The following is a 144179-nucleotide window of genomic DNA, read 5'->3' as shown; positions in this document are numbered from 1 at the left end:
GGCTTTTTCTGTGAGGTTGAGTTTTGGCTTTTTTTCTGAAAAGATCTTTTTTTTTCCTGGAATTAGATAAACTGATTAGCTGCCTTTTTACAGGAATTCCATCATGGGAAAATATAATACTGCAGCACTAAGTGCTTTGTAATTATTATTTTTTTATTTAATTGTCTTTTGTGCCCTTAGAACTCCATTACAGAGACCAGAAAAGCTATTAGCAGCACAGTGTGTAAAGTGGGTATTGTCTCGTACCCTTTGGCCATGATTTAGCAAAGTACTTAAGCCACTTACCCAACTTTGAGCAAATTGTCTTAAAGTGCATTGGCCAGTGCTGATGTTATTGCTAAACATATGCTTCAGTACATTGCTGAAGTGGAATCTAATTATTCATCTGTTTATAAATGAGCACACCACAAGCTCTTTCAGTGTAGCAGGTCCTCCTCTTAACTATCATAGATGCCAAAATTATTCTCTTCTTTCTGTTACTGTTTTCTAAGGAGCTATAATCATACTCTGTAAAAAGTCTAACAGTTTAACCCCTCGGCCTTCAAGCATTTTGAGCGTGGCTTTCCAACATCTTTGGCTGCTGGCTGCGCTTTGCTAGGGAACTGCCACCCAGGAGTGTCTAAGCAATGACTCAAGTGCCTCATTTTAGATATGAGAATGAGTGGAAGGATCTATTTCTTTTCAGCAATCATAGTCAGCCTTCCCATCATGACCACAGTGGCCAAGGATGATGTCATACTAGGAGGGACCCACAAATGTCTGAGGCAGACATCTAGTCATTTTAGGAGTTAGGTGCCTTGAAATGTCCAGAACTCCCATTGCTTTATCATGGATGTTTTCAGATAGTCCACATCCCTATATTTTGCTCAGTTTACAATCATAAATTGAGAGGGCTTAATTCACTATATTCAGTATAAGGTCTCTTGCATGATTTGAATCTGAGTGAGAAAAGAAATTAGAAGACAATGTGAAACAGATTAAATCTAGATTCAGAGGAGATACATGATTTGTGTGTACAGTCAGTGGATCCATAAATACTAGGTACATAGCCCTAGGCTGATACCCTTTTGAGATAAAGGTGTTTGATGAGCACATGTAGTTAACTTCTGCACCAGACATATAAATATCTAAAAGGGGAAATAAATCACATCTACTAAAGTATTTCCTTCCTCATAAATCAGCCTGTTCCTAGTAAAGCAGCTTACACATTATGAGTATGAGTTATGATATCCACCCACATACATTTTATTTCTCTTTAAGCTGAAGTAGAATCTAAGATCCCAAAATGCTTTCTTCTGTTGCCAGACAAATAGTGGGACAGAGCCAAGTCTGTTTTTAGAAATTAGAGCACAGACTTCCATCCTCTTCATATAGTACTCATACTACAACTCTAGAACGGTCCAGGTCCACAGGCAGCACTGCAAAGTCTCTCTTCACTGTCATTGCTCAACATAGCCAAACTGGGAAGAAAACTAAAATGTTTTGGATTGAATAGATCATCATTGTTTCCTCTATTAGAGGGATGTTGGCCAAGGGAATTGGGCATCTAACATCTTGGTGCTTAATACTTCTGTAAATGTATGCTTTGTCTTAATATTAGAACATGTGGCTTTGTATATGACTCTGTTGTTTGAATGGACCAGGTTACGAAGTCACTGGAATTCCTTTGTATAGGAGATTTGCCTGGTTTATTTTTTAAAAATTCTCCAGAATTTTCCATTTGTAAAGAGTAAAGCAACAATGTTTTCAGATTTTCTCCAAAATCTTACTGTTCACAGAGTGTGATCACCCTCACGGTGAAAAAGGTTTTTTCTTACGTTCATTCAGAACCTTCTCTGCTCCAGCTGGCACCCACTGTGCTTTGTCCATCTCTGAGAAGAGCCTGGCTCTGTCCTCCCAACACTCACCCTTCAGATATTTACAAACATTAATGAGGTCACCCCTCAGCCTCCTCTTCTCTAATCTAAAGAGCCCCAGCTCCCTCAGCCTTTCCTCAGAAAGGAGATGTTCCACTACCTTCAGTACTTTTGTGGATCTATGCTGGACTCTTTCGAGCAGTTCCCTGAGGTCCTTCTTGAACTGAGGGGCCCTTTCTTGAACTGGACACAATATTCCAGATGCAGCCTCACGAGGGCAGAGTAGAAGAGGAGGTGAACCCCTCTCAACCTACTAACCATACCCTTTCTAATACACCCCAGGATGCCATTTGCCTTCTTGGCCACAAGGGTACATTGCTGGCTCATGGTCATCCTGTTATCCACCAGGACTCCCAGGTCTTTTTCCCCAGAGTTGCTCTCCAACAGATCAGACCCCAACCTATACTGGTACATAAGGTTGCTCTTTCCTAGATGCAAGACTCCACACTTGTCCTTATTGAATTCCAAGGACTCACTGGAGCTGCCCATGAGAGAAAATTCTCCATTTACAATTATAGCTTGGTATCTCTGAGCTGGGCCGTCACTTAGTATGTGCTACACTGATTTTGTACTGTTATTTTTCCTCAGTCTAACCCAGTCGAACAATCCTGCAGAAGCCCAAGTGTAGGAAACAGACACAATTATTTCTATGGCATAAGTCATCATAAAATATACAGATTTAATTGAGTCACATGAGATCAGTTATTCATAAATTCATATCAATCAACCTTAATTATACTACTTTCACTTAAATTTATTATGAGACCGTTCCATTACTTTTCACTGACACTGTATCAGATAGACTATAATGAGTCACTTATCCCCTTTACTGCTCTTAGGTTTTGGCATCAACTTCAAATCCTCTAGAACAGCCTCTGTATTTCAATGCAGTTATATCAGTGCTTATTTGTCATGGTTTAATCCCAGTAGACAGCTAAGCACCACTCAGTTCTTGTGTCTGCTTGCTGGTGAAGCAGAGTGAGGGGCAGGAAAGGCCTTGATGATGTGCAAGCACTGCTCAGCAATAACTAAAACATTGCTAATCTGCGACAGGTTTTTACTTCAGAGCATTGAGTTTATGTTCCTTTGATAACTCCTGATTTGTGTTGGATTTTTGTTTTATTTTAACCATTCTATGTGTTTAGCTTTTGAGAGACAGATTTGGTGACAATACAGGGACTGAATTTTACTTATGGCTAACTGCATGCAGAAAATCTGACATTTCCATTACAATTATTATTATAAAATAGGATACAAAATCAGTACCTGTGTGCACCTAAGCCTCTGCTTTACAAACACCTCTGCATGTGAACATATTTAGATCAAAAGTAAGACTAATAGTTTTATCAGGCTAATGATTCTATTAAATAAAAGGGAAAACAGGGAAGGGACATTATTTCTTTGGTTTTGTTATCATTCTGGAACACATGGTGTTGCCAATAAGCTAATTGAGATGATCAATACACTTATTAACACATTTCTGTGTTAATAAAATCAATTCAAGGTAGAATTTCCTGTATTAACTGGCTTCACTGTGTTGTTCTTTACACAGCTACTAATAGAATTTATTTCAGATTTCTGAATCTCTACAAAAAAATCTTGTGGGGTTTTTGTTTGTGTGTGTGTGGGTTTTGTTTGTTTGTTTGTTTTTCCACATTGGCCATTCACATTTTCTAAACCACCTGTATATTACAGAAGTTGTTCATGGTGCCATTTCATCTGACTGATGAAGGCAGCCAGCCCTTCAATCTGTTAATAACATAATTTGTTTCCGCTGAAACCGGGACACAATGATTTTCATTTCACAAGTAGTCATTCTCTTTCATTTTCAAAAGCATAACATCTCATTTTTCCTAATGATCTGTTAAAAATACAGTGGAAAATGTTTGATTTTGAGGTATAAATTGGGCCCTTAAGTATTTACATTTCAAGCAGACCCCATTACTGTTTGCAATAAATCTGTCCCTTTCAGGAGCACTGCTGATTGATTCCCTGACTTATTAACTGATTTTAGGGTCTCTCCTAATGTTATGGAAAATGTTAGAAAACAAATTAAGGAATAATATATGGCACCTGTCTGTTAATAGCAGATGTAAGACAATAAAACAGTCTAATTCAAATTCTTAGATAACAAATTTGAGCTTAGCTAAGAACAGAGAGATAAGGAAAAGGTTTGCTCAGTCTTTACTATTAAGGAAGTGTGGGAGGTCTTTTGCAGAATGAAACTGAAGAGGTAAGGAGAAGAGAGCAGGAATAATTGATGATATTAAATGAAGTTAGAGAAGGAGGTGACTTAATCAGAGGTATTTTTATCTGTAAAACTCTGTCCATTAATTAGGGTTTTTCACCCAAAGAACTGCTATTTTGATGTGTCTCACCATAATTTTCAACTGAGAAAGGCAGGAGCACTTGGCTACAATATATCTATTTTAAGAACATACTGTTAAATTTCTGATTGCAGTGAAGATGCAAAAAATATACAGGGTAAAACCACTTCTTCTACACAGCCCTCCTGAGAAATTTCTGACACAAAATAAACAGTATTTAGCTGCTGCCTTCCTAGTATGTTATATTCTCTTCCACACATTATTAAATGGATCCTGAGTCTAAGATTGTTGTAAAATAATTATTGTGTTAGTGGTTGTAGAGGGGAGGGGGGGGGAAAGGCATTTAAAATTTTATCACTTCAGTTGAAAAATATCTCATAAAATATGCAGCAGCAACTCTTTTACTTTCAATATTTAGATGGCTTCTGAAAGACTTTATTAAATCTTTAAAAGACTTGTGAGATAGTGACTTTGACTGAAACAGCTTACAGGAAAGGGTGTGATCTTCCACATTCCAGTACTAATCTGCTTTAAAATCCTTGCCACAGCACTTAACCTTTTTGAAATACTTTCTCCCCAACCCTATGTTAAAAATCCAGATGAGAAAGGTAAAATTTCAGACACAGTTTTTACCATATTGTTCCTGGTTAAGGTGAAGATGCTTCATTCTTGGGGAAATCCTAGCGCTCTGGATACAAAAGCCATCCATTCCTGATTCCATAGGGAATGCAGAGAAGTAGCTGTGAGCTCCACAGTAACTCACAGGCTCTTACACAAGTAATTTGACTCAAACCAACTGCACAGCTTTACATAAAGATGAGCTAACCGTATCAGAGTGAGATGGAGGCAAGCTGTGGTGCTTCTGTGTCATTCACGCTCAGACCTGAGGAAGTCCTAGCTAGCCCTAGAAAAAAATCACACTGCCTTCATTAATACAGTTGTGGACTTATTTATGTATTAGCTGGAGCCTTTCTAAAGATAATTCATAAGTATGTCTATACTCTCCTGGTTTTGCCCTGTGACAGCTCCACCCATGTGTCTGTCACAGCTTCTATTTCAAGGTGTGTACTGCCACAGGGAACAGGCTCTCCACAATACCATTCATAGCTCACCAACACACCATCCAGTCGAAACATTTGTAACAGTTTAGGTTATTTTTGATCTGGTTCTTGTTTACTAGCTTGTTTTAAATGGTTTACATATCTCAAAGTTTCCAAGTACCTACAAAATAATGTGACATTTCATTTATCATTTATCAGGTATTAGATTTTCTCCCTCAGGGCTTCTTGCTCCAGTGAGACATTTTAAGTAATTTGTTTAAGGATTATTTTCTGCTAGTGCATTTCAACATGAGAAGAACTCTGACTCCTTTAAAGTCCACAGATGTCTGTAAAGTTTCCAAAGCATTGTACTTCAATACATGGTATTTGGGTGCTTAGTAATATAACCTTAAGTATTTGAGTGTGCTCTAGGTGATGCTTGTGAGGACAGAGTAGCACAGCACTGCACCAGAGACAGAAGAATCTATTAAGAAACACAGTCTAACAAGAACAAGATCTCAGGATAAGACAGACCACATCACAGAGACACTAACCATAACTGCGAAAAACAGGTAGAAAATTACTTCTTTGGGAATGGTTTTGGCATCAGACTCAGTCTGTTTTAGTACAAGTCCCAGCAGAAAGAGGAGCAGACCAGATTACCAAAAGGTGCATTCAAACCTTTTTGGAAGCTTATTGGTGAAGGAAATGTAAAGCACTAAAGAATATTCAAATGAATGTCCTTGGACTAGAAATCAAGTGCCTGAGTCTGAGCTATCTGAAATCTAGTGTCCTGTCCTATGGAAGAACTGACAATAGATTTTAGTTTGGTGGGGAGGCTGCTGCCACCTGTTAAATCAATCTTTTCCCTGTTTCCTGACTGCCTTAACTAGTTGAAGTCCCTCCTATATAAGTTTAATTTTCTGCCTCAGAAGAGTCTGCAGGACAAGAAATCCATTTACATTCTTCCTTCCAATTGCATGTAAGCATTTTAGGGCTTCCACAATCTCTGCACACATCCTGTGCACTTGTATAATGCTTAGCTCAAACAGTGCTACTTGAATGTGTACAACTAAAAATCTACCCTTTTTAGCAAGGCTGATTAATTAATTTAAAAATTATTCTATAAAAGCCATGCACAAAGAATTTTGAAGTTCCTTCTGTTTTGCAGGGTTCCAAAACACCTTCTTATTTCTGAAAAAAAAAAAAAACAGAAATATGTATATTTTATACCTATTTCAATTTCTTATCAAATTACTGGTTTATGAAAAGAAAAGCTTTCAGTGCAAAATTGACAGGAAGATTAAAATTTGGATGGCATCTTTGAAAATTACTTCAGTGTTTTGTCATCAATATTTCAAGTGCTTCAATGGTGTAAGTTCTATTTATCCCAAACTGTCATTTATAATCAAAAAGAGGAGGGGTTTCCACTTTTTTTGGTTTTTCAGAACTCAAAAATACTTTAGCTTTCTGTCTAGGGCACTGTCTTTTTATACAGGATTCAACTGAGAAAAAGATCCTCTACTGAAGTCCCGCTCCAAGCTCAGTGGGAGAGAGGCTCCCTCCTGTGGACTGTGAGGCCTCCATAACTTCTCACTCACACATTACAAATCCACTACAGAAGTAAATCAGGCTTTATGTAGTTATAAACTCATTTAATTTTTGAGGTATTCAAGAAAATAGGATATTTAGACCAAAGTGTGTATTTACTACACAGCTAGCTCCTCAGCTTGAATTCCATCTTGCCGTGGTAAAGTAGCAAATTATCTCACTCTTGATCAAAACAGCTCTTGAAAGCCTCAGTAATTACAGAGACTTTAGAAATTATATAAGAAGGAAGATGGGCATCCACATATTAAAACTTAATACTGCAAAATCAGATGCAGTTGTAAAATTTGAGCTCAAGTAAATAATCTGCTCAGTGTAGCAGATCTGACTGCAAGCATAATCACTCCTCTTGTAATTAATTTTTATTAGGTGAGAAGAAAATATGTAGACTAGTAAACAAGTCTTAATAAACATAATGAAGACTATCACTGCATCAAAATCACCTTATAACACTTTATTTTCTGCTATCAGCTCTTTACATTAATCTATTTTTCCCTTAAATTACATATATTTAATTGAGTTTCTGCATTAATAGAAGCATTCTTGATATATGATTTGTGTTATAACATTTTTTCCACTCACCCTGTATGCAGGCACCCAATTTATTAGAAGATATTTACATTTTTTACTTCCATTCCCATATCCTACTGACCTTCAGATTTGTCTGTTTATTAATCACACTTCTCACTCTTGCAGGTGGCTTCCCAGACTGCTTTTCCCATATGACTTTGATACATTTTTCACATTATTGCTGCATTTTCCCATTAATCTGAAGGTCAGTTTTGCATTCTTATTGTCTGCCAACTCTTGATTCTCACATAAAGGATGTTTTCTAGAAGTGTGCAGCATCACCATGCCTTTGCCATATTGCTGTCTCACCTGATCTATGGCATCACTGTAAAGCCTCCTCAGCTCTGCCTAGATGAGGAAGCATTGCCTGCACATACACCTGTACAAGTCATATTCCTCTGTGAACACATAATAGGGTCAGCCAGAGGACTTCCTTCTGCAGAGGAGTGATGTGAGTATTCCTACTGCCCTGTGGACACCTCCAATTGTGCAGGGGGAGAATGCCTCACTCTCAATATTCCCAGCTGGAAGAATGTGATGTGAGAGTGACCAACCTAAAGATCCTTTTCCTCTTAGTTTACATTAGTCTGTATCATGTTGATGGAGCAGTTACTTGTGCTCTAACAGTAGGTAACACTTGGAAAATAAAATCCACAGTGAAAAGACAAACAGAAGTAGTTCAGGAGTATGTCAAAAGTGCATATTTATACTGGCTTGGCACAAGCAAAAGGAAGTCTTGATGAAATGAAAGGGGAAATGTCTGTCCAGACTTCATTTGTTTATAAATGAGTGCTAGGGCAGTTTGCAAGTTGGGCTTTTGAACTCCAAGGAGAATTGTTCAGCTCTGCTTTCCTCCCTCAGGTGAGGATAAGTGCATCTAAGAAAATGCCTCATTCCTGGTATTTGCTCCAATTTTGAGGCAATATGAGGCTGGATTTATTTTATCATTAAAATTCAGTATTTTGAATTTTTTCTAATTACTTTCTAATCACTATGACAGTGACAAAATTAAGTGGTTTTGGGACCAGGAACCCTGCTTTATCACAGAAATGGCATGGCAGACAGAACTGAAGTGTAAGAGAGTCCAACATTACCATTTTTATCCAAGGTTTAAAGGATCTTGGTTTCAAAGATAGGAGTGTAAATAAAGCTGTGATGGTTCACTGCATTTTTGATCTCTGCTGAAGCTGAGAATAAAGGTCACTTACAATGATTTGTGAAAATTACCCTGGTCAATTAAAAATTGTCCTCATGGCCTCATCTTATCTCACACAAACAGCCTCATGCAACATAACACTAAATGTCAGTCCTTGTGAGACCAACACTGGGATTTGATCTAGTATTATAAATTCCTTAAATTGTCAGTCCTAGACAGTTTTGATTTTCCCCTTCTCTTGCCTAGTTAAAGTCACCACAGCTTGGAGGACACAATGGATGAACAGATCACCAACACTTGGGTCAGCATCTGTAACAACAACAAAAGAAAAAAAGTGGAAAGCCTTTCCTGAGCCTTGGGCATCTCTTTGTTTCACCCCAGACATAAGAAGCAGCTTCCGTAGTATCCTTTTCTGGAAGTGTATGGTAGAGGAACTGTGACTGACTTTTGAACTTCAAGAATATCTATATTGGCTTCCCTAACTGTATTTCATCTGTTGTAAATCACACCCTTGAACAGAATATGGCAATATTTGACTGGTCTCAAAGCTTTCATGAAAACAGCCAACACTAAAAAGGGTTGTAGAGAGGGATCATGGCTCATGACTATATACCATTTCTTCCAGAGCACTTTTTGTGCCATGGTCACTTACACACCACCTGTATTCACCTGAAAAGCTCTTTTGTTTTGCTTAAGACTACACTAATTTTTCTTTCATATGACACATGTTGAATTATGAACATATGCACTTGCAAGTTTATTATGATCAGTTATCATATCCACCCAGCAATCATACTATCACCTTCCTCTCCCCGCAGGCTCCTCTAGGATCCTAATTTTCTTCTCATTTTAATATTTTATTTTTTAACTGCAGTTTTGTTAACAACCACAGCAATACATATGTGAGTCAAAGTCTGTTACAGCTAATTGAGATCTTTCATTGGCACCATTTTGGATGGCATGCTTCACTTCTTTTTACTTTACAATTATGAAGTTAATTAAATAATTCTGAACATAGTCTAAAAATTATAACTAGGCAACATATGAATTGATATCAGCTTGTACATCCCGCATAATACTTGTAAAATGCCTTTTTATTTATCAACTATAAGGCAATTAGCATTTCTATGACTGTCAGATAATAGTATGAAAATCTTTGAGTATGAAATTAAATCGGTGATTCAGTCAGCCTCGTGCTCTGGTTTGTTTCTTTGCAAAAGCACAGCTTAGCTTTCCCAACAGAAATTCTCCAGTCTAGGTTTGAAATGCCTAGAACATGAATCTGTTAACAAAAAGGATGTGGTTTTCTGCCTTGTCAAGTTTCTTTATGCTAATTACGTAGGTATGTAGAAGGAAAATCATTCCCCCTTTTATGAGTGTAAAACCCTTGACAGAGTATGCACCACTGTTCATATTCAAATCAGTTGTTTAAAAAAATAAGGGGGAGGAAAGAAAAGAAAAGAAAAAAAATAAAAAAGAAAGTAAGGAAAAGGCAGGCTGCAACAGTCTGCTTATTTTTAGTTCATGTCCCACAAAGAGATATCTTTCTATGCCTTTACCAACAAAATCAATGGGAAACTGAGATATGGGGGCTCTTTTGCTGTCTTGAAAACAAAAAGTAGGATTCAACTATCATTCAAAATGATTTGGCATCTTCTTGTAAGAACAAGAAAGCAATTGTCTGTTTGACACCAGAAGAAAGCCCTAAGTAATAGATATTTTAAGCCAAATGAATCTTCAGAAATGAGCCAAGTAATTAAAGTACCCTGCCTTCTCTCTTTAATTGTAAAAAATAACTCTCTTTCAGACATACCTGTTGTTACCATGGCTAACAATAAAGCAGGCATCAGGCTGAAGACAGCACTATAAATCAGAACATGGAAGCATAGCTGACAATGGAAGAGTGGCAGACAATGACAAGTGTTATTTCAGCTAATATTCCTACCCAGCTAAGGAAAAACTACGTAGAACAGCAAAATGAGTTGGTTTAGGGATAGTGCTAGCATGCATTAAAACAGAAATAATGGAATAAAATTACTGGTAAATGCTACATACAATATTGAGTTTTTTATGCATGATGTTTTGAGATCGTTTCTTTAAGATTTCACATATGTAAGAATACAGAATTATGTCTCCATTTTATATTATATAACCAAAAAAAAAAAAAGTGTGACATTACCCAAAAAATACTACAATCTCAATTGTTTAGTTGATTAGATGGTGTTGGGTGATAGGTTGGACTTGATGATCTCAAAGGTCTTTTCCAACCTGGTTTATTCTATTCTATTCTATTCTATTCTATAATACATAGAATAAACCAGATTGGAAGAGACCTTCAAGATCATCGCATCCAACCCATCAACCAATCCAACACACCTAAACAACTAAACCATGGCACCAAGCACCCCATCAAGTCTCCTCCTGAACACCTCCAATGATGGCGACTCCACCACCTCCCCAGGCAGCCCATTCCAATGGGCAATCACTCTCTCTGTATAGAACTCCTTCCTAACATCCAACCTAAACCTCCCCTGGCACAGCCAGGGGATTATCCACAGGCATAAAATCAGCTTTTTGGTTTATACTTTCTAGTTGATGGCCAAATTAGACACTGTGAACAGCCCCCTGAGTACCTGGTCACCCCCAGGTGACATGGAAAATACACAGAGAATGTTTATACTCAGCATCTTCTGGCAAAGACATTTTAATTCCTCAGTTTTACTTCCTTCATATCATAGTTTATTTTCCTTCTCTCCACTTTTATTTGGGGAACAAAAATGCACTGGCAAGATTAATGGCATAGCATCAAGGCCTTATTTTCTAAAGAAGCTGGAGTTTGCTGCTGAGACTGGATAATCCTTCGTCTGAGTCACTTTGAAAATCCACCTTAATGCAGTCAGGTTCATACAAGGTTAGTTCAGTTGTATGTACTGATCAAAATCTAAAGTTCTTATCATATCACCAGGCATGAAACAACATATGAGTCATTTGGCAATATTTTGGAATACTGCCTATGCTGATTCTCTTTCCATTGTTTGCTCTCTTGCCTCTTATGGTTGAAAAGTTCTGCCCTTAATTTTCACTCTGGCCTTCTCCGTTGCAAATTTTCCTGTAAGTTATTTATTACCACATTTGTGTTGGCCTGACTAGAACAGTACATATTCTACACATGTATTAGTTCTGACATTTCCCTAACTCAAAATCCTTGAATTTATAACCCCTGTGTTCTTTCCCTATAGTCCTTTTAATTTAGGCTGCAAGCTCTAATTTACATCATCTGCCTATGACTTCAGAACTTTTACACCAGGTACTAATTCCCAAGGCAACAGACCTTTCAATAATGTTAACAGTCTCCTGTGATTAGATGTGGTGATTTCAGGTCCTCTTTCCTCTGACAGGGTCACGGAAAAGTCTCAAGAAAGGGAAGAAGCAAAGTCCAGGGAGCACAGTCTCCAGTCCTAATACTGTGTACACTCCTGCCTTATTTCAGTCCTCAGAAACAAAGTCAGAAAAAAACAAACATCAGAAGACAAGTAGTTTTGTGTCCACAGGGTTGGGTTACTTCCTCTTCTCCCTCTGCACTTCCACCCTGATTGTCTCTCTTTCCCTTTTGGCTGAACCACCAAGGCCAGCCACTGGCACAGCTCTCACATTTTTTCCTCTCAGCGTGATTGGCTCCCTGTTGCTTTTTTCAGCAGATGGCATATGTGCAGCTAGTGAACACTAACACATGTGCCCAACCAGCCATTGTTCTTCTGCTCCCTTTGGAGCTTCTCATGCCTGCTGGTCTTCCACTTGCACAAAAACCACCAAAATCATTGCATCCTAGCCTTCTGGTTTAATCCAGACCTTCAAAGATGGAAGAATCACATGCAAACTATGCAATATTCTTGTGACCCACATTGTGTACACAACCTGCTTTTTTGGGAAGTTATGGGGACTGCTATCCTGCTGTAAACTTTGCACAGATTGAAAGGGGGTACAAACTGATAAAAGCTATCTAGTCAACAACTTTCAAGGAAGAAGGCTGTATAAAGACCCAAGAGTGGGGAAAATCCCACAGGCATTGTGCAACAGCACTGGAAGACCAAAGAGCAGCAGACCAGAAAGTCCTGAGGAAGAACTGTGTGTATAATACTTCTGGCATGGATTTGAAATATCTATGCAATGGCTTCATGTGGTTTTCCTCAAATGTGCCCCACAATAACACAGTGCTTCCTCTGATTTCCATTTTTACTTCAGCAACTCCTAAGCTAAACTGATTTAAAGAATGAAAAAAGGCTGACCATCCAGTCTGGGCCCCTCAGTTTAGGAAAGATGTTGACTTGCTGGACCGTGTCCAGAGAAGGGCAACAAAGCTGATGAGGGGTTTGGAGCACAAGCCCTGTGAGGAGAGACTGAGGGAGCTGGGAATGTTTAGCCCAGAGAAGAGGAGGCTCAAGGGAGACCTTATTGCTGTCTACAACTACCTGAAGGGAGGTTGTAGCCAGATGGGGGTTGGTCTCTTCTCCTGGGTGGCCAGCACCAGAACAAGAGGACACAGTCTCAAGCTGTGCCAGGGGAGGTTTAGGCTGGACGTTAGAAGTTCTTCATAGAAAGAGTGATTGGCCATTGGAATGTGCTGTCCAGGGAGGTGTGGAGTCACCATCACTGGAGGTGTTTAGGAAGAGACTGGATGGGGTGCTTGGTGCCATAATTTAGTTGATTAGATAGTGTTGGATGATAGGTTGGATTCAATGATCTCAAAGGTCTTTTCCAACGTGATTAATTCTATTCTATTCTACTCTACTCTATTGTATCCTATTCTACTTTGTTATCACTATAGTTTACCTCCAGCACTGCAACACGAGCAGTTACTTAGTAGTGATAATGTCACTAATTTTTATATTCACTTGTATCTTCTTTACTTGCATCAAGTAGAAGTCTACTTGAAAAATATTTTTAAGGATTAATTCAATTATTTGAATTGAGGTTTTCCATACTTCCCATAGGTATTTCAAGCAAGACAGTATCTTTCAATCTTTAAAGGCACCATTGACTTTGATCGATTTAGCCCACCTCTGACACACTACAGGTTATTTCTGTGAACTGAGGCATTTCTCATAGATAAATGACCAAAGGGACCTTTTCACATTACTCTGTAGAAGCCATATACATTTGTGAGAGATTTTTAAACTGTTCATGATTACCTCATCTCAGACACATCTCATGGAGACTAAATTTAAAGTCAAAAGCTTTCCTGATGGTCATAGTTAAAGCTCACATCTTTCAATCCATCATTTTCTTGACATGCAATTAATGTCTTTATTTCTGTCATGATTTATCACTGCTACTTCAATGTAAAAAAACTATGGCATTGCTGCTCAAAATAAATCATTCAGCAATCTTCTCACCTTCAGTGGCTTCCAGGTCACACTACCCAATCATTAGTTAATAGCCACCATATTTTATTCTTGTTTCTTCCATAGTGTTAAGTTTATGTGAAATCCCTATCCAGAGCTGTAAGCTCCTCAATGGCTTATAATACCTCTGAGTGTCTTCTTTCACTTCCGTGTCATATTGAAAGGATACTGCAATGTATGTTCTCAACCCCATAGCATATATCAACAAGTAAACCTGCAATTCCTTATAGAAATTGTTTCTGTATCAATTTTGTCTCAGCAGGACAGAAGACCCCACAGGGGAACTCTCCATTTCTGTAGAATATAATACAGTGATATGAAACATGCAAATTCACTGATACTTTCAGTCTCCATTTCAGTTTATAGTGTGATAGCCTCAGCGCAGTCTTCATTCTTTCTGATATAAAACAGCTTCCTTAAAACTTTCAGTGGCCTGTCTCACCAAGCAGGAAATGTATTTTTTCTTTATTGTCTCACTTTAAAAAGGGAAATTTGAAAATAAAGTATCCAAATTTTTAGTGAGATCTTTTATGCTATCCCATATTTCTGCTTTCAGAAACTTATTTTACATTTTCAGATTTACGTTTATTACAATAGTTTAATATATTTACAGTCTCATTACTATGCTTATTGTAACAGGAAACTGCCCAATATTTCCAGTCTTCCACCCCCCCCCATTAAAGAGGCACAAGCAATACAAAGGCACAATGCAAAGCACACACACAATACAAAGGCACAATGGACTAAATCAACTCAACCTCAAGTTCAAATATTTTCTTGCTATTATTACATGGTACACAGAGGCTCTATTTTCAGTGTGTATAAAAGCTAACACCTCTTCCCATCTCTTTTTATTATTATTCTTTCTTATTTATTTTTTTCCCAGGTACTTTCCTCTTCATGAAAACAGAAAACATCACTCTTTCCCTGTCTATATGTTGGAAGCAGATTCTACCTTGCTCTAGTTAAGCCATAGCTCCTCTTCTCTTTACATTTCAGTCTTTGGACCTGCCTAATGACTGTTTGAAGTCAAGAATCTTAAGAGGAGATCAAAGTAAAACTGTCCTCTTCCAGAATGTACAGGACTGCAAAATCCCTGATGGTGCCAATGATGCTATCTTTTTTCTTTTTCCTTGATGAGGACTATCTCAATAGATTGTCTCTAATTTTCCTTGGGCATCCCCCAAGATACCCCTAGATATACAGAACCTTTCTTTGTTTTGATCAACTATTTCCAAGTGGGTTCCATGCAATGACTTGAAAACTATCCCTTGTGCTTACCTTGGCTCTTACTTTTATTCTGGTAGCCCTGATTACAAGTCAGTTGTTCTCTCTGTCATGTCTGCCATGTCTGATGATTGTTTCTGCTGGTGTCCCCCCAGCAGAATTCTACTTCATCATCAACTGAAATTGCTGCTGCTGTTTCTTTTGACAACAGTATTATAGCTGTGAAGCTCCAAGAGCTGAACAGAGTTATATATATATATGTGGGGAAAGAATAAGGTCCTTACACATGAAGAAACATAATGAAGTCAAGAGTACAGTAAGCCTCACAGAACTTAATTGCAATGTTTCCATGTTATTTTGAAGTCAAGTATTATACAAGCACATTTCCTTCAAAATGCCATTAGGAGCTTTATCCTAAATTTGTGAAAGGCAAATAAACAATACTTTGAACAATTGTAACTTTAATTGGAGATTCAAATCAGGGAATAAACATCAGTGCTTTTTAATTTACTTCTCAGTAGGCTACAAGGGTGTATAATTTCTGAAGAAAAAAAAAAAAGGTATCACTGTGTAGGAAAAGTGGCTGACAAATGCAGTCACACTTTACTTCCATATACAATAATAATCAAGAAATAATGTCAGCTATTACAAACCAGGTTTTGGGGAAAAAAAGAACACAGACAAGATAGTCTGTTTTACAACTAAGAGTCGTATTCAAGCAAAATATCCAGGGTTTGAGGTACAGATTCTTTATTTGGTTAATCACATTTATTCCACACTGAAGCCTATAAACTATATATACAGTTTTCCTTTATATATATATATAGTTTTCCTTTATAAAATAGAGGATACTATTTCTCTTCTCAAGTACTACTCCTTCTGGAACAGACAAAACAAGGGAGAGGAAATTTCTTACCTAGCTGAACAGCACTGTTGCTACAAGATAAGGCACCATTTGATGACAAATAAAACAGAAATGGCTCAATAAGTCATAATAATAATCAAAATAAATTAATTGCCAACAAAAGGGTTAAAGTTCTGAACTGGAGCTCAAGTTTGAAGACCTGTACAATTTTAGGAAAAGCTAAGTAGACAATCTCCTACAGATTTCTATTATCTCCATTTTCCAACTAGCATGCTGGGAGTTGTAATACAGCTTTTCACTGCTGTGTCTGCTAGACTGACTTATTGTGGCTATTTCTGAACTGATGGACTCCAGAGTGTTTCTGAGGCAGACACAAGCTGTGCCCTGGCCAAATCTCAGCTCTGGTACAAGGACACAAAACACAGTATTCCCACCTTTTCACTCCCCCTCTTTACGCTGAGGCTTTCAGAGAAAAGAAGTGTGGCCACACAAAGCCAAACATTACACTATGCAGTCATGCTATAGTGCAGCCAAATTATCTGTCAAACGATCAGGACACCAGGCAGCAGTCCAAGATATTTTTGTCTCCCACCCCCAGTGCAAACAACAATGAGCCCTATAACTGCTAGGGTTTTGAGAACATGTTAATTAAAAAGGGTTAAACTTCTATGCAGTTTTGGGTAAAAGTACGTTCTTTGGTTCCCACATACAATCAATGCTCTTCACCTCATAAATTACTTGTTCTTTGTCCTTCTGTCCATGTGGAATTGCAGCTGATTAAAAGCTCGGCATCTCCGGAAAACAATTTGCAGACCTGCTCCATCTTCTGCGAATAGACAGGAAATCTAGAGTCCCTTCCGTTCCAATGCACTCCCCTGGACAGAGAGCATTAGTCTGGACCTGTCTGTGCATACCTGTGTGCTCTCATAGTGCTGGGCTACTCCACTCTCAGTTATACTGAACTCTTTGGAGAGAAGGAGAAAGGAGAAATAGACACAAAGCAGTAACATGGACTGAGAGACTCCTGAGAGAAGTGAGGGACATTGTGCAAGAGGGAGCAGACTCGTAGTTCAAGTTACCTGCCTGCTACTGCCAGAAGATTTGAGCCTGCTTCTTCACCTGCCAGTCTCACAGAAAAGTAACTCCAAAAAATTACATTTCCAGTTTTTCAGCAGCAGCAAGGTATGCCTTCTTACCCCGGGGCCAAACTACTGCTGCACTCAAAACAAAGAAGCATTTAATTGAAAATGTAAGAGGCAATGTGGGAACTAACATTTCAGTGGCAACCTATGTGAGAGGCAGCAAGGAATGGTACCCTGACACAGACACTTCCTTAGCAACCCAGAAGAGCTTGTATGGGTTTGTTCAATGACGGTTGATGGACAATGGGAAATAATCAGACCTGCAAGGAAGATTTATTATATTTCATCTGTTTTAACTATAAAACCAGCTTAAATAATTATGTCCTGATTTATTATTTTAGATTCTAAATCAAATGTGGATTTAATAACTGGAAGCCACTGGTGTCCTTTCAATGTTTAAAAACACATTTGGCAGAAAAAATTCCATTCTTTGGCTGCATATGATTCCAGGTCTAGCGAGGACAGTAACTGATTATGCTCACAGTGATCTTTCCAGTTAAATTACTGGCCATTGCACTTCCAGGAAATGGCAGGCACTGCATAAATTTGTGCAGTCCCTTCTTCCAGCTAAAATCTAGACAAAAAAAATGTCCTTGACTGCTTAGATTGTTCTTCAAATATTCCATCTTAAATTGTTGAGAGATAGGCTTTTTGCAGCAGCAAGAAATAAGTTATCAACAGCATGTCTAGGGATCACTTAGGTTTCATCAATTTTAGAGAAAGTATAGCTTGAATAATAATAGCCAGGATTCAAAGAATGGACAGGCTGATTCATTTCAATAACACTCCTAAGTGTATTGCCAAAACCAAAAGAAACAGATTCAGTGGATGCCAAGGCAATATTCATTCTTGCTGTATCTTCATTACTGCCAATGGCTTCACATCAGGAAGGTATTTGGCTGGATTAGTTCAGATTTTCAGGAAGTGCTTTATCCCACTATCCTATTCGGCATTATTGTCTGGAGTTGATGAAGAGGAGTGAAATCCAGTGGCTGCTGGCACAGTATGTCAGAATAATCTAAAGTGTACAAAAGAAGGAAATTCCTATAGCTACAATTTCCATTAAGCTAAAACCGAAACAGGATACTACAGAGACCAAATATGGAACTGCATACATTCCCATAGCTTATCTAAAAGACTCCACAGGCAAAGGAAGCAGCAACATCCAAAGCTCCTGTTAATATAAAAATGATACTTAACTTCACAGACATAGCACATAGCAAGGAACAGTCCACTGGTACTGCAAACTTCTACTGGTTAGGTCTAGCATCTGGATTAACAGATGGCAGATGCCGTCATAGTGATAAATATACATAAATTCATTATGCAGCAAAGGAGCAAAGGGTAGGGAGAACATGAAAGCGCTTGACTATATTGATCAAGCCATAGCCAGAGCATGTTTGTAGAAAAATCTCCCAAGCTTCATTTCATTTTGCAGATGCCTGCAAGTAGGGAACCAGTTGCCAAATACTCTGTTTTGGTGATGGTGTCAACTCACAAACACATGTAAAACATTTTGCAGTCTTTGGAACAAAACAAGTAATTCAACTTTGGATTTCTACCATCATTTACTCTATACTCTCTAGGTAAGGACTACACTCCTCTTGAATATTTTGTTTTACTTCCTCTTGACCTGTAGCTCTTTGTCTCAAAACTCAACGGGAAAAGTCTGGGTTTGGCTCAGAGCTGGTTGAATCCCCATGCCTGAAGGTGTTTAAAAGATGCAGAGATGGGGTGCTGAAGGACATGGCTTAGTGGTGACTTGGTAGTTAGATAATGGTTGGACTCAATGATCCCGAAGGTCTTTTCCAAACCAGAGAATTCTGTGATTCTGTGACTCTCTTCCCAGTGGTATTTTTGGATTGTGTCACATTATTCCTGTCAAGGACTAACTCTGTAATAGTAACTAAAATGTGCTTATATTCAACATCCTTGAAGGAAGTGTGACCGTCAAAAGAGCAACCTCTGCACTAGTGTTTGACTTCAAAACATCAGGTCAGAAGCAGTCAAAAAAGCTAGCTGAATATAAATTAACTATTAGATGCTGAATTGGGAGGAAAGTAAATAATCCCTGTATAAATTCAGGATGTCTCACCACCTTAAATACTGTCTGCAGTTCTGGCATCTCATTTTAACAATGGTAGAGTTGAGATAGAAAAGTGAAGGCTAATAAAGATCTTCTACAGCCTGAAATAATTTACATGGAAACAATGATTAAAAGGTTAGCACTTTTCAGCCTGGAAAACCAACTTCAGAGGAACATAATAGTCAACTGTATAATGAGTAGCACAGAGAGGATGAATAAGAAACTCTTACTCCTTTTTTTTTTTTCATGATACTAAAAAGTAGATGATATGAAGTGAAATTATCATCCAGCATATTCAAAAAAACACAGAAGAGAAATTATCATCTCATACCCTATAATTAAGATGCATAACTCGTTATAAAAGGGCAATTGTGATGAAAAAAAGACATTATTCAGATTCATGGGAGAAAATCATTAAATGCAAAGGTACTTCTTTTGACTAAAGACGTCCCTGATCTGCACATTCTTGTAAGGTGCATGAGTATACTAAGGCAGTATTATCTCACCTTTGTGCTGTTTTCATACTAGGCATCCACTATTGGCCAGCATGACAGCATGATAGGCTACTTAGATCTTTGGTCTGACTCAAAACCAACATTTTTCTGTCCTTATGTTACTCCCCAAACTGTGCTGAAAACACCTAGAATATGAACTTTTTCACCACGGGCTATGCTAACAGTAAAACCTACCAAAAAAACAACCCAGTATGGAAAACAAGGCAGCTATTTATGCTGTACAACTGGTTGCATTTGTTGTGAGCCAGGGTCAGGTTGGACTGTACTTTTCCTGACTTGGTTTACCTATGGCAAATTACTACCAAAAAAAATGTGCAAATAAAACCTTTGTCATTCTGATTTACCCCAGGAAAAAGAAAGGAAAAAAACCCAAACAAACATACACATGTAAAAACCACAAACAAACAAAACAAAACCCCTCAAAACAATCAAATAACAACAAACCACCGGGGGGGGGGGGGGGGGGGGAGGAAAGGAGGGAGAGGGAAGGGAAGGGAAGCAAACCAGCAATCAAACCCACAAAATTATATAAACAAGACACACCCAAACTGAGAAAGCTAAAGAAAAGCCCATTGGGAAATCACTGTTTACATAGAGCAACTTTTGACAGCAGTTCTTGCTGGCCAGCTGGACCTACTGGTTTTACAAACAGATTGCATATAAACTATTCTGGCAAATGAAGCCTATCTGAGATTTTCCTTTCCAGAGGAAACAGAGCTGTCAGCTTTGTGGCTGCTTTGTGCACAAAGCCATTAAAGAAGAGTTAAGGATCCAAATCAAACTGAATATGGTGTTCTGCCAACTTTATCACCTGTATGTTTCTGTGCATTTTGTCCTTTTCTTATGGTGGTTGGTTTGGATGCATTCATCTGGCATTATGCAGATGAGTGTCTATAATAACAGATCTCCCATGTGTGCATCCTCAGGTTGTGGAAAAACAATATGCTATAGAGACAGCCTGTTTTACAGCAGTAAAATATAAATGCCCTCCTTGAGTCCCGTTAGCCCTGTTTTCTACACCTCCACTAAATATAATGGGGGGGGGGGAAATAGGATATTTTAATTAACCTAATAAATTTAGTTTTTCTTGGAAGACAAATGTTGACAGCTCCTATTTAAAATAAAAATTAAAATGTAAATGTTAGTTTTATCTCAAAAGATGCTTTGTTGTGGGAAATACCATCAATAAAAACCTTTATATTATAAACACCAGAGAAAAAAAAAAGCCATTTTAAAATGTTGTCCTACCATTGTCCTCAGTAACCACAACTCATACATCTCTGAATCAGAAGCCAAAAAATAAAGAGGTTTTCAATTTTTGGATAACCACAATTCTTCGTTTCTTCTTCATGCTGACTTGCATATAAAGACAAGACATCAGACATTTGGTTGTACTGTTTACCTGTACTATAAAAGACACAAATCTGTCACTTGCAGGCCCCTAAGAAAACAGGACCCTGATAAAATTCAAAGCCTCTAGATGATAGTGCATATAATAACAACTCCAATAAGCACTAGTGGTATACTCCTGTGTCAACAATTTAGGAGTATTTATTCCTCTTCCTGCATATACAACATGTTCTTTTACAAGTGACCAAAATGCTAATGCATGGGAAAACAACCATGCCTGAGCCAACTGAATAAGCATGTTATTCACAGCAGTGATTGCAACTCACTGAAATTAGTTCTGCTTCATTCCATTCATTCCAAATCTTGCAAACAAGTCACATTACATTGTTGCTCTTTTTAGCATAGCATCTGATAAGACCATTTGAATGTGTCTTCCCAGATCTTTCCTGGCTGTTTCCCCAGTGCCCAGTGACTCAAGAACTGACTGATGCAGAGCATGACCTTTGTTCCGATAACTGATTCTGTGTGTCTCTGAGCCTAAAAAGAAGAAAGAAAAAGAAATCACACTTTTAAAGTATTACACTTGATTACAAAAGAGAAAGTCTAGGAATGGTAGGATAAAACAGAGCACAGGGACCTGAAGAGAAAATAAATTAGGACAAAAGAGCAAACCACAGGCACAGGCAACTGCCAAGGGCAGCAAACACCTGAATACAAGGACAGGCCATGCTGTTACCTTACAATGCTTAAATGCATTACCAACTTTGCCCATGCCACCCTGCTGCTCAGTTTTGCCTGCAATGTTACCAAGCATCAAGCCAGCTGTGATAAACTGTGCAAGACAGCAGTCAAGAGAATGTAATCCACATGATTCTGACTGCCTAGGGCAAAATGGGCTTTACTACCTTTCCCTAGAACTTGCTGCCCCTCATCTCCAGTCCACACTGTGCAGTTGGTCCTGCTGTACACAAAGGAGCTGAAAAATCCAGACTAACCTTGCCTTCTCCACACTTGCTCACTAAAAATTATCTTCCTAATAGAGCTGTGCAATCTCCTATTCCCAGTGTGAATAGGAGGTGACTAAAAAGTAAAACAGGCCTGAACCCTACTAGGGAATCTCCACAGAGATGGAGTTCATGCCTGTATAAAATCTTAACTCTCTCTGTTCTGGCTGTCATATTCACTGTCTCTGTCACTGTTATTAGCAATTTCAGGAGCATCCGGAATTTGTGCAGCCTTTGGCTTTCTTGAGACGTGAAGCAAACCTTGTGGTTACAGGGCAGTTTTAATAGCACACTTCTCAAGTCAAGACATTTAGTCAGCTCTTAGGCTATGGCCTGAATTTACAAAATCAGCAGATGTACACCCACCTCATCAAAGTGAACAAAGGTTTGTGATGTTCCAAAGGGGATTATGGCCATCTTGTGTGTATGTGTTCTCTTTCATCAGACAATTTGCTGATCCCTTGAGTTCTGTCTGGGTCAGGTAGAGAGTCTTACTGCTTTTATTCTCACATCTCTGTCAAGCAACCACTGCAAAAGTAGCACTTTCCCCCTAGGTAGCTCTGATAATTTTTTTTTTTACTTTGTATTACCCTACAGGGCAAAACAGATGAACTGTTTCTCCACCTCCAAAAAAATGATATTGGGATTTAAAATGTGGATAGGCTACTGTAAGACAGCACAAGTGCCTGGTGCAAAAGATGAACTGAACTTCAGTTCTCTCTCCTGTAAGAAATAAAATACCGATCTCATACTGTTAAACATGGAGTTAACTCCTTCCTGGCTACCGAGTTTTACCTTCCTAAGGAGCAGCGATAGGGAGCAGGCTTGGTCGTGCCGTTCCAACAAGGGAACACGCGGTGGCAGTGTGGCCTCTCGCACCTCGTAGGGGTCGTCACCCGACAGCGAAGAATCATAGACTCGTAGAATGGTAAGGGTTGGAAGGGTGTAGTCCAACCCCCTCACCCACCCCACCCCCAACCCCCGGCCAAAGCCGGATTGCCTAGGTCAGGCCACACAGGAACGCGAGCAGGAGTGGTTTGAGTCCCTTGCCTTCAGCAGGGTTACTAAAATGAACCCAGAAGGAAAAGGACAGATGGCGAAACAGTCCAGCTATTCCTGAATAACCTGCACTGTCATAGCACACCTTCAACCATGAGATTTAAAAGGAAAAAAGATAAACAAAACCAAAAACCTCAACCAACAAAACAAAACCCCACAACACACAATAACCCCCAACGAAAACAAAACCCCCAAAACTGAGTGAATGGCACTTCATTTTCCATCCTAGAGATGTACACAGGAATAAAGTTACGCATATTTAAGACGCAGCCTTTGTCAATCTGTTTCACATTTAAAGGGAATACTTCCACACTTATAACTGTTTCCTCTAAGGTTCCTGTTGTTGAAAATAATCTCTTTCCAGGGTACAAATCCAGCTTGTTCCATCAATCCTAACCCAGAAAGAAGGGTGGTAGGAAGGGAAAGAAGAGTGAAAAGACTAACTACGACACCTTTAACATAAATATTATTTATGGTGAACTTCTGGTGGAGAAAAGCTGCATGGTTTAGGCCAAGCACACCTGGTCAGAATAAAAACTAATTCATAAGAAGAAATATCTGTTTTTCTGATCTGCTTGATTCCACTGGACAGCAAGCAAACTGTATGCGATTTCACATCCCTTAATCACTATACAAATCATAATTAAATCTATTTTTTAATAGATTTAATAGGTTTATCCATTGTCATCCATTCAGGGATAATCACAGTTATGCTGCTTTCAATCTGCAAATGGCACAGGTAAAGTATTTCCCTCTCAAAAGACTCGGGTGGGCTTTTTTTTGCAGTTCAGTCCAGAAGAGGTGTTAATCCAACATAAATCAACTTCAAGGAATTGCTATTGATGGAGCAATCTGTTACATGATATTGTCTTACTTTCTTCAGATAAGAAAATTCTTAATTCATTTCTATTTCAGATCCTGGCTAAGCATCTTCTGGATTGCTGTGCAGGCAAAATTCTTTCTCTCTCCCCTCCTCCCCTCCCTTCCCATTCCCCCTGCCCCCAACCCTCCTAGTCAGCATTCCTAGTTACAAGGAAAGAAATCTACCTCAGAAATCTCATTTAAGCTTTTAAAGCCCAGAGCAAACTGCCATTTCTTTTGCCATGGAGGTCACAAGCACAAATAAATGTATTTACTTGCAAAATAAGTTTAATTAAATTTAACATTTTTTCCAATGGAGGTAATGCCAGTGTGCCAAAAGCTTGTAAAACTATATCTGAGGACACACACTGCAAGAGTATTTTCTAAATCCTGAATCCATTTCAGATGTATTTTATGTGTGAAACCGAATCAGTTTCAGCAACAAAAACTATCCTGAATTCATGTTCGTGATAGAGTTTGGAATGGAGAAGAGTGCAGAGAAAAGGAGAGGAGGAAATGTTTCACATTTTTTCAGCTATTTTCTAATCTCCTCAGTAGTCCTTACTCTTACTTGCAGAGACTGTAGTAGCTATTGTTTACTGGAAATGCTTTTGTGACTGTCTGTATGTCAGCAAAAGGGTTTTGAACATAGTTTGCATTCCTTCTTAACTGTGATGTGTCTTCCCCATTGCTTTTTCTGCCTTACCCTGCCCATTTCTTTTTTTTAATTCTTCCCCTGTTTCTGTTACATTCTTTTCCCTGTTCACCATAGTTCTTCCAGATACTTCCTCTCCACAAATGGCTGTTCCTCTTTCCCCGATGGTACCCCCACAGCTTATATCCAACTTTTCTGCTTTTATAAGGAGGTGTGCCACTCAATTTCTCTTACTCAGTGAAATTATTCTCACTTATCATTAGCATGACCTCTCTGGTGAGATGTCACATTAGAACAAATGGGGATGACATTAGCCAGACCAAGTGATGAGAAAGCCCAGAGCTCCCTCCTCCTCTTGAAGAAAAAAAATGGGTAAGAGTGAATCAGGGCAAAAGGATTCTAGACTTCTCAGCATGGAGCCAGTTCCTCCTCCCAGTCCTAAATTTCCGGACAATAAAGAAGGTGTCCTAATTTCTTATGTTTATTAAATCGTGCAACTCTGGATCAACTTTTTTTTTTCTAAAAGATTCCACTTTCCTTTCTCCAGGATATTGACCGTTCCCTTTTCCCTCCTCCTTTCAATCCACCGTGACTGAGAGTTTAAGTAACAACTCCAAGCTGTAGCCTCAGATAGTGTGAGAAAGAACTTTAGCCTTCCTCCGGCTCACTCTGTCTTGCGGTGTGTAGAGAAATCGCTCGTCACTGCGCAGGCAGGCACAAATCTTCGCTGAGACAGAGTGAGTCGGGGTTTTTTTTCAACCTTTAATTGCACAATTTCCTCACCACCTCTTTACAACGGAATGGAAAGAAAGGCGGCTCCAAGTCATCTCTCTGCGTATCCACCCGTCAGCCTTAAAAAAACAACCCACAGAGCAGGCACACCTCCCAAACCAGCAGCCCTGCAGCGCCGTAACGCGAACCCTCCTGAAACTTCGCTGTTCGCAGCAGGAACCACTGTATTAAAGCAGCTTCGCATTATTGTAGGTTGAAAAATTTCATACGTGCAAGCAGCTGTATGTAAAATCTAAAACTATCTAAAACACAGAAAGTAATGCAAAGGACCTGTAAGTGACGATGTAGGAGGTCAGTGCATGTTTAAAACGCCTGCGTTTGTTCCCGCAGGCGGTACGTGTGCCCCAAGGTCCCCGGCGGGTGCGGGACAAGGCGACATAACTGCCCCCCGGCTGCGCAGCGCAGCGCAGCGAGCTGCCTACGGGCAGGGCCCCGCTGGAGCACGGAGAGGACAGAGACGGGCGGAGGCCTGAGGCGGCGCCGGCAGCGACCGCGCCTTACTGCCGATGGCTTGACCGGACTGATCCGGACCCACACAGCCCAAGCAGCGACGCCGGACCCTTTACTTCAGCGGGCGGGGAAGGGGAGGGAACGGGAAGAGCGGGAGGGGACAGGGGAAAGGGAGGGGAGTGGGCTGCTCCTCCGGGCCCTGCCCCGGGCGGCCGCGGCGGGCCGAGCAGGACAGAGGCGCGGGCCGTGCCTGGCACCTGTACGGCAGGCGGGGCAGAGACTGAGGCGGCGCTGGGCGCGGCCCGGCCCGGCCCGGCCGTCCTTCGGCGGCTGAGTCCCGGCGCTGGCGAGGCTGCGGCTCAACAGGTTACCGGCGCGGAACAGAGCCGCGCCCGCCTGTGCCCATGGCCGGCCACGGTCTCACCGCCGAGCAGAGCTACATCCGCACTGTGCTGGGCCAGCAGATTCTGGGGGAGCTGGACAGCTCCAGCCTGGCGCTGCCCTCTGAGGCCAGGCTTAAGCTTTCGGGCGGCCGGGCCGGGGAGGAGAAGGCGCTGCGGATCCAACAGCAGGTCCAGCAGACGCTGGCCAGGAAGAGCCGGGGCTCGCTGCACAACGGTGAGTCCCCGCCCCGGCCCTGCGCCCCTCCGTGCTGTCTTGCGGCTGTCCGTGGCGGTTTCGGTGGCGGCGGCGGGAGCGCCGGAAGGGTCTCCGTGCCGGTGCGCCAGGGTAGGGACCGGAGCTGGCCTCCAGCAGAGGCCACCGTCTCCACGGCTTCCCGGCCCCAGGAGGTTCAGGCTGCTCGGACAGCCGCGGTACGGGTCACTGACCTTTACCGAGTTTGACAGGAAATTGTGGCTCTGTCGCCTCTTCTTTTCTTTTATTCTTTTTTTTCCTCCCTTCTCCCCCCCCCCCCCCCCCCAGTGAGTCACAAGTTTCTCCTTCCCAACCACTGTAGCTTAGGTGAGTGTCGAGGGCTGCTACCGGGTCACCGCTGCCTGAGGGGTGGATCAAGCTGAAATTAGTCCAATCCAGCAACTCTTTATTGTGCTTATTTTAATACCTTAATATTAGCCATGGGCCCAGTTTGGAAGAAGAATGGGAGGACCCATTGGGATTGCTTTTTCTTACATCACCTCAAAATAAGAGAGAAAAAGCATACTAATAGACTGGGCAAAGTAACTCTAGGAAAGGTGTGCATGGGAAGCATGGAATGATAATGCTGCCAGGCATTATTTACCGTGTTCTTTGATGTGTGAGATGCAAACTGACGTCAATCAGTCCTTTCTGCTAAGATCCTGTAGCCAGAAGGCCAGATCCGTCAGAAAGGTCTGCTCAGTCCTGCCTTTCACCCCAACCAGGGTTTGACTTTAGCATCGGGGGCACAGCGTGATTTTGTCAGGTGCTGAAGGTTAAATGCCAGCTGCTCGAGGGGTGTAGTCTTCACTTAGTGGCAAAGAGATGTTTTCAAAGCCAATATTTTTTATTTTTAAAAAAAAGCAACCCTTACCATGAAGGCTTTAATCCTGTTTTTAAGTTGGGAGATATGACTGACTTGCAGGCTATATACCCTGTTGCTCCGTTGTCGTTAAAGAAGCTCTTGCCCTTAATTTGCAGAAAGCTGTGAGCTTCTTTACATTTATAGCTATACTTCACTCATCTATCTTGTCAGGCAGAGGAATGTTTCCTTGCATTCCACCTGGCTTCTATCTGAAAAATGCCTCACGGCAAAAAATGCATACAAAACAGACTCTGATTTACTCTGCTCAAAAAAGTTATGTACACAAATCATGTAAACAGGTACACACAGCTGCACAGTGTGCAGCTACACATGCAAGTCCTTAGCTTGGCTGTTGTGCTTTCAATAAGGTTCCTGAACGCTTTTGGAGTAATATAATTTCTCTTTCTCCTAACAGAGAGGCTAGGTAAAGCTTTTGAAGCAATAGTTAATAGATGATACAGTGTCATGAATGGGAGATGATGTCTCTAATCCATGCATTAAACACTATGAAGACAAAGTTCCCGTCCTCCTAATTAATCTTGACTACTCTGGAATATATTAACAGACTAAATAGATTTGGGGATAGTTGTCTTGGAAAAAATAAGTGGAACTGGAATGCACTCCGTGTATATTTGTATCTATATATATTGTAAACGTATATAGTGTGAATCAAATGCCTATCATGCATTCCTTGGTTATGACTTCCCAATAGTTGGTTTCATTCAGTACCTCACATCTGCTTCCTGAGACAGAAGAAATCTTAAATTTAAGCACTTGTGTAAATGTACTGACCAGCACAAAGGAAAAAATGTTACAAAATCTCCTCTGGGACCACGCAAGTACTGGCAGAGTGATGAAGGAGTGCGATCAAAAAGAAAGCCCTTTGATCTCTAGGTGAAGTGATTCAGTGAAGTTTTGGGTATGCCTTTCTGAAATGTCACCATGTCAGTCCATCATGATCCAGTAACACGTGTCTCTGAGACTGTCACCCACCTGCTTGAGGCAGGAGTGGGCAGTGAATACTCAGCAGGTGAGACTTAAGATGCATCAAAATATTGCAGTCCTTAAGAGACTTTTTGTGTACAAGACACAGCTACATTGATTCCTTGCAGTGGGAGGTTTGAAGCCAAAGATTGGCTTTCATGGTAACTGTTTAAATACAAAAGCACTGAAAAAGACTCACAACTAAAAGTTAACACGATATGGTTTAAGTGGAATTTGATATGCCTAACTCCTTAATGGAGGACAACTGTCTTTTTTTGTATATTGTATATCTTAGAGATGCCTCTTGTCATTCTTGGTTTTGAAATCCAGGCAAACAGGAGACTAATCTGTCCGCAGCCACAGGCTGTGATTGCTGGCGGGGCAGGGGCAAAGCCTTTGGAGATGTTGGACCTTGCACAATTTTTACCATAAAGTCTCCCTCCTGATAGTGAATAATTTTTTTCAGGTCTCAAAGTTTAGTTATTACTGTTGCAATATCAGGTGATTTTTGTACAGCTTTTATCTCAGGCATGGAGAAGAACAAAGAGGCTTAGTTTTCCTCCTGCACCAACCACATCCAAAGCATTCCTGAGCTGCTTTAGTTCATACTGATGGGGAAGAGGGGAGACTGTGATAAACAGTTCCACTCAGTTGCCCACACATGGGTGTCTGCTGCTGTCTGAGATGCCTGAGTTTTCCAAAATATCCTCATGGGTTGACAGACATGACACAGAGCCTATAAGAAACCCTCCCTTTTCTTGACTGGCTGCTGGAAATCAACTGCAGTATCCTATGGCCTCTCAAATAGTTTGGTTGGGTTTTTTTTTCCTATGCATGAGTAACTGAATAGTGTGCATATTTTCTGAGATTTTTTGTGAGACTGGAAACACCGAGCCTCACAGGTAGGAAATATTAATCCTAACTTTAATATATTAAAAGCAATGCACACCCACCCACACCCCAAAAAAAATGCTTTTTTTTCCTTTCCTTTTTTTTTCTAAACCAGTGCACTGAGTGTATAAGGACTATCTAGTTATTTCTGAATATAAGTAATACTGAGCAAATCTGAGAGATGGGAAAGACATGTAAGTTTTTGGAGTATGGTAAAAGTAAACTGAATGGAACCTCACTGTCAGAGGCAAGTTCTGATCAGACTGCAGGTTTTATATCTCATAACTAATGGAAAGACACAGCATTTCAGCTACCACTTTTTCCTTTAACACACTGGGTTTTGGCACAAGCAAACAGTACATAGTAAAAAGAATTTAGGAAGAACTTCTTCCTAACATCCAATCTGAATCTACCCACGTCTGTTTTTTCTCCATTCCCCTTAGTCATATCACTAGCTGACATCCTTAAAAGTCCCTCCCCAGCTTTCTTCTAGGCCCCCTTAAGAAATTGGAAGGCCACAATAAGGTCTCCTTGGAGCCTTCTCCTCTCCAGACTGAATTGCCCCAACCCTGTCAGATTGTCTCCATTGTATAAATTTGTAGGGTTTGGATGTTGGTGTATATTGGCAAGAATTTTTCTCAGTATAAAACAAGTTTCCTCTTACTGCTTTCTCATGCACTTGGGTAACTCTTGGGATGTGGTAGCCTCATAATGTCACAGAGTAATTACTGCAATCCAAATCATGAGTTTGACCAAGCTGTATCATTCCACTCTCGTGACGCAAAGTTACCATGAATGTGCCTTAACAACTTACTTAATAACATGTTTAAATCTGTCCCATGTGGGCAAACAGAAAAAAAGAAAAAAGAAACTATTATTAAATAAACAAAATAACTGCAGAGTATGATTTAATTAGGCCTCAAATCATGGCAGTTGGCTTTTATATTGTATTATACTAGACACATAAATTTGGACTTACCCAGGTAGCGATGTGCTAGTGAGAATCATTCATAAATTATTCTTGTTACATGAGTCTTTTATGTCCTTTGCTAGCTAAAAACACTGAGGATCAAAGATACATGTGTACTGAAGTTCCTTAGGGTACCCATGTGCACCTAATGAAGTCTCAAGTCTAACTGCATGAGTTGAAAGCCTCAGATGGTTGACACACATACACCAGGTGCTTTCAAAAATCCCAATAGGCACTTTCCTGTGTCTTTTTGACACCTGAGTTCCCTTGGACTGGTTCTGGAAATGTAAACTTTGGCAGTTTGACCAACTTATGTGATTGGTTCTTTAGATTTCTTTACTGTACTATTGTAGGTAATAATCTGCTGCCTTGAAAATTCATGGCAAATTAACTTCCTTATTGACTATTTTCATTTGTTCAGCCTAAACATCAGCAGTACACACTGTCCTTGATTATGACTGGTTTGAGGTATATTGTGCTTCCGTTTCACCCTTTTAAACCTGTCTGTGTTATTTATATTCCTATATGCAGACTCTCATAGCCACACAGGAGCTTCATGAATAATAATTTTCAGCATCTGTTGCTTTAAAAAATTATTATTAATAGAAGCCTTTTTTTCTTGGAAAATGCATTTTGTTAGTGAAAAAGAAACAAGGTGAAGGTTTTGGTTGGTTGATTACTTTTTAATTAAAAGAAGAATGCACTTTTAGTGAAATAATCAGAGTGCACTGTTCTATTTTCAAAGCTGGGCCATGGAAAAAAGAATCAGAGCAGCTTTCACTCTGGATCTTTGATATTATTTGTAGGATTGGTAAACCTCTCAGGTACGGCTTTGAAGTGTCATTCAACAGCCCTACTTTACAGCATCACGTGCCACATGCTGCCATAATCTATAGAATTTTTCCATGGACTCCATGTTGTCTTTGGGTGAAGCACTGAGAAGATTAGTAAAGCATTACTTTCTGCAATATACTATCATTAAATTAGCACCTGAGGGAGAAGAAACACCAAGAGCTGAGGAAGACAGCTGTGAAATAAACAGTCTGTAGTCAGTATATGCTATTTGTTTACAGTGATACACGGTGAAAACTGCATCTCTGGGGTGCACAGTTGCAGAAGTATATACATCAACCCATGTTTCTCATCTACAATCTACAGCTGCAAGATTTTATTTCTTGTGTACTGTGCATGTTGTAGTGGGCCTCAAAGGTAAACCATATATACATATTCAAAGTGGTTACAGTACAAAATAAGTGTTCTTAGTAGCAGTTCAAGCATCCCATCTCTCAGTACTGAATCATCTGGAATGTTTAAAGTATCATCTTGCTTTGTTAAAACATTTTTCATTAAATGGCTGCATGAACAGCAAGACTTCTGAAAGTTAAAAATACATCTTAAGTAAAATAAAAATCAAACTGAAAAAGAAAAAGGTTTGTATCCTCAGAAAGCTTTGCTTAGCTATGTTTTGAATGCAAACATACTTTGATAATTTCCCTTTCTGATTTTCAGCTTGCATATATTAATGGCAGTGCAGACTGGGACATTTCCCTAGTACTGTAAATTGTCCTTCATTCCAGTATCACATTATTAACATTAGTCTGTGTTTACAGGCAGTTTGCACCGTGCAGCCAGTGTTCCAGAGCGTGTCTATAACATGGGAATTACTGAAAATGATTTTGCACCAAGAACTCCCTATAGTTTCTCATCTTACCAGTCAAACCAGGTGAGGAAATGAAACACAACAAAGAGAAATAAATATATCACACTCATAGTGTATCCACTTTGTTACCACAAATAATAGCATGTAGAAGGTGTTTCAAGGTTGGCTTGCTTGCTTGCTTGTCTGCTCTTTAAGCCTGATGTATAGAAAATGAGATTTTTACAACTGAGATCACTTAGTATTTTCCCCCTGCCAGTCAGTTCTGAGCCCAGTGGCTAAATTCAGCTGGGGTACATACGGGCTTTTTTGCAGTCCTGTTGGTTTTGTGAGAATTGGCATAGGGTAGAAAATTACAAAATGTGCTAACCTTAATTCTGACAAGGGCTGTGACAAGTCATATTTTTATCTGTCCCAGTCAGGCAGAACATCAGTAGCTCAAAGCAGGCAGAGGCCGTGCTGCTGCTCACCGGGACAGAGAGTTGGAGATTGCTAGAAGTCCAGCAATCCCATGGGGTTATGAATGACATGAGTAGGAGCTGGGATTGTGGTGAAAGAGGTTAGGAAATTAAGTATCCTAAACCACAGGAGAACATACTGCTTTAGTTTCAGGAGGACAGGTAGAGTGTTTGTTACAATTTCCAATCATCCTATTGCAACTTTTTTTAGCGTTAAAGAGTTTCAGCAGTGCAGTCCTTGGGATGCAATGGTGTTTCTGATTTCTCTAATCATATATTCAATTGTTATTTTGACTAATTTTTGTTTGTTTGTTTTGTTCATGGCTTGAATGCTTAGATAAATACTTGTTTTCTGCAGAGTTTGTGACAGAGCTCATAACTGGCATGAACCTATCAGAGGGAGCAACCCTCAGACTTGGATGTCAACATGCAGCTCAATAGCAATGTTTCAGCATAGTCCAGATTAGTAAACAGTTTAGTTTGAGAACAGATATATAATAAATATATGTATACAGAGGAGCCAATACTTTCTTAATATTTTAGATTACTCAAGAATAGCTTATTGGCATTAAATTAAATAGCTCAGCTTCTGCCTAGTTCGTGAAGCAGCATTGGCTCCATATGGGGAGAGTTAGAACCATTACCTAAACACATTTCCTTCTCTGTCCTCGTATCTTCCATTCTCACCTATCATGCAGTGCATAATATTTGACATAATATTTGATGTGAATCTCCTCTTTGTAGAAGAAAGGGCAAATTGGAGGTAAAAGAGAAACTACAAGATAATATTAAAGGTTTCTAGGCAGAGAGAAAAGGGGGGATGGGAAAGGGGGGATTAAAAAGAGTGAGACTATCTGTCCCATGTGTAAGTCAGAAAAAGCCACAAGGTCTAGTATTTCACAAAATCATTAATTTCCTTGTCCCAAAACAAAAGATACAGATAACCTGGCATAGTTTCTGTAGAATAAACAGATATATTCAGTGATCCTTGCTTCAGTCTAATAGTTTCAGCAACCTTTACTCCTTTTGTGAGTCATCACCCTCAGTAACTCCTCAACAATAAAAATTAAGGAATTTCAGCATAACTATCTGCTAAGAACTTCACCTTCAGTCAATAAATTCTCAGTTTACCTTAAAAAGGGCTTTTAATATTTAAAAAAGTTAATCCAATATGGAAATGGAATATATGGGGGGTTGATTTATGACTGGATGTCACTATGCTTACTGATTTAAAAAAAACAGTTGGGCCATGACTCCTGTTTTAAGACCAGATAGTCTCTGAGTAGAGTTGTGGTGTTCAGTTGTACATAAGATGTGCATAAGAAAAAGCTAAAAAAATTGGAGAGGCCCAAGATGGAGATGCACCTAAACAGTAAAAATCTTGTAGACACACCCTACAAAGAAAGGTTGAAGGGAGATGGTTGAGATTATATAAAAGAAAATGATAAAGCAAGATGATGATGCATTACTGTCCATGCCTATTAGGCATAGGAAAATAAAAGTCATCTTAAGTTGCAATTGTAGAATTAGAGAAGCCATTGGCATGGTGATATTATCCTTTTGGTTTCCTTGGAATGTTTGTAAACTCCTTTTAAGAGATCAGACAAACAGGGAGAGGTCTCTTTTTACTAGATCCTACCACAAAATGAGCAGGAGGGCTAAATAACCTTATAAGATGAATAGCTATATGCAGACACTTTTGTATGATATTTTAATACCTGACTGGTTGTTTTTTTAAGAATGTAAGTTTTGTAGCAGATGTAGAAGTTAATACTGAAACTAAAATCTCTGTTAGTAAGCAGACTGTTCACTCCCAGGCATAAGTGACTCGCACACTTTTTTTGAGTTAATGACAGAAGACTATAGATGCTTACACACTATCTCCTAATATTTGGACTGTCATTCCTGCCTTCGCTAGGTAGAAACAAAGAAGTGTTGTGGAATCCCATTTAATATGCAGTTTTGGGGATGTTCAAATTTTGTTTTCTGATTCTGATAGCAGACCTTAGAATTTTTATCTTTAGTTTCTGGCTTGGTTTCTTTGCTATTAATCCTAAATGCTGTGATCTTACTGTGACTCCTGTTCCTTTATGCACCACTGAACAGGTGATTTCACCATCCTCTTACACAAATGGCTGGGGAACAAGGACTACCTACAAGGCAATGGAAGAGAGAGCTCAAAGGCAGCCTCTGAAGAGACTAGAGGTTTCACCACAACAAAGTCCTGAAAGATTGACATATGTGTCCAACAATTTTCACTATGACAGAGGGATTTCAACTGGATTCTCCATGAGGCATGGAGATAGCAGATGCAATGGGACTGTCCCACCAAGATATGCTCGGTCTGAGATTGTTGGTTACACTCTTCGCGATTCAGTGAACAGGGGACGCTCCTATAAGAGACAGTCCCAGATGGGGGCTATGAATGATGTCATTCTTGATGGTATCTACCCTAGCCCCACTGTACCTCTGTACCATCAAGCAGGTAACAGTCGCAGTATGACCAACCTTTTGGAGAAGGAGAACTATGTGACATCAGGCAGTGCGATGGGACAAGTGAGATCACCAGTTGCTTCTCATTTGGGGTCTCAGAACAGGCAATCTTTAAGGTCCAGCTGGTACCAAACTACTTTGAGAAGCACACAGACCAGGAGGGACACTTCCCATCCAGCTTCAATAACCAGTGCAACTGCAGAAACAGATGGGAAGAGGATGCCATTGACAGCCGCTGTGGCAGCAGCAGGGAGAAATGGTTTCCTGCAGAGCGAACAAGTCACTGTTAATGGATCTCAGCTAGGGTAAGCACAATGAAGGACCTGCTTTGGTTCTGGGGTGTCATAGCTGAAAGGAACCTGTTCATTTAGAATAAAGAAAAACAATTAACATCTTATGCTTCAATAGCCAGCACAGTGTATGAAATTTCAGTGCAGAGGATGCAGAAAGTAGACTGACTTTTTAAAATCCAGTGCGACAGAGGAAAGGAAGAAGAAAATATGTATGTACCTACCTATCCTGAGTTTGGCTAGGATAAAGTTAAGTTTTGGGGTTTTTTTGGTATGTTGAGGGTTTTTTTGTTGTTTTGGGTTTTTTAGTGTTTTGTGGGGGGTGGCTTTTTTTCCACCCCTTTATCTACCCCCTTTATCCATCTCTGCAGTACTTACTGCAGAGTCCATACCTCCTACTTAGGTTTGGGACCCCCTTTTGCAAAGAGTTAATCAATTCTATAAGGAGACATGAAGTAGTCATGTCTGAGTAACTTACAACTTGAGTCACAATACACAGTATTGTATTGGCAAATTTTGTGGTGGTAAGAGACCAGATGATTTTAGCACTGGTTCTCACAAGAACAGGTCAGAAATCTACCAGAGAAGCAGCTTTTGGCAGATTGACCATTTTCACTTAAAGATTCTTGATGCTTTAAAGGAAATGTTATAGTTTCTATAAACTTCAGTTAAAAGACAGGCAGAATTTTCTCTTACCTCTGTAGCACCATCCGTCCCTAGGACAAATATAAACTGTTCTGAATCTCAGAAAGAATGAACTTCTCTTCACCAGATCTTGTATGCTCTGAGGACTTAATCTGAAGCCCTGTTAGCTCTGTGGCAGAAATACCCAAAGCTGCCCCAGACTTCAGGAAAATTGTTTAAAAGCATTCTTTTCTTTCCAAATTGCCCCACCCCACAGTTGCCTTCCAGAGAAGATTTCCAAATGTCTAAAATCCATTTTCAAACCAGAAAATTTATCAGTTCTGAAATTCCTCTCATGAGTGAATCTTTTTTTCATTTTAGAATAATTCTGAATGTTTTGAGAGCACTTAGGGCTCAATACACAGAACAAACCACTTGGTATACAGGAGAGCATTTCTTGCAATGTTTACTGTGTTTTCTGTTGCTGTTTCATTGTCCAAACGGGATTCCAATGTTTCCGAGGTAATTTAATCATGGTGTAATTTACACCAATGTGTTATTAAGGAATGTCTCTTTTCCCATTAATGAGTAGCTGTTGATTTTTCTGAAGGCTATCTTTCTTCTTTGTCTAAATTTGCTACTGTGTGAGATGAGGTATCATCTGATAGCACTGCTATGTACAGATCAGGTGTTTCCTGTCACAACTATGTGCTGAGTATTGTGATTAGATTTACAAACACATACAGTCTTGTGCTCACATCTGATACAGATCAGAATTTTCATATCTGGGTGATGCAGGAGTTAAGAGATTTGGTATTAATGATGTGCCTCTGAAGTCTTTACAGCTAGTAAATACAGAAAAGGAAAAACATCTGAAAGCTCACAAGAGCTAAAGATTTGAGAGGAACAATGTTGAAAAGAGATACCTGGGAGGACTTTGTTTCTCAGTAAGACAATTTGCAAACAGGCATGTACCCTATTGACTAATTTCTTTACTTACATTTAAACACATTCTTGAGTACATGTCTGAGCCACAGGCAGCAATTTTTGTATTTAACTTTGTGTAGGAGCAATTTCAGTTCTTCTTCTGCAGGTGTAGACACTGGAGTTTGGTTGTCTGCCAGCACAAGCATCAGCCAAAGTGTTTTTCATCCATGCAGGTGTAAATATTTATCTTCAGTCACCATGCCAGTGACTTGCTTGATACCATGCTGAACTCAGGTGGAAGATTTGTGGCCTAATATAAATATTGTGACAGCACAATTCTTGATGTGCCAGTTGGTATGTTCAATTGGAAGTGCTGTGGAAACCTCTAAATTTCATTTTGCAGATGTTTACAGATGTCACTTATTTTAGCACTTCTATTTATTTTACTTGAACATATCTTGTTTAGATTTTCAAACATCCTAGATTCTACTTTAGTTTCCTATCTATTTTTCTGGGGAGAGTGAGTGGCTCTTAATTATACCCAAAGTTTAAAAAAGTCTGTAAAATATAATGGCTTATATTAGTGAGGAAGCTCATGAAAAGCAGCATGCAAGATACAATTCCACAGAAGATTTACACCACTATATTCTTAAATGTTGAGGAAGAAACCATAGCCATTTTAGCTGACAGAAATCAGTATTGTTACACATGCTTATGTTTTCAGACATCTAAAATACACGTTTAGTAACTGTCTGTAAATTCTAGCTACTCATACAGTGATGCACAGCAGGAGAGAAAAAAATTGTCTGCTGTGCATGAAAAGTGTCTGCCATGAAGGGATAAGCTGGTGAATGGTGGACTGCTGTCACTCTCCGTGCAGATCTACACATGCATCACTAAGAAATATTGTCTATGGCTGCGCATGTGTTTATCTCAGCCTGGCAGTGACTGTTGATGGATCTTTACTGCTTTGGGTGTCCAGTCAGAAGCAGCGTTCCCCAGAGTTCAGTACTGGGGCAAGTTCTCTGTAATATAGTTTCATAGTTTCATTTAGGGTTGGAAGGGACCACAAGGATCATCTAGACCTGGATGAGGGATTGAGTGCACCCTCAGTACGTCTGCAGATGACGCCAAGCTGGGGGAGGATGTGTGATCTGCTTGAGGGAAGGGGAGCTTCACAGTGGGATCATGACAGGTTAGATCAATGGGCCAATGTTAATTGTATGGGGTTCAACAAGGCCAAGAGCCAGGTTCTGCACTTGGGTCACAGTAAGCTACAGATTTGGGGATGTGTGATTGGAAAGCTGTGACTTGGAAAGGGACCTGGGGCTATTGTTTGATAATCAGCAGTGTGCCCAGCTGGCCAAGAAGGCCAATGGCATCTTAGTTTGTGTTAGAAACACTGTGGCCAGCAGGAACTGGGAGGTGATCATCCCACTGTGCTCAGTACTGTTGAGGCCACATCTCGAGTATTGTGTTCAGTTCTGGGCCCCTCACTATAAGAAGGAATAGAAATGCTGGAGTGTGTCCAGAGAAGGACAGTGAGGCTGGTGAAAGGCCTAGAGCACATGCCCTGTGAGGAGTAGCTGAGGGATCTGGGGTTGTTCACTTAGAAGAAGAGGAGGCTGAAGGGGAGATCTTATCACTCTACAACTACCTGAAGGGAGATTGGAGCAAGGAAGGGGACAGCCTCTTCTTCCTAGAGGCAAGCTGCAGGACTAGAGGAAATTAGTGCATGCTGCACCAGGGGAGGTTTAGGCTAGATATTAGGAAGTACTTTCTTCACTGAAAGGGTTGTCAAACATTGGAAAGATCTTCCCAGGGCAGTGGTGAAGTCACCATTCCCAGATGTGTTTGAACAGCATGTGGACTTTTAGTTCAGGGACATGGTTTAGTGGTGACTTTGCACTGCTGGGTCGAAGACTGGACTAGATGGTCTCTTCCAACCAAAGGTAATTTGTAAGACATCCTTGGCATCCTGAGGCTGAGTTCTCACATAGCCATCTTAACCTTGAAAAGTCCATGAAGAGAGTCCTTCTCTGCTGCTAGTCACTGAAATTACTCACAATTTAATACATCAGAGATGCATACCACTCAGTAAGAAGGTGATTGAATTTGGTCAAAGGACTCTAAAGTTAGTGTAGTGACTAACAAGGCAGGTAGGCGTGCTCCCTATGTTACATGGTTTTAGAAACCTGACTAAAACCCAAGCCTGAAAAGCCTGTTATTCTGTTCCATGTAGAAGAAACTAAGAAGAAACATCATCTGACTTTTTTGTTGCTCATAGTTCAAGATCTTAAGTAGGTTTCTGATCAGTACATTTGACTTGCAACCTAAAGTAGCTTCAGTAGCTACTTTGTTTTAACATCAGGCTGAAGTAAACTCCAAAAATAAAGAAACTGTAAGCATTGCCAGAGCCCTGGGTGCCACTAACTATAGTTCTGTCTAATTTCACTTTGTTTTACCTCTCCACTGACATCCTCAACACATTGTCCCTTTCATCTTTGTCTTGCACAAGCACACCTCAGGACTTAGGGATGCAAGGTACTTGCTTAAAACACTAACTCAGAGGAGGGGAGAAGATAGGAAATAACATCATTCATACCAAAGAAAAGTATAAAGGCAAGTGCAATATAAAAGACATTTGCAACAGGTGCATCAAAATTGTTCTTTGGGTATTCTTGCTGTCCTTGCAGGCATAATAGTTGTCTCCTGCCTTACCAAAAGCAAGCAGCAGTTACTCATTTGCAGTGTAGCTGATAGGAGCCAATGAGTTCATCATACATACGTTGGGGAAAAGAGTTGGATTTCAGTGCATTTCTAGCAAGATTCCCTGTGAGAAATCTGCCTGATTTCTGCCCAGTTTTTATATCTTGTTCCTCAGCAGCCTGTTCTGGAAAAGCCTGGACTTGTAGGCTCTTTCAGTCCTACCAGTCTGTTACTAAAAATACCTTAGAGCTGAAGAACTGAGTGACTCTTGGTGCAGTCCACAAACACTTGCTTTAAAAGTGTTTCATTTCTCAGTACCAAAGCATTTCATATGTTACTTTTCTGAACATTATTAATTATTATTTATTTCTGCTTAGTTAAAGTAAAATAAAAAGTAATTTAAGCCAACTTATTTCCCAGGCACCTATTACAAAGTAAAAGGTAATAGTGTCAAAATGTCTAGTTTGAGGTGCACTTACTCAGATGGTTATCTAGTGAACCAATTTCATTCTGCTAGCTCTAAAGTAAGGAGTTATTGCCAAAGACTGCTTGTTGTGCTGTAGTTCTCAGGCCACCCCTCTTGTCCCAGCTGTCAGCCTGGGATCTGCTACTGCAAAATGATTTGCTTTAAAACAAACAAACAAAAACCATCTTGGTTTTGTCCACATCCTTCCCATTCCCTCCCCCCCCCCCCCCCTTTTTCTTTTCCTCCCCAACCCATGTTTTTTCTATAGATGGAGAGTAAATAAAAAGGCTAGGGAACATAACCACCTGTCCCAGAGCTAACACACCTAATTGTGCCATAAATTGTTTTATGTTCCACTTTACTGGGGGAAGAATGAGGCCAGTGACGTCTTTTTCCAGTTTCTTATATGGCTGTTTACCACAATTACCATTCAAGCAAACGTACTAGAAGTTGGGAGGAAAATAGCCATACGTGTTTTTAATCCTGTCAGAGGCAATGTACATACTCAATTTAATCAGAGGTATTTTTATTTTGTCCCAACAGAGGAAAAAGGTTTACCCAACTATTTCAGCAGAACAGCTGCTCTAAGCTCAAAAAGAACAGGTGTATGTGTTGTCTGGGAACTGAGAAATTGAAGCAAGGCATGCAAACAAATAGGAAAAATCAATCATCACGTTACTGATTAAAACATCAATGCATTTCATGATCAATAGAAGGCATAATTTGACTATGGCCATCTTTGGATTTTGATTCTTCATCCACCAGTTTTTACAATGTGAAGCACGGTTTGCTTTGTCCAGAATACCTTATTGTTGCTACACTTCCATTTATGATTTTTCTCTTCCCCTAAAATACATCTCTTCAAGCTTTCATTATATTTTCTGCTACTGGAAAGGTAAAAATTTTGTAAGAAAAGCTAAAGTGACTTGAAAAATATGAATCTCCTGGTATTACAAGAAACTTCACAGGGTTTTGGTTTTTTGCACTTTTGCTTCACTGTATTTCCTCTGTGTATACTTAACAAGGAGCCTAGAAGGGGAGATGACTCTGGAACGTGCAGTGAATATACTGAGGAGTGAAAACACACAGTCTACACCTAGGATTCTTGCTGCTGTGACTTTCATACAGCATGAGTGCTTCCAGAAAGCAGATGCCAGAAGAAAAGTAAGTAATGCTGATAAAGCAGATAAGTTACTGTAATGTCTGGCACTGTATGCCAACATGAAAAAAAATAATCCAAGAAACCTTGTAGGATGATTCTGTAGAATATTTTCCCTAAATATGGTGATGCTTTTTGTTGCAGATTATTTTAAATCCATGGAATGGTGCTGGTCTATGCTAGCAAAAAACTTGGTCTTTAGATTACAGATGTTTGTGACCATCTTTAAAATAATTCATTGATGAGGATCTCACAAGCTCCTGCAGGCAGTCAAAAGAGCTTTACTTTATTCTTTAAAGTTTTTCCTAAAGTATAACTGAAGTGTCCCTTTTTCAAATGTGTTGGATACAGAGAAAAATGTTTATTTTTCTGTCCCCTTGATAAAAGCATTTCATATATTTTAAGGCTGCTAAGTACATACCCACTTAGTTTGCTGGTTTTCAGGCCAAATGAACGTTGTTCTTTCAGCCTTGGTAAGTCACAGTGTTTGAACTTTTTGTCAACATAATTGTTTCCGTCTTGTTTTTCACTGGCATTCTTACAGAAACAAGGCTTTGGTACAGAAATATCCCAGAAGAGAAAACCCTGGGACTACAGTGCAAACTTACCCAAGCTTTGAGGTTTTCTAGGACTTCACAAATGCATTACCAAGTTGTTTGGATCAGCCAAACTTCTTAAGTCTCTTACAAGACACTTGTCAAGTTTCTTACAAGTGTTTTGAAAGGTCATAGTAAAAATACTGTCCTCTTCCTTTTTGTTAGTTTAGTACTGGTTCTACTATATTTTTCTCAGTGTGCCACAGTTAAGAAGAATTAAGTATAATGTATTCTTATTTAGTACACTTTCACTATATGCATAGAAGTTAACAGAGAAAAATACTGTCTTTCCATCAGGCTGGCTGCTGAGAAAAAGTCCCAAACTTGGCCCATCAGGGTCATTTTACATCCAGAAATCTCAAAGCAGTTTATAAGTGTTCCAGAGTTCAATCTCAAATATCCCTTTCACCAACCTGGAAGCTAAAATACAGAACATTAAGTGTCATATCAGAAACTATAAATGTGCAGAAAGGTGGAAGAGATTTAGTTTCATTGTCTCACATTAATTATTAAAATATGATACCTGCCTTAGATGTGGATTTTAACTATGACTGATACAAACCTCAGAAGTTAACAGTATGTCCAAGTGATTAATGATCTGTGCTTCAAGTCTTTCAAGTAGGAGCAAATGAAAAAAAGGCTCTATGACTATTTAAAGACTTACATGGGGGGAGGATAGAGTTTGTCATTTAAAGTATCTAACTATTCTCTGCTCTATTTTGTTTTTCTCACAGGTGTTCACACTTGGTGGTATCCCCAAACTTTTACAGCTTCTTGATGTTCAGAATGAGGACATTCAGCGGGCAGCATGTGGTGCTCTGAGAAACTTGGTATTCGAGGACAATGACAACAAACTGGAAGTGTCAGAGCAGAAAGGGATCCCTCTCTTGCTCCACTTACTCCGACACACCAGGGATGTAGAGACTAAAAAGCAAATAACAGGTAGTGTTTCTTTTCTGTGCAGTCAAGCATGGAGTGCTTTAAGTAGTGCACAAGCTTTCCCTGGGAGGTATGTGATTGTTTACTTAGGCCAATGTTTAGTGACTAAATACAAGAACACTGTCACCTAGTCTAAGCATTCCCTTGAGATTAAATTCCAGGGTCCTTACTCAAGACCAGTCTTTAAGAGATAGTAAAATGAGACTAAGAACTGCAACTTTGTCTCTTAGTGCTTCTTCAGAAACAGCATGAGTGTATTTGTTTGGAAGAAGCTTAAAGTCTGGAATATTCCAGAAAGAAAGTGAGGCTCCAAATAGGAAATTCTGTAGCACCATTTTGGTGAATAGTGACCGGAGCAGACCCAGAGGTGCCTAGGATCAATTAATAATACATTGTGCTTACTCAGAAGCTCAGCTCTGACTTCTGACGCTATACTGCCAGTGCATACTGGGAAGTTCTTTTTGAAGACTGTTCTCCAGAACTGTCAGGTGCTGTGGATCAGAAGTGCTTGTCCTACTCCCCGAAAATCCTACTGCCCCAGATTTTGACTCTGAGCACTGTCTCTCCTAGCTGTTTACACTCGAGTCTGTCTTCTGGAATGGACTACTGTCTTCTGCAGAAGACTACTTCCTCATACAAATATTAGATATGCCAACCAAGAATGAGACACTGCAAGACTTAGTACTCACAAACCAAGAAACCCTGCTCTGTATTGTCTCACTGTATTCTCAGTGCTAATACACTGCCTTGACTGCAGTGATCACAATATTTTGGAGTTTGAAATCCTGCTGAACACACCAAAGGTTAATGCTAAGACAAAAGTTTTAGATTGTAGAAGAGCAAACTTCATCTCAAAGCTCAGTTGGGAAGGATTCCATGAGCAGTTTCCATGGAGGATAAAGGGGGATGTATCTGTCTGGAGAGCTGCTTTATGGCAAGGGACATGGGCCTTGACGTTTCTCACGGATGACAAGCTCAATGTGACTGAACAGTGTGCTGCTGCAGCAAAGAAAGCCAACAGGATGCTGGGATGCATCAACAAGGGCATCACCATAAGAGAGAAGTCATGATCTCACTCTACTCACTCTACAGGCTTCCTTTCTATGTGCAGAGGAGAGAATTCCTGTAGGACATCCATTTAGCTGTAAAGAGTGGAGTGACCTGCATTCTGGACTCAGTCGTTGCAGGGCTTTGTTTTCATAATTGTCTTTCCAGTGTGCTTAAGAAAGAACTGTTAAATATTAGTGGGGCCAACTGCAATTTTGAAAGAGGATTCCTTTGGATCTGAAGCCTCATATTACACCTCTTGCTGAACACCAATGTAGCAGAAGGAATGGTGGAAGGAAATACCCACCACTACTGCCAAAGAAACCTGTGGTTACCAGCCTTTGGGTTTGCAGCAGCCAGTTAAGAAATGCTCACCACTTCCTCTGTGCCCTCCTGTTAGACCAATTTTGTGTCTTCAGGAACTCCACTGCTTATGACAAACACTCATTTTAATTAGCATGCAAAGGAAGAACAGGGTTCTGTTTTACAAATAGAAGGAAACATTATGAATAAATGAATGGGATTTATTTCAAGTGAACCTTAAAGATACCAGGAGCACAAGCTATTAAAATAACAGTGCCTGAAAAAATACAGAAGGTGTCAAGCAGCCCTGCCTTGAAGCAAAGGCATGTTGAGACCTTCTGTAATTCTGCATTCTTTTAAGTATTTGAAATACTGTACTCCCTAAGCTGGAGAACAAAGCTTTGTATTGTTGGCTCTTTTGGCTCAGTTCTACAGCTCTGCAACATTAAAATGTTTAAAAGTTTTTTACAGTCATCAGACACAGAATTGGATCACTTAGTAACTTCTGCTATAGTGTGTTGTCTCTCAGTGCTATTACGCACTAGGGAGGGAAGAAATAAAAGTGGTGGTACAGTGGATAGGGAGCTAATGCTCTTTTCTTGATAACAATTTCATCATTTCTGACTAAAACTTTGACTGGTTGTGCAGGGTAACACATACAGATACTGTAAATATTATTGTCTTCCCCTTCACCAGTGTAAAAATGGATGAAGTGGCATCTTCTTTCTGCAATTACTGCTGTCATTCAACATGAATATTTACTTAGAAAACATACAAGACACCAAGAGAATATTTAAGCAGTTTTGAGCTGGATGTTGTAGTTTCCATAAAGCAAAGTGTTCTGATGTACTTTCGTATCTTATCAGTTACAAGGGATGGCTTTAAAAGTACACCGGGAGATAAGTCTTTCTTGCTTTGTCCAAGACCAAATATGCAACCAGGAAGAAATACACTGCGCCTCTGGGTGAAAATGGCACTAGGGCATATATTTTGCCATCACTTGAGCAATTCTTCCAGTTCCCTAGCAAACTACAAGCAGCCTCCAGGGCAAAGGGCAGCTGTTTGAATGAATTTCTGTGAGAATATTAACTTTGCTTCCAGCTGCTTTCTTTCCTAGCCCACATTTCAAAAGCAGGCAAGGAACGGACTGCAGGTAGGAGGGAGGCAGTCACCGTTAAGTGTCTGCTTGCTAAGATTAGTGCTTCCAGATCATCATGAATGTACAGTAAAACCTAGGAAACACTGGAATTACTGTCCTGTGCATACTGACTGTGTAACCCAAGAAGGGGTGCAACATGCAAACCTCTGAGTGCCTTTCTACCAAAATGGTTAAACCCTGCTGAGCAATAGTTTCTCTGTCTGAATGATGGCTCACCTGTGGAGCAGTTTACACAGTGCCCCTGTTTAGAAAAGAGTTACCCAGTTTCACTGTGAAATTTCTCCTCAAGGGGAATGAGGCCTTCTCAAGATAACATTGGCTGAATTTGCAAACTTCATAACACTGATACAAGGAACCATAGACTCTGTTTTTATTCAACATACAAACCTCTTGTAAATACATGGGAAAGGAACGAGGCTAGTCCTGAATAGTTGGAGAGAATGTCACTTGGAGACAGTGCAGAAGCCAAGACAGGAATGGCATTTTGTAGTATTTTGAGAGCATATTGAGGAACCAAAACTAAATGGCTGTGGCATGAAAAAAAACAGAGCTTTTGAAGGTAAACCAGATCAGCCTCCAGGGAGCACCTAACCTCTTGATTTTTTTATCATGCTGTATAAATCTAGGTAACGAAGGAAAAATTTTCCTGCAGGGAGGATTACAGCACAAATAGAATTGTCATTAAAAGGAATACAAATTTCAAAGAGACCCCACCCATTTTCTCAATAACCATCTAAGGGGAAACTGTGCCCCTATGAATACATTATAGCATAGCTACCAGGAAAGAGCCCACTCCTAAAGACACTTTCTAGTGTGAACAAATTCATCTACACCCAGAATGCCACTGAGAGAACTCTTCTGAGGACAGTGAGATAGTGCCTTTGGGTAAAGGTAGGATTTTTATTGGAGAACTTACAGTATGAGCAACATCTCAAATTCTGTGCTGGCAATTTTATTCTAGGTATGTCTGTAATTCAAAATCTATAATTCAAACCACACTGCTTTCTTTTAATAACATATTCTGTCTTTGTGCCTTGTATTTGTGCTGTTCTGTCTTAACCTGCTTCCATTACCAATGCCCTTTGGACTGCCTATCTTATTTCTTATAAGCCTTATTTATCCTTCAGGAAAGTACATTCTTCCTTTTATCTTTGAGTTTGGAGGCTGAGGAGCAGATCTCGGAGGCTGAGGAGCTGATCTCAGAAGAGAGACTGGGCTGCTTCTGGCTTTTGTTTTGATTTTACTATTGCTCACAATAGCTGAAATTAAATTCAAAGTGTAAGGAGATACAAAAGAAAACATTTTTTTGTTGTTGTGAACTGACGAAAGGAACATTTACTAGTACTATGCCAGAGTTTGGAGGAGGAGGTCTGTGAAACTTAGAACATCAAGCTGGGGAAACAATGAATGCCTTTGTAGTGAAAACCAGAAATACGTGTCTTTTTCCAGGGGAAGAGTACTTCAGAAAGAATTGCCATCTGTTGGGATAGAACAAAGACCTGTAAACTCACTCTTTCTATATCCTATCTGCTCTTTTCGCATGCAAGTTTATTCTCCTGTTTGTACTTGGTACTTGGAAGGGTCACCGGTCCTGCCAAGAGTCCAGAATGGTTGACATCCTCACTGGAAATGTGGAGAATGAGCACTGACATCAGTGTTAGCCCTGTTTAGCTTGTATTGCTTAGGGATCAGAGAAGGTGATTGCCACAGATGGGCAGTGCTGCGCTAGTCAGCCAGACTTAAACTAACTATACTGAGAGTTATACTTTAATTGCACAGATAATTGTGGCTCTTTTTTTACCCCATTTCTATGTCCTCAGTTCAGGACTGGTGGATTCTTATCACTGGTGGATTCTTACCACTCACTTCTGCTCCTCTTCAGGATATCAAGTGTAAAGCAAGCTCCTTCACTCATTACTTTCAAGGAGTTTGAGATCACATCTTTCAAACTGTGAAAGAGTCTTTTTGCCATTCTGATTTTATTCTGGATATTGCAGGTTTGCTGTGGAATTTGTCCTCCAATGACCAGCTGAAGCACGTGTTGATTAGAGAAGCCCTACAGATACTCACTGAAGCTGTTCTCATCCCTTACTCGGGCTGGCCGGATCGAGATTATGCAAAGTCAAGTGCTTTACCTGACCCTGATATCTTCTACAATGCTACAGGATGCTTGAGGTGAGCACCCAATCTATTGGTACCCAAAACAATAGTGATGATAAAACAGCTCTGCACATTTCTTTTCTTTCTTGCTTTGAACTTTGATGGTTCCAAGAGAAGTGGTGCATACAGATCATATTTTTAAATGCCTTATATACATGAGACCAGAAAAACTGTTCCATTCAGTAGAAGCATCATTTTTTATAAGGCATCTATCTTTCTTTGATGGATACTCCATAGACTAAATATAATCTGTAACAGAAGATAGGAATCAGAGGGCTGGTTGCAGTGCGTAGTTGCACTGAAGTCAAAGAGATCCTTCATTGATTAACAGTCGTTGGTACGTTGTGTAGTTTTAGCCCTTAACTGATGATGGTAGTGTGAAACCATGGGAAGATGATACCAAGTGGCACTGGAGTCACATAAAAATAAGCCTGCTCTACAAACTCAAAATAATAGGCAGCAATAGGATACTTTATCATAACATACTTCCATTTAGAGAATTTGATTTCTGTGTAAGTGAGAAAATAGTCTTCTATGAAGAGTCAAAAAAATGCATAGCCTGAGTTTTAAAGTCTTCTTAGTAAAGCACAAGAAATTTAGAGGCTGGGAAGCTGCCCAGTTTGCCTTACACATACCTGTTTCGCTAACATGTCCTATAGCAGAGTAGTTGTATCTATTTTGCATGGATTTTTACTGTGTAAACAGTACCTGATAATCCCATGTGACTCATAGTTTCAGAAGACAAATGAATTGTTAGCTCTACAAAATACTGAGTGGTAAAGTACCTTTTTCTGCAGCAACTCATGTCACCTCACTAGCTACTAATTAACTTCATCTCTAAATAATAACTAACTTATATTTACTTTGATGGCTCAGAAGCAAATACAGAGAAACATTAACTGCCCATAATAGCTAATGCTAGAGGGTATTATCTAGTGTTGTCTATGAAACGAAGCAAGTTGTGTTCTTTCACATTAATTAGCCCGAGCTTCATTTGTACAGAAACCAGTCTGGCTGTTGGGTGTTCTGGTCTGTGGTGGGATGACCTGCTCGTCTCCTGTGTTTGGGTTCTGGACCTGTCCCTTCCCTATAAGGGAGCCAATGGGGACACATTCTGAGTTTTAGTGTGGCATGATTTTCTCTGAGCTCATTGCAGCAACTTGACATGTCTTGGTATGTGACAAATAAGGCATGACAGTAGCTGAGTTGTTTTAAATTAAATAAAATTCAATTCTGAACATCCTTTACTCTGTACAGAAAGTCAGTGAGTGGGGTTGTTCCAGAGCTGCAGCTAGCTCTGCAGCCTTGGTGGAAAGTTTCTCAAGATGGCCTTACCTAGATGCTCAAGAATACCTATTTTAAAAACACAATGTCCATATTCTAGTCCTCATTTTCAAAAGCTTGAACTCTGAGTATTATAATTGGAACAAGAAGGGCTGGAAAATTCACAGGTAAGGTTGACCTGCAGGATTGCCAACCTAATTTCTAGCAGAGAATGTTTTTTTTTAATGAGGCTTAGCATGTTTGTATTGAACAAACATCTGAAATTTTTAAGATTAATCACTTTGTGCCTGCTTATTGGAAATGAGCACACATCCCAAATCAGGTGTCTAGAAGTATTCCTTCTTTATGTATTAATTTAAAAACACACACACACCCAAAACAACAACAGATCTCTGCACAAAGAAGTACTGAAAACTAAAAGAGCACTCCAAAAGTAAAAAATTTGTCCACTGAGGTAATGTTGTTACTAATGAAGGCATTTAAAGAACAAGTGTTTGCCAGAATATAAATCTGCAATTAGCCTTCCCTTTTGTAATGCTAACTCTTTGTTGCACATGTTTATAAAGTCTACAGCCTGCAGGTTGTACTGCAGGGTAAAAATAGTATTTTGAAGTGCAATCTCTTATGTATAGTACAGTAGTTTGCTATAGGACAATGCCAAAGCTTTTTAAAAGGGACTGAAAGGGACACCCACAGTCCAAATCTAGCACTGTCATCTGACATGGGCACATGTGGTGTGCCGCAGTTGCTAATAAACAAAAGCTCTCTTCTTCCTCTTCAACAGAATTTCAGGAGGAGGAATGAATTCACACCTAGGAAATAATACTGCAGATACTAACACTGCAATAAGTGAATGGCCAGAATTCTCCTAATGGTGCTAACCAGTTATTGCTAGAAGTATTGTAGAGTCCTGAATCTCTGCTGCCTGTAGCAGTGTATGCAGTCACTGATAAGGAAGCCTGATATTAGAAAGATTTGTTAATTCCATTCTCTAGACCTGGAATTTGTCTTAAAGCTTTGCTTCTGACACAGTTTTACAGAAATTGTGGATCACAAAAATTAACATCATAAAAAGCAGCTGTGTACATCACACAATTCTTTGTTAGCCATTAGAATAAGTAATGGTATTATTGCTCAGTCTTGAGCTATGATAAAAAGGACTGTGCCCTGAACAGGCAAAGTAAGGCAAATCAGAAGACGTAGCTGGTTGCCTGACAACAAGCTGACAAGTAAAATTGATGTATCAAACTCTCTAGGGGAGTTTGCAGACTTTTGCAGACAGGTCTTACTGGGTTTTAAAGGTCTGGTTTTCTTGGTCTGAAAAAGTCCTACCTGTAGGAGTTCTGTCTCCAGTTCCAATACAAATGGATAGAAGTCTCAATATAGTTAGCCTTCTCCATATCCCCTCTTTCAGTCTGATAAGATGCTAGCAGCATGCAAAATATATGTTGATGAATCTTATTCATATACATAATGGAATTTCTGGCATGGCTCTTCCTCTCATTAAAAGGAAGGCTTAGTAGAAGGCTGTATCTTGAAAGCACATAATGATCTTGTTTCATTTTTGCCTCAAATACCTGTTCCCAAAAGCTCTGCAATGCTGGACTTTCCAATGCAGAATGTATCACTTAAGTGCTGCTGTAACTGCTGTATTTCTTTACAGAGTCCTGTTTAATTGCTCTTTAACTGAGGCATCCTGTGGCCCTATTTATACTAATTCTTCATAAATTCCTAGACAGCTATCTCCAGAAGTCAGCTAACCTCTGTGTTCCTAGTTCCCCAGGCAATAAAGTAGAAGCAACACTCCTTTTCCATGCTTTGTCTGTTCCAACTCTTTCTTTTAAGTTCTGTGTGAATTACAGGATGACCCACAAGGACAGTGGAACACTGTAGATGGAAGAAGTAGCATCAATGAACTTCAGATAAAGAGGGTGCACAAACATCTACTTCCATTTGCTCTGTAGAGAAGTGAAGCCAAAACTCTCACCATATGTTCAAAGAGTAATGGCTGATCAATTTCATAATGGAAGTTTGTTAGACAAAATGTAAAGCAAGGGAGGGATGATAAGAAGTCTTTGAACCGTGGCCTCTTGCATAACATTGCCATTCTTTAAAGCTTATTGCTGTCTATTCTTATCTTCTCTTGCCTACTTCTCAGTTTATCTGCTCCCCCCAGTTCCTGGAAGGAATGTCATCCTGTCCAGCAAGCAACTTGCAGCTTGATGCCCATAGTTAGGGAGTAGATCTTTAGATACTTTTCCCTCCCTGTTGCATTTTTTCAGTTGTTTCAGGCATGAGGCAATAGGATTTCCTGAACTACTTTAGGAAATTTTTACCATGTAATTGAGTTAAATTCAGATTGCCAGTTTTAGCAGAATTAGTCCTTATCAGTCACAAGGATAATTCACAGCAATGCAAAACATATTTCCGACATAGTCAGCCAATGACTCACTGCTGGCTTAAAGGGAGTATCCCTTTCATTTGATACCATTTGCAATCTAACTGAACAGACCTTATCATTCAATTTTATTCAAAATCACACTTGATTTTACTGAGTTACATTTCTTTGTGTTAACCTCACATCTCTGGCTCAAAAGAATATTTCCCAATAGGGAATTAGCTGATCCTCCACAAATGCCGCAAGAACATGAGTAAATGGCTGCTTTCATTACAGGTAAAGTTACATTCTGCATGTGTGCCAGGGAGAACAGAGGCAGCAAATACAGGGTGTGATAAATGAGGCACATACATAGATACAATACATCCACATTACTCTCTGGTATAGTTTGGGCATGTCACCAGAATTACCATGTTTAAGCCTGGCAGAAGTTAGAGATTTTTAATAAGTGATTCAAAAGTCTAAGTTCTGAGTCATTCAGAGGAGAGCATCCCTACAAGCAGCAATCTCCCTCAGGCTGCATTCTCCAAACGACTGAATAACAAATGCAGGCTACAGATACCCATTAATTGGGTAGCAGAAGTGTTTTTCTACAAGAACACTCTTGATCTTGACACCAACTGATCCTGTTATCCATGGGTGTATTTTTCTCAGTGCACTTCAGATGAAATGCGAGTAAAACAAAATTACACAGCAGACTTGAAGATTTCTAGGTAGCCCTGAAGTCTCACCATGTGAGTTGCAACAGGACACAATACAAGGCCAGCCCAACCCAGGCAGTTGCCCAAGTGCTAAGTATTTCAAGGCTTTCAGGAGCTCCACTACAAGAGAGTCCAACTCTTGAACTCAGAGGGAGGCATACCAGTTGTCAAATCTTGGGAAGCCAAGATGAATGCTTCTATAATTCTATGAACAGTAGAGCATCAGATCATGAAACAAGAGTTCAATCATTTATTTCCTTTGCAGAATGGGACAGGACCTCTTCTCTTCCTTCTGAGCTACAGAGTGATGTACCCCACCATGTTCATGCTAGACAGCAAGGCCAGGTGATGGCCTCTCCTTGCATAGCCGTTTAGCATGATTGTAGCTGTCAAAAGTTCAAGGATTTTTAGGATAACATACTGTGACAAAATGAAATAATGAAATGCTGAAGTGTCTTTGGCAAGGGAAATTCCACACTTATCTTTTAATAGTATTTTTAGTCTGTGTGCCTCAGAAACTATTTTTGGTATGCGCCAGAAGGGCTGTAACATGTGAGTTTTTGTCAGCATAACCACAAACATATGAAAGTGTAACATACATAGGTAAAATTAAATTCCAAAGTGATGTCTGTAGTAGATCATATTGAGGAGTATGAATATTGATTCTTTGATATATAATTTCATGAGGGAATGAACTCATAAATAGGGATATTGTTAACAGCGTGACCTAAGGTAAAACTGTCGTTGCAGTGCCTAAGTATGTAATCTGAATATGTACTTCCCAGGGGAAATAAACAGAACTGCTTTGACTGTATAAAATGCTATATTAATTTTACAATCATGAGCCACAGGAAAGTTTAAAGCTGTAGCTTACTTTGTCGTTAATAACATTTTAAACCATTGCAATTTCCAGTGGGTACAGTAAGCATGCAAAATAAACACCCTGAAAGTGTGTGAAGGAACATGGCCCTCTCTCTTTGTGATGGATGCTAAAATGGGGTTAAGATTAAATGTTATTTCAAACAAAGGAGCTGGAATGTGATACTGCATGGCCAGCAGAGCTGCAGGACTCCAAAATAATGAGGCCTATGTTTATAATTCCAGAATTCCATAATTCAAAGTTTGTTCAGTTGTAAAAATAATTATACCCCAAACCCGTAAGTGTTGTTACTTCCCTGGAAATCAGTAGCTTATTTAGAGCCAAATTCAAGCAGGAAGTGTGTGTTTGTCTTTTCAAGGGTTTTTAAATCACTTTTGTAATTAACTTTCAAGTTGTACTTGGGTTACCACAAAGCATAGAAAATGTTACTTGAAAAGCCAGGCAAATAGTGGCTTCCTTTGGCCTGGAGAAAGCAGAAAGCATGCAGAGCAGTGTCTGAAACACTGTGGTAGAACAGCAGAAGGCACTGAAGGAAGCAACTGGCATTTCCCTCTCTGAGCAGCTTGTAGTGGTTTCAATCTTTTCTGCTTAGATACTAGCAACTTCTCTGGGAGGCTGACAATCAGCTGAGTATGGTGTCTGGTTTTTTTCTTCTTGCCTTACTCTGCTAGTCTGGCAGTGATGGCAGTGGCAGCTGCATCACAGTTCTTCTCAGTCTCTCACCCTGTGCTGGGGCCAGGTGGCTGCCTTAAGATACCAGCTCAGCTGCATTTACATCCCCTCCTGCCTGCTAGCATCCTTCAGAGCTTCTACAAACACATGGACTGCCATGTGAATTTGGACAAACTGACAGCAGTTACTTTGTTTGCTAATGTAAAATGTTCCTAAAACTCTCAGACTGTGTGTCTGTTGATAGATCTTCTTAGGTCAAGAACTGGTTTGTTGTAGGTAAGTGCTAAAGGACATTTGTGTGCATGGACATTTTCACAAGTATCTTTCCTTGGGTTTTTTGACATAACTACTGTCCTAAACATTAAAACTATAACTAAAATAGAATGGGGGTTGGGGAGGAATGCAGTCTGTTTGACTTCTTAAAAAGGGGCTTTAAATCTTCATCCTTGAGATTTGGGTCATGTCTTAACTTATCCAGCCAAACACAAAGGTTTGGAGTTTTTTGAATATTTGGTTGTGTCTGGGAGTGCACTAAAGTGAAAATTTTACCTAGTAGAGGCTCATATTATCTTACAGCACTGAAGAAAGGAAGCAGTCAACCTTAACTTCAGCATTGTTAAGATTTAGCTGAAAAACTTTGTCAGAGGGCTGCAAGTAAATATCTTTGACTAAATCTCACCAACTTATTCCTCCCTGCACAGAAACATGAGCTCTGCTGGCCCAGAAGGAAGAAAAAAGATGAGAGAATGTGTTGGCTTGATTGATTCTCTTGTGTATTATATTCAAGGAGCTATTGCAGACCACGAGCCTAATGACAAGGTATTCTTTGAGATGAAAGTTCTTTTCTTAGGGAAAATTGCAAATAGAACTTTTCTTTTTGTTTTGAACCTCATATTCAGAAGCAATTGTGATGTAACTGCCAAACTTCTTTCCAGGGCTTTTACAACTGCTACCAGAGATAAAAGTCCAGCAAGGAGCTTTTTGAAGTATTTTTTCATGCAGCCTAAAAGAATAAAATACCTGAGCACTGGGGAAAACATCAGAATCACCAAAGCTAGAAATTTCTGTCTTTTATATAAAGTGACATAAAGTCACAGTTTTCAGAGATGCTGAACTGCCTAAAAATTCAGATGATACCTTCTTAGTTGTCTCATGGAGCTAATGAGCTAGTAGCTTCAAAAATTAATCAGGTTACTCTCCTGTATATTTAGTGCCTTAGGAAATTAAGAACCTAAATCCTTTTGGGTGGCAGTGTAATTAAGGAGCTTCCATCACTTAGAATGGGTTTATTTTTTTAATTTTTCTGTGGCTTTTGGCAGTTCTACTTGCTGCCTAAGCCATTAACTACAAGGATATGGACATCTCCAAAAACCAGTTCTGTCATTCCCTTTGTCTCATCACTGACTGCAGATGAACCCAGAGCATTTCTTAGACTAGATTCTTGCCTTCTGTCTGGGTGAAGCTAGGTGAGACCAGCCATCACTTAGGAGTTAGCCACAGCCTGTGAGGCCCTTCTAGCATACCTGCTATAACTTGTGCTGTGAAGTGGCAATTACTGCAGATTTGTAGCTCTGCTCTAGGATTAGTTACTTGAGTTTCTCCATCTGCCTGTGTTTAGTGGCTTTAGCTTCACTTGACGCTTGTGCCAAAAGCTCCCTGCTGCATTTTGCCTTAAAATCACTCACTCCTTTTTTTTCCCACTTTCAAAAAAGAGCTGGTAATAAATCATTTGGGATTTGTGGGCCTGACCTCAGCCATGCCCAGAAAGGCACCTCTAATGTAAAAAAGCATTCTATCACAGAAAAGCACTTCCTCCTTAGGAAAGATACAAAGCTTTTAATTTGCTGACACTACAGCAAATTGTGTAATTGATTTGCTTTACTCTTAAGCTCTTAAACATTCCTTGGCACTTTTCTGGTCTGTGCCAAACAGCACTTGCCCAAACAATTCCCAGGCATAACTGAGGAATTATAATGTCCCAGGACTGTTTCCAGTAGGGGTGCACCCTGCTCCAAATGCAAGCCCTGTGTGCCAGTTAACCTCACTGTTCAGGAACATCCCAGGGCATGTTTAATGTTTCAGTGTCAATGCAGTCTTGTGAATCACTGCCACAGAGACTCACTCTTCTGTATGCCATTAGAAGCTCTGCAGTTGAAAGCTCTTCCCAGGTCTATACATGTCCCTTCAACGTACGCCAAAGCTTTTAAGATTTCTATTCTTTTGTTGTTTTAGGCCACAGAGAACTGTGTGTGCATTCTTCACAATCTTTCCTACCAGCTAGAGATAGAACTCCCTGAGAGCTATGCTCAGAGCATATACATACAAAGAAGAAATACTTCTAGCAGTGATAAAACACCAGGCTGTTTTGGAACACGGAGCAGAAAAGTAAAAGAGGTAAACCACGTTTAGCTTCATCTCGATCTGTTAATGAGCTGTAGCAACATCTGGGGAATAAGGCTGAAATCTATTTAATCTATTACTGATGTATCTGATAGTGTGGCATTTATTTGCCCCAATAATACAAATTTATTGACAGCCTTCCTAATGCCTATTACCTTGTTCAGCTGCTGCTGCTGCAAATGACATAGCAATTAACTGCTTCATCAGTTGAGAAATACTGCTCTCAGTTTCATCCCCTCTGATAGATTTGAGCAGTATCTGTACCATGTATGGCAGTTGTGAAACCAGCACAAGGTGATTGCCACTTCCATGATCTTCTGCATTTTGGGATATCTCAGGACCTTCTATTTTGATGCACTGTGTTACAGATCACAACTGGGAATTGTTGGAGGGAAAACTGGTACTAGGGAGTCTATCCTGCCTTCTCCTGTTCCATCCATGTACAACTCTAGCTGGCCATTCTGTTCCTTCTTGTCCTCAGCATCTAGTGTCAGTTGCAAGGGAGGAGAATCAGCTGTCCCTATACCTATCTCCTCTTTTTGGATGGAGTGGCTGGCATTATTAAATATTGTCATTTTACATGTTGTCATTTGAGTTTACACCTTGGCACTCTGCAAATAATCTGATCATAGAGACTTACAAAGTATCTAGTTTAGCTTGTGGTGCATAAAGTTATATAAGGTCACTGTTTCTAAAGGCTTGATCTGTTTACGTGTTTAGAAGCAACAGGACGTTCCGCTGCCTGAGGAAAAGAGCAGTCCCAGAGGCATTGAATCACTCTGGCATTCCACACTGATCAGGATATATCTCTCCTTAATAGCAAAGAGTACCAGAAACTATACCCAGGAAGCATCCCTGGGAGCTCTTCAGAACCTCACAGCAGGCACTGGCCCAGTAAGTCAGCTTCTTTTTTTCATGTTGTTTAGTTCTTAATGTTTGTGCATAGAGTTTAGGGCTGCAATGCAACATGCCTACCACACTGAGCTCAAATAATCAGTGATGAGTCACTATCTCAAACATGATCATGGAAGTTGAAGAAAGTTGGAGAAAGAGTCATAACCAGCAGTTCAGTTGGCAGATATGGTGACTGCTTCGTCTCACTCTGTGTATATACCTCCAAGTGTGGAATTTGCTAATTCATTACACAGTGATGGGTGAATAGATGTCAAAAGCACCAGAAAAGAGGTTTTGTGAAACATAATCAAGGTAGAAGACAGCTCTTGACCTCTATCTGAAGAGCTGACCAGGGAGCATGTGAAAGAAAGAAGGCTCAAAACTTCAGTTTTATCTCCTTCCTTTTCTGTTGCACCTCATACATAGCTCTGTATTTAAACTATTTTAATCATACATAAATTGGTGTAGAGAATCTGCTGAATTTTTTTATGAGCCAAGACATTCATGGCAATGACACACTACTGTCACATGCCTCCTAACAGATGCCATTTGCGGTAGCCCGGACTGTTGTTCAGAAGGCAAATGGCCTTCCAGGTATTCGAGCTATGCTGCATACAAGCCACCCGACAGTAAAGAAGACAGCTGTCTCACTGCTCAGGAACTTGTCTCGCAACACCTCTCTGCAAAATGATATAGGTGAGCAAAGACTTCCTCTCTCTGCTCTCTTCAACTTTTCTTTCTTTAAAAAAAAAAGGAAGTGAGCAAAAAACCTAATATGTGGGTTTAGGAGATTTGTGGTTCAGATGCTTGCAGCCATTAAGGTTGAAAATGAAGAGTTTTACCTAAGAAAGATCGTAAACCCTAGTTTTCTCTAAACTCTATGTTCCTCATCAGATACTTCCATTATTGTTACTTTATAAAAACACATAATGGAAGTAAAAATCTACACAGTTTGGAGAGGGAGTTTTTCCTCTTGCTTAAGATAGGGTAAAGTAAGGAGAGTGCCGAGTTCCATGTTGCTACAGCTATGCAGTCCTTTGTGATAAATCACAGAACAGCCCTGATTCTTTTAGCAAAGATAGTGTTTCCTTCTTTTAGACACAAAGCTTTGGAAGCTTACAGCTCACACTGTTTTCCTGCATACATTTTTTGAGACTAGAAGCTAGAAGATCCTATAGGAAAAGAGGCTTTTTAGAGGACTTCATTTCTAAAAGGTTATAGTTATTTCCAGCTTAGAAGCCATTTCTATTCTGAGTATTCTCATTTCAATTTAATGCATATGTGAATTTTTTCTCGCTGATGTGATAACATGAACTCACATCAGTTGTCTTTTTCTGTGTTCCCACCAAAGGGGGAAGGGGAAATTACAAGCATACAGCTGGTTCATGGGGCTGATCAACCTCCAGACGTCTGCAGAACAGTCTCCTGGGCACTATTTAATCCTTAGAGAACATTTTCTATTAATGATAATATTGTAACACGTTGTTGGACTGGTTTCAAAGGGATAATCCATATGGTGTTGAAAATTACAAGTATTGAATCCCCCAGGAAAAGCAGGAATTAAACTGAGGAGAAGTTAAGGTTTCATCAGGGGAAAAAAAGAAAGAATGCCGGAAAGAGAGAACAGTATAGATTTGGAGAGAGGTGCTTCACCTTGCACATTTAAAGTCATTTTCTTGCTTTACCCATGGTAGGGAGAGCTGGGGAAAATTCAGATGAGCCTGTTCTCTATGAAAACTGTTCTTTTTGATTGACTGAAAACATGTGTGAGTTCAGGTCAAATTCACCAAATACTGGCCAAGGGAAAACATTTGAAAGGGCATATTGTTACCTGCATAAAAGTGTCTGAATTTATCAAGCAAAATGAACCTGTGGTACTAAATGGAGATAATTGTAATATAAAACATCTCCAAAAATAAAATGATTGGAAAGCAGCAGTACATTTATTTTACTTGAAAAACCAGAATTTGTTCTGAACATTTTCATGATACTCCAAATGTACTTTCTGAAAAGCACTTTCCTTGATTTACCAATGGACATGAAAATCAACTACCATGTCAGACATACCCAGGTATGCTCACTTTGACTAATACTTAGTATAGCAGTGGCTCATTCAATTTTAAAGGTCCTTTCCTAAACTGCATGAATTGAATGCAGGTTCATCTCAATATATACATGAACTTTGTCACACACTCATCTGAAAGAATTAGTAGAACTCACAGAGAGCAAAGCATTCTGTCCAAGTTAAACACTAGGAGGGAAGAAGGGCAAAAAATACCCCAAATTATTGCCCAGTACTACTTCTTACAGTGGAAGCATCTGGCTATGAGCTCTTGCTGACAGCGGTAATTTTCTGTCAGCTCTGGTGCACACAGCTCAGATTTCAATGTATTAAGCTGGTGTTCAGAGCTGTTGGCTGTTTGGTTGGCTGGTAAGGTCACATCCACTGTGGTCAAAATGATCTTTCCTGAGTGTGGGTGGATTTCAGAATATGACATTAATCTTAAATAAATATCATACACTGGCTCATAAAATTGAGCATGTGCATCCCCTTACAGTCAGCTGCTGACAAGTGCAGCACTAAGAGTTGTGCTCTGGTCAGCCTTTCTCAGTTTGCCGTGTATTCTATATCCATGATCAATGATTACCTATAGGACACACAGGGTTTGTTGGAAAGGGGCAGCGTGATGCTAGCACAGGCCTGGTAACCTCACTACAGGAGGTAGTGAGACACAGCAAGATACATACTGTCCAATGTAGTGCCACGGGACCCCTAGATAAACCTGGCCCTGTTAGTAATGGAACTGTTTGTCTCTGTTTCAACTTGTAGCTAGAGAAGTTTTGCCCGATTTGGTCTCAATACTGCCTGAGTCTGTCCCAGGATCTGATATTGTCTGTGAAACCACAGCATCCATCTGCTACACCTTGTACAATTTGACACAGAGCAGCTCACACAATGCACGACTTCTTCTGAGTGCTGATGGCCTACCAAAGATTATTGCCATCAGCATGAATGACAGGTAAGACAGCTGAGAAGTCTTCCTCCCTCACTTCTCCTTTCCCCAGGAAAAAAGGGAACTGCAACCTCTGCCGCTTAGAGCAGGGAAAGTGGCACTTCAAGGTACAAGGCATCTTAAGCAACTGTGATGTGAATTGAATTGCAGCTGCTAGGAAACAGAAAAATCTCTTCTAACGATTGCTCCATCCACAGTTAAATTTGACAGTTATCAAAAGATATCTGCACAGCATGATCTGAGATATATATAGTGGTTAACCATTAGATCTTACATGTTCCCAAAAAGTTCCTTTGTTTCCCGTTCCTTGTAATACAGCACTGGTAATCCCTAGCAGCAAAGCTCAGGTGTACATTTTATAGGACTAATAGCACTGTACTTAAATACTGTCAGTAAAGTGGCATTTTAGATAACAGAATCAAAATTCCTTTAATCATGCATCAATATGTAATCACATGCAACCAATACTTACTCAAAAGAGAATTAATGCTTTGTGAATAATTGTCCTGCTTGCCTTTCTTTTCACAAAATGAAAGAGGAACTTCATCTCAGTAAAAGAGGCCTCATGAGGCCCTGAATAGTTTGAATCCTAAGTAACTAGAGATTGTACTGGCAGGAAAGATCCCTTCAAATGCTTGTTACACTGAGGTGTATTTTCCTCAACTGAAGATGAATAATATGATAGCTGCTCTGAGGTGAAGGCTATCAAATACCTAATTTCTCCTTAATTTTGAAGAATGAGGGAAGCAAGGAAGCATGTTCAATTTGTTTCAGTGTTCAGGACAGCATGAAACGTGCTAGAACACCCAAAGAGCAGTATAACAGCATTTAGGAGGAAAAAGGCAGAACAAATGCTGCAAGGTTATGTTTGCTGAAGTCTGGACATGCATGGTGATTATGAAGTGGGAACTGAAACACGTTTTTTTTGCAAAATTGCAGTAACATGTTCAGCAAGGCTAGCAGGGCTGCTTCAGTCCTCCTCTACTCCTTGTGGTCACATACTGAACTCCACAGCGCTTACAAAAAGGTAAGATCCAGGTTAGAGCAAACAATGTACTTTCAGACCTAGAACTCTCTAGGGTTCTTTAGGCCTGCTCTGGGGCTCTTAGCACTTCTGGGCTGTTAAGAAACAACTTATGATGGGATTTCAAATGGTCTCTGAATTCAGTGTTTCTGTTACTTGAACATGATTCTGCACAAATAATGCACGTTCTTAATCTTTGCTCATCTATATGTTCATATTCTCTCTGCGGTTTTATATCCACTGGCAAAGTCTTTGAAAAACATTGCTGTTGCCTGCCAGAAGTGTCAGCTGGTGAGAAGTGATGCGCAGTAGGTATCCATCCACCACTGACTGAAACAACCTGACACACAGAGCCTAACCTGCCAGCAAAAACAATGACAGGGCGAGGCAGCTTCCTGCTTTAAAATCAGAGCAGTTTTGTTCTGCTGCTTGTTTGTGTGGCCTGGGAGCCCAGGTGTTAGTTATATTCGGACAAAAAGCTAAGACTTGTGAAAGGTGTTGGCAAACATTTACTGCCACAGGCAAAATCAAACAAAAAATGACCAGCATGAATCAGCCAACACAATAGTTTTTTTTCTTTCCTTTTGTAGCTCTGTTACTGCTCTTTAAACACACACCTGGGCTGACTTCGAGCTAACTACCTTCAACCTGCATTTCAAACTGGTTTTGTTCCTAGTTTTCTCCTTGTTCAGAATTTGTTACCTAAAATTTCCTATAACCTAAACCTATTCCTTTTCATCAAGCTCTAGCTTTCAGCATTTTACCAGTCAGCTTTTTTCTTCCTGAATTATTTTTTTTACTTGCTCAAAGCAAAAAAAGTTACTTAGTGTTGAATCCTTTAATAATCTTGCATCACACTCAGCAGGATACTGACCCCTAATCCCAAAACCTCCATCCAAGAATAAGGGTGCTGTACTCATATAAACTTTAACCGAATTTTGCTGTCTCTGTTTTTTTTGCAAGTACCTTCCTGGTTTGACTGTACAGCGATATCCTTGTTGGCATGAACTTTCTGAAGTCACTGGTACTTAGGGTGTGCCTATGAGACACGTTTGTCAGACCTGAGTTTCAAAAAATGCAGACTACTCGCTGTTCCTGTGCAGATCACATCTCTTAGAGACAGAAGTACAGCACTGAAAACTGCAGGCTGCCTCATGCCTAAATATGTATGAAAAGTCTGTCTAATAAGTCTGTCTAATAAGCAAGAGAAATCATTTAGTCAAATGAGAGTAATAAACTCCTGAGTCATTTGGGCATTGCCCTGTACTCTTTGTTCAGATAGGGTTAATCTCAGCTGATGTTAGTCACCTATGAGTTAGGAATCTGGAGAGTTGAGCAACTCCAGCGATTCATCTCACCTGTCTTAGACAGAATGGAGTCACTCTTGGGAGATGCCTGTTTTGTCTCCACTGACTGTTGAGGATTCTGCCTAGACCTCTACCATGGCTCCAGCTGCTTTTAGGCAGCTGAACTCACCTTCCCTTGCAGAATGGGCGCTGAAGATAATGAATTAATCTTTTTCTTTCCTTCCAAAGGCTGACTTTAAGAAGGCGGATTTCGTCAACAGCCGAACCACAAAAGCCTATAATTCACTAAAAGATTGAAGCAGAGCATAACACCACTGAAGATCATGCACCAGTTAACCTGTCTTCACATGGTTGGCATTGCCATCATGAAGCAGGAAGTATCTCAGAAAAAAATATGCTAGTTTTATATAATACTTGAGTGACTAGAGGGTAGCTGTCCTGTGATTTTAATCCTAATCAACTTACTATCACTGTATATAGCAATGAAAGAGTAACCAAAGATGGATTCAGGATATCTGAGGTGAAGTTTCATCCAGGTTTACCACTAGTCAGAACTTCAGATGAGTGCCTTTAGTCTAACAGGCATTCATACAGAGGGGTTTGGAATGCTGATTGGCAGCAAATTCTTTTCAGACTGTTTTATACAAATAGTTTTCTACAGTGGGTAAGCATCAAGTGCACTGCTCAGGACATAGTATGTTTTCACCCTTTGGTTTCTTCCCACATGCTAAATAAAACTCTGCAGACTCTTGAATATACACAAGAAGCTGTTTCACTGCCTGGATTATAAAAGCACAAATGAAGTTAAAATGGTTATTTTTGTATTGTTTGTGTTTGTGCACTCACTGTTTTTTAAGCCTGTTTCCGTCAAGGTTTCATCAGCAACAGCAAGCAACAGAACTGATTTTACATTTGTCTTACCGTCCCATGCTCCCCTTCACCTCCCTCATGTGGCTGTTAGAATTTGTAACTGTCCAGAACCAATGTTTCACACACTTGGGCTAGACTTAGACCCATGGTTCTTTGCTAGTTGATGGCAGAGATATTCACTGGTAATTCAGGGATTATTTTAAGAAAATTGCATGTTCAGAATGTTTCTGTTGATAATCAATAGACAGTAAAAGGAGAGGAGTCTTGCCTTTATTTTTTAATAGATAAATACACAAGAGGTTAGGCTCCATGCTGCTTAAGGAATTCATATGACCTTGTTTCATATTCTCTTACTTGAAGTAATGACCCTCCCTACAGCAATTCTAATGGGCTGTGCTTGCACTTGTGGGAATAGGTAACAAGGAGGACATTCTAAACACCTAAATGCTGTTCCCATTATATGATCCTTGAAGAGGAAAAAGCAGCACTAAAAGAACCCATCTGATGCTTTCAGTAAGCAAGATTTGTCTCAACAAACTAATAGTCAAATTGTCCATTAAACCAATAGGAAATTCATATATAAATACATAAAATTTTGTGGGCTGGATTATCAGCTGACATGGTCTGGCATTGCTCTTCTGAAATCAGGGGAGCTAAGCTACATTCATGGCAACCAACACTATATATTTACAAGCCTTCCTACATGAACAAAGACAGTCCTGTGCCCCCATGCTGGACTGCTGACATGGGAGCTATTACAGCTGTTGTTGTCCAGATGGGGATGCATAATCCTTCAAGCAGGGACCTGACAGGAGATTTTCAGGCCTCTTCATTTCAGTACTTCTGGCCAAAGATCTAGCTCCTACCAGAAACTGACAGCCAGCAGATTGTGACATCTTGCTGTGTCCAAACATATTCCTGGATATCGGGGAGCTATATTCTGCTAGTAGGTGCACACTGTTCTTACATGGTGCCCAGAAGCTCCCTCAGGTACGTGCAGAACAGAACGTGTCCTGAGAAGGCAAGCAAACCACCCTGCCTTCCCATCAGAGACCCATTTTCATAGGTCTCTGAGTGCTCCACATTTGCTTTGAGTAACTCAAATCAAATGCATTCCAGTAAGGGGTTTTAAAAATACTTTCCTTTTCTTTTTGTTTTAATGAGGTTGTTTTCAAAATACTGCAGCTCCAAAACCAACACAGAGGAAGGGAACTTAAAGCACCACATATTGAGAACATTGCTTTTATAATTTTTGTTTTAAATAGGATAGAAAACAGACAATTAAAGCCTAACTTTTTCTTCTGAGGTGTTAACCCACGTAACACTGCGTATGCCATAGGTCAGCAAACACCAGGAAACCAGGGCAAGTCTCGTTTTACTGCCCAAAAAGCAGTGGGTAGGCAAAATTAATGTACAAAGCATGGGAATGAAGAGCTGCATTTTAAAGATGAGGAAGGAGACTTTCAGAAATACTCAAGCACTGGTTTATTTTTGTGAAACTCACATGAGATATTAAACAAACAAAAAAAAAAACCCACAAGCAAAGCCCCCACACAATACTGGACAATTTTAAATGCCCTGCTTAATATGTCTTGTCTCCAAGTAAGATGTTCTCAAGAAGGGGATGCAAACTTTTTGGGTTCTTTCTATTGTTTCAGTGAACTTAAAGGTCTTTCCCAATCTAAATGCTTCTATGATCATGTCTCTTTGAAGTCAAAGCAGTGTTCAAAAGTCACAAAGTAGTACATCAGACCTGGCAACAACTGAAAGCTATAAACAGGGATAAGGAACAACGACACACCTTATTATAACTGATCTCCAACTTGTATGCAATCAAAAACATCTCAGCAGGACTCCAAAGAAAGCAAAGAATGTTAGAGCAATAATAAAGTCTTCTCTCTGATGCAAAAAATCTGTCTTTGGTCTCTGTTGTTCTTAGTGAACCTACTTGCTGGGATGCAGCAAACGTATTTTCAAGACTCAGCCCTTCCTTTAAAAAGGCAAATTCATTGCTTAATAATATCTGTGTACAGAGACTTAGGCTTGTCTACAACAGGAGAGTGTTTCTGAATGCAGGCTTTGTAATGCCTGCAAATAATTTGGTTTGGTCTAAAAGATCTGTTCCAGCTTTCTTTGTTCAGTATTTTTGACCTGTCCAGGCATCTGGCATCCTCTGTCTTCACCTCTCTTTAATTAGATAACAGGGACAATAGCACAACCTTAAGGCATCATCTGATTGGAGGTAAAGGTCTGGAAACAGCAGCTGAAATCACACCAGAGAAAATGCATGATTGAGCTCAGCATTACAGCACATCAGGGACAAGGCTGAGGAATCAGGCATCGGTATAACCATGTGGGTTTACACACAGCGTATTTGTTTAAAACCTCAGCATCTGCCCACTGAAAAAGCAGCACAGAGGTTTGCTCCAACATACCAAAGGCAAAAAGGGATTTATTGCAGATAGTCTACCTAGATCATTCTCTACAGGGATACTTTGGATATTTTAATAGGTTTGCATATGATGAAGTAAACTCATCTTATTTCACATGTTCGGAACCAAAACCATATTATACACATGAGAGGTATTGTCAGCTCAGGATCAGAAATTGGAATTTGCTTACATCCTTTCTTCAGCTGTATCTTCCAGCACCGTATCCATTGTGACTATAAGTAGCTCGGGTTTGGGAGCTTAACATTTGTTACAAATGTTTCCATTATTGAACCTAAGTTCCCATTGGAGTCACCATCATTGGAGGTGTTCAGGAGGAGACTTGATGGGGTGCTTGGTGCCATGGGTTAGTTGTTTAGGTGGGTTGGACTGGTTGATGGGTTGGACGCGATGATCTTGAAGGTCTCTTCCAACCTGGTTTATTCTATTCTATTCCCTTATTTGTACCCTGTTATTCTTAGTGATCTCTCAGACCAGCCTAAATATCCACAGATACATAGAAGAGGAAGCAGGCATTTGCCGTACATGTCCTTAGAAGCTACAGTTTAGAGCCAATACTGCAAATTCTCCCAAGATACCAAGACCTTCTAAACATAGCCATAGCCTTGGTCACAGTACAGGCAGCACCATGACCATGAAGGGGAACAGGAACACAAGCTACAAACACAGGGCTTGTCATTAGGGTCTTTTTTACCATGCTGACCACATACTCCCTCCAAACTTGCACAAGACCCTCTCTTACCTATGACTTTTTTTGCAGTCTCCAAGCTGTAATCAGCTGCAGGGCTATGAGCCAAGCTGTCATCACTCACCTTGAAAGGAGCTGGCCTTAACAGCTTGTTCTTGCTTTCTGGTGCTCAGAAGAACACCACTACGGCCTCAAATCTATTTAGATATCTGGGAGCCACAGCAACTTGAGAGATTTCAAGTTCCCCTCAGTTCTAGAGGGCTTGTTTGACCCTCAAAAATAGATTTTACTGTTCACCAGGAATCAAAATAGCCGAGCAATAGTTCAAACAAAATGAAGAGGGAAAGAGGCTTTTTTAGCTGCTGCCTAAGAGGGTACTAGTTTTCAGAAAGTTCCAAAAAATTTTCTGAAGCCCATGAAGATCATGGGGCCCAGCCAGAATAGCTGTGCTTGGCTTGAAATAACAAAATAAATCACTAATGCTGAACTTTGCCTGGAAAGCAGAGGGTGCTTCAGGATGCCTGAGCACACATGAATTGAATGCAAACCACCGGCCATTGGGCATAGCTCAAATAAAAACTATGCATGAGTTTAAACCCTACACAGCTTTTGAAGGCTGGAAAACCTTGGCTGTGGAGTGCAGAATAAATTAATTGTAACTGAGGTTAAAAAAATAATAGGAAAAATGCTGTCAACCAAAAGGGAGGAGACAGTGTAAAGAGTAAATACGGGGTTTTCATCATAAAAACTCCCCTTTGTAATAAAAAAGTGGCTTGGCAGCATAGTTGGAGCAGGCAGTACTGTGCGTTTGTATTGTGGTTACCTTCGTGTTTGCATTTCAGTTACAGCAAAGGGCAGGATGCTGCAGAGAGAACAATGGAGGCTTTCAAAACCAACCTTTATCCTTGAGGAGGGACAGGGCCACCCCGTGGGCTGTCTGCTCTGTTTGCTAGTACACTGGATTAGGTGTGTTACCCAGCTCCTGCTATGTGCTTAAGATGAAAGCTGGATTACAGGAATTTTAGTCTGTCTTTTTGAAAATTAAAATAAGGATCCTGAAGAAGTTCCTTCCTTCCTGATGCTAGGAAAAAAAACTGCTTTAAACATAAGAGCAAGTGCAGGGTCCTGAATCTGGGTCGAGGCAATCCCAGGCACAAATACAGGCTGGGCAGTGACTGGCTGGAAAGCAGCCCTAAGGAGAGAGACTTGGGAGTGCTGGTGGACAAGAAGCTCAACATGAGCTCTCAGTGTGCGTTTGCAGCCCACAAAGCCAATCAGATCCTGGGCTGCATCAGAAGTGTGGCTAGCAGGTGGAGGGAGGTGATCCTCCCCCTCTACTCAGCCCTGGTGAGACCCCACCTGGAGTACTGTGTCCAGTTCTGGAGCCCCTATTACAAGAGGGATGTAGAGGTGCTGGAACGTGTCCAGAGAAGGGCCACAAGGATGATCAGAGGGCTGGAGCACCTCTCCTATGAGGACAGACTGAAGGAGTTGGGGCTGTTCAGTCTGCAGAAGAGAAGGCTCCGAGGTGACCTAATTGTGGCCTTCCAGTATCTGAAGGGGGCTACAGGAAGGCTGGGGAAGGACTTCTCAGGATCTCAGGTAGTGATAGGACTAGGGGGAATGGAATGAAGCTGGAGGTGGGCAGATTCAGGCTAGATGTGAGGAGGAGGTTCTTCACCATGAGAGTGGTGAAACCCTGGAATGTGTTGTCCAGGGAGGTGATCGAGGCCCCGTCCCTGGAGGTGTTTAAGAGCAGGCTGGATGAGGCTCTGTCCAGCCTGATCTAGTGTGGGGTGTCCCTGCCCATGGCAGGGGGGTTGGAACTAGATGACCCTTGTGGTACCTTCCAACCATGAATGATACTATGATACTATGATAGCCTTAGCATTTTATTAATAGGGTCATACTTATTCCTCTAAAGCACATGGACAAAGCATAGAGTTATTAAAATAAAGGGAGGCTGGGATGAGAAACCCAGGCCTGATGCAACAGGGTTCATATATGCTAATGTAAAAGAGACTCTACAAAGTAATATTTGCAGACAACATTGTTGCAGTCTTCTGTTTCCTTTCTTACATACTACTACTGAGCCTGAAAATGCTTAGAAGGTAGTGGTCAAAAACTGATGCATTGGATTAGCAGTTAATGCTATTGTAAATGTTTTGTCACAGCTTAAATGATAGAAAGGGATGAAGAAAAAAATATCTTTTGATGTGAAAGATTGGAGTACAGGCATTGAAAGAGATGTGAGTGCCAGAGCAGTTTCTTGAGGAAGTGACAGGAAAGCTGGAGCATGGGGAGGAAGGGAAAGAGGCTGTCTTCTCTCTGCTGAGGACTGAGGGATGCCAAACCTCCAATGAGAAGTGTTACTGGACAGGGTCAGGCGGGAAACACTACCCAGCCATAAAAAACCAAAGTGAGATGGGCAAGCTGTGAAAGAGAGAAAGGCTAAGCAAATGGTGTGGAAAAGAAAAGGCATTTCAGAAGAGCTGAAATCCACTTTGCAGAAAGACTATTTGGATGCTAGGTCAGAGGCACACCACCTGCAGCAAGGAAAACTCATCTGAGGAGACCTTCACTGCAAACCCTCACAGGGTTGAACACAATGCCCTTCCCCATTTGTACATGGAGGAAACATGAAGGCTGCCTAGCTGATGAATGAGCAATGCAGTTGTGGCAGTTTTAGGCTGTACCTGCCAAAGTAATGTTGGGGGGAATTTTTGGGCTGTCATTTTGGTGACTTCTATTTCCCTGACCTGCCTTTGGCCACTGAATACCTGAAGAGACTTGCAAGTGGAAGAAGCTCAGAAGTTCCGTGCTGCCTTTCAAAGGTGGCATTTGGCAGATGCTCAATGCACTAGTCCAGTTTATATTTTGGATAAAGTGTTTCCATATATATTGACATGAATTGAAAGTACCTGCTTCAGATACAGTGCTCTCTTCTGTTCTCTCCTGATAAATTACTTTATATGGCTATTAAACAAACCTGAAATCAACAAGCATCAATGCTCCAAAAGTACTACCTGCATTTGTGAGCATTCAGACTGCACAGCAGGTTCAACAGTTGTTTGGGTGCTACTCCACCTCCAAGGTTAAATAAATACCAACAACTTTTTTCTTTTCTTTTCTTTTTTTTTTCTGAAATGTATTATTTCTGACAGACAAGTGTAGATTAAATATATTCAACAACTCCCACACACATTTATTGCAGGAACTTCCTCATGCAACATGCTCAAGGGCACTCTTTTGCCACCAGAGCTTTCTTATCACCTCAATTGTTTCTCGAAAGGTGTGAAATCTATTCAGGCACACCAAATTTCACTGTCTCTGTGTGTCTTTAGAAATTTATGTACACTGGTTATAAGAAGCATGGCCTCAGGAATGAGAGGGGAAAAAAAGTCAAGCATTAAAAGTTAGGAAGGACTAGCAGAAAAATTACACTTTTTAGTCTGTCCTCTCATGTTTCCAGCATATGCTTTACACTGATCCTGAGAGAGTTTAATCTTGAAATTAAATTACAGTCTTCATGACAGTCTAATGTCTATGTGTCCACAGGAATTCACAGTACTTTGCAAGTAACTCAGCCTCTGCTGGCAATAGCAGTTTTTTTGACCCTGCCTTTACTGCTCAGGAACACTTCATCTAATTGAAATACTTAGATGCTCACATTGGCAGCAGACTGTGGTTATAAAAATTAGTGCACTTTCTTTTTCTCAGCAGTATTAAAAACCACACAGGATAATTACAGCCGTTCTGCAGCCCTGGCAGAATGCTGAACCTGCCTGAGCCATTCTCTCACTTGAAAATGGCATACCAATTACAAGTTTCATTTGGCTAGAGGCTTTAATTTATTACATTTCAACATTATGCTGAAGTTGTAACTTCATTTCACACTACACAGGCCCATCCCATGCCAAGTGAAGGCCAGATGCACAGATAAAAGCTGAGGAGAACTTACTTTGGCAACCCCACAATCCTAGAAGGAGGCATTAAGATGCCAAGTTTAGATATAAACTACGGCTACGTTTTGAATTTTGCCATTAAAACATGTCTGCAGTTCATTTACAACCACAGAGTGAAATCTCATGCCAAAAGTTAACTGTAGAAAAGTGAGAATGTGGCATATTTACAGTACAACTTTTAAATGCACCCTATGTGGACAAAAGCAGCAATGACTTCTCTACCTAGCAGCTCTTTAAATTCAGCTAAAACCAAATTACACATACAGAGAAAAAGGCAGAACTTTTTTCTCACTTAGACTGCAAAGAAGAATTAGAAGGGCAAACAGCTCAGGTGAGCTAGAACATCTGCCCAGTTTGAGCAAAGAACCTCTTGTAAGAAACAAATGCTTTGCATTTCAGAATACCCTTCTAGTAATGATAAGGACAGCCACACATGAAAGCATAGCCATCCAAAACATGTATCTGCCAGAATCAGGACAAATGTGAAATAGAATGGATTCTATTAACATCTTGAAGAAACTACTGCTCATCTAGGCCAGGTTTGAACATTTCCAGAGGGAAAAAATTTTCCATTGGCTGCACTGGAGATGTGTCAGCATGTCAGAGCAGCCCTCTGGCTCCGCAGACAACTAACAAAGCACGTGGTGTACGTGTATGTGCACATGCCTGCATCTGCCTGTGTCTGCCTAAAAGCAACACTGTCTTTACAGGCAGCCTCAGTACAGAAATCTGCCCCAAGGACTGTCGCTGAAATACCAGTGTGGCATTTCACAACCTACAAGTGTGAAAACCTGCCAGTGCTGCCACCATGCTGCTCTTCCCTGGGAACACAAGGCCAGGCAGGGCTGCCTGTCAAGGAGAACAGGACCCAACAGCTTTTTTCAAGAGCTATCTGGAGATGCTGATTGCAAATTGCCCTCAATTTATGCTCAGGTCATTTAAGACTTTGTGCAAAGGTAACTCCTTTAACAAAAACACTAAAAACATCTTCCAAGCATTCAAGAAAATTACATTTCTAGCATGGACAGAATGGAAGAAAGCCTCTTAATTAAAATGACCAGGTTTGCAAACAGAGCATAACATTTTGGTTTTATAACTCCACAGAAATTACTTTGCAGAAGCTGAGATCTGCTTAAATTTCTTCTTAGGATAATGTGTTTCCTTTCGTAGGAAATGCTCACCTTGGTGATTATGCTAATAAAATAACTGGGCAACACTTCACCTGTGCTGTGTATTCTCTTCCAGTTCTAAAATAAAGAGGCAAATGAAGAAAACCATTCCAGCAAGGCCTGCAGCACATCTAGCTGTGTAGCCATCAGAAAAGTTTGAGCTGTATTAATTTCAGTGGCCTAACTGCTTTCTTTTAAGTCTGAGTACAGTGTTGGAATTGGCCAAGTCAAATGCTTAAGCTTATTTTCAACTTCACAAATAGTTCAGGCAGTGCTCCAAAACGACCCTTGAGCTACACACAAAGTCTTGCTATGACAAAGGAAGTGGATGAGAAAAAACTCATTGGACAGAAAACAAGTTAATGAGTAACCTAATGAAATATATATTGCAGTTGTTGGGGTCCAGTAAAATCTATACTGGAATGCTTAAAATGAAATAATCTCTGGAGGTAATCAATTATCTCCAGCACAAGAAGTTCAAAAGGACCGCAGGTGGATAAGCTAACGTTATTGTTACACAGGGTACAAGGCCAAGAATTTATAGAGCAGTCGATTTATAGACTGGTCTAGATCAGATATGAGAAGACCCATCCAACATTAAAGAAGGGCAGAGACTGAGAATACCTAATAACCTTCCTGCTTAAGAGTGACTAGGTGATCATATAATGGCTTCTGTCACCCAAAGTTGAAAAATGCTTCTCCTATTGAAATTAAGATGGAGCAATGTCAAGCCAGTAAACTCCATAACTTACCCTCACCACTGTGTCTTCACACAAGCTCAACAAAAGAAGGCTGGCATCAAGCAAAAAGATGTCCTGTGATCTAAGGTGAGATTTAATTGACATTGAACTGAACTGAAAGAGAAAAAAAACCCAAACAGATTGAACCAAAGAGTGATTGCCTCGAGGTATTCTGAACAGTTGGTTAATTGTACTTTGACTGTCTTTGCAAAGAGCACCTCTCCAGCCTGATCCAGTTTCTGACTAGTCTTCAGGTCATTGCAAATGGCAAGTATTTGCAGTACTTAGTGAGGTTATTCAATGCACGAGCATTAAGCAGTGTTATGAAGCACTTAGGAGCTCAAAGCTTGTGCTGAAGAACATTTGCTATATACAAAGGCAAGGCAAGGGGCTGTAACAGCATCATTCAGGACAGGGAAACCCTGTTCTCATCTGGATATCATTGCTGGCTCAGAATGTGGGTTTTACAATGGTTTAAATCAAATTAAATGGTTGCGTTTCCTTCCTCATGATTACACTTTGCCTCTGCCTTCTCTTGCATCAGTGCCAGCATTTATTGGATGCCTCATTCTCTTTTTTTCACTATCTTTGCTGTGGCTTCTGTGAGCCTATGTATCTTTCCAGGCAGCTTGCCCAGGTATGGGTGGCATTAGGCCAGGCACACATGGCGAGGGGCAGGCTGAGGCTCTGTCTGTAGGTACCCCAGCATATTTCAGTCTGGCAAATCACCAGCCTTGCCTATGGCTCTGAAATGTATGACCTGATGGGCATCAGACAAGGAAGGCTTTTGCTACAATCCTCAGAAGAAATTAAGAAGCAAAATGACAGTAACTGGGTCACTTAGCTACCCTCTTTCTTGCTAGTATTTCATGCAGTTGATTTTAAGTGAGGTCCATAAGACACAGGTCTCTGGCCAGTCTCATCACTGGCCAGTTTGTGGTGTCACATCTGCAGGTCAGGATTTCAAGGAACTAGAGAGTGAACCAGATTCTGTGAAACCCAGTGTTAGCTAATCAGAAGAGAAGCACTCCAGGAAAAGAGTATCTCAATGTTTGTGTGCATACCTGCCATACTATGCCATCATGCTCTGTTCATGCAGTGAGCCAGGAAAGTGGGTCATAACCTTGTATGTTAGAATCTGGAAAGAGCTTCTCCTTCCTCTTTCCTTCAGAAGACAAGAGTCCTTTTCAAGTCTTCTCTTGCTTGAAGCTATTTGACTCAGGTCCCAGAGACGTACTTCCTTGCTACAGAGATGAGAAAAAACAGAAGCCCTTTTGCTTGCATTGTTTCATGACCATGGATGATGTTAATTGCCCCAAAAGTAATTAATTTCAGGAAGCATTTTCGTAGATTCCCCATTGAGTCAGGAACACAACCACTAAACAAGCCACAAAGATACATATCATAGTCCATTACTTCATTAATCTTGGAATAGCTGCAGCAGCATCTATAAACTCAACTCACAAACATAATCTCTTTGAAAATTGCCTGCTAACTTAAAGCTTTGGTTCTGAACTGCTAGCCAAAGCAAGTTTCACTCCCTTGAGTCCTTTGTGGCTGTGATTTAGCATTGCAATCCACAGTGCATCTGCACCTGACAAGCAATATCTAATTACTTGCAGGAACAAAAGGCTGTTGGAGTTCTTTCATTTATGGCTGGCCAGCTGAACTCCAGAAGGGAAAGCTCCACCCGTCCTCGGCCTCGGTTTAAAGGGGATTACTCTGGGTTTTTTCCAGTGTAATTGCCGCTGAAGCGCTCTCCTGTGCTTTACCGCAGCCACAATTCATGTATGAGAAATCAAGGCATCCCTGTGCATTCATGCTTGTAAAGGAAGTGGCCTGAGGCAGGGCAATGCTCTGCTCCTGCCAGCCCCAGCCCAGGTCCTCGCTGTTACTGGGATCCACCTACTGGGTTTGCTCGAAGCCAACCCAGTGGAGCAGAGAGCGCAGGGCATTGATCTCTGCCTGGGAAGTGCCACCAGGGAGTGCGTGGTGACTCATCTGGCACTGTCTCTGCTACTCTACCAGGCAGGCTGAAGGCTTATCAGGAGGGGCGATAGTTTTCAGTAGAGTTATTGATGAAAGGATCCAGCCTTGCTGCTGGGCCCTTGAGCCTGTTGCTGCCTTACCTGGCATGGTAACAAGCACAAGAGCATGGCTGCAGCAAAGCCAGACTCTGCTGTGCCCTGTCTCCCCAGGAGTCACTTCGCACAGGAGAGACAGCTTCAGGGGCTGCTCTCTGCTGAGACACAGGATGGCTTGCAAACTGACACTACATGTGATGAGCGCCCAAGGGGACAAAAGAGGCACCCCCAAGCCTGTGGTGAGCCTGGGCTGCAGCAGTCCCTCCAAAGCACACCAGACAGAATGGGAAGAGTGATGACCCTCAGCTTTCACCTGCCACTTTTAGCACTTAATCCCGCAAATTTTTTCATACTTGTTGGGCATACACACTCCCACACTGCCACTGAAGAGTGGCAAATATTATTGCCTTTGCCCTGGAAGGGAAGGCATGGTGATTTCTCTTATAAACCAAATCTCTATAGTGTCAGGTAAGAGACTGTCATTTCAGAAACCCTGAAAAGGTTCCAGTTAATAGTTACAAGCAAAGACTTGCACATAAAAACAAATCAAAAGGACCAGAGAAGCACAGAAGTCCCCAGTGACCTCAGAAGTAACACACCCCAAGGGTTGGAAAGCCCCAGTTAAACCTTTGCATCTAACAGAGAGCACATGCCAGTGTGTCCCTCCATGCTAGCATGACAGGACCAGCCAATCTTTCTTTCACAGATGGTGCTATAAATATTTAGGCCCAACGTAGAAAATAAAACAAAACAGGACTTAATGCTTCCAGAGCACTGGTAGGAGGGACAGTACAGTCCAGGTCCTCTATGAGTGAGTCTTTCTCATGAATTTGTAGCATAACACTGCTGGGAACAATTAACCAGAATCCTTGTCTAGAGGTAACAGCATGCACCTTATTAAATCCTTTAGTTAACAAAGTACAATTAACACCACCCTTCTTTGAATGACTCATCTTTTCTTCAGCAGGGTGGACCCATTTGTTGCTTTCCTAATCACTTTTCCAGGAATTTTGCAAAAGCACATATAGCCACATAAAGCAGTTTCAGTCAATGTGAACTGGACTCAAGAGCATTTTGACACGAAGTTTAATAGCCTTGACATAACAGAATCAAACTATTAAAGGCATTTAGGGCGTGGATGTAACATGAAATATATCTAGAAAATAAAATGTGACAGGCTACCACATAACAAAAGTAGGAGTGTTGTTCTGGACCTCATAGGGCCTCTGATTCTGATAAGACAGTGTCCAAGTAAAACAAGAAGAATTATGACAATGAAATCAATGTTTACTAGTCATAAGTTAAGAGCTATGTCTGCAGTTTCATGTGCAAATGCCCCTGTTCCCACTGTGAAAACTATCATTAAACAAATAGGAAAAGGAAAAGATGTGTTCAGCCTAATGGAGTAAATGCACTTACTCCTTTGTGTTATTTAACCCCTCTGATAGGTGAAACTCCTCTGTGACAGCTTGACAGTCCTGTCAGATGGTACTGAGCACGAGACTGTGGGGAATGAGAAAAAATTGTTTGGGCCAGAGGTGCTACTGTTGGAACATGCTTCTGTTTCCTACAAAGCAAGCACATAGAAATGAAGAGAGGAAGGAATTAAGCCAGGAAGAGATACTTTTTAAGTACTTCAGTACTACTGAAGAAGTAACAGCATTTTAACTACAAACTCTCTTCTGCATACCAGCAACTAAGCTACTAAAGGCAAGAATTTAGTGCCCTGTAGCCACTCTGTAAAAGCCATTTTGCCCAAGGAAACCAACATGGGGTTAAAAAGAGAGAGTGAGATAGCAGAAATTGGAAAATGGACCTCTCATGATGGGTGCCTTTTAGCTCAAGTGAAGACAACCTGGCTGCATTGTGGCAGCCTGAAGACCCAGAAGAAATCAATCTGGCAGCCCTGAGCTCCTCAGTGACTCCCCAGATCACAGTAGCTTATGGCCTCACACAGAGTATGGAGGTGGCCCAACCAGAACACTCCAGTGGTAGGAATGCTATCAATATTCTTCCACATTAACAAGGAAAAGCTTTCACTGTGAGGGTGACAGAACACTGCAACAGGCTGCCCAGAGAGGCTGTGGAGTCTCCTCTGGAGAGATTCAAAACCCACCGGGATGAATTCCTGGGTGACCTGTTCTAGGTTCTGTTGGTGGGATTTTCGGTTTTGGGGTTTTTTTTTTTTGCTTATTGCCTTTTTTTTTGACAAATGTGGGTTTGGTTTGGCTCTGTGCTCTTTTCAGTTTTCTGTTGTGCCATGTGTATTGTCATTTCAAATTCAGCTGACAGACAAAACGCCCATTAGCTAAGCATACCATGACTGGGTAACCCACATAGACTTTGTGGAGAAGGGTCCCCAGTCCCTGTGGAGGAGAGCTTAGGGGAAAAGGAAGGAGAAAGGGTGGAGACTGGGGAGGTGAGTGTTCCTCTTTCCCAAGCTGGGGCAGTTCTACTTAAGCCCAAAACCATGGAAAGGGACCGTCAAATAGAGAGGTAGTGGGAAGGGCATGGCTACCCAGCACAAATGCTATAATGTCTTCATTTTGATAAAGACAAAAGATAAATCAATAACATTTCAGATGCCAGGAAATCTGTCAACAAAAAAAAAAGAAGGGGGGGGGGGGGGGGGGGCGGAGGCAAGAAGGAAATAGTAGAAGGCTGCCTCATTAGCACTTCACAAAGATGAGAGCAGAGCTCAAAGCTGGGCCCTTCACCATCACACCTGTGAGGAATGCATTTATTGTTCTTAAAGAATATTCCTCATGGAGGTCATCCACACAGATGATCTGGGGAGATGCAAAGTGATGAAATGAAAACCTCACGTTCCATTAAGATATTTGCCTCTGAAGTTGTTTTCTCTGTGCCTCAGCCTGAACTGCATTTCTGTATTTACGCCAAGTAGCTTTTCCTGTGTCATATACCTTTGGGTTTAGCCAGACAAAGGGGAAGTAATAAATTTGGGCATTTAGAACAAGGGAATAAAATGCAGAGGTTTTATGTTGCTATCCCATCAGCCTGAGAAGACATATGAGATCTTGGCTCAAGCAACGATCAAGAAACACATTGATCAGCATTAATTCCTCTTAAGTGCTCTCTTGAGAAACAGCTTCTCTTATCTTAGCCCTAAAGTTCCTTGCAAACTTTTGCTTTAATCCCAGCAGAGGAATGGCTATGCTTTCAGTAGTAGTGAAAAATTGTTTGCAGAGACAACAAGCCTATTGTAACTGAAATGACAGATGGAATGGCTAACCTCAAAGGGAGGAAATTCACAGAACTCAAATTTTCCCATTTTAATCATTTTTGTGTATCTGTCACTCCAGCAATTCATCCACATTACCACTGTGGGGTCACAACAGGTTCAAGGCATGCTCACACCAATACCTGAACAAGGGGTTTTGTGCTATAAAATATTTCCTCTCTGGATTCCTCCAGTGGAGGAAACACTTGCTGCACAAACAGTGCTTCTAAAACTTCTGGGAGATTAAGGCTTTTTATATGCAGCTAAAAACCAGATTCACCTAGCTTTGAAATACTTAATCAAAAAGGTTTTTTTCCACTACAAGCTAGACTCTGCCTCTTCTGGTTGAAACATTTGGAAGTCTGCAAGTTGGAACCACAGCCAAAATTTTAGCCAGATAGGTGTGAGCAGGTGTGGAGTGAGAAGTGCAACTGTGATTTGCATTATGTGAGTGTTACTACCACTGTGCCAGAGCAAACTTGATAGAAGGTGCCTTGGCAGTATCAAATGAGAGAGAGAGAGTGTGCTGCCAGACTGTATTCCCAGAATACTTCCACTTCTCATGGCCCAGCACAGGGTAGTTTGAAAGGCTAAAAAGAGCAGGCTGAGGCTTTCGACAATTCTGTATGCAAATATAGACATACTGAAAACCTCTGTCTTGGAAACCTCTCTACAAAAACTGAGCAAGCCCTCCTTAGCTGGGGGCAGCCCATTGTCTCTGTTTACTTCAATAGGAAACTGTTTCCAAAGTTGGTCTACATTTTTTTTTGCAAAGAACAGACTTGGAGGTCGAGGCTTTCAGCACTGTCTCTGCCCTCCTGTTAAAATCTCATTCCTACATAACCTGTCCAAGGAGATCCATACTTTTAATAAAGAACAGCTTACAAGAGCTTCACTAAGGTCTGTGTGGAAAAAAGTGACTGTGGTTTGCATGGGGAACTGTACTTATTTGAAAGTCAACTTGATTGTCAATATTTAAAACTGATATATATGTAATTTGCCATTTTTGCTGTACTTGAGAAACAGTAATGGGACCCGACCCCCCCCCCCTCCTCCCCTTTCCCCCAGGCTAATTTAATATGGTTTTGTGAACAAAACATCTGCTTCACATCTCCAAGCAAATGAGTTTAAAGTCTTTTACAGATTGGATTACATTAACCTTTCTAATTATTTTTCTCCTGAGAAAGCACTTCCAGATTTCTCCTGACAAAACATATTATTTCACTCTTGAAGTGTATTTACCACCACCAATTAAAACCAAAATGGAGCAAACACACACGCTCCTGTAAGATAGGCAGCCCAGCAGCAGAACTGTGAATGCTGGAGAACTTCATGGCTCCATACAGCCTTGGACTGCCTGTAACTACGGCTGATAACAGATTCCGTCCAGCACACTGTGTGCTAGCTACAGATTAACCAAAATAACCAAAGCCCTTGAAGGTAAGGTCTGACTCTAGGAATGTGTTTAGTCCTCTCAATTAAGAAGTTTACCTTAAAAGCAGATGCTTGATTTACTCCAGCAGAGCACTGTCTGTGCATTCCAGAGTGGCAGAGGATCACTATTTATCACTAAAACAATGCCAGGAACATCCCCCAAATCTTTAAATGATTGAAAACAGATCTTGTGTGCTCCCTTTCTCCCCTTACCACAAAATGTATACAATTGGTTTATGTTACTCTGCAGAGCCACTAAGACACTGGATTATGTCTTCCTATGATAAAGAGTGACACGTATATTGGGAATTCAGCATGTTCACAGAAGTGAAATGAACTGAAGCAACAGTGGAGTGAGTCACCCAGTGGCTGCTCCCTTTGAAGGGCTATGTAAATACGAGATGGCAAAGTAGAAAGGATCACCATTCCTCTGATTCTGTCAGTGCCATTCACACACCACTTCAATTTTTAGCTCGAAAGATACAGAGGAGAAAATTCCTTCATAATGGCCACATTAAACTGAGGAACAATGGAAAATTGCTGATTTGAGTCTAGGAGAGGACACAGAGAATTGTTTTGAACGGGGCACAATAGTACTAAAATCTGTTTCAGCTTGGTATAATTATAAAGAGCCATTCATATGCTGACCTTACATCAAAGAGCAATTTACTTTGAGTAATAGGAGATAATTCACCCTAACAGATGCAATTAGAAATTAAATGCAACATGTGCCAGGCTTTCTATGAAGGCTAGATGGGAAAGTGCAGACTTTTGAATTCATACTTTGTAGGAACTGCTTAATAACACAGCTGGTAAAGATTAATCATCCATCATAGGGCAACAGATCAGGTAATATTAAACAACCAAGCAAAAATTAAGCTGCTCAGCACAAAGGAAACTCATTATAAACACAGTGGAAATTATATGTGCTAAATTAATTCTGGGTATACCTTCACTAGTAAGAGAGATTAACAAAACAGAAGGGAAAAAAATAAACAAAAAACATTAAAAATGCACTTGGGCTTCTGTTTCTTTGGCATGCCATAAAGACAGGCTGAAGCTCTGTCCCAGACAGAGATGGCCACCCAGCCACTCAGGACCTCAGCTCTAGAGCAAAACCCCTCTTACTCCCCAGCTGCACATCTGGAACAGCAGGATTAACAGGAGAGATGGACAGCAAGAGCAAGCTGGAGCCTATAGCCCACCCCCTCAGCAGGACCACAGGGGACACCATGATGGGAAGATTTAGGGTGGCCACATTCCAGCACAACTGAGCACTTGCTCAGGTGCAGAAGCCTCCAGCAAGCCCTGAGGGGTCCTGGATGAACCAGTAGAAACAGCTTGGGCAACAATAATCTCCTAAACATCCACGAGCACAATCAGCTCCTGCGTCCACAAGTAGCATGGTGGCTCTCCAGAGGTCCTGGACCTGAGCTGCTGCTGCTGCTTTTCACACATTATGGGTAGTCAGGTGAAACAATGTCTCCATTTCTCCAGCAGAACCCTCCACACCTTTTTCCCACCCCAAAGTGCCGAGTGGCAAGTCAGCTGTTTTTTCTCCCCAGTATTTGCACATAGTTGTCACAATACTTTAGGTAAGCATTAAAAATCATAAGAACCATGCTACTTTGTTTGGGCAGCAAACAAAATGATAAATAATCTGAAGGGAAGATGCTGATGTGGAGACCTCTTAGTAAGCTGGAAAGAGCAAGTGGAATACAAATGAGTAAAAAAAATGTTCAAGTGCAGTCTTAAAAAGCTTCCTGCAAAACAGCAGTGACTTATCTGCTTCCAATAAAAGAAATGAAGTACAAATGTCACTCTGATAAAACATCTGTATCATATAGCACACAGAGAACAGGCAGGATTCATGGCTAATGACTGCCTACCTTTCTAAGTATGTGTTTTGTGCCTGTAGCTGCTGCATTGTGTCATCAGCTGGTGGGTCACTGAAGTTTTTGCAATTGATTTGCAGCCCTGTAATTCTGATTGCATTTAATGGATTTACCACTTACTTTCGAATGGCTGCATTTCCATCCTTTTTATCCTGATCATTTATCAATGTATGCTTTGATTCTGCTTTGCTATCTGGCCTCCAATTAATGTTGAAGTTTGGTTTCAAGAGCAAAGCAGGGGGTGGATCATTTTTTGCCCTGAGACATAAATCTGCTCTTACCTAGGCAGTCAGTCAAGGGACTAGCATGATCAAAAAGGTTTTCAATGTTCACTTTTATTTTCCTCATAGGACAGTAGCCACATAAAGGAAATACAATTGTGATATAAGGCTGAAGAGATCCTCGTCAGAGCAAGACCATCTTTCTTAACTCTCTCAGGTAAAGTAACTTTCTCTGAATTATCTTTTCCAAGCTGGTTTTCCTTACCCCATTTGACTCTCACAGGCTTTTCCCATTTCTTATCTCTGACCTTGTTTCTTTCCAGGATTTGTCCTAAATTTAATCTGAAACAGTATTTTATGGAGGGCATGCTGCTCTGAACACCTGCATTTCTTGTAGTTCAAAAGAGAGGCTTTTCTGAGGCTGTTGTGACCAGAGGTATGGGTTGGAGAACTCCTAAGTACCAAAAGCAATTAGTCACAGTAAGTAGAAAGGTGGTCTTAGAACATTTATCAGTCCCTTGTAAATACCTCAACATATTTGGAAGGTATGGAACAGTTACTCTAGATTATCAAGCTTTCTGAAGCTCTTGAAGGAGCATTGTTGCACGTGAGCTGTGGGTGCTAAATGCAGACAGGTTTTTGGTTCCATTTGCTTTTTCTTTTCAAGTTTGCTTCTGAATTGTTCTTCCTCTGTACTTATATTCATTTGACCAAACAGATGCCAGCAGGCCATAATCCAGCTCTTTGGAAGACAGATAGCAAAGAGCCCTGCTGCACTGATTTCAGACATCTGGGGAAGTGCCAAACAATGGGGTTAATCTCCCTGTGTTCTGCTCTTCCTCCCTCGCATGAGTCTCAGTGTGTCTTTAAAATGGTTATGAGGTTGCATTTATCTATCTGTAGCGTGTATTGATTTTCATACACACCTTTAAAAAAGCCCCACTTTCATATATATGTGTACAGATGTAACCTAAAAGGTTACATAGTAATCATGGTTATAGATAACAAGTGTTAAAAATGATCCACTGGCTGTGAATAACCACAGTATCAAAGGCACACATGCAAGAGGCTCCTTTAGCTACCACTGCTAATGAAATTGCTGTTTATAGAAAATATATTTATGTTCATGTGCTCATGATAAATAATGAAAAATTAATTCCTCAGGGTTATTTGAGGTTCACACACACACAAATATTAAAGTGCTTACACAGCTGCATCACTCCTATTTGGCAGTCAGGAGTTATCCTGGGCTCTGAAGCAGCTTGTTTTGTTTGACATTACAGTTAAGCAACGTAAATGGATAACAATACCTCAGAGTAGACTCTAATGCTAAGATACACATCTTAGTGAGGAACTGTCACCCTTCTTACTTGCAGGAATAATGCAGCAGTTGTGGATGGGGATATACAGGGCTTTCAGCATGGTTTTCATATTACTGGAGTTCCACAGAAACAGAAATTGTCCATTGCTAGATTTGTTTCAACAGGTTAAGGAAATCTTCGTCTCTCCCTTACACAAAGTGATGAGTGAGCAGCTTCAATTTCCATGGACATCTCCCAGCCTGCAGCTGCTGCTTGTTGAAATGGCAAAGGAAAGGTAAATAATAGGTCAAACCCCACCACTTTACAGCCCTGCAAACAGGTGAGGCCATGACCATACTTTCATCTGATAATGAGAGCAAGCATTATGCTGATAAAACACTCTTCAGCAGCCATTGCCTGCAGGAGTTGAGTCCTTGCATTGATGAGACACACTATGGCTTGGATTGAATCACCATGGAGATTTCGGGCTGCTCTTCAGTCTCTGCTGTTTTGATCTGGCCAGCATAACTTCACAGCTGAAACAAGGCTTCTGGGATGCCAGACACTTCACCCAGACACTCCCTGCAGCTCACAGCCAACAAATCCCACTGTTTCTTAAAAACATCACAGTTCTGGGCTATCAGTTGTCACCAGTATGACACGGATTTTCTGACATGTCCTTGAAGTGTTGTTAACCCCAGCTACAATGAAGATCATCCTGTGCCTTCAGGCAGGCAAGAAATGGTTGCGTCTTAGGGCCAGGAGTGAGATTTTGGAGCAGGCTTGCACCAAGAGCTGCAGAGAAAAGTGAGTGCTTTTCAGGCAACCCAGAAAATAAAATACACCCTTCTGAGACACCCAGAATCCCTAGACAGCCTGTGTTTTGCTGATGGAATTACCTTGCCTACATCTGCCTCAAAGTGCCACATTCAGGCTGTCCAGCATTTTGGGGAAGTCCTAGGAGAAGGAACAAGCAAGGGAATGAGAACCATTTCCCATCCAACAGACCTCATGCAGGGACTGAGCTCCACAAGGTTTATCAAGGGGTGGGCTCAGATCAGGGAGTGCCATCAGGAGCAGCATAAGATGGAGTTGAAAATGGGACTTGGCAGGAGCTCCCCTGTAATGCATTCAGGACAAGTACACAGGGCTGAATTGAAACAGAGTCCTGGATCTGATAAAAGGCTGATATCTCTCCTCTGTGATACCAAGAGGCTCCCACACCTCACATGAGATGAACAGGAAAGCCATTCTGCCCCTGTACTCAGCACTGGTTAAGCCACACCTTGAGTACCGGGTTCAGTTCTGGGACCCTCAGTTTAAGAAAGATGTTGAGTTGCTCAAACATGCCCAGAGAAGGGCAACAAAGCTGGTGAAGGGTTTGGAGCACAAGCCCCATGAGGAGAGGCTGAGGGAGCTGGGATCATTTAGCCTGGAGGAGAGGAGGTTCAAGGGAGACCTTATTGCTCTCTACAACTACCTGAAGGGAGGTTGTAGACAGGTGGGGGTTGGTCTCTTCTCCCAGGCAACCAGCACCAGAACATGAGGACACAGTCTCAAGCTGCACCAGGGGAGGTTTAGGCTGGATGTTAGGAAGAAATTCTTCCTAGAAAGAGTGATTGCCCATTGGAATGGGCTGCATTGGACTTGATGATCTCAAAGGTCTTATCCAACCTGGTTAATTCTGTATGAAGGATGGTGTCTCTTCCAACCTTGGTGATACTGTGATACTTGTCACAATGTCTCTTTCTCAGTGATTCTTTCTGTAAACAAGTGTGAGATTTCCAAGCCAGCTTGAACTTTCTTTTTCTCTCTGCATTTACTAACATGAAACAACCACAGTAGAGAAGATTCACTCTTCATCTGTCTGTTCTTTATTCAATTTTTCTTGTGATTCATAAGAAGTGATTCTCACTTTCCAACCTGCCCCTCTTCCTGAGGGCTTCCTGGTCAGAGTTGATTGATAAGGGAATGCATTTTCCAGATACACTTTATTGCTTCCTCCTTTCCTTCCTTATTGCTGAAAAGGAAGCACTGATGGGGAGGAAATGGTCTGTAAATGAGGCACAAAACCAGAGATTTATTGAGTGAGAGCAGACTCAAGGGGCCTCCAGGTAAAAATAGTGTAATTAGCATAACATCATATGACTAAACAGCTCCTGCTACACCACCACCATTTGTGCACCCATCCCAGTGCCAGGTGCAAGACACTCACCAGCAAGATACTACACAGAGGAGCTCAGCCCCAGTAAAGAGGCCCAGCCGGCAACCATGGATGATATTGTAGTAGTCATCAATCATTGCCCTACCTAACCGGGGGGCCACCAGGCCCCCCGGCCTTTGTTGTCACCACCACCATCACCCAGTGTGCACCATGGGCACTCACCAGAGATGAGAGGAGGATCCTCCAGCCCAGAAGGGCTCAGCTTGGGGCTTCTGCCTTTCCTGGGGGGGATTAAATAGGGGAGTGGGTGGGGAGGGCCAAGTGGCCACACCTGGGGTGGGAGGAGGCTCCAACAGAGCCCAGGTGCTCTGGGATATGAGAGGGAAAAGGTGGAAAATGGGGCAGGTGAGGGACTTTTAGGGTGTCAGCTAATGATAGGACTAGGGGAAATGGGGAAAAAAAATAAATGTGTAGATTCAGATTGGATGTTAGGAAGAAATTCTTCCCCATGAGGGTGGTGAGACACTGGAACAGGTTGCCCAGGGAGGTGGTAGAAACCTTTTCAAGGCCAGGCTGGGTGTGGCTCTGGGCAATCTATCCAGTGTGAGGCGTCCCTGCCCATGGCTGGGTGGTTGGAACCGGATGATCCTTGAGGTCCCCTCAAACCCCAATAATTCTATGATTCTAAAACAATTTTGCAGTTTAGGCTGGATGTTAGGAAGAAATTCTTCACAGAAAGACTGATTTGCCCTTGGAATGGGCTGCCCAGGGAGGTGGTGGATTCACCGACCCTGGAAGTGTTTAAAATAAGACTGGATGAGGCACTTAGTGCCATGGCTTAGTTGATTAGATGGTGTTGGGTGATAAGTTGGACTCAATGATCTTGAAGATCTTTTCCAACCTGGTTAATTCTGTGATCTATTCCATCTATTCCATCCAAGTGACAGATTAAAAACTTCCTCCCAGATGGCAACTAAATCCCACAAGGATGGGGTTTAGGATGTCCCCAGTTCATAACTTTTGCCTTTTGTTGTTTGGCTTTTTTTTTTTTTCAATCTGGTGGAAATTTAAGCACTACTGCAAGCATCTTCAGTACATAGCACTTCATTTTGCTGGAAGGATAGACAAAACAGGTCACTGATAACAGTTTTTCCATTCCTGAGCTTTTTGACATAAACACACAGATGTGCAATGGGAATTTAAAGTATTTCTTAAGCCTTGGCTGATAACAGTGGTTAGGCATTGCACCTCTACCAAAAAAACCCCCAACAAACAACCCCTCCTGCCTTGTGCAAACCACTCATCTACTTCCTGGACTATTATTGCAAAAACACTGACACATCTTTCCAAAGAAAAACGAAACCTGCAAAGATACACTTACATTCCTTAGCATCATTGCTGTCATTCAGCAATCTAGACTCTGGTTGTCCATCATTTCCCTCTATTTCTTCATGTTCTGTGTCCACTTCTAGCAACAACTGCTTCATTTCATATTTTAACTATAAATGCATTTGGGCACAGATCACCTTTATTTTCCCTGTGTAACTGGGCCTTGTAACAAAGCATTTCTGCCAAGGAAAGGAAGAGGTGGCTTCCTCTTAGTGCATCTTGCTTTTGAAACAATGGGGTTTTTTTCTTACAAACCTAACAGAGACACTAATTTTCAGCTTAATCTTCTCCTTTTGAACTCCATTCAGCCCTCATTCATGATGTCTGATGGATTAGATACAACAGCACCTTGGTACGTAGCAAATCTCTGAATGTGATTAGATTAGAGCATCCTGAAATGCCTATGGGAGCTGGTATCATGTCCTCAACATCAACCATTCACTAGCCACTTATTTTTCTGTGTTGTCTATATCAATTTCAAACAACAGGGAGCTTAACATAGATCCCTAAGGGATTCCAGTTGGCAATTCAGTCTTCCATTGTGGAAAAAAAATGAACATTTTTCTCTGCCTTTTATCAGTATTTGCAGTTTGCCTTATCATGTATATGGAAAAGTCTGTGACAAGTTGGGGAAACTCCCACAGGCCTAGAAGATTTCAGCTAGAATCCCACTCTATAATTTCCCCTTATCATGTAGCAATGCACAGAGTATAAGTAGCCTGCACTAACCAGCAATTCTTGGGAAAAAAAGAGCAAGCATTTCCCTTCCAGGAGTGGAGCAGGAATACAAATGATTAGTTTTCAGACCACAAACCCATCAAATTAATAATCTGTGAATATCAATGACAGCTATTTATATATGTGATTCAGTATAAGGAAAATAGCTACCAATATGGAATGAAAGCAGACACTTATCTACATCAGGGAACATCGTATTTCATCACTTCCTTAAGTGGTCACCAGATTCCCTGCCCTTTGATTTAATTACATACTGAACACCTTAAATCAGAAACAGAAATGTGCAATACAACTGATGTTCTGTATCCATGTCAAGATACACATAAGCAAAACAAACTGCATGGCAAAAGAAGAAACATTATGGTGTGCACATGCAAATGCCAAGTGCTGCAAAATATTCCTGTGGAATATGGAGCCATGCTATTGATGCTTGAAGTTTGCTGAGTTTGAAAATTCATAGTTTGCTAACCACATTTTGAGGTGTAAAAGTAAAGAAGGGAAAAGAGAACTGGAGCAAGTAAGGAATAATTTGCCATCTGTATTATACCTTAGAGAAGATATTCTCATCCTCCCTCACCCAAGGTTTAATTGTGTCGAGTCAAAGCAGCGTGACATCTTCTGGTATCAGATAAACACAAGCTATGTTTCAGCAGGGTTTATTTGGTTGTTGCTATTTAAGGTCAATTAAAATGTATCTACTGATTCTCAGATCAACAAATGCAGAACAGATAGACAGAAGACTGGAGGAACACATGCAGAATTAAACATGCTGCTCTGGATACAGCTTGGAAAGCACTTCACTCCCACTGCCCCAAGCTCTATTGAAACACCTTGGTACAGTCTAGGAAGATTTTAGAGATTCCAGGAAGACCTTCTGGGTTGCTACTGGCAAGATAAGTAGAAATATTTCAGTAAGGCTTTCTGTGGCTACCTTTGAATGCTTAGACCCTTTCCTATTCTCTTCTATGCTTTTTTCCTTCAAATCCAATGATGCTAATGAGCATCAAAATTTAGGGATGAAAAGAGTGCTGCTACAGGAAAGAGTACACTAAAACTGGTCATTTGCAGAGAATTTACAATACAAAATACTGAGTGCTTCCACTAATTGCTTTTATTTTTCTGGAAGAATGGTACATGATGTGTAGTCTCACTCCATAACACTGTACTTTCAGGCTACCAGTCATATTCTGCTCCTCTCTTCCTCTTTTTAATTCTTCCTTCCCAGAAATTCATGCTGTTCTGTATAATCACAGTTGTCAGGGTAATATCCAAAACTCCAGAGATTAACAAAAGTGTGAAATTACCTTCTTCTTTTAACACCACAGAAAAATGTAGGTGGACAGAAATACTATCTCATCAATTATAATCAACACTGAAATCAGTTAGCCTTTTGCTAATACAGCCAATTATCTCTGAGAATGGCTAACATCAGAATTCACGTCTAACAGCTCACCCATTAACTGCTGAATGTAACTGGTGAAAGCTGAAAGGGAAAAGTACTAACCCACCCATTTCCTCAAAAATCCTGTCCCAAAGCTCACTTTCATTTCTTCAAGCACCAGCCAGCTTTTTAAATCTTATTTTATGTAAGCTGCCAGGAGCACAGCCTGCGGCTTCCGTGGCCACAGTAGGTAAGAAAGCTGATGCATGCAAACAATCTCCAAAACCAGAAGAGGCTTGAGGGATCATGCATGTTTTACCAGAAGGAACCTGCTGTTATCAGCTCTGAAGACAAAATTTGTTTATCAACCATCTAAGCAGTCTGCTTGAAGTTAATAGGGTTAGAGATACACCGCGACCCAGATGCCTTTTGAAAGCATGTGCCTCTGCCAAATACAGGTCCCTGCTTGTGTTAACTGCTAAATCCCATGGTCAGTATCATGCAGAGGGCAGATCAGTGAACTCTACTTCAAGCCTTAGAAAGTGTGAAACTTGAATTGTGAGAGGACAAGTGCACACATGTGTCAATGCCACCGGCCAGGCAAAGTGTTTGAAGTGATACAGGCTGCTGATGGGCCTGCAGAAGTAGCTGTATGTTGTTGGACACACACAGCAGTCTCAGCATGTGTACTGAGCAGATATGGCAGCCTCAACACCCAGCTCACAACAGGCAGAATTTAATCTCAAATATCCCGATAGAAGTTCACATCTCAAAAGTTATTTGCTCTTTCATGGATTCCTACCATAATCCTCTTCTTTATGTTGCTATTTATTTATGAAACCCCAAACTTGTGGGTATTTGAGAGAAGTATTTGCTAATACACTGACTTCACAATGGATGGTCTGATTCAAAATAAGCTATCCCATAAAGTGCTCAAAGGAAAGCTGGTATCATGGAAAGAAAAGACAGCAGCAGGCTGTTACAATTTTTCATGTAAAGTAACAGAACACACATCCATAGTAACTTCCCCATGTCCAAATAAATACTATGGTGGTTATAGTTACATGAGGCATTTGCCAAGTCCACAGTCAACTTCTTATGCTGGGTGTCATTTATTCTGTGTTATTTGAATGAGAAAACCAAACAAAGAAAACCCCCACCTTCTGAAAAGCTGTACCCTTGACTTATTTATTATTTTGACTTATTTAGATGTTAGTGAAAAAGTAACATCTAAATAAGAAATGTCTGAAAACACTTTCTCCATTACAGTAAGTGGGAAACCAGTCCTTGAAAGTAAGTGTAGAAAACAGAGCTATTACTGCTTTCCCTGTTTGCAAACAACACACATACTTTTAATAGCAAGAAAGGACAAAAAAGGATGGAAATGGACAATTTCCACCTGGCACTGCTTTTGATTCACTGCTTAATGCTGTTAGGATGCAGGAAAACAAGCATCAGCCATGCTGAAAAGTAAATAAAACTCCTCGATTACAGAGGGAGACTTTAATGAACTGAAGCAACCAGCTCTCTGGGAAATCCATGTGTACAAGGTACTCAGGTTCCTTCAGACTTCAGAAGAGGCAGGAGAAAAAGCCAGGAGAGGACTTACAGTGGCACAGCCATATGTTGCCAGTGCATTCTATTTCCTAAGATATTTTGCTTTTAACAGCAGCTGAGTTCCTTGTGTAACAGTTTTCATTGACTACTGAGTCACTTAAATACAGACATCAATTATTAGCAGCATAAAAGTCACAAATTATTGATCCAGAAAATCAGTTTAGTCTTCCTTGGCTTTTGCATGAAATCAGTTATGCACACGTGGAGCACATATTATGCCCTGGCAAACAGAGACAAACGCTGCAGTAGCACTGCAGGTGTGTTTCCTTGGTTAATAGCCCCAAGCGCAACCTTCGTGAATGCTACAAATACAGGCAAAATAGAGCATCTCAAGCTCCTCTACTGCCACCTCGTGGCTGACGCATGTATAACCTCACCGCGTCGTGGGGAGGAGAGGTGAAGCATCCTTCGCGCTGCGTAACAATCTGAGAGATGCTTGCATTAATAAAATTTTAAATTTAGTTACATTTAATGATGCTTTTCAATGGAATGAGTTTCTTTTCTGCAAGAAGAACGTGATTCAAACGCTAGGAGAAAACTTACGCAAGAAGTGAAAACTTTAAGTAACCAACCCAGTTGTGACATCAGTTGGGCAGTCCTCAGCCCAGCACTCTTGCTGGTGGGACACAAAAGACAATGTTGCCACTAGTGAGTAACTTCATAATTAATCCAATTATGGATTAATGGGGAATTATTTTAATAGCTTCCAAGGCCCCTGAGTGATTTGAAATTCAATTGATACAGAGACAATTGCAGTTTACAGGAAATGGTACCTTCTTTTGAGAATTGGATCCCACAATACTGTAGTGGTTGAATTTGATTATGTCCACATGTGCTTGAGAATAAGAAAAGGACCCAGCACAGAAGGAGAAAACATAGGTGAGGATATGCCTACAACTGGGCCTGGCATTACTTGCTGATTAGAGAACCATGTGCGTGCCTGCCACTTTCCAGAGGGCCCTTTCATAGAAGCCTTTTACATTTACCTCAATTTCACATAGCAGATCCCTGAACTCTCCAAACAGTTTCCATTAAACCATCAAGATGCTTATATATCTGCACTGGCAAGCAGAGGGAGTTTCAGCTTTCATATATGTTTTTATATTCTGAAAACAGAATGCTTTCCACCCTTCTTTCAGCATTAGCACCATCCAGAATCCAAAATGAGTGAGGTTCAAGAATTTAGAACAAATCAACTGGAAAAACAATATTATTGTTCTTCTTATTAGCTCTTATTAGTTCTTATTATTAATTTCTGTTCTAGTTTGTGTTATTGATCCAAGTATACTGTCATGCAAATAATTATCCTTTCATGGCTATGCTATTTATCACATGGACAGCTAAGCCTTTGCTACCAGTTGTCAGGTTTGGGGTGGGGTGTGCAAATACTTGCAGAACACCTGCAAAAATAATTTGCTCACAAGACTAAGATAAATTGCTCCATGATTTATAGGAAAATGATCACACACAAAGGTTGATGATTTATAGTAAACAGTGTAAGCACCGTGGTCTTCCCTATCACTTCTCTCTGTGACCCCCACCACTTCAGGAGCCAGAGGCGGGGCTGGGAGCTCCGCCCCGGCAGCGCAGTCCAGCCCGGCCCTGCTGCCACCACCCCGCCCCAATCCCAGAATCCCCCGGGCAAGATGGCGGCGCCCATGCTGCAGCGGAGGTGCGGTCGGGCAGTGGGGCTATGGGGCGGCCTGTGCGGTGCCCCCCCGCCGCTCCCGCTCCGGCGGCGCGTCCACGAACAGGCGCGGCGGGCCCGGGGCGCCGGTGGGCTACTGGCGGCACAATGTGAGCGCGGCCTCTTCCAGGAGGTGTTCCCGGCGCAGGCCGCAGAGGAACAGTTGCCGGAGCTGCTGGAGCCGGACCGTCCGCCCCTCACTGCCTACTGCGGTTTCGACCCCACGGCCGACTCGCTGCACGTCGGGCACCTCTTGGCCGTCATGGGACTCCTCCACTTCCAGCGCGCCGGCCACAATGTCATCGCAGTGGTGGGCGGGGCCACGGCGCGCCTCGGGGACCCCAGCGGGAGGGAGCGCGCGCGGGAGCCGCTGTCGGCGGAGCGGGTGCGGGCGCACGCGCGGGCTCTGCGGGCCGGCCTGGAGCGGCTGTTCGATAACCACCGGGAGCTGTTCTGGCCGGCGGGCGCCGGGCGGCTGGGGGAGGCCTCGCTGCTGGACAACGCCAGCTGGCTGGGCCGGCAGCCGCTGCTCGACTTCCTCAGCGGGGCTGGCGGGCGGCTTCGAATGGGCACGCTGCTCAGCCGGCAGAGCTGCCAGGCGCGGCTGCGGAGCCCCGAGGGCATGAGCCTGGCCGAGTTTCTCTATCCGGCGCTGCAGGCTTACGACTTCCTCCACCTGCACCAGCACCACGGTTGCCGCATCCAGCTGGGAGGCGCCGACCAGATGGGCAACATCATGTCAGGCTACGAGCTCGTTACTAAGTACGCCGGGGCCAGGTGGGGCGGGCTCTGACCCAGGGGGTCTGTCCCGCAGGCTGTGCGCAGCGTCAGGATCTGACGGCGGGCAGCTTCATCTCGACAGTCCCAAAAGCACCAGGAGTAAAAGTCGCCCGTCGGGCACTTGCCCTTACACATAACAGATTTGAGAATGGCCAGGCTGCGTGCCTGGCGCATACATACATTTTGGCCATGGATTTGCGCCTTTTCCATAAACAATGCCTTTTTAACGAAAATCCTTGGTTTAGCGAACGTGTTTGCCCAAGAACTGCAATCAGATATGTTGAAACGTGGGACAAACCAGACCAGTCTGTTGGCAAATGCATTCTGGTGTAATCACACTGAAGTAGAGGCGGTTGTGGTGTAGCAGTATACATTGCCTTCCTTGGAGATGAGACACGGTGGCGATGTGCTTTTGCCTCTCCACCAACTTTGATATGAGTCTTAACAAAATTTGCCAATTCAGTACCATTGAGTATACACCAGTGCTTCTGCTTGAGTAAGTGCTTGACTATTACAAGACACTAGAGATTCAAGACAGAAAAAAGCCTTCCAAGTGTCCCAGCTGCACAAGCAGCTTAATGCTCAGAGCAGAAGGCAAAAGGTACAGATCACTTGAATTTGGTAGTGCTGTTGCTCATGACACTACTTACTTATGTTTTGGTGTACACACATAAAAAAATACTTGAGTTCAAGGTTTGGGTTTTTTCCCTAAAGCACTCTTTACAAAACAGTGCTCTGGCATCTTTTGCCCCTCACCACCCGTTATATTGAAGTGCTTTATTTCAAAGATCCAATGTCACACATTGCTTATGTTTTAGTCAACCTTACCAGAATCTGGTACTTTCACAATCTGTTTATTTTTAACATGGTGACTTCTCTTGCTCAGGATGACAGGAACGGATGTTTTTGGAATTACTGTACCGCTTATTACCAATACTACTGGAGATAAGTTGGGAAAGACTGCTGGCAATGCAGTTTGGCTAAACAGAGATAAGACTTCTCCGTTTGAACTGTATCAGTTTTTTGTCAGACAACAAGATAACATAGTTGAAAAGTAAGTAGTTTTGCTTTTGCTTTTTCTCATTGTTTATAAAACCTGATCCTAACTGTTCTCTGTAACTGTTTCATTTGGAAGTGTGCAACACAAGCTCTGTAGAGAAGTATATGATAATTGTAACTAAGTTCATTAAATAAACAGGCATGACTGGTTCCTAAGTATACAGGATAGTGGAATGTGTTTCCATATGCTAGCAGATGCATCATGAGATTAGAATGTGGATGAGCAGACAGGTAAAGCATAATGCCTTTTTTTTCTACTGGTGGGGTAACTTCATCTTTGGAGGAGTGTTAGTTTCAGCTCACCTCTGGACAAACATACCATCTATTTCTACTCATGTAGTGTATCTCACACAATTAAGCATTAGTAAAAGTGTGTGAGGGGAGGAGTGCTTGTTATGTAAATGACCAATGCTACTAACATGGTGAAGCCTTTAGGCTGTTTGTTCTTTGCATCTACCTCACATGGAAATATTGGTGGATCCTTCTGACAACTGTAGATAAGAATGATTGGCATCATTCTGATTCTACTTAATGTTTGAGAGCTTCCTTGAAGTTACATGTTCGTATATATAATACAAGCTTCATAAAAGTGTCTGACAGTTTTCTTATATCTGAAGGCATTACCCTAGGCAAAATACTAAATAAAATGTGTTGTCCTGGTAAGCTGAAGCATGTGGGCTAAAACAGAGTTGTTTGAAAGGGCAGAGTGTAATGTGGAGTTCTTATATTGAATCATTTTGGTGCAGTTAATGAAGCTTGAATCACAAAGACAGGAAATCTGTAGTGATGCCTGTATAGGTAAATTATCTTTTTCCCCTGTTCATAGATACCTGAAACTCTTCACCTTCCTTCCTCTTGAGGAGATTGACCACATTATGGAAATGCATGCTAAAGAACCTGAAAAATGGGCCCCTCAGAAACGACTTGCTGCAGAAGTAACCAAGCTTGTTCATGGAAGAGAGGGGCTAGAATCTGCCAAGAGGTGAAGTTTTCCTTGTTCAGTGGTAATGACCTATAGCTTTTCAGGAAATATTTTTGTGTAGTTGCTCAGCTGTTAAAAGAGAAAAATGTTGTAATTCTGTAGACTTCAAAAATACATTAACAATACCCCAAAAATTGTGGTGCAGTGGGTCATGACAAAAATTCAGGGTATACTCTTAAACACTTCTCTAATTAAGTGGATGCACAGAAGCTGGGGAAAGTCTGATCAGCTGAGTAGTGCTTTGTATGGAGACATGACCAGCACTGTGTTCTCAATCATCTTTGTTCTCACAGGTGTACTAAAGCCCTTTACTACAGCAGTGTGGAGGCGCTGGAAGCTATGTCTGACCAAGAGTTACAGGAACTTTTTAAACAAGCTCCTTCAGCTGAACTGCTGCTTGAACCTGGAATGAGCGTTCTTGACTTGTGTCGCAAAGCAAATGCCATTCTAGATGGACCTAGTGGGTATGTTATCACCGGTGCTCTTCAGTAATACTTCACACAAACAGGTTGTAGTGGTGTGTTTTCAGAAGTTAAACTATTAGGACAGACAAATCAAGTAGAAACAGGCCAGTGATCTAGATTAAAAAAGAGGAGAGCATTCCATTTTGAGGTAAAAGTTTAAGATAACAAAGTCCCAGGTACCTTAGCTGTAAAATCTTCACCTGAAAGAGGGACAGTCTCAGGCAACCCCCTAAGTGTCCTTATACCTCTCAGAAGAATTGGAGTGGTAGAGTCTAACATTAACTTCAAGTCATTCTTTGCCTGGACTAAAAGTAAATGTTAAGAGAATTAAAATGTATTCAATTATGGATCCAACCTAAAAACCCCTTATTTGAACTTTTAAGTATTTAATGACAATGAAAAGTTGCTTCTTGCAATTACAAGTTGTTGGTTTTGGTTTCTTTTTAAGGTACCAGAAAATCACAAATGGTGGAGTTTCAATAAACGGGATTCGAGTAACTAATCCTGAGGCTGTTCTTGTTCTTGGGCAGCATATTCTCAAGAATGGAGTGTCACTGCTTAGGGTTGGAAAGAAAAATTACTACATTATAAAATGGCTGCAGTTGTGACAGCAGAATGTCTCCCTGAAAATGATGCATCGTTTTGACTCAGCTGCTCAGAGGCATACTTGATGTTTCTATACTGTGCACTACAAGGTAGCTCACAGACTGCCCAGTACCACAGTGTCATTCTCAAAACACACCAACAGAGTTCAAATAAAGGCAGCTAAGTTATACCTCTGAAGAGAATTGTAGATACTCTGCCTTTTCAAAGCATCATTTGTAAGAGGATATGCACAAGAAGATGAAAGGATTAATTTCCAAGCCTGAAGATGGAGATGCCTTTCCCCTCTTTTAAGCTGCTGTGTTATAGAACAGTGGCCCTATGCTCTACACCATAACCTACTGCAAGATGGGCAAAAGCATCCACAAACCCAGTACTCCTTACAGAGCATGTATGCTGCTGTCCAGTTTGACTTCATTCTAACAGAAGAAACCTGCCTGAGTGGGTAAGGACAATAACTTGAGATCAAATTTTTTGTTGTTTTTTTTATTCAACAAAGTTTAATTTGAAGGAAGCTGAAGATTCACAATAAACAAGTAAAATGCTTAAGCTCTTAATATGCAAGCTTCTGTTGTTGTGTTGTCTGTGTGGAGGCATGTTGCATAAAGGTTTTCCAAGCTTCATGTGTTATCTACAGAGAAAAGGCCCTTTGTGAAACACGAAAGTATAGAGCCTTTCAAAGCTTAAATCAGCCTGATGAATTCCTTTTATGTATTCTGTGTGCTTAGTGTGACCAAAGTATGGGTTGCATTCTTCTTCTTCCGTGCTGTGAATTACATGGATGCATCAAAGGCATATCCAGACCCTAGTTTCTGCGGGCTCTGTAGTCAGCTGCAAGATAGCACATTATACCAGAAGATTTGAAGCATGTACATGAAAGCATTTTGGTTTTTATTAAAGTGCCTAAGAGTTGTGGGTGAGTAACAGCACATGGGTATCTGCACTGGGAAATGTGAGGGGACCTATAGTGCTTTTGCAGTTAAAAATGTCAGACCCTACAGCTAGGGGAACATGCAAAAGCTGCACTTTCATAGACGAGCAGAAGGTGAGCCTATTGCTTAAGACCTAGCCCAATTCTGGAAACATAGCTTCCTCATTTTCTTTTAGAGCCGGTATGGAAGCGAGAATGTACTTTGAAGGCAGTTAGAATAGCAACACCTACATTTAAAGGCAGTTTTGCTTTATTGCTCTGAAAGACACAAAACCACCCCCTCCCACCCTCCCTTTGTTTTTTATCAGTAGCCACTACATCTGCTTACACACCTGAAATCAAATAAGCATTGCTAAAAATGTCCCTTCTCAGGGTGAGGTTTCAGATTGGGTTTCTTACACAATATAGGTGCCACAATACTGAAGACTCTGGTCACCTAAACAAAATCAAAACCAGTATGTGGTTACCAAGATGATTTGTAATACAAGCTCATATTTGAATTATACTAGTTACTTGCCTTCGAATGCACTAATGTGGCAGGCTGGCTCAGAACTTCGAGGGACGTGACAAACCCTCAGTCTGGTTCTTGAGGTGGTTGATTGCTTTGGGCCTTGGCTGCAATGTTGTTTTCAAGGTTTAGGGTAACACTCACTCTTATTCTCCTCGGCCTAATTTCCTTGTCCATGAAACTCCTAGACAATACAGTATTGTAGTCACAGCAGGCACAAGGGGAGTGATTAACAGCTACTTTATCTAGTCCAAAGGACTAAACTAGAAGAGGGTCAGATTTCAAGTCTGATCTCTCTCTCGCCTTTCTTCCTTTATCTCCAAGTGGTGCAGAAACAAATACATCCCCAAATTTTGTTGGCTTTGTTTGTTTCAGAAGCATTAGTACTCATTTTAATCAAGTAGTAAAAGGATTTTATTATTTTTTACAAATACAAAATGAAAAAGGGAATTAAATTCTTTGCATACAAGGTTTTGAATAAGATCCATCAACCTCCCAAGAAATTTAGTTTGTGTTTCCTTTTGACCCCTAGCAGTCCAAACCTTTCCCTGACTTTCCAAAGAAAACAGCTAGACACAAACAGTACTTTTTGTGACTGTACAAGGTATCACAAGCGAGTGTTTGAACACCCAGGAAAGGAATCAAGGATGACTGCAAAATGGAGTAGTCTTCCTCACCCTGGTCTCAGTTTTAGGTATAACCCTAACATTACATTCAGGTAATCAAAGACATTGTTTGTTCAAATATAAACAACTAATAACTAATATTAAAGTATTTACCATGTCTACAACTGTGAGATTTGAAAGTGCAACAAAAAAAGTTATTATTTGGGCCAGATATTAAAAGAAAAAGCAACCCAAAACATTTCTACAGCATCTGAAGGACCTGAATTTAACATTGTGGCAGCTAGCCCTGAAGAGGTAAAGAATGAGAGGGTGTACAGCATGAAAACTAGAAGGGGACTACTTGTGCATGACAGCACTTTCACTACTTCAAACAGTGTCACTCAGCATAAAACCATATCAGGTGATGTACCTGCTCAGAAACTTTGAAGTAGCAATCATCTACCTCTCTCCCTTAAAGCTGTTTATCTGGCAGCAAGTTAAAACACAGATGCATTTCAGATCTACAGGAAAGATTAGCAATTGCTCTCAGAGCTAGAGGATTTAACTGTAGGAAAGAAAATACTCAATTCAATGCAAGCTACCAGCAATGGCACAACAGCCCAACAAGTTGTTTCCCCTGCTGTATTTGGTAAAACAAAGGCTTCAGTCTGCATCTTTCAAAGTCAATCTTTCATAAAGCATAGGGTAAAGGCAAGTTTTACGTAAGTGATGTAAGCATAACATCACAATAGTTTGAAGCACAGATACCTCTCCTTACACATCCATTCCACTAAGTGAAAATGGAAACTTCCTACTAAAAAACCCAAGTAATTTATTGACAAACTCTATTTGCATGGGGATGCTGTTTTATTTACAGTAGTACCACATAGAGGTCAGGTATTAATGTCAGACATTTACTAATCTAAACTTAGCTACAGTGGCTTTTCTCCCTGATGGTTGTGTTTCTCACTGGATAGCAAGTTGGGGTTTTAAGTTAGCTGAGATTTGTGTATTCATGACAGAGAAGCATTTCAAGTTAGGCAGACTAGAAGACAGTTGTGAACCATCAGTCTAATCTAGGAAATTTTCAGTTGCTGCCTTCATTAGGCTTTTTTCCATAGCTTCCCCATCCTTTCTTTTGATGGTGGCAGTAACTATAGCATTCTAAGTATTTTAGTTCAATTGCAGAGACCAGATTGTTTAAAAACCACCAGCAGCCTGTCTGCATTATCACATATACAAGAACTAACAACATAGGACTGCATGAGGGCAAGTGCAAACATACATAAGGCTGTGCAAATATAGCTATCCTATGAAGTTGTAAGAGTATATACATCCTTCCACCTGAACTACAAGTCGGTTCAAAACTTTATTGCTGGGCTAAGTATTTTTGTGTATTATCTGTTTATTTAATAACAGGATTGTTACAGCATGGATTTTTAAAGACTTGCATTGAGGATTACAGATCAAGTTCATTTCTTGGCACTCAAAACACTACCAACTTGAGAGATTTTTGTCAAAGTTAAAAAAAATATAAATAAAAAGCACATTTCAAACCCCCAAATGAACAGTGGAAATTACACATGACATTACAGAGCCAGTTATCACTTGCAGGAATTTCTTAAATGAAATGGAATTTATTTTATGCAACATTTCAAAACTTAACTAGTCAGAATATTTCTTCCTAAGAGAGTGACTGAACTTTGGGAGTTAAAGCTTAGGTAGCAGTTCGCTTCTGGACGGCTCTACCCTGTTGGTAACATAAGATGCCAGAAGGAAAAAGGAGAGAGGTGTCAAGTAAATTCTAGACAGGAATTTAACAACGTGGACAGAACTTAAAAACTTTCATGGTTCACCAAAACTGATTTGGAAAAGTGGCTTGCACCACAACTTCACATCTCTCAAGTCTGAGAACTACCATCCCTGGATACACAGCAAGTTGTTAAAACGACTTCCTTTGTAATTCATTACATGTAATGCATACATCAAGACATTTTAGGCTGCTTAAAACTACAGAATATATTTCTATATTCTGCAAGAATTACTTCAGATCATGCATAGAAGTATCTGAAAGTTGCATCTGTCAGCATTAACTCCTTGTGCTTAAACTGGTGCCAAAGTGAAGATTACCATGAGAAAAACTTTTTAAATAGGACTTCTTGGAAAATGAATGGTTAACATTTTTCACTGTTTCCAATCTTTAGCAGCTTACAAAACAGAATTCCATTCCTGCTGACTGATGAAAAGGGGAAGGAACTGAAGATGGTAATAAACACTTCACTGTATTGGCCCAATATTGTAAAAGCAAGCCATGGATGTTAACAGCAGTGTCCTCCTATTTTTTCATGCAAGTTGTGTTAAAGCTATAAAACATGAGCAACACCACAATAAACATTTTTACTTTATATAAAAAAAGTGAATCTGCTTGAAGAGTACATGCAAGTGTGGTGGCCAGAGTTTTATTCACAGAAATGAAGGTGTTTTCCTTTTTAAAGGCTAGTGTGATCAATAGTCATCTGTATGAATTACAATCAGAATAACTCAACAATTTTCAACCTAAAAATACCCTAATTTTAAGATTGTCCTAAAAAAAAAAATCCAAGCAGCCCAACAACAAAACAAACAACCAAACAACAAAAAACCCCAAACAAACAACAAAAAACCCTCTCAACAAACCCAAACACAACTAAAACCAAAAAATAAACCAATAAAGAAATTAAAAAAGCTACTTACAGCACAGTACAATTTCCTCAAAAGTAACTGCAATTTCTGCTGTAAATACTCAAATCCCACAGGCTTTGTTTCACACTGTGATACATTCCAAAACGTGGAAGTGAGGGGGATCCTTTTCTCCCTGGCCAACTTAACCTGTTCTTAAAATAAACACTTACTATCCTGTAACAGTTTCAAAATCTCTTTTTATTTTGCAGTTCTGCCAGAACAGATTTACTATCGGATGGTCCAAGGGCTTGGTCCCAGGGGAAAGGAAGGGGAAGGCGTTTTTTGTACCCGATTATATTCTCCAACATTGATACACAAGCTCCAGTGCACAGGAATAGCTTTGCACCTACTCTTTAGTAAGGCTGTTCTTGTTCGCAAGCTCCAGGCTAATTCTCCCGACATGGTACTCCATGAAATGAAGTTCAAAGTTTTTTCTGCAGTTTTAACATCTGGGGGACAAAAAAAAACAACCTAGGGACACACATACATAGTAATACGTAGACATCTCTACTGTGCTATGAAATTGATACCTCCATCTGTCATAGTGCATGCAAGATAATTCATGAAAAAAAATACTCGGTGCTCTCTTCTCTTCACAGTATTTAAACTTCTATTGTAAAAGCAGCTTGAAACTATGCCACAAGACTACACCGTCCATCTTAACCACAGGTAACCTGTTTAGCAAGTCAGGCACTGGAACTTTAATGTTGTTTTTCCCAAGTTTGAGTAAGACTGTCACGGAGACCGTCCACTTGGTCTGCTTTAATTTGCACCAAAAAGCTGGTAAAGAAACATTTAGAGCTGTTTATTATATATAGATTAAATATGACTTATTTTGCAAAATACAGCATATTTTTTCTGTCTGCAGATGAAACCAACTGTCTTTACATGAGCAGATTTACACAGTTGCAGTACACAGATAAAGAGTTCATAAATACAAATTCTACTCCGTACACCATGCCTAGCGAGTTTCAAGTCAATGTAACCTCCAATGCACATGAATCCTGTGGCTGGTTGGTACAGCTTTCACCACAGATGTGTCTCGCGAATCTCTGCAATGATCTGACTGGCTCGCTGCAGGGCCTGCACACAGAGACACAAAAGCCAAAGTTACTTCAGTGTCCTGAAGAGATTTCTCCAAGGGAGAACAGCGGCAGCCTAGGAAGGATGAGGCCAAAAATCAAATCTAAGCTAACAATTTTCATTATGAAATGAGCAACCACATTGACAACTCTGAAGCCTTCCAAACCTGCAAAAGCTTAGGCAAGTGGAAAATGAGGAAAAGGTAATAATAAAACTTAGCAAAGGTGTGATTAAATCACTTCTCTAGATTGGTAGGAATTAAAAACTGAAAGCTGACTATCCAATTAGAAGCAAAAAGAGGTCATTGTTTTGAACATTTACATACACGTTCCTAATAACATCTATGTTGGTCTTAACATTTTGTACTTCTAAGTAAATTCTTAAGGGCTTTTTCACCACACACAGTTTTAGTGCTTTACACCCTCCTCAGACTGCAAGGGAAATTGTACCTATTTTACATCATTTTCAGCATTTTGATGCCTTCATTACAGTCTAGCCTGCTAAACTTTATATTAGTTGGTATTGCGTTCTTTAAACAAAACTCCCAATTTGGGGAAATCTGAGCTACGAGTCTGGCCCTATAAAGTTTACAGTTGAAGGGACTTCATAGACACTTGTCCTCACTCAAATGGTGATCATAAAATAACAGAAATTAAACTTGCTGCAGGTGGTCTCAGACAAGCGGTACCTGAGGATGTCCAATCTCTCAAACACACACTGACCACACTGGGTATGACCACCTCTTGTTAATTCTTCAGGCAGCTGCAGAGGGACTCTTTCCTATGCAGTTCGACCCAAAGCAGCACATTTCTGCTGCACCTGTAGCCAACTGCCATACAGCACAGAACTGAAAATGAAAAAAATGAAGAGTTCTGCACCGAGGAGAGGTCACCAGCACACTGTCATACAGATCTACGTAGGGGTCATGGGAAGTGAGTCCCAACATCCCCACCATTACAAAGCACAGTAGGCTCTGGATGGTGCATACACATGAATGACACCTGAACATTGTAAGCTTAATCCTCCAAAGAGGACTGCTGAATACTAAAAGTTAAACAAAAGCAAATTATTAAACCCAAATATATAATAGAACAGAACACCCAGATGAGAGCTTCTGCTTTACACCAAAGTATCATTTGAGTCACCTCTTGGCAAGCACTCAATCTACATAATACTTTCTGGTCACATGCTGATTTTAAGTCCTCTAGCAGAGAGAAGCAAGACACTGGCATAGTCTTAAAAAGCAGCAAAGAGAAAAAGAAAGGCAAGTCAGAAATCTCATTAATATGGTTTAAATTTAATTCAACACACCCCACCCTCCCCACGAGGTCCTGATCTTTTTAATACCTTTAGCATGTCAGCTGCCTCTTTTCTGCGCTGTGCCATGTCTTCGGATTCTGTCAGAAGGTCATCCAGCAACAAGGATTTATACAGCTGGCCTACCAGCTCACTCTGAAGCGTGTCTTTCACATGATTCACCAGAAAATGCATCACTGCCTTTGGCACACTGCAAGCACACAAAGATTGTTTCTTCAGAAAGAATTATCCAAAACCAGGACTGCTCTGGACTGAGGAACGCAGAGTGTGAACATGTGCCTACATACAATCTTGGCTCAAACTACCAGGAATTCACCACTGTCATAGATAAAAGCTTCCTCAGATAAATGTAGCAATTTGTACAATTCATGAGCTGCTGAATTTCTTCCAAATTGTAAGCAGTGTGTGTATATGTATACATATATATATATTGTTTATTCTCTATAAACGTCTGAGGGGTGGGTGTCAACATGAAGGTGACAGTCTCTTTTTGGTGATGCCTGGTCATAGGACAAGGAATAACAGGTATAAGCTGGAACACAGGAGGTTCCACCTCAGAATGGAGGAGAAACTTCTTTGCTGTGAGGGTGAAACAACACTAGAACAGGCTGGCCAGAGAGGCTGGGGAGCCACCTTCTCTGGAGACTTTCAAAACTTGTCTGCATGTGTTCGTGTGCAACCTGCCCTAGGTGATCCTGCTCTGGCAGGGGGTTGGACTGAATCTCTGGAGATACTTTCCAACCTGTAACATTCCATCCTTCTGTGATTTCCAGGTCTATGTCAGGCTAAAACACCTAAAAGAAACCACTATCTTAGTGCCCATTTCCATGCCACTAAGCTTCCTGAAAAAACAGTTGAAGTTCTGAATCTAGCTGACCTTGATTTTCTTTAGGACTTAACATGTGTACTCTTTTGGGAAAAAAAAAAAAAGGGTGCAATATTTACAGTAAGTACTGACAAAAATCAAATCATCACACTAATGCAGTACCAAAACCTGAGGATATAAACACAGGATCCAAAATTGAATTAGTGCACCCCAGATTAAACACAGGATCCAAAATTGAATTAGGGCACCCCAGATTATTTCACCAGAGGGACAATAACTGACAATAAAAATATTGCTAGTTGCTCCCAACAGAGGGAACATGTTAGTTTAGATAACCTTGTTGATGTCACTCCTGGCAGCAGTATTTTGCAACTAGAGTTCTGTCTCATTAAGTAGTGACCTAAATCTAAATCACAGCAGAACGAGAACGTTTTGCTCATTCTGAGTGCTGCAGTTGTCACTTGCCATTAAACCAAAGTGCTACGACTACACATTTTGTGAACACCTCCAGAGGTAGTGAATCTACCACCTCCCTGGGCAGCCTACTCCAATACCTGACCACCATTTCAGTAAAGAATTTTTACCTGATGTTCAACCTAACTCTCCCCTGATGAAACTTAAGGCCATTTCCTCTCATTATATCACTTGATACTAGGAAGAAGAAACCAACACCCACTTCCCTACAACTTCCTTTCAGGTAATTGTAGACAGCAATGAAGTCTCCACTCAGCCTTCTCTTCTCCAGCCTTCTCCAGATTGTTTAAATCTCCTTTCCCTCAGCTTCTTCTCACATGACTTGTTCTCCAGACCCTTTACTAGCTTCATTGCCTTTCTCTGGACACACTCCAGTAACTTGATGCGGGCCCAAAACTGAACACAGCATTTGAGGTGAGATCTCACCAATGCCAAGTATAGGCGCATAATCACTGCCCTACTCCTGCTAGTTACACTAGTCCTGATCCAGGCCAGGATGCTGTTGGCCTTCTTGGCCACCTGAGCACACTGCTGGCTTCTGTTCAGCCAGCTGTCAACCAGCACCCCCAGGTCTTTACTGCCAGGCAGCTTTCCAGCCACTCTGCCCCAAGCCTGTAGCATTGCATGGGGTTGTTGCGAGCCAAGTGCAGGGCCTGGCAAAGTAACATGATAAAATAATCAGATTATACACGACTCGAAGTATTACAACATTTGTATGGCTTCAACATTTCTAGGAAGTTTAGGTTTACCTGTCCTGAATGTTCTTCCTGACAATAAGGAAGTAAGACTTAATAAGTCGTTCAATCACTTCACAATCGCGTTGCTCACGGGCAGAAAGTTTGCGTGCAACAGGTACAGGCTATGTCAAAAAACAAAACCACAAACAAACAACAACCTCAGTTTACCAGTTCTGCTCATTTGCATAAGTAAATAAAACTCAGGAGTCTAAAATAATCTATTGCTCTTTTAGCTTTATGGTTTGATAGGTGTAACCTGCCTTGCAACAGCCTCTAATTCTTCAGAAGTAAAGTTACAGACATACCAAAATCCAGATCTGTGGATCTGGATCCCTGAATTACAGACACACCAAAATCCAGATCTGTGGAGAGGGCACCACTACTAAATGTTGTTTTTAAAAGCTCCCTAAAGGAACTAAGCTCTCCAAACACTTACAGGATCGCCATCTGTTTTTAACTCAAGTGGGTTTTGTTTGTAATGATTATTTTCCTCTAATATAAAAATGCTAGTTTTGGTAAAAAGGAGCAGGAATTTGATTTGATACGTGAACTGAGACTTATTTCTCTACAAAGAGCAATCTGGACAAGAGTTCACTTGCACAGGAATTTGTGGAAGGAAGCCAGTGATCCCAAGTCATAGGCCAAAACTGGGCAGGTGAAGGATGAAGGAGTGGGCAAGCAGAAGACCCTGTCGCTGTAGTGGTAGTTCTTTAAAAGACACCACATATTAGTATCAAAGTTACAAGACCTGGAATTCAGGTGTTTCATATCCTGAGCCTAAACTACAAAGAGGCAGTATTTGTCTTTCATGACTCACCACATCTAGTAGGTTTACAGCATGTCCTTTTTGAGGACTAGCAGGTAGGGCTGCAGCTGGCTTGGATTTCTCCTCTGCTGATACCTCTTCCACTTTTGAAGGTTTCAGCATTCCTCTCCAATTCCCTGTTCCAGGCTCCTGAGGCGCATCTCCTGTTCCTGCAGCAGCCTGCGCATACAGAACAATGAACAGTGGAATTAGAACTTGGGCACTGAAAAGCAGCATCCAATCAAATCTACTTTCTTGTGCAATAGGTAAGGCTCACTAAAAATGAGATTTTCATATATATATATTCCCTTCATTCTGTTCTACACATTCCACACCTTTGCTATCTCTTTGCTGCTTGACACAAAGTACCAGCAAAATGAAAGCTTTTAAAACTTGTAATATTCCTAATAATGCTATGAATATGCCTCACACAGAGGAACTCCTCAGCATTTTAAGGGTATAAAAATCACTTCTGAAATACCAAATGGTCTTCCTTAATCATTTGGCTTTTACTACACTATCAGGACCATTCCAATAGTATGCTTTGAAGATCACCACAGCTCTTTGAAGACTTGAATTAAAATAGAAACTTGAATTTTCTTACAATAGCAGATAAAAATATGCACAGTTATGTTGCTGGGTACCACAGCTATGGATGTATTTGTGCTGCCAGACTTCAATTTACAGAAGGCTTTTTTGGTAACAAATTAAAAATCGAATCCACAAAGCTCCATCCTCTGGAATCTGGATCAGAAAATTCCATTTTCTCCTGAGAAAAAGCCACAACACCCAACTCTTAAACATTAGGACAAAAGAAATATTAGTAGCCACTACATAGTAAATTAGTATTTAAAACCCCAAACAGTTCAGTTTGATGTGTACCAGTACAATGTTTTATATTCTTATCTGTCCATGAGCCTAGTATCTGTTCTACTTACTACTGTGCTTTAAAAATTTATTGATGTTTGAGAAGCATTCAAGGCTCTGAACTACTGCTACTACTTGTCTTTTTTCAGCTATAGAAGGCAATAAGATAAATTTATCCCTTGTGCTGATCTTGAGTCTAAACCAAAAAGAGTGAGAAATCACGGCAGATAGAACACCAACAGCTGTATACTTGGAGGAAAGCCAGCTAAACTCTGCACACCAGAAATTTTGTTAACATTGGACAGCTCTTCAGAAGCACTGTAAAAAACACACTATAAGAATCCAAATCAACCTCTGCTAGTAAGAGAGACCCATCATTGAGGAAAGCTCCACTACCTTATTTCTAACTGCAAGACAGCTAATCACAATGGCAATAAACCCAATGCCACTCTCATTCAGTATGACTGGGGAGCCTGCTCTGCCTTCAAAAGTTTTAGAAAACAGAATTACATTCCTTAACAGGAGTGTTGAGTATGTGCCACCTAACAAATGACTGCTTTGGGGGAAACAAATGAAACAATTTGTCAGCTTCCTGCAACTTCTTGTATCACAACAATATCCTCACAGTAGCTCTCAATTTACCTGACACAAATAGTCGAAAGTGCACTAGACTGGATTTTGGCTTTAACTACTTCGTTCAGGATGGAAATGGCAGCTTTGCAGCAGAAGCTGAATGTGGATATGCAATGATGCAGAAAGCCTGAGTCCCCTTGCTACTCCAAAACTTGGGATTATGCATATTTTCTGATTCCAAGTAAATGCAATTAGGAAAAAATTCTTTACTGTAATGAGCTGCTATTTTAACACTAGAGAGAGCATACCTAGCTTGTAAAGCACCACTGCAGAACACATTTCACAGAGGAAAGTAAACCAGGTATTGAACAATTATGTGAAACAACTAAATGGAGGTTCAGTTTGAAGAAAGCCTATAAGGATTCCCTGCAGATAGCAGGAAACTCCTATTTTTTTACCTTACATTCTTCCCTCCACCTTTAATGGTCAACACATTAAGAACATGCAGTTTAACAACCATGCTGAACACTTGATTACAACAGTGTTGCATCAAACAAACTACTGACTAAAGTTTGAAACAAATGATGCTCCATACTTGCACCACAATACATTCTAGCCAAGAGTTTAAACAGACAGGAGTGATTGCCACCTCAAATGGCACATCTTTACCTGCCACTGCACATACTAAAATCAGTAATGCCAAGTAGTCTATACTCTGTAGGACATACTGTGTCAGTGACAAGAGCACTCAGTACAAACTGCTTTCCATACAATCTGTGGTGCACCACAACAGAAATGTGCATGCAGTGCTTATAGGAAAAATCAAGACAGACCTTGCCATCAGCCTCAGCAGAAGCAGCAGTAACAGTCTCCTGGGAAGCAGGTGGCAATGCACCTGGAGCTTTAGCAGACTAAGGAAAGTGAAAAATGCAGGGAGGGGAAAAAAAATAAAATAAAAACCTTTCAACTGAAGACCACCAAACCTACCTAGCAGATTTCATACACTTTTATCTACTAGTATCCTTAAAAATCAAGAAAAGAAAATACTTTGAACTTGCAAGCAAAACAGTAATACAAGCAGAAGAAAAAAGCATCTCCAAGAAAGTTAGGAGAAGTTTGGCTTATCTGCCTTTAATTTCATTTGAGTTTCTACACTACTAGTATAAATGTGAAGTCTATAAAAAGAAGGATAAAAAAGCAGTTGCCAGATATCTACCTTAAATTCCCAAGTTATGCAGGATCTGGATTCTACTGATTAAAGGCAGTAGTATTAGATTGATTCTGGGACTCCACCTCACTTTGTAAACTAACAAACTTTATTAATAGATTTCTTTTGGCTGTAGTAACTCCAGTTACTACAATGTTACTACTCCTATGTTACAACATTATGAGGAGCTTAAACTATATTCTTCATGTTTGGATTTTAAATACTTCACCTAATATTAACCACCTAGCTGTATCAAGCTCCAGCTGATGATTCATTTCTACAAGCAGGCAGTCTTTTCCATGACACTTGGTCATTTCACCCTTGAGTTTCCTTGTCATGGAACTAACCCCAAATCCTGGCAATACTAAGCAAGCTCCAGAGACAGAATACATGACTGGACTATGATGATCAACTAAAAATACCACCTCCATCCTTTCCCAAAGAAAGCAAGACTTCAATAAATTGCAATTTTAAGAGTTCCTTAAAAACACAAACCTAAGCCAAACCACCAAGTCACAGTGCTGGCACACAGAATACTTTCAATCACTTGTTCAGTTTTTGAAATCAATATGGCTCAGCTATACATTTAACCATGCAAGTTCTGACTAACTCCTGCAGGCATTTCAAGTACTAAGTGTGATATTAAATTTATAGGCCAGCCTTCAGAAATCCCAGATTTAAACCTGCCCAAAACTGCACCTTTGGAAGAAGAAACACATTCCACTTCTATCTTACGAAATTCAAATTTTACAAGTCAATACCTAGAAGCTCCCAAGACTGTTACTAGGGCAGTATATCAAAGTTTCTAATGCTTAGATTGGTTCAATGGTGAATGCAATAAACTTCCATTGAATGAATAAATAAAAAGCAGCACTTACTTACCTTGTCTCGTGGCACAGAAGAAGGCAATTCCCGGGCTAACCTGTTACGTCTTTGTTCCTTTAAAAACAACCCAGCAAGACCTCAATTATGTATTACTCTGTATCAACACAGATGCAAGATTCATATTTCACAGATGACTTACATTTTAGAGACAAAGACTTGTAATTTCATCTCATCCAGTGTCATGTAGCCATACTAATAATCTATGAAAACCTCAATTACTCAGTTAAAACTACTTCAATGACTTGGTCAACAGTTAATTCTTAATACACTTTTACAAAACTCTTTGCAACACATTTCATAATCCAAACTAGAGCCTTTATAAAACAAGACCAAAGCTACACAGTTTAGATACTCTATAGTCCTCATTACACTTCAAATCTTCAGAGTAATCTAAAAGGATTTGATTCTATGGCCAACAGGGTTAACTATGGTTAGCCTACAAGGAAGGAGACTGGATTCAGTGTATATGAAAACAGAATTTGAAGCAATCAGGACAATCAAAGACCTGATTTTTCTTGAAATTATGCACTATTTGTCCACTGAATAAGGGTAAGATGTTTTATGTACTTTCTTTCTTCAAACATTTCAATGTTCAGGAACATGATGGGAAAGAACTACTTTAAGTGCCAGAAAATAACACAATAATATCCTATGTTCAATAATGTCTTATGTTCAACTTCCCAAAGTCCTAATTTTTGTACTCAAAGCAGTTTGAACACACACTGTTTCTGACCTAGATCGAAGAGCAGTGTACCAAGGCAAATTCAACTGCATACCCAGTCAATACAATATTTATGGATAGAAGAAAGTAAAAGGTTAGAACTAAAGAGCAGAAAAGATAATGACGTTTAAAAAAAGGAACACTACTGTGAAAGAACATGCTGGTTAAGCAAGAGGAAGACAAGAGTATTAGCAAGCTCTTAGCCAGATGTGTGAAGTACTGAATGCAACAAAATCAAATTGCAAGAAAGAATTGAGCAGATCAGCTGTAGAAGAGCTGCTTCTACTGGATAGTGACAGCAACAAGTATTAACAAAGCTGAAAACCAGAAAGACCACAGAAATTGTAAAAGGCTTTTGAAAGACTGATGGAGAAAACTTTTAGGAGATTGAAGCATGGTACCACAGAGATTCAAGAACAATGTTGAAACAAGGCAGAAGTTAGAACCTGAATAGAAGAAACAATAGTTTTATTATCCTTTCATGAATGAGGGGAATGTGATAGCTATTGCTACATTAATCATGAAACAGAATGCAGTTACTTCAATATTAGAGTATTTAATAACTATTCAAAGCTTTCCTTCCAAAATTTTAATTTAATAGCCAGTACTAAGGTGCCCATCTGATATTCCAAACAGAAATAGAGGCAGGATAGTTTTCAGTGAAGTATCAACCACTGCTCCTGAATGGAATATGCACTATGAATCTAATACATCACTATACCACCAAAGTATATGCTCATCACATTGTTATACTTCCAAATGTAGAACCATGATTCAATGAAAGAATTTGAAAGATTTTTTTTTCCCTTTACCCATTATTTTGGCTCTCAATTAAAGGAGTTTCAAAAGACCTTTTAAAGATAATGTATTTTCTTACCTCTATGTTGTTATTCATTAAACCACAGGCATCAGCAAAGTCTGGATGTTTGGTATTGATATAAGCTAACTCAATGGCCACTAGATTATGAACCTGCAATTCAACATTATTCACAGTTCAATACTTCAGTGAGTAAATCTAATGCTAGTGAAGAGCAATCACATACAATGCTAGAAAACATAGTCTAATTGTCCATAACAAAAGACTATTTTTTACTGCCTCCAAGATATTAAAGTTCTGATACAGAAGACAAGAATGGAATGCACTCCTTCACTGCAGTTTGGATGTTACATCAACATAACTTGTTAGCTTCATCACGCTAACACCTCTCCAGCACAAAACAAACAAAACTCAGCAATTTTATGAGTGTAAACTGTAAAATGAGTTATACAGTCAACCTTCAGCCAAATGCCACATACAACATTTGAACTAGTAAGATGGCTCATTCATAGTGAGCACACAAAACAGTTTTTGCTCTTCACATCAAACATGCACAGGTTCAATAACTGAAACATTTTGTTTCCTCCCTAATAAGCAGCCTCAAGTAGACCATTATATTAAAACATATTTACTCAGAGCTAGAAGTTGGATTTTCAGTTCTTATTTGTTAAAGGGCATTCCAAGCAAAGCTAACATTTTGTGTTGGTTTTGTCTCTGAAACACACAGAATAAAGACTATAATTTAATTCTCATTATTGCATCCCAAACAACTTCTCTTACATAGGAGGGAAATATATGTGTATCAGAAAGACTAGGGAATGTTAAATCAAGTTTTAGTAAGAGTCCCCTCTGGAAATGGAAACACAGGGGACAGTAAGATGAAGAGTGTTTCCCTCACCTCTTTGGTTTTTATGTATCAGTTTTCTAATACTGAAGAAGTTTTTGAACTGTGTAGATATTGAATAGCCAGCTATCACATAAAAGTCATAAATCCTTTAATGACTTGAATTCCTGACATTACAGAGCAAACAGAAGCATCAAGACAGACACCAGAGGACAGATGCTTTTCCCAGCATAATTATTGTAGATGGGCAATTACCATTTCATTCGTGACAGGAAGTCTTCTACGCAGCAGACAGGTTACTACTTCGACTATGGCATCGTGCAATTTAGGAAATCTCAGTAATTCCTAGAAAACAGAATAAACATTTACTGATGAGCTTTTCCAGAATGTTTTAGGGAAGTGGTGGGACAGAAGTCCAGCAATTCCAAACGTAGTTCTAAAGCATGTGTTTTCACCTGGGTACTGTAGTTACTACAATGCTGGATAATCCTCTGCATTTCTTCATGAACCAGCTCCACGCAGCGCAAGCTAGGCTCTTCTAAACGTTTGATTTGCCTTTTCACCAGCAATTCAAATGAAACTTCAGGAACAAACAAGGCAGGACGAGGACCCTAGTTCAAAAGCAAGGGAAAAAAAAAAAAAAGCTAAATTGTGCATTAGAATAACATGCATTTTTAAGTAGTAGTATCTGATGAAGCTCAGTATGAGCTCTCAATGTGCACTTGCAGCCCACAAAGCCAATCAGATCCTGGGCTGCATCAGAAGTGTGGCTAGCAGGTTGAGGGAGGTGATCCTCCCCCTCTACTCAGCCCTGGTGAGACCCCACCTCTAGTACTGTGTCCAGTTCTGGAGCCCCTATTACAAGAGGGATGTGGAGGTGATGGAGCATGTCCAGAGAAGGGCCACAAGGATGATCAGAGGACTGGAGCACCTCTCTCCTATGAACAGCCCCAACTCCCTCAGTCTGTCCTCAGTCTGCAGAAGAGAAGGCTCCGAGGTGACCTAATTGTGGCCTTCCAGTATCTGAAGGGGGCCTACAGGAAGGCTGGGGAGGGACTTCTCAGGATCTCAGGTAGTGATAGGACTAGGGGGAATGGAATGAAGCTGAAGGTGGGGAGATTCAGGCTGGATGTGAGGAGGAGGTTCTTCACCATGAGAGTGGTGAGACCATGGAATGGGTTGTCCAGGGAGGTAGTCAAGGCCCCGTCCCTGGGGGTGTTTAAGAGCAGGCTGGATGAGGCTCTGGCCAGCCTGATCTAGTGTGGGGTGTCCCTGCCCATGGCAGTGGAGTTGGAACTAGATGATCCTTGTGGTCCCTTCCAACCCTGAATGATACTATGATACTATGAATGAGTCAGGTCACAGTGCTTGCACCCAAAAGAACACTCAGACAGCTCTTAAGAGTGAAACATGTTACAAGAATATTTAAAAATAAAAGCTATACAGTTATTACCTTTAAAGACAAACTCTGTGTCAAATAGTGAGTAACCAGTTTCCTTGTAAAGTCATGGAAGATTTCTACTTACTAATGTCACTCTAGGCTTACAACTATGAACAATTCCTTTCAGTTTTGTGGATCCAAGTTTAAATTAAGTTTATTGCAAAGGCAAGGCATACTCTTCCTAACTTCAGAAATAAAGGCTGCTCTTACTTATTTGACAGTCCTGGACATACAATACTTAGTCTAAGGCAAGTTGGTTTTTTCTTAAGTATAATTGTAATACAGTGTCACTGATTTGAGCAGCACTTCCTTTATGACCATACACACCCATGCTTAGCTGTACACAAAACACTTTTAACCTGAAATTTCCTTTTTTTCTTATTTTGTTATTAAATTAACTTCAGAAACACAAAGATGCAATACATCACATAAACCCAAGACATCTCCCCTGTTGCTAAGTGCTGTTACAGTATCACAGTATAACTAAGGTTGGAAGAGACCTTGAGGATCATCAAGTCCAACCTGTCACCACAGACCCCATGACTAGACCATGGCACCAAGTGCCACGTCCAATCTCCCCTTGAACACCTCCAGGGATGGTGACTCCACCACCTCCCTGGGCAGCACATTCCTATAGCTAACGACTCTCTCTGTGAAGAACTTTCTCCTCACTTCGAGTCTAAACCTCCCCTGGCGCAGCTTGAGCCTGTGTCCTCTCGTTCTGGTGCTGGTTGCCTGGGAGAAGGGACCAACCCCTTCCTGGCTACAACCACCTTTCAGGTAGTTGTAGAGGGCAATGAGGTCACTCCTGAGCCTCCTCTTCTCCAGGCTGAACAATCCCAGCTCCCTCAGCCTCTCCTCATAGGGCTTGTGCTCAAGGCCTCTCCCCAGCCTTGTTGCCCTTCTCTGGACACGCTCGTGTTTCAACGTCCTTCTTAAACTGAGGGGCCCGGAACTGGACACAGGACTCAAGGTGTGGCCTAACCAATGCAGAGTACAGGGGCACAATGACTTCCCTGCTCCTTCTGGGCACACTATTCCTAATGCAGGCCAGGATGCCATTGGCCTTCTTGGCCACCTGGGCACACTGCTGGCTCCTTCAGAAGGATAAGAACATGCACAGTGATCATTCCTGCAGAGTACCTAACATGTTTAAAGCAGTTATTGACCATGCAGAAATGTGACTGCCTATACTCAACAGAACACAGTACAAAGCAGACTTACCTGTCTGACATCCAAAGTCAAGCTCTAGTCTATAAACTGCAAAATTTCGAAGCTAACTTGCTCTGCTCATTTTTAGCAATACCAACTCCCATAATCATAAGAAACCAAATCTGGCCTGTGAACACTGAACCACTAAAGAGCTGTGTTCCTTATATAGAATTAAAATATCTGAGTATTTCCTAGCCCATACATCTCAGACAGTCTTCATAGAAGTACTTCATGCAAAATAAATGCAGAGGAAGTCTTCCATCACCATTTCTGTAATATATAATAGCTTCAGCAAAGGGTTGCCAAAGCTGATCTTTATTTCAACCTGTAAATAACAGTCATGAGATGCAAGCATTCATGTTAAACTCATCCATGTACAATAATGGCTGTAAATTTGGATATTGTCAATTTTTTCTACTTAAAGCACCAAAAGTGAGACTCTGCTTCTTCATATTAACTCATTCAGCTGAGATCACTAATACACAGGACTGAAAAAGAGCACGTGTTTGTTGAAACTATCTTCTAATCCAACATATAGCAGCAACACTTAGAAACAGAGAACACTCACAGTAGCATTTCTAATGGCAGTCAGAATATCAATAGTGTTAAGGCCACCCAGTGGGTCAACAGATTCTAAAGTTCTTCCAAAGGTCTCATGAAAAATGTAGCAGATTCTGGCTCCGCCACACCTGAAAGAATAAAGTAACAGCTGAAGTAGCAAACAAGAAAAAAGATCTCATTGCAAGCATTTTGTAGTTATTTGGATTCAAGCATTTCTGACTTTGTTATGCTCTAGTGCAGTACTAGTGCCAAGGAAAGTCAGCAAGGGCTACTGGGTCAATCTAACTGCTCAGTCAATATTCTAGAAACCCATTTGGTACTTACAGCTCTGAAGTCTCTATGTATTTTGCTGTTCCTTCAATGGTGTTACAATATTCTGTGGCAAATTTGGTAATAAGCTGCAATAAGGTGGCACTTTTGTCCTCAACAGGTTCTCCGTAGCTGTTTAGTAAAGACTGGTACTGAGCAGCTAAAACATTGATTCTAGTTTTCAGTTCTGGCAAGCAATCCCTGATATGATGCATCAGTAGTCTAAAAATAGAAAACAGTGTCTCATGAGAAGGGTGGAAGTTTCAGCTTTATCACCCCCATCAAAAAAGAGAAGAGACCAAATAATCGAAGGAAAACATTTACTTAGAAGAGCTACAGTAAATTCATACAGTGAATTTGGAACCAACCAGAGATAGGGAAGGTAAAAATAGGTGTTTACACTTATTTTTAATACTCCAGTTTATATCTTAGAATCTTTAAATAGCACACATTTAGTTTATTTTACAGAAGGGCCACGACGATGAAGAAGGGCCACGAGGCTGATCAGAGGGCTGGAGCACCTCTCTTATGAGGACAGACTGAAGGAGTTGGGGCTGTTCAGTCTGGAGAAAAGAAGGCTCCAAAGTGACCTTATTGTGGCCTTCCAGTATCTGAAGGGAGCCTACAAGAAGGCTGGGGAGGGACTTCTCAGGATGTCAGGTAGTGATAGGACTAGGGGGAATGGAATGAAGCTGGAGGTGGGGAGATTCAGACTGGATGTGAGGAAGAAGCTCTTCACTGTGAGAGTGGTGAAGCCCTGGAATGGGTTGTGCAGGGAGGTGGTTGAGGCCCCATCCCTGGAGGTGTTTAAGACCAGGCTGGATGGGCCTCTGGCCAGCCTGAGCCTGAGGCCAGCCTGAGGCCAGTGATGTGTCCCTGCCATGGGCAGGGGTGTTGGAACTAGATGATCCTTGTGCTCCCTTCCAACCCTGACTGATTCTATGACTCTATGATATGTAATACCTGTTCAGCGTTCTAGCAAGATACTTGGTTCCATTTCGATTAGCTAGGGAAGGATACTTCTTCTGAAGAAAACCATACTCATCACGAATGGAATCAGCTACACTCTTCTTATTGTTGATATCCAACTGACTCCTGAAGTCAAAAGGCAGCATTACATAGACAAGAAAAAGAAAAAAATTACACCTCTGCTTTTCTGGCCAGGACATGTAACACTTGGCTTCTGCTTTACATGCAAAACTCACTGTCTTCAGACAATAAAGGATTTTATTCCTTTTTCCATGCAGCAGAGTCAACAAATCAGTGTGAGCAGCAGCTCTAAACAAACTAAGCAACACTTACCAAAACTATGTGAGATTTGGCCTAGCTAATGCAAAGAAAACAAAGCTAGCTGTACTACAGCCATATGCAGTTAGCACTAATACATACAAGATCTGTACTGCATCAGTGCTCATGTGAATAGCTGATCAGGAGCATCCCTCAAGCTAAAATAAAACCAACAGCAGAAACAAATGACACTACAGTTGTTTTAGAATTATCCCCACTACTTTCAGAAAACAGCAAATGGCTGAGTAGAAGAAGAGAGAGGCTTTTGAAAAGCAAGCAACAAGCTTCTTAGTTGCTCATTCAGAAGTGTATTTCAACATCAAGCCACCTTACTCTTAAAACTATATCCAAAGCTTTACTTCCTAGTATCACAGTTTTAAAAAGAGCATTAATGTGCCCAGGCAGACCTGTTCACTACTCCAATGATGCCAAGTTTGACTGGAATCACTCTTCCCAAGAGTACATCCATAGCATCAGTGCCAGCATCCATGAGGTCCAGCTTTGTGATAACAGCAAGGGTTCTTCGACCTACCAAAAGGAAAATTCACTCACAGGGATGCTTTGTCTTGATCAGAGTAGCTAAAACTCATAATTCTGACTACTAGAACAGTTACATGGCCTGTGCACAAGCCAGAAATCTAGTAGATATTCATTCATCACATCATTCTCTGAGCTGAGTCTCTGCAGTACAGAGACTGCAGCAGGAAGTCTTTAAGCAAATATAGTGATTTTATGTTCCGGGAATCACAGTGACATTTGCTTTTCTTACTACTTTTTGCCCAAACAAGTTCAGTTTTATTTTAGGATTTAAAAAAGAAGTTGATTTAAAGGATCATTTTTTTCTTATTGCTTACCATCTGGATCCACCTCCCGTGCAATTTTAAGTGCTTCTGAAGTGGCCATGTCCGTGTTAGCTGCTGTGACTGCCAGAATAATTGAATTTGGGTTACTGATGAATTGAAGGATTAGCTCTCTTATCTGCAGTTCAATGTCCTTAGGCTGATCACCAACAGGCACCTAGAGGGACAAAAAATAACTGGTCAAAAGTGTGTATTTACACACCTGTGTGAGACCACTCATTGAAAGTTCATATATAAAATAAAGTTTACCAGTCCTTTCCTTTCCCTTCACCAACAAACAGGTGTTATGATTTTGACAAAGAAAGGGAAGAGCTTGAAAGGTATAAAAATAGAAACTACTATTATGGAAGTAAGAAGCAATTCACTTGATACTGTTCTCAAGAAGACTTGGTATCCAAGACCCACCTGCCCAACTGGCAGAATGAAGTGTGTATATGTGCACAGGCAGAGAAAGGAGTCATCTTCACACCACAGAAAGTTATTCAGCATAAAACTAGTACATTTCTCCCAGTGTATCCTCCCATTACACAACTTCTTACACAAAATATACATAGCTATTTCTGGGAAACCATTTGCAAACATTTCAACTACTCATCTATCTGTACAACTCTGAAACTTCAAATGCTACCTCTTATGTTAAAAACAAGATCCTGGCAACACAACACTTGTAATCCCTCAGCTGTATATAGGAAGAAGAACTGAAGCAAATCTACCTCTTGCAACAGCAAAGAGCACCAGAAACCCAGGTCTTAGACAAGAGATAGTGACATCTCAAATTTATACAACTGACTAGACAGCTTGAGGAAAGGTGTTTACCTAGCAATGCATAATAATGCCAAATAGTGAACATGGACAGATGGGCAGAGTCCAACAGGATGGCATTCAACAAATCCAAGTGCTGGGTGCTGCACTTTGGCCACAACAACCCCATGCAGAGCTACAGGCTAGGGTCGGAGTGGCTGGAGAGCTGCCAAATGGAGAGGGACCTGGGGGTGCTGGTTGACAGCCACCTAAACATGAGACAGCAGTGTGCCCAGGTGGCCAAGGCCAGTGGCATCCTGGCCTGTATCAGGAATAGTGTGGCCAACAGGAGCAGAGAAGTCATTGTACCCCTGTACTCTGCATTGGTTAGGCCACACCTTGAGTACTGTGTCCAGTTCTGGGCCCCTCAGTTTAAGAAGGACATTGAAACACTTGAACGTGTCCAGAGAAGGGCAATGAGGCTGGGGAGAGGCCTTGAGCACAAGCCCTATGAGGAGAGGCTGAGGGAGCTGGGATTGTTCAGCCTGGAGAAGAGGAAGCTCAGGGGAGACCTCATTGCTCTCTGCAACTACCTGAAGGGGGACTGTAGCCAGGAAGAAGTTGGTCTCTTCTCTCAGGCAACCAGCACCAGAACAAGAGGACACAGTCTCAAGCTGCACCAGGAGAGGTTTAGGCTCAAGGTGAGGAGAAAGTTCTTCACTGCGAGAGTCGTGCGCCATTGGAATGTGCTGCCCAGGGAGGTGGTGGAGTCACCATCCCTGGAGGGATTCAAGAGGGGATTGGATGTGGCACTTGGTGCCATGGTCTAGTCATGAGGTCTGTGGTGACAGGTTGGACTTGATGATCTTTGAGGTCTCTTCCAACCTTGGTGATACTGTGATACACTCTGAGTATTCAAAATACCCTGTTCACAGTGAGTCAGGAGAGCAGCATGCAGCATCTTACCTTCGTCATTCCAGGTAAATCCACAAGAGTCAGATTTACAACATTAGATGAAAAAATCTTAAGATGAATAGGTTCAGGACTGATCCCCTAGAAATATATTAATAATAACAATTAATTACTAGAGTGGATTATTGAAATGTACCTTTTAGAAAAGCAAAAGCTGTAGTTTCATATGAGAAAAACTTTCTTCCATCATACACCTTACAATTACATGGTGAGGGGAAAAAAGCCTGTTACTTATGTCAAGCCATTCCTTGTCTTTGGAAGTAGCCCAGTTTTCCTCCTCATAAAAGCTTTTATAGTCCAGTGATTATATAGGCATGTAATAACAGAATGCTCATTTTTAGGATCCCACAAAACTATGCACATGGGAATAAGGAAGTAAAACTTGAAGGTTGTTTCCCCCCCACACTATTATTATAGAAGCTTTAAATTAAAGCAACAGCAATTCTCTGCATTTTCTTTTTGCTGATGTCATTAGTCTGAAGAACCCAGTGAAAAAATAAACTCTCAGGATAGCAAACAGCCATACTGTGTTCTTCATTAGAACAGTTCAATGCTTTTCACCTCTAGCCACCAAAAAAAAAACATTTAAGAAAGGTTTAAGCAGCAAAACAATCTCCAGCAAGGTAAAGATGGAGACTGCAACAGTTACCTTGTTGTTTCCTGAAATCCTCTCGGTTTCATTTTCTATTTCCTGACGAATTTCATCAAAATCTGTATAGATCTGAAGTAGACAAGAAAAAAAAAAATGTTAAAAAATTAAAGACAGAATCCACTTACCTAAGTCTAAAATAATGTCCTTTTCTCCAAAAGACAGTGAAAAAACTGTGTAACTAAGTATACAGAAGGTGAGGGAAAACCCAAGAATGACTATTAGTCTTTAAGCTAATGCTCACAGCACTCATTAGTGCTAAAAACTTACAGAAATTGGAATCCTGGTATTCAATCAACACTGTGAGATGGCAGTTACTAGCACTTATTACCACATCAGTGTCAGACAAGGTATAAAAGAGTGTTTCAAACACTTAACTCCAATTCTAATCTTGCTGCAATCCTTTGGAATTAATAAGCAACATATAACCTGAAACTCTTCTCGTCCTGAAGAGGACGAAGGATAGTTTCCTTTTGAAATTTTCCCATTCTTATCAAAACTGTTCTCCATCCACCACCCCAAATTAAATTAGAACAGAGCTACCCTTGTAAAGGTTCCCTCTACATTCTTCTCTAGATTTCCTTAAATTTATGGCACTGTCTAGATAGTTAGGAAATCAGTTTAAAGCAATAAACACTTAAAGAATTCATGTGCCGAGAAAAAAAATGAGACTTTGAGCAAAGAATTAAGCTTTGACTCTCTCATTGGAGTCTTAGGTCATCTCAATTTTGGCTTCTCTCTCCTGATAGGAGAGAGGAGGCCTTTCCTATTCACAGCCTTCTAAAATCTTTGACATAGCCAGTTCTTCAGTGGAATGAAACAACAATGGTTATATACTTCCTTGTCTTTCCAATATCCAGTCTAATTTTGCCAATATACAGAAAAAGCAAAAAAACCCAAAATAACACAGAAAGGATTAAGAGAAATAACCCAGCCAAATCAATGACCCTCACAATAAACAAACATCAACAAACTTTTTGTCTTGAAATTAAAAGACTGTCTTCAGAAGTCTTCTGCTCATTACAAAAACAACCTGAAAATCCTCAATTGTCTGGCATATAGTATGTCAGGCAGAATAATCACCTCTTGGGGAAAGTCAAGTGAAGAGATATAGAATTACATGTACATATGACAGCATATTTATGACACTGCTAGTCCATCAGAGTAAACATACCTTATTTTTGGTGTGAAGAAATTTACCCCACTCTTCAGCATCTATCTCTGAAAGCAAAGAATTGATAAATGAGGAAGAGGAAGCAGATGTTTCAATGATCTTTTTCCAAAAGTCTCTGTTGAAAACTACAAGGTGATTTACTTTATTTTTTCCAAGCAGCCAAAGAAAAATTAGTCTGCTTTTTACAGTTAGACATTAAATAGCTCAGGACAAATACATTTATGAATCTGCTTATTCAAACACTGCATCTCATTAGTCATTATGTCTCTTACAGAAGGTCTACCTTCCTAATTATGACTGAGCCAACCAGATATCCTACCACTTTTCATAAATGGCCCAGTGCATTACATCTCAGCTTGCAACAGAAAACAAAAGAATTATTAAACTGAAAACAAACCCAGCTTTTAGCATATTTTTTTTACCATGCAGTGCAATCAAGTCACAGCTGAAATAAAAGGTTAAGGAAACCTGTAGAATGATAACCAAGCAAACAGAAAAAAAACATAAGAATTCTGCATAACAATGAAGTCTTAGGAGAGTATGTCTCTTCCCAAATCTGTCAAAAGCCAAATGTCTTAACCCTTGTCAGTCATATCTGAAGTACTTCAGAGCTATTCAAGAGCAGTCCCAGAAACAGCAAAGGAGGTTTTGGCAATTCCTGCTTTGGAACACAAGCAGCAGTTTGACTCATACTGTGAGATACTCACACTTTCACAACTAGGTTTCCAAGTATTAGCGGTAAGTTTTACTTCAAATTTTGAGTTTGTGGTCATACTCCCTCTGCTCCTCGATACAGAAATCTGCTCTAGAAGAATGTTCCACATGAAATCTGGCTAGTTAGCAAACACGCTGCTTACCTACCATCTCGATGTCAAAACATTTTTTCCACTCAAGTTGAATTTCAAGCTACTGATGAATCAAGATTTTTAAAGGTTTTTTTTTAAGTATTTGGGAATTAAAGGAGCAGAAAATTCTATGAAGCAGCAACAGCACAGGAGAAAAGCAAAAATCATTTCATTCTAGTGCAACAAGGTCAAAAAACTAAAACTCAACCATATCACAAGACTCAGCAAAATAATCAACACAGTAGCAAAGTGTAAAAGTAAAAGTGTAATCAACAGCAAAGTGGCATGAAATGTATGTGGTTTAGTGTATAAGCATGCACTCTTATGCATAGGGAGCAAAGGCAAGTGGATAAAGGCAACCTTTAGAAAGGTGTCTTGCATTTTTCCATGTAGCAGGGTCTGCAGTTAAAGAGAAACAGCATTGAATGTTTAAATTTTTTCCCATCATATTTAACATGGCATTTTATTAACTTTCAGTAGCAGATTGTATTACAAAGATCACAAATGCATTTAGAGAGATGTGCATGCTATTCTACTACTGATGAAAATGTGTAACGTACTAATATGCACAGAAATAAGATTTAAACACTGATGCATGTTAATCAGATATTCTCTACATTAAAGTTTACTCGATGATGACTTTATTATTGCTGTTCACCTGATTCCAACAGATCACAGTTTTCTATCTGCACCATGAGGCTACTCAAAGCTGAATTTCTCTGGCAAAATATGTTTCTCATCATTTACTCACGGCAAGAATGAGAAAGAGTAAGGAATGAAGAGTTAAAAATTGTTTTTAAATGTCACTGGAAATAATATTACTGCATGGGAAAAAAAAAAAGGGTCTGAGGTTTGGCAACAATCTTTCTAATGCTCAGATGAAAATAACAACCAAGCAACAAAACAATTATGGGAGTTCTGAGAAATTTAAGAAGAGGCAGTATTAGCTATTGGTCTTCTCAACTTTGAATTGTCTCAAAATATTTTTGAAATCTCATTTAAAAGCAAACAAACAAACCACCCCCACTTTTTCTTGAAGAGTTGAGGAGTTCACAACTCTTGTTTTTATGCAGTGCCAGTACAGCACCATGGAAGTGCAGGAATCAAAACAAACTGGTGAACACATTTCTGGCCCGTGCTGTTTGGCACAAAGTGCAAGGTCTGGAAAGCCAAGTACCTCTGTGGAATGATTTTCATGTCTTGCTCACATAGATAAGTCAAAGGTTTGTCATCAATGGAAGTAGGATGATTTACATATTCTGGATCCATTAAAGACAAAAATAATTAGTAAAAAAAACCCTACATTTATCCTTATTTTTAACTTGTTAATATCTACAGATCAATTGAGACTGGAAATTTTTTAAAGGTTTAACAAGCCAAAAGTTTTCTTTACTATATTTAATAAAAAAAGCCCTGAAAAATGGCTTAGTCTTTGTCTTAGACTTGGTGCACACACAAAAAAAAGAAAGAAATAGAAACAGTTAAGAAATAAATGCAGTCTCCTGAGGTGTATCAGAAAAAAAAGCTTTAAACAATACAGCAAGAAAACTCCTGCCCCACTTATCTGAGGAATTCTGTACTGACACCTTAGAATTTGAGAAACATTTCTCAAGAGCTCTAATTTAATACAAAGGAGTTTTTAGGAAAGGAGGAAGTATTTGCATTACTCAAAATGAAGGAAGGGATGCTCAAGGTAACAAAAAAAATGTTTTAATTAGCCAACACTGAAAAATCCAGTTTTGGTTCACCTGAAATGTTTTTTTTTAATCACTAATTTCGCTGGTAAATCAGTCTTCCCCCACTTATGTTACTTTCTGGAAGCTTTTCAGGCAAAACTTTCAGGTAACTTATCACCTGCCTGTAGGAGAAGGGTTGTTTTTGGATAGCTTTGGAACAGCTATGTCTTGCCCTTTAGTTAGGAATGCACACCTTATCAGTTAACTGAGAGAAAGAGGGAAACGTAGGGAAAGATTTCCCCTTGAGTCAGAGAAGGCCACACCAGCTCACCTGTTTCCTTTCTGAGGGGGCCCACACCTTCCCTAGTCTTCTTTTTACCATTAATATACCTATAGAAATTTTTACTGTTCCACTTGATCTCCCTGGCTAGATTTAATTCTAACTGAGCTTTAGCTTTTCTAACCTGGCCTCTTGCTGCTCAGGCAGCTTCCTTACATGCCCCCCATTCCAGCTGTCCTCTCTTCCACTCCTTGTAAAGTTTCTTTTTGTGTGCCAGCGCGTCCAGGAGCTCCTTGCTTATCCAGGTGCTCCTTGCTTATCCAGGCAAGTCTCCTAGCATTCTTTCCTGCTTTCCTCTTTGTGGGTATACTTTGCTCCTGGACACAGAGAAGGTGATCCTTGAATACTGACCAGCTGTCCCGGGCTCCTCTTCCTTCTAGGGCTTTGTCCCACGATACTTTGGCCAGCAGATCCCTCATGTGACCAAAGTTTGCATGACTAAAATCCAGGGTTGTAAGCTTGGCATACGTCCTCCTAGTTGCCCTGAGAATCTTAAATTCTATTGCTTCATGGTCATTGCAGCCAAGGTATCTTGGAATGAGACCTGAAAACTAGACATGACTATAATATTTTTCTTAGGACTGCCCTCCAAACTGTTCCTTGTTACCTCCCATACTGCAATACTCCTTTATGAAGCTGAAAAAGAGTACAACACTAACCAACTTCAGTAACCCATGTATCTATTCTCCCTTCCTAAAACAGTAGAAATGTTTGTCACACACAACAGGACCAGAAGGAAGCTGTTTAAAGTCATAAAAGGCTACCACAATAGACAATTTCTTGCAGCATGACAACAAGAAGGTCTCAAATACTAAAAAGGACAAATATCAGCAAAGCATGAAGAATCTTACCCATTTTCCTAGCTTTCTAGTTCCCGTTACCTCCACAACTTTTGGACTCAGCAGAGTACCATCTGAACTCTATTTTTCTACCCCATCACCTCATCCTTTCCTAACTCTCTTCCCCTAAATAAAGAGAAAATAAAATAAATCCAACTGATGAAAAAAAATATGCACATCTTCTAACCCCTTATGTATGTTGTACTGCCCTTTCCATCCTTGACTCTTAACTAGATGGCAAGTTCTTTTGAGTGAAAGCTTTTTCTCTTATGCTTCTACAAACCTAAGTACAATGAAGAGTCCACACTGCTTGGGAGCTGCAGGTAAGGGATTCCTATTTTAAGTATCACAGTATCACACAGTATCACAGTATCACCAAGGTTGGAAGAGACCTCAAAGATCATTGAGTCCAACCTGTCACCACAGACCTCATGACTAGACCATGGCATCAAGTGCCACATCCAATCCCATCTTGAACACCTGCAGGGATGGTGACTCCACGACCTCCCTGGGCAGCACATTCCAATGACGAATGAAGTAGAGAGCAAAAAGCTGACAGTGTGATTTAATAGGCAACAGATCCATATTGTTCCTGTGTTCCATATCAATTCTATTTGTTGAAGATTTGAGCAATGTTCAGCTTCCTATCTTGGACAAAACATTTACTAACTGACCATCTGTATGCTCCTTCCTCTTTTCCATTTCCTAACAAGTGGATAAGCTACCAGAATAGGGCTTAGCTATTTGACCAATTAAATAATTCACAAGGTCAGTCCCAGTCCTCTCATAAATACAGTTTCTTTTGCAATTTGGTAAGAGAACACCACAGTGTGATGTCACCACATCAAACACACTATATGTGCTGAAACACTAAAGGATAACAACAAACAATAAAAGCATAATGAGAACATTTTTTTCCACACCAAACCACACATATCTCTGTAGAATATATGTATCAGTCTGAAATATCATGTTATGAAAACACAGCACTTCTATTTAATGGAAATTTTCTCTCTCTGCTATTTTCTGACTACCTTGAGTTATTGCAGAGACCACCACACAAGGAAATCACATAGCTCATCAGTGACTTTGAGGGACAGCAGAGATGATCCTTAACATTGCATGTTAGAAAAAGTTTAAGTTAGTTCAAGTGTCTATCAGCAATTCTTTCTCAGCTATCTTTCCCAATGTGCTCCCAATTATCAAACATTTAAAAATAAAAAAATATAAAAACAAAAACCAACAAACACCAAAATAACCAAATAGCCTAAGCTGGTATGAACTGATATTCTTTGGCAGCTCATGTGCACCAGAAGATGCCAAAATTAAGCTACTGAGAGACAATTTTTGCCCATCATCATCATCAAAAAAAAGGCTTAAACAAACAGCACAGCAATCCATGGTGATTTGTGTTAAATACAGGGAAGTTTTCTGCATGCAAACACTCAGACATAGGTAAAATTTAAGCTTCTATGAACCACAGACCAGTACTATGTTTAAACTGATATGTTTACATGTAATACTAGTACATCTCCAGAACAAGCATCAGGATGGATAAAGGTGACAAATCACAAAATGAGGCAGTTGCATAAATGTTATCTGCACACAGAGTGTTCATTACCAGCACATTCAGAAAGCAGCATGCTGAGACTGAAGCTCTCCTGTCCAGTATTCAATTTGCAAAGAAGAAATCACTCATCTGGTCTATGGATAAATTTCTCTCTTGGAAATCCCAAATGCTTATTCAACCCTACCTCAATACCCACCAACTAACAAACAAAAATGACCTGTAAGAGTATATTGACTTACTACTGTGTCAGACAGCAAAGCCAAGATAAAAAGTTGCTGTCTTTTTTGTCTTTCCAAGCTACTTGATCCCATCTTCTCAGACAGAACACCACAATACATAGCTATGCTAAACCAGATCAGTGACAAAACCATTTAGACCTTGATTTGCCTGATTTTGGAGGGAAAACGGCATTTCAAATGCAACTGGTAAGGCATAAAGGGTTTTCGGTTCTCCCCAAATAAGCCCATATCTCTCTCAAAGGAACATCAAGAAGAGATCACAGCACATCCATCTTACATACAGATTTTCCCCCCAAAGATCTAAATGGGCCAAACATCCTTAGGCAATAGTATCATTAACCCACTCCAAATTTAAAATCTGATCAAATGCAACTGAAAACAGAAAATCTCTTCCTTGATCCAATTACAAAAGCATCCTTCATATATGTAAAGTTGCAGAGCAGAACAAAAATCATACTTTATTCCACAACTCAGAATTAAAGCATTCTGAAAAATACTAGAAGCTATAACTGCAAAATGCAAGTGACATAAAGCCACATTTAAAGAGGCAAAGTGTGCCATTTCTAAAAGGCTGCCCAAAGACTCTCTGAATTTTCCACCTTTGGAATTTTTCAAGACCCAGCTGGAAAAAAAAACCAACAATGTGAGGAACCCTGGTCTTGAAGTCAAAGTTGGCCCTTTTTTTGAGGAGGTGACAGGACTATAGACCTGCTAAGATTATTTCCAACCTGAGTTGCTGTACAATCTCCCACACTGCAAGCCACCCTGGATTGAACACTAAAAGTTCTTCATTGTTATGAGCCTGAATCCTACCTGGTCTGTACTTGCAGCAATAATGAAAATTGGAGCTTAAACCTTTTCCACTGAGTAATACTAGTAACTGTCCTTTAGAAATGAAAGCTATAAATATGACATGCAGACAAATACTGTAGAGTTGGACAATTTCTAAAAGAATTGAACACAACTATGGCCATCAGAAATGCCTGCATACTTTTCACTGTCTACAACAAACAGCTAAGATATGTCTTACTATCAGATGGTGGATAGGAGGCTGCTGCTCTTTCATAAGGTCAAGAGCACTAGTCAGTATAGAATGAATATGTAAACTCCCAAGTGACAACTGAGATTACTTTCTTGATCTGCAGAAGGATAATATACAAACGTTACAGAAGACCAAGCTTCAAACTAGATAGCTTCAGAACATTTAAAGAGTTGTTCCTGGTGTGCTTGGAATCACTCTGGACAGCCCAGTAAGGCACCATGTGTAAGCCACAGAATGTGCCCATTAAATTATTTTTGCACCTACTGACAGTTTGTTTTCCTTCTGCAGGCTTGTTTTCCCTCTCTCCACTCTATTCAGAACTCACCTATTTCCTAGCATTCTAAAATTTCATGTTCTCATCCTCTCCAGGAAAAACCTTACTTATGCAGCAAACAAGGATGTGAATAGAAACATAAGAAAATCATGTTCTTTACACTCTGGACAGTCATTATAACTGAAAAAGCTTTCTTCAGCTTGCTTTTCTCAAAACTGTTTCCTAAGAACAAACAGGAAAATGTAAAACATTAAAGATATTTGAATATCCAAAATATCTGTATTTCATGATATTTGCTAGATAGAAGAGCTGTGACAACAGCAGGGTTTTCTTCCAAGTACATTTCGAAAAGCACACTCAAGTTTTGAGATTACAACTGATTTTTCAGTCAAGTAAGATTAAAAGTTTATTCCTCTTTTACTAGGCAAAACACAATCTTGGATTACACTTACCATTCTCATCTCCAGCTGTTTTCCGACCATCCTCTGGGGAAACATGCACCAGCTGCAGAATGAGGGGTCTCCGGGTGACAACTCCAGTACCTCGTGGGAGCAGATCCCTCCCCACGAGACTTTCCAACACAGAACTCTTTCCACTGCTCTGAAAAGTAGAATAGAGTTACATGATTTTCTTAACCATAAAAAAGCTGTAATATTTTAGATTCACATTGCTTTCATCACTCCTGCAAACAATGATCTACTCTGCAATACAGTGTCCAAAAGGGCGTCTGACAGACTTTGCCACGTCTGAAGCAGTGGTATCACACTGCATAGGTCAACAAGGCTGGTGAGAGACCTTGAGCACAAGCCCTATGAGGAGAGGCTGAGGGAGCTGGCATTGTTTAGCCTGGAGGAGGCTCAGGGGTGACCTCATTGCTGTCTACAACTACCTGAAAGGTGGCTGTATCCAGGAAGGGGTTGGTCTCTTCTCTCTAGCAACCAGCACCAGAACAAGAGGACACAGTCTCAAGCTGTGCCAGGGGAAGTTTAGGCTGGAGGTGAGGATAAAGTTCTTCACCAAGAGAGTCATCCATCATTGGAATGGGCTGCCCAGGGAGGTGGTGGACTCACCATCCCTGGAGGTGTTCAAGAGGGGATTGGACCTGGCACTTGGTGCCATGGTCTAGTCATGAGGCCTGTGGTGACAGGTTGGACTCCATCTTTGAGGTCTCTTCCAACCTTAGTTATACTGTGTTAGGTAATGAAGGATATACTGACGTCTGCACTAACAGTCTAAACCTACTTGGGAGACTTAAAATCCATGTAGACAGATGCATTATCTATCTCTTAGGGCTAAATTAAACACGTAACTTATCATATCCGATTTAATATCCTAGTTAACATCTTCTATCCCAAATATTCATCTCTCCAGAAACAATATTGGAAAAGAAAAAATTCTTTTTGTTCAAAATGCTTAGAAGGAAATTCAACATCTTCTACTATGACACTTTTTTAGCACCTTGCAGTAACACCTCACTTGCAGACTAAGGCATTTAACCTTCTGTTAGTATTAACACACACTAGCCATGTTAATACTAACAGGAGCGTTATACAAAATTAACTATGTGCACTTGAGCACATTAAACTATTGCAATCTTCTACTCCTCTCACTTTAGGGGTGGGTTTTTTTTATATGATGTATTATATCAGCTTCATAAGTGAAGACATCATTTTATACTCTAAACACATAAAACTCCATTGCTTTATGCTGTCTCTCCCATTCTCTGTGTAAGTGTTTAACAATTGAATTGAGTGCAAACATCTGCCTGTGCAATAACAAACTGTAAGGAGCTGTAAATACTTAGACTGAAATTATAAATACAATTTGAGAGTCTGTATGTAAAATGTTCTCCTGTAGCACTTTTGTATACAATGTGGAATTAGGCTAGATGGCCCAATAAGGAGCTGGGACCACACAGATTTTAAGAGCGATTCAAGATTACTGCCATGTTAAAAATAACAACAAACAATAGATATAGACAAGCCAACATAATACTTTGAAAGTCAGACTGATAAGATTTTGTCTTTTCAGTAGAACTGTATTAAACTCTTCCCATTTTCAGCAGCTGGGAAGTCATCATGGGCATGCCATGAGAAAACCTGCTTGGACAATCGTTGCCCTCAGCTAGGAAATGATTCACTATTAATGCTACTATAATTCTACCAAACAATTCTCTTAAGAAAAACAACAACAACAAGCCCAACAGATGCTTCTGGCAGTTACAATGAGCATTACTGACAGAGAATCTCAATTCAGCTTACCAGTTGTGAAAGAACAGATTTGAGATTTCAAGTACATCATAGAATGAGTACATAACCTAGTGTAACATTAAACAAAAGCAGTGTTGAATGTATTTAAAATAACATACATTTAATGACATATTATGTGACTTTTCTAAAAATGAAAACCAGATCAGCAGAGATCAAGCAACACATCAAAGAGCACATTTCTACTAGTGGAGAAAGACCAGACAGGAACCTATTACAGGAGAGCATTATAGCCTGTTAAAATAGGACTTGTGTGTCAAACAAAATAAATATATAATTCAAGGCCAAACCCCTAGAAAACTCGAAAATGAAAGCCTTCTTTTCTTCTAACACTTTACTATATAGCTGGGCTTTATGGCAGAGAAAAATGCTATTTCATCAAGACTGTCATTTGACTCAATAGGCGACTAACCACCCAGTGCAGATTATGCACATTTTTCAAAGTAAATCTGAGTAAAATTTGACAGCAGTGAGACCAACTGGCTAGAAAAAATTGGGGGAAGGACAAAATCACAGGAATAGAAAGACAGCCTTAAGATTTTTTTGCTTCAAAAGGCTACCCTAGAAAGTAATTAATAATTTTCTTCTTCAGCAAACCTTCTCCAATCAACTTTGGGTACCTCCCATGCAAGGAGCCTATTGCAGGACATGGGGCAGTGAAATCGTACCGAAGCGTAACAATCTGGCCAAAGCATGACCCAGCTCTGGAAGCCTCTGTGAGAGAGCTCCTGTTTTGAAGAGTTACTGATGTTACAGAATGTGAAAAAACAAATCTCAAGAGTCACAAACTACAAACCACTTAAATTTTGTAATTCAAAACAAGTGGAATGCCTGCTCAATGAAATGAGCTATGGTAAAGGTTCATCAAATGCACTGAGAAAACAAACACACACACAGAGTAGTAACAAAACCACCAGAGTTTCATTTACTAGAAATATTTTTAGCATCTCTTGAGCAAGATTTGTTATACATATGTAGAATGATCACTCAGTCTCAAAGGGCTGGAAGTGAGACAGATGAAGAACATATAACCCAAGTAGAGAAGGAGTAACAATAAATAGCTGTAAGTCCTGATCAAGAAATTCATGAAGGCAAGAAGCCAAAATCCATGGGACAAGCTGCTGCACACTACTGCTCACTGTTTCCAAAAGAGTGGTATTCCAGAAAGATGAGATGGTCACAACAAACTACGCACAGAACTAAACCACCACATCTTACACCACTCCCACAATTATCTTGGGATGCAGAAGGAACAATCTGGATCTTTTGTAAATGTGAAGTAAGGCAATAGATGAGATACTACAGTACTCTGCACATCAGGAAATTTGTTTCAAATTGCATTAGGTTCCCTTATTAAAGCAATCTGTTCTCAGAACACAATACGGTATCTAATGACGCACTCCTTAATCTGGGCCCCATCCACATCCATTACCCAGAACTGCCTGGGAACACTGTAAGGAAAGCAGTAAACACAAAGCTGATCCTTTTCTGCCCATGGGATGAAGTGGAGGGTGTGGGTCTGTTCAGAACACAAATTCAGTTCAATCAGTCCTTCATAACAACAGATGGAGAAAGAGACTAATATTGATGGCAAAGGGTACCATAGAAATTTTAGGAGAATAGGCTATAGCAGCATACTGCTTGTTTTGTTATCAGTAAGTCCAACCCCACTGCCAAAACAGGTACACCTAGGACAGGCTGCACAGGAACACATTCAGGTGGATTTTGAAAGTCTCCAGAGAAGGAGACTCCACAATCTCTCTGGGTAGCCTATTCCAGTGCTCCGCCACCCTTGCTGTAAAGAAGTGTCTCCTCGTGTTGAGGAGCCTCCTGTGTTCTAGCTTGTACCCGTTGTTTCTTGTCCTATCACTGGCACCATTGAAAAGAGAATATCACCTTCATGTTGACACCCCTCTCACTCAGATATTTATGGAAGTTGTTAAGATCCCCCCTCAGCCTTCTCTTCTTAAGACTAAGCACCCCCAGTTCTCTCAGTCTTTCTTCACAGGCAAAATGTTCAGGTCCCCCAGTCATCCTTGCAGACCTCCGTTGGACTCTCTCCAGCAGACACAAGAAATTACTAAGTATGAGATTTCTCAGTGAGACATAGTAATTCCTCAAGAATTCTCTTAAGCAATATATCTTCTTTGACATCTGAGGCAAAATAATGGCAATTTTGCCATTTTTTTGTCACATAAGCAATATATACACATATCAGGTTTTTATTAAAAAATCTCTTATTGGGAAATGTAAGGTAATGCACTTTTGTTGGGATCTCATCCACAGAAATATTACCCAGATAGGTACTTGGAAAATAAGTTATTTGCAGTGGCTATTTTGGAAGACTTCAGCATGCTAGAACTAAAGGGCAGCAATTTCTCTCTTTTCTTTCCTGGTTTTGCAGGCAGAAATTATTCTGAATAAAAAGGTCACCACACATTCAATTTCAGAGCAGTTCCACAAGGAAACTGCTTTGGTTGGAACAGCTGTTGCAGCAAAATTTTTGTATGGGAACTAGGGTCACTCCATGCTAGGCTGGTTCTAAACAGCTAACTCATTTATACTAACCAGAGGAGAGTTTTGAAATTATAAATAGGGCTGATGAGTTATTGCAAGACATTCTTTGAAAAAAAAGTTGTACTTCAAGAAAGATGCAGAAGAGCTAAGAGGCTGATCCCAGCTTGATAAAGCAGTGAAACGAGCATAGCACACCACAGGCTGTTGCAAAATACCTTTTTTCTGTGAAAAATCTTGTTTGGATTACAAGACTGTTGTTCATGCAGGCCATTCCCCACTCACTGGAATAGAGAGCTTTTCTAGATAGCAGGAGCAGGGAGGTCATTCTCCCCCTGTACTCAGCACTGCGTAGGCCACACCTTGAATACTGTGTCCAGTTCTGGGCCACTCAGTTTAGTAAAGATGTTGACTTGCTGTGTCCAGAGGAGGGCAACAAACCTGGGGAGGGATTTGGAACACAAGCCCTATGAGGAGAAGCTGAGGTTGCTTAGCCTGGAGAAGAGGAGGTTCTGAAGACACCCTATTGCTGTCTATAACTACCTGAAGAGAGGTTGTAGCCACGTGGGGGTTGGTATCTTCTCCCAGGCAACCAGCACCAGAACAAGAGGACACAGTCTCAAGCTGCACCAGGGGAGGTTTAGGCTGGACATTAGGAAGAAATTCTTCATAGAGAGAGTCATTGTCCATTGGAATGTGCTGCCCAGGGAGGTGGTGGAGTTGCCATCACTAGAGGTGTTTAACAAGAGACTTGATGGGGTGCTTGGTGCCATGGTTTAGTTGATTAGATTGTGTTGGATGATAGGTTGGACACGATGATCTCGAAGGTCTCTTCCAACCTGGTTTATTCTACTCTGTTCTGAATCAGTTGGGAAGAAACTGGAAGCCCCAAGAACTGCCTCCACAAAAGATAACACGTATAAGTAGAAAGGAGAACGAGAATCTGCACAGCTCAGTAAATATTTTTCAGGAATGCTGTACTTACACCATGTCTAAATGTAGATACACACCAAACAACTGAAAGATTTGTGGGTGCATTCTTTCTCAACACATCAATTCTCAAAGTCCTCCAGTAATTCACTTAAGAAAAACAAATGCCTCGTAAAAATAGAAATGACAAATAAAGACTTCTCTAAGTTAAATCATGGAACTGGGATATTGAACACCCACATTTAAAGGCAGATAGACTAACCTTAAATAATATTGCTTATGCTACATTCATAGATTTTTTTTTTCAGTAAAATTAAATCAAAACCAAGCCAATTAGTATCTTCAGATTTAACAAATTCTAAGTAACAAAGATTTGTAAAATAATGAAAAGTTAAGAGTTAAAGTTAGTTAACTGCCTGACATATAAACAAACCTTTTCCAAGAACTATACAGCTTCTTTCTCTCCAGATTCCCAAACACATTCACTAGGGCTGTCTGCTTTAATACCCTTGCCCTTCATTTTCCAGCAAACATTTACTTTGCACTATGCCTTGTGGGCAAAATAAAAGATTCATGCATTTTAATCAAAATACAGGTTCTCCAAGAAAAACAATTGCCAATCAGAAGATGAAAAGGACTCTCGCACCAAGCATGCAAAACTAGTGGGGAAAAAAATACAAAATAAAACATGCCACTCAATTCACATCCATCTATGATCATGTATTCTCTCTACACTTACAAAATAACTGGGCACTTGCAAACAAAATCAGTGCAATTTATTTTTCTTTATATTAAAATTCTGCCAAGATTAAAGGCAACAAAGTTATTTGATCTTTGTTTTTATTTTAATTCATATAAAGTCTGCATATAAGACAGTGAAAATGCCATCCTTCCAATCAGAGAGGCCCTCAGGACCTAAAAAGTATAGCTGTTTAGAAACTGAGAGGGCCCATCTGAAAAAGTAAACAGCTCAACCCCAAAAGTCTTCATTATAGAACATTAGCAGCAAAACAATGTCTGATAAATATAAATAGCTAATTAATGTCAGCCTCACTTTGCTGCTTGTCCACTACAGACACCAGAACAGTAACAGCATGATTCCACAGGAGGAAGGGATGGAAAACAGAAAACAGTTACACCCATAGCCAGATACAATGAATGTGAGGTATCAAAACAAAATTAAAAACAAACCAAGAAGTTCACAAAACACTTGGAATAAAACCCAACTTCTCCCCAGCCAGCATAGCCAGCCCTGAAGCTATGATCTATTTACATCCCCTGCTTGAAATCCCAGGCAAGATCCCTGGACAAAACCAAAACAAAACCAAAACATAGAAACACACCACCACCACCCCCAAAACCATAAAGGCAGCAACAAAAAAACCCACACACACAAAACAACCCCAAACATAAAAACCACATACCACACCAAACAAAATACCCCAAATAAGCCCAACAAAGAAACAAAAATAAAAACACAAAGAGAAGGAAAAGCTTCATGTGGGGTTGCTTGGTACAAGCTGGCACTTTCTTCTTCTAAAACTGGTTTCTTGCCAAGAGAATGTAGAAAAGACTGAGTAAACCAAGTAAGCTGAAATGGCTTGAATTTCTGTACCCCTGACCTTCTGTGACAGCAAAAGGTCACAGCAGCTCTGTAGAGCATCTGAAGCTAAAGATCACAATGCCAGTCTCTATCATACCAGGTGCTTTGGATACAGTATTCACTAGATTCTTCTCCTCATCTCAGCAATGAACACCACACATAAGAAGTTGAAAGCAATGGGAAGCTAAACAGGCAAATTACCATTCCAACTGTTTAGCCTAACAGAATACAATTATTCAAATGCTCAGACTACCTGTTTAGCAGATCAAGAAACCTTCCTCCTTGGCAATAAAAATTCATTTAGCATTGACATATGAATCGTGATACTTATTCCAAATAGAAATAAATGTAATGCTCATCTCAGAGCATAATCACAGAGGCTAACAGCTCCTTCAGATGAAGCATCCAACAGAAAAGACTGTTAGCTATTGTAAACTACACCTCCCTATTTGAAGTCCCAAAAGAGCATTAAATGAAGACCAAGCAAAAATACTATATAAACATACACCTGAAAAATCTCAATTTAAAGTTCACTAGTTGCTTGCCTGTGTGATTTTTCATGGAGATTTTTAATGTAAAAGAGTCTTCATCAAGTGATAGGCTCCTACCATCTACAGAAATAGCAAGTACCTAATATAGCTTACCAGTGCAAAGCCTCTCCCACCCAACTCGAGTATTTTAGATCTATCTCATAAAGTGGCTCCTAAAGTCAGTGAATCTATCTGATTCACATTGGTAAAACAAAGCAAGACTGCTGATGACCTTACAATCAGTTCAACACTGTGGACAACTTTGAGCAAACCCATTTGAAGCTTCAGCAATGTGCAATCCTTAAACATGTAACTCATATATTTTAAGACATATAATGAAACACCTGATGGCAGAGTTGTCAGTATTACTGTCTTAGGTAACATACAATCATCAAGTAACATCACACATTTAATAAACACTGTTAATTTCATAGAAATAAAGAAGGATCCATTAACTTGGAGTTACAGTTGTGTTTAACGTTTCAATTCCCTTATAACAGCTACAGTTCTGGTCACACATGTCGTGCTGCCAAAAGTTTTGCTGAAGAACAGCATCCCATTTGAATAGATCTGAATGGGCCTGAGCTATCTTTGAGCCCAGCAGCAACATTATAGACTGGGGCACGAATGTTTTAACTGTTACAGTCAACAGAAACTCTGGCTTCACCTCTCACTTTCATTCCCCATCATCAGCTAAGACAAAGAGGTTCAAGAGGCAGAATAACTTGTAGCAAGGCAAAACGATCCACGCCTGCAAGATGCCTTTTCGCTACCACATCCCTTTCACTCAGCCCCCACTTCACGGCGGCTGTCAGAGATGGGAAGCCACCGAGTAGAGACGACGGTCAGGCTGAAGCAGCAGGCCCCTGAGCGGGCGGTGCCACCCACACCTCCGGCGTTTGGGGGTTGACGCGGGGCCACGGGAGGGGCAGGCATGGCCCTTCTGGCAGCCCTCGAGTGCTCCTTGGCCGCTTGAAGCGCAAAGGGGAGGGAGAGCGGTGGAAGGGGCACTCCCATTGCAAATGGTGGGGAAGCAGAGGAGACCGGGGAGGGAACGAAGGAACGAAAGAGTGAAGGAGAACGTAGGCAGAGAAGGGCGGCTTTGGTAGGTGTCTGCCCGTCCCTGCCACCCTCCGTTAGTCGCGTCCCTCTGTGCCCTTGGCGGAGACGACCGCGGGCCAGTAGCACCGGAGGAGCGATGGACGCCTCGACTTTGCCCTCACGGCGGTAAGAGCCCGCACCGCCCGCTCCCCGACCCCGGCCTGGTCTGACTCGCCGCGCCTTGCCTCGCCGCGCCTTGCCTCGCCTCACCTGTGTGCCCACCACCACGATCTGCGGCAGCTGGATGATGTCAGCCCCCACCGTGTTAAACACGTCCTGCAGCTTGTTAATGACGGGGATCAGCGCCTCCATAACGGCGCGGGAAGGAGGGCAAGGGCCGGGGAAGGCGTCGGCGATGAATGGGCGCGACAGGCAACAGCACCCGTCAACCTCCCCCTCCGCCTGCCGCCATTGGCGCCGGCCCCCACGCACGGCGCGGCCCCCAGAAGGCTGTGCGTGCACCTCCGGGTGCAGCGCTGCCGCCGCCGGGCATCATGGGAATTGTAGTGCAGGGGAGGTGCCAGGGAGGGCGGCGGTCGTTGCTGTTTGTCAGTGGTTCCCCGCCCGGGAAGGCAGAGCTTTTGTTTGGCAACGGGTCAGGGGGCAAGGATGGGGAGAGCAGAGAGCTTGGTCGCTGTGGTCTTCTCTTACAAACCATGTCCAAGTTTTATTCCTCTCTTTTCGTACGATAAAGATGATCCCTGCCGGGGATCCTCGGTAGGGGTGCGGCCCGAGAGTCGAAGCACCGAGGGCAGCCTGCGCAGGGTAGGCGGGCCCGGGCTGGCTGCCAGAGGGAGTTTTCAGCAAGCATCGTGGAGAGGCCACGTTTATTCGAGACATTAAGTTTCGAAAATCATTGAAAAGCAGGAAACAGCCAAACGTGTGCCCCTGTTGCCCAGGTGTGGCAGCGCTGCTGTCTCAGTACAGCAAGGAAGTGTAATGCATGGAAATTGCTAGACCTTGACAGCATCTAGTGTCACAAAGCCGGTACACCAGGAAAATAAAACTGCTGGAGATGAGGAAAAAGTGTGATAGTGGTCTCCCTGGGGAGAAAAGAAGGAAAAGAAGCAGTCCTAAAAACTGGGCAGCTGGAAGAGTATTCTCCAATTTCTGTTCACATGTTTAGGACTACAACAGACACATTAAAACCAGCTATATTTATACTTTTTGCCTTCTCTTGTTTGGGTGGGGGGGGGTTGTTCAGGTTTGGGGGGGGGGGGGGGGGTGTTTGTTTGTTGGATATTGGTTTTGCTGCAAATGAGCTAATCTGAAATTTTCTAACTTGGGTGCAGAATAGCAGGTTTAGTTGAGAGCCTGGGAATTGGGAGAGTGTGAGAGCTAATATTCAGCTGCACTATATGAAAAGAATTAAAGGAAAGGATGACTTGTGATGTGAGAGACAGCAAATAAGCTGTTTGATCTTTAAATGCCTTTCTCTTGAGTGCATTTTCTCAAAGATAAATTATTGATATGCTAACACTGAGTTGATTTCTGGCTTTGTCCTTTCATGTAAACCAATAGATTTAAAATGCTTCCAAAATTTCAAGTTCTGGATGGCATTAGAATTTATATTTCTATTCTATAGAGATTTGTCTTTTTCATTCTTCACGTTTTGAAACCCTCAAATGTTGAAGGAAAGAACAGGAAAAGGAAATATATTCTTATCTGCATATCTTTACAACGAAGTTTCTCACTCTTACCCAGGAAACTTCACACTGCTTGACAGAAGGCTAATATTTTGTGATAAAAGCATTACAATGAAACTTAGTGGGACAGCTCACATGAATGGAGGATCTCAATGGACAACTAGAGGCTGTTTCACAAAGACAAGCAGGGAAGAAGAGGCGGAAGACTCATGCTCTATTACGGAAAACTTTGAATGTATGGAAGTCAACTACAGCATTTATGGAAGCCCAGTTGAATACCTCTGGGTGAAGATCAGAGGGCTTGTCTCAAAGGAGGATCTTGCATTTGCTGCCAATTTCCAAACCAAGATGATAAGGCCAACAAAGCAATATTTGGGTCACTTAAGGAAGCTTCAGATCAACATAATGTGGTTCTAACAGGTGATTTCAAGTATCCAAGCATTTGTTGGAAGAACAATACAGCAGCACACATCAAGTTCTTTGAATGCATAGAGGACTACTTCCTCATACCAACATTCAATGTGTCAACCAGGAATGAAGTGCTGCTGGACTTGCTGCTCAAAAAAAACATGAAAACCTGCTCTGTACTATCTTGGTTAGTTAATAGGCTGCAGTAATCACTATACTGTGGAGTTTGGGATCCTGCTGATCATGCCAAAGCTATCACTAAGACAAAGGGGTTAGATTTTTGAAGAGCAAACTTCAGTTTGCTCAGAGCTCAGCTGGGAGGGATTCCATAGGAAGCTTTCATGGAAGATAAAGGAGCTAGTGAGTACTGGGAGTTTTCCAAGAATGCTTTGCTGAAAGCACAGAGATTATTAGAAAATTGGCAAGCCTGCCATATGAGGAAAGGCTGAGAGAACTGGGTCTGTTCAGTCTTGAGGAACAAAAGGCTTAGGGGAGACCCTTTCACCATGTTCCAGCATTTAAAGGACTGCTACAAAGAAGATGAAGACTTCCTTTTTAGAAGGAGTCACATGCAAAAAACAAGGGTTAGTGGCTACAAATTACTCTTTGCAACATCCTAATTGAACACAAGAGGAAAAATTTTCACAGTGGGAATTACCAGCCGTTGAATAATCTCCCCAGTGATGTGGTGAAGTCCCCAACATCAGACACTTTGAAGATTTATCTGGACAGGGTACTGGGCCATCTTGTCTAGACTGTACTTTCACCAAGAAAGGTTGGACCAGATGATTCTTGAGGTTCCTTTCCAACCTAGTGTTCTATGGAGATGTCATGGATCACAGAATGTTAAGGATTGGAAGAGACATCTAGAGATCATTGAGTCCAACTCCACTGCCAAAGCAGCATCACCTAGGGCAGGACACACAGGAATACATCCAGGCAAGTTTTGGAAATCTCCAGGGAAGACGACTCCACAACATCTCTGGGCAACCTGTTCCAGTGCTCCATCACCCTGGCTGTGAAGAACTGCCTCCTCACACTGAGGTGGAACCTCCCATGTTCCAGCTTGTAAAATTTTGTGAAGGTGGTCTTAAATGACCTTTTGGTGAGGAGTCCTTGTCATAGCCTTACAGGCATGATTATTCAGCAGTTTCACCCATTAGCTTACAGTGTGCTAGAGCTCATTGCTCTAAGGGATCATTAATACCAGGAAGATATTTGGCATCTGCCTCTCCATCTTCCAGAAGAACAGCAATCATCCCCTGAAAGAAATACTCTTTCTAAAGGGTTTACTCTTCACTGTCTAGCAGGGAACTTTGTCTCCTATTCTTCCTTTAATCCCTGGAAGAAAATAAAAGAAAAAAACAAAAACTAACAAACAAGCAACAACAACCACCAAACACAAAAGCAAAAAAAGCAAAAGCTTCTTTTCCAGTTGCACAGGAAAAGAAGCTGCTGGCACCTGAAGTAGATAGATAATACCAGCTTATTTCTCTGTGCCAATCTCTTCTACCCTGTTGTTTTCATTTTGCCATATAACCTCATGGACACCACTCTGAAATGGAGCAAGTGCAACCTGGTTTATATTTTAATTTAGACTAGAAGTGGGACATCTTGGAATGTGTATAGGACTGGAAAAGTGTCAGAGAGGGACAACGAGGATGATGAAAGGTGTAAAACAGCTTCAATATCAAGACCAACTAAGTAAGCTGGGAGTCTTCACTCTACAAAAGAAATGGCAAGGGGCAGGGGGATTAAAGGTCTGTGTAATGAGTAGCAGCCTGGACTGGGTGGAAAAGCATCAGTTTTGTTTAATGTCCCTTCCAATACAAGTCTTTTTGGAGCATCTAATATCACTGGCAACCAGGTCAGGACAAATCAAAGGCAGTAGCCCTCACGGGTGAGTTGTTAAGCTCCACATATCTCAAAGAATGTTGTTGACAGTAAAAGTTTAAATAGATTCATATAGTGTTTGGACAAGTTTAAGGAAGAGAGATGTTCTGCATGTAAATAAATATCTAGCTCTGAATGTTTCTAAGCTGACAATAGTTGGAAGCTGGGAGGATATTTTACAGAAGCATTGTATGTGCTTCCCCTTTAGTCTGTCCTAATATAGGTATTCTTAGAATTTTATCACAACATTTTAAGAAGCACACAGAGAAAATAACAGCTGCTTATCTGAATTGAGATAACCTAGCCTGCGCAGCAGAGATGTCAAAAGACCTGTCCAGGGCTGGATAACCAAATGAAGAAGCACAGCACAGATGAAGGAAGTGAATTAATGAAGAAAAACAAGGAAAAATGTATGAAAGACAATATAAGACTACAAACTATCAGAATGCACAATTTAGCACATGACATTTCTGGCTAAAAAGTGAGAGCTGGAAATGCCTCTGCTGTGAAGTGTTATGTCCTGTACCAACTTAAAAAAAATCCAACACTTACCTCAGCCCTGTTGAGTACTGTGCCAAATCAATAAACATTCTAACAAGCAATGGTCATCTGAATCTTTCCATGGCTAGCCTACATCATACTGAACAAGAAATTCAAAGATCTGATTACAGGCAGTAGTAGTCAGATTGATTATTTACTATAACTTAATTGACATGGGGAAGCAGGAACTGCCACACTGAATCTGACTGGGTATCCATCTACATCAGTCTCATCCTTAAGACCATCTAGCACCAACTCTCTGGGAGGAAATCTAAGAATACAGTAATAAGACTTTCTGACTCCAAAATTGTGTATTAAATGATTTTAATATTGCTGTAAGATCTGAAGTAGGCAGTTCAATATTTCTTCTGGTTTATGTCACTGGAAACTAGATTTCTTTATTTATTTAGCTGGTTTGTCCCAGCACATGAAATTCTTGGCTCCAATGACATCCTGTAGCAGTAAATTTCATGATCTAATTATACATAGCACAAAAACCCAATTTGGTGTCAGTTTTAAATTTGATAATTTCTAACTTCATTATGAGCCTCCTTGGTTTTATGTTTGAAGTCAGGAGAACAACATTTCCAGCTTTTCGTCTCCATCATAGGATTTTTTGCAGGTTTTGCATTGTCACCTGCTTTGGTTTTTGTTCAGGCAGCTCTTTATATTGACATTCTGACAGCAGTAGTGGACAAGTAATTTTCCATTTAATTAATGATAGACAAGGGGACCACAAACTAGCTCCTCAGTAAACCATGTTTCCTTGCCATTATATTTGTCTACAGAGACATATGATGACCAGGCTGAAATGTATAAAGTGTGTAACATAGCATTTGCTATCTTACATTGCCTTACTACTTTGTCCCACACAAACATTATTAGCAAAATATTTCTGCAAATTATTCCTTAGTAATATCATTTTCTGGAACCATGCAATACAGCAACTTTAGGAGCCTGGCAGAACCTGGTTTTTACATAAAGCCAAATGGAATGGTGATTTCGTATTCTCAAGAACCACCTCATTACAGATGTAACCAACACTTTCTTGTAACACTCATAGCAGAAATCTGCACAGAGAGCACCATTAGGAGCTGAGATAAATAAATTCCTGAAATCCCTTGACATAAATAATCTTTCTTTTGGATGTTCTAGACATATTTCCCACAGTTCACATTTCTAAACCTTGCTCTTTTTTTCCCCCAGAAGAAACAGAAAACAGAGGTTTCCAGTCCATAGTCCAGGGATTCTGCTGTGCTGGCAAAGTGAGCACTTCAGCTGACTGTAAGGTGGTCACAGCCCTGATAGGAATCCTTACATTATGTGTTACCTGTGCTGAGACCCAGCCTCTAACAAAATAATCTTGGGGCAGGGGTGCAACTTTCCTGGACAGTATGATGAACTAAGATTCTCTCACTCTAGCCACAGGGAAGTTATTTACCTAAATTCATTTAATATTTGAAGCATCATGGTTCTCAGAAATCCATGGTAGCAGAACGGAAAGGAGATTTCAGGAAAGGGGCAAGGCTCAGAGCTCAAGAGCCACAGGGCAAACATCAGTCAAAGATTGTAAGTCAGTAACAAAGCCTGAGCACTCTGGTGTAAGACAAGGGTTTCTGACGGCCAATTGAGGTAAAAGCTTTGGCTAAAGATGAAAAGAAGCTCTGTATCTATCTGGAAATCAAAACGAACTCTTAGTTAGCATTCAGCTGATACAACACAGCTAGAAAGGAAAAGAAAAAAATAATTAAAAAACCCTTACTCCAACCAAACCTTATCCTAATCAAACCTTGCTGGTATTCAGGAGGAACTGAGCTTGTATCTTCTACTTTTGGATCTGGTATTTGGAAAAAAAGAAAAAAAGCTATCTCCTGTGGTCTTTTAAAGACAGACTAGCAGGAGCATTTTTAATCTTGTGTAATACACATTTTCTTGTGCATGCTGCTCTTTATATTATGATTGGTACAATTTTAAGTTCAAATTTGAACTGTAGCAATCATACATAGAATCATAGAATCAGTAAGGTTGGAAAAGACCTCAAAGATCATCCAAGTCCAACCTGTCACCACAGACCTGTGTCCAGTACTGTGTCAGGTACTGTGTCCAGTTCTGGGCCCCTCAGTTTAGGAAGGATGTTGACTTGCTGGAACGAGTCCAGAGAAGGGCAACAAAGTTGGTGAGGGGTCTGGAACACAAGCCCTATGAGGAAAGACTGAGGGAGCTGGGATTGCTTAGCCTGGAGAAGAGGAGACTCAGGGGTGACCTTATTGCTCTCTACAACTACCTGAAGGGAGGTTGTAGACAGGCGGATGTTGGTCTCTTCTCCCAGGCGGCCAGTACCAGAACAAGAGGACACAGTCTCAGGCTGCACCAGGGGAGGTTTAGGATGGGTGTTACGAAGAAGTTCTATACAGAAAGAGTGATTGCCCATTGGAATGGGCTGCCCAAGGAGGTGGTGGAGTCACCATCATTGGAGGTTTTCAGGAGAAGACTTGATGGGGTGCTTGGTGCCATGGGTTAGTTGTTTAGGTGGGTTGGATTGGTTGATGGTTTGGACGTGATGATCTTGAAGGTCTCTTCCAACCTGCTTTGGTTTATTCCAAATAAAGGTTTATTCTAAATACCTCATGACCAAACCATGGCACCAAGTGCGCCGTCCAATCCCTTTTCGAACACCTCCAGGGATGGTGACTCCACCACCTCCCTGGGCAGCCCATTCCAATGGCTAACAACTCTCTCTGTGAAGAACTTTCTCCTCACCTCGAGCCTAAACTTCCCCTGGCACAGTTTGAGACTGTGTCCTCTTGTTCTGGTGCTGGTTGCCTGGGAGAAGAGACCAACCCCCACCTGGCTGCAACCTCCCTTCATGTAGTTGTAGAGAGCAGTAAGGTCTCTCCTGAGCCGCCTCTTCTCCAGGCTAAACAATCCCAGCTCCCTTAGCCTCTCCTTGTAGGGCTTGTGCTTGAGACCTCTCATTATTCACAAAACCACAACACAGCCTCTGTACAAGGCTAATGGATACATCAAGTGTATCTGTTCTGAAGGGTTTTTTTTTTAGTTCAGGTCAGGGTTGCATTTCTGGAGTGGACACTTGATGTCTTACCCATAATGCTTTACTTAACATCACATCTTAGAGTCTTTTCACATAAAACAGAACTTGCAAAATGCACTTCAGCCACTAAGAACATTCAGCTTAGTGCTGATCTGCAACTGAATTCCAAAATACAACATTAAGTGAGGTTGGTCTATTGTAAATGCTGTGTCCCAAAGCCCTGAGCTAAAAGATTTTAATTTCTTCTTGCAAGCCAAGATATAGATGAGTAAGGCAGAGCAGGTAAAGCAGGTAGTTCTACATAGCTAGGCAATAAGTCTAAACAGCTTTATGGTAGAAACCTTATCTTCTTCCATTGTAGGGCCAGTCATTTAATTTCATGTTGTTCTGTAGCAATCAGAGTCTAAAACCAATTTTGCTGAAGCAGAGACCCTTAGAATTCAGAAAAATTAGTTTGGCATACTATGTTGAAACATGTTCAAAAGAGACCCACATTAATGCAGCCTGACTTTAGAACTCAAGCTCACAAAGATACAAGTTCAGTGGCCAATGGACCCAAGAAAAAAGCTCATTTCCTCATGTTCCCCATGCAAGAGTGCTGCTGCCTGAGTCTAAGACAGAAGGAAGGGGCAGAAGAGAACATGAGGCTATAAGAGGCCAAACAGAGGGTAGTCTTAGGAGTAGAATCCAGGATAATTTCTGTTTCTTGAACCATAAGCTATTTTAATATTGCAAATGTAAAAACCAAATCTATAAACCTCTGGAACCTTCAAGTGAAGTAGGATGGTAGTCACTAAAACTAATGTCAAGATGTTTGGGGATCTAGAAATACATCTGCAGCCCACTAAACCCTACCCTGGATCCTCAGCTAAGGCTTTATTCCATAGGG

General features: G+C 40.7%; 4 protein-coding genes across 7 annotated transcripts; 3 read left to right on the top strand and 1 right to left on the bottom strand.

Moving 5' to 3' along the window:
• The first annotated feature begins 25583 nt into the window (after positions 1–25583).
• LOC137442771 (putative HTLV-1-related endogenous sequence) lies at positions 25584–26359 on the top strand. Its single transcript, XM_068141744.1, has 2 exons — positions 25584–25720; positions 25906–26359. The coding sequence occupies exons 1-2, from the start codon at positions 25584–25586 to the stop codon at positions 26357–26359; spliced, it is 591 nt and encodes a 196-aa protein (XP_067997845.1).
• On the top strand, positions 26313–64708 carry PKP2 (plakophilin 2). Its single transcript, XM_068142159.1, has 13 exons — positions 26313–26643; positions 31982–32094; positions 34593–35284; positions 41021–41159; positions 42485–42692; positions 47196–47373; positions 53995–54112; positions 55526–55687; positions 56414–56587; positions 57130–57283; positions 59418–59607; positions 60541–60628; positions 62161–64708. The coding sequence occupies exons 1-13, from the start codon at positions 26430–26432 to the stop codon at positions 62227–62229; spliced, it is 2499 nt and encodes an 832-aa protein (XP_067998260.1). The 5' UTR covers positions 26313–26429; the 3' UTR covers positions 62230–64708.
• A 26207-nt stretch (positions 64709–90915) lies between these two features.
• Positions 90916–95411, top strand: YARS2 (tyrosyl-tRNA synthetase 2). Its single transcript, XM_068142158.1, has 5 exons — positions 90916–91728; positions 92633–92800; positions 93632–93787; positions 94081–94251; positions 94700–95411. Exons 1-5 carry the CDS (start codon positions 90926–90928, stop codon positions 94857–94859), a joined length of 1458 nt encoding a protein of 485 aa, XP_067998259.1. The 5' UTR covers positions 90916–90925; the 3' UTR covers positions 94860–95411.
• A 1272-nt stretch (positions 95412–96683) lies between these two features.
• DNM1L (dynamin 1 like) lies at positions 96684–136170 on the bottom strand. Of its 4 annotated transcripts, XM_068142153.1 has the most exons (20): positions 135962–136170; positions 127259–127406; positions 121187–121225; positions 119982–120028; positions 118808–118879; positions 118153–118239; positions 116440–116602; positions 115993–116113; positions 115262–115393; positions 114314–114520; positions 113997–114117; positions 111231–111386; positions 111031–111120; positions 109992–110084; positions 108391–108447; positions 107135–107212; positions 104874–105041; positions 104069–104178; positions 102050–102209; positions 96684–100702 (listed from the first exon to the last, which is right to left on the bottom strand). In XM_068142153.1, exons 1-20 carry the CDS (start codon positions 136061–136063, stop codon positions 100646–100648), a joined length of 2208 nt encoding a protein of 735 aa, XP_067998254.1. In that variant the 5' UTR covers positions 136064–136170; the 3' UTR covers positions 96684–100645. The 4 variants fall into 4 exon arrangements, with proteins under 4 accessions (XP_067998254.1, XP_067998257.1, XP_067998255.1 ...); XM_068142156.1 differs by lacking the exon at positions 107135–107212; XM_068142154.1 differs by lacking the exon at positions 121187–121225.
• Positions 136171–144179: the final 8009 nt, after the last annotated feature.

Source organism: Melanerpes formicivorus, unplaced genomic scaffold (assembly GCF_026170545.1).
Source record: "Melanerpes formicivorus ecotype bairdi unplaced genomic scaffold, bMelFor1.0.p_v2 SCAF_8, whole genome shotgun sequence".
In the NCBI taxonomy this organism is placed as follows: Eukaryota; Metazoa; Chordata; class Aves; order Piciformes; family Picidae; genus Melanerpes; species Melanerpes formicivorus.
Note: the sequence above shows the minus strand (reverse complement) of the source record. Positions and strands in the feature narration are given on the sequence as shown.

Coding starts and splice junctions, on each gene's coding strand:
- DNM1L (XM_068142153.1), bottom strand. CDS start 136,063: ATGGAGGCGCTGATCCCCGTCATTAACAAGCTGCAGGACGTGTTTAAC. Junction 116,603..118,152: donor ATTTACCTGGAATGACGAAG/GTAAGATGCTGC, acceptor TTGTCCCTCTAG/GTGCCTGTTGGTGATCAGCC. Junction 104,179..104,873: donor CTGTAAACCTACTAGATGTG/GTGAGTCATGAA, acceptor TTTTTGACATAG/CCTGTACCTGTTGCACGCAA.
- PKP2 (XM_068142159.1), top strand. CDS start 26,430: ATGGCCGGCCACGGTCTCACCGCCGAGCAGAGCTACATCCGCACTGTG. Junction 55,688..56,413: donor GGAGCAGAAAAGTAAAAGAG/GTAAACCACGTT, acceptor TTACGTGTTTAG/AAGCAACAGGACGTTCCGCT. Junction 60,629..62,160: donor TCCACAGCGCTTACAAAAAG/GTAAGATCCAGG, acceptor TTCCTTCCAAAG/GCTGACTTTAAGAAGGCGGA.
- LOC137442771 (XM_068141744.1), top strand. CDS start 25,584: ATGGAAAGAAAGGCGGCTCCAAGTCATCTCTCTGCGTATCCACCCGTC. Junction 25,721..25,905: donor AACCCTCCTGAAACTTCGCT/GTTCGCAGCAGG, acceptor TTGTTCCCGCAG/GCGGTACGTGTGCCCCAAGG.
- YARS2 (XM_068142158.1), top strand. CDS start 90,926: ATGGCGGCGCCCATGCTGCAGCGGAGGTGCGGTCGGGCAGTGGGGCTA. Junction 91,729..92,632: donor GGCTACGAGCTCGTTACTAA/GTACGCCGGGGC, acceptor TCTCTTGCTCAG/GATGACAGGAACGGATGTTT. Junction 93,788..94,080: donor GGGCTAGAATCTGCCAAGAG/GTGAAGTTTTCC, acceptor TTGTTCTCACAG/GTGTACTAAAGCCCTTTACT.